The sequence below is a fragment of the Geotrypetes seraphini genome, chromosome 14 (genome assembly GCF_902459505.1).
Source record: "Geotrypetes seraphini chromosome 14, aGeoSer1.1, whole genome shotgun sequence".
Classification (NCBI taxonomy): domain Eukaryota; kingdom Metazoa; phylum Chordata; class Amphibia; order Gymnophiona; family Dermophiidae; genus Geotrypetes; species Geotrypetes seraphini.
The window spans coordinates 1,230,594-1,374,772 of NC_047097.1; the positions used below are offsets into that span (position 1 = coordinate 1,230,594).

The window sequence follows — 144,179 nt, forward strand, 5'->3', positions numbered from 1 at the left end:
ATTAACAGCACAGTATTGCTTTACCAGTATTTCCTTATAGGAATCCCTTCAACATTACTACTCACCTACAATGAAAGCACAGTTACACAGGATGTGCATTAAAAGAACAGTGTACAAGTCTCTCTTTTGGAAAAAAAAAAATTGAAGATCTGTTACATATAGACAGACCTGGAAGGAGGAACAACGATGGCATCAGAATTCCTTACTCAATCAGTCCCTGGGTCAAGAGTGCTCTCTAAGGCCCCATAGCCTTCATGTTCCTCAATCAAGTGTCCTGCCTGTTGCCCACGGAGCCCCCGATTCTTATACTGGCGTACACCGTAGATGACGGCTATTATCACAGCCGCAAGGAGAGCCGTCACTGCAACAGTTATGCCTGCAACAGCACCTCCGCTGGGCCCCTCTGAGGTCTTGGGCTTGAAGAGCAAAGATAGTTGCTTCTCATCTGTGGCATTTGCTATCCTCCACGAGCTGGTGCCTTGCAGCTTCACCCAGGCTTTGCTTCCTTCTGCTTGCACAAGCACAGCCTCTGAAGTGCTGGAATTAAAGGCAGGAGGCTGGCTGAACGGAGGGAGCTTAATAGGAGCGAGACCTTGAGCAAAGAATGCCCCTGCCTGCAAGCAGTAAAGGACTTGGCAGCCATCACTTAGGTAAGCCTTGTGCTGGCTATATCCTAGGGGACACTTCATCGGGTAATCCGTGGGGTTCTGGTAGAAGAAATCCTGTAGGAGTCCTGGACTCTGTCCCTTTAGATGCCCAGTTAGCGGATTGCCAGCTTGGCAACTGAAGAAGCCTCCAAATGGATTGGAATACTGGAATCCCTGCTCGTAGTCATCGCTCACACATACCTTTAGGTTCTCAAAGAGTGACAATGGGTAGAAGTAGGAGGGACAGGAATTAATGCCTGTGACTGGATTCACTTCACCAACGCTGTAGAGTCCACCAAAGAGGAAACCAGAATTTGGTTCCACTGGAGTCAAAGCTGCACACCAGTAGGCACTGAAGCGCACCTTACTGGTATAGTAGTTGATACCACATTCCCGGTGACAGCATTTAGCAAAAAGCCAACATCTATGGCATGAATTATGACATTCAGTTTCTGGTTTAGTTACTGACCGCTCCTCACTATGCATCAGGACAGAGATATAGTTGGATGGACAGGAGAAGTCACCTGTCAGAGGATTCTTGGTGCGATAAGTTTGGCAGAGCTCCTCGGTGTCCTTCCCAAACAGCCCACGGCACTCCTGGTAGACGCCGCCAAATGTAAAGTTGGTGTTAGCATCCTGGCATGACCCGTCATTCACATTTGCCTGGAAATTGAAGTTTCGTGAGTTCATATTAACACAGCCTGGGTGTGTGTTGATGGCATAGTATAGGCGGATGGCATTCTCCATAGTTGCTGCCACTCGCTTCACGGTGGGCTCTGGCAAATCTTGCAGAGTTTCTACATTTATGAAGAAGGGAAGAGGAAGTCCAAACTTGTCAATTGACACCAGTCGGTTTGGGATGCCCTCCTGCCACTTCTGGAGGGTGATGCCTGGGTAGAAAGGTACACTACCGTGGCTTTCAATCTTAGAGTCTACTGTATTCTCCATGTAACTCTTAGTGACATCATTGAGAACCTGGGTGCCACCCCCAATGCCAACATTAACTTTGCTGAAGAAAGTGGCAGATGCTGCAGCAGTCACAGCTGCTTTGAGACTGATATGGTCCAGTAGGAAGGTCTTTTTGATCTGGTCCTCCTGAATCAGGCTAGCCCCAGCTTCCAAGCTAGTCAGCACATGGGTCCCATAATTTAGGACAAGAAGCTCTGCCAAATATTCTGCTTCCCTGCTCTGGTTGTTCTCTAGCTTGTTGCCAATGTCCAAGAGTTGCTTCTTGAAAGCTGGATCAAAAGCAAAGTTTGGGGCGGCCTTAACAGTGTAGATGTGGTGACGTACCTGCACTCGGGTGGTCGCTGTCTGGTCGTAGACATTGTGGACTTTGGTTTTTTCATTGCTGCTAGAGAACTTTCCATTAACCAGTGACAGGAAGGAGGCTTCAGCATTGATTGAGCGAGAGAAGCCATCGGTGTAGTTGAGCCAGCTTTCAATGAGCTCCGAGTTGATCTCCACATTGCTTTGTTTGCGAGCAATGACATAGATATCATTAGGGATGATATAGTCTCCATCCTCAGTGGTTCGACACAGAGAATAGTTCCTGTTCATCACGATCCCCATCTCCACATTGCGCAAGTTGTCCCAGCCGCCTCCGGGCAGCACCTCCAGCACATTAGCTCCCAGGACTTTCTTACAGTCCTGGAAGTCAGAGCCCAGCGCCACAGCGAGAGCAGAACTCAGAACCAGCATGGCCACAACCAGGTATGCCATGGCTCAGTGCTTGGTGCTCAATGGGATTGCGTCCACTGGTGCTTCCTTTCTCTGCCTTGTGTCTGATTTCTGAGTTTGGTTCCCTTTTGTCTCTGCTTTCAGTTCTGTCTGCAGTGACTCAGGAACTAAACTTTATGAGGAACTAACAGGCATGCAAATGTTTATGAAACGAAAAGTGCAATTTGCTAGACTCTCATTGTCCTATAAGATTCTGCTGTTGCTAAAGCCCTGGGGTGGAGATGGAGTAACTCATAGCCTGCTGATTCTCTTATTACAACTTTCCAAAAATTTTTTCATACATGGAAGTTAGATAAAACTTGCCTGATAAAAATCAGCCAGGTGTGTGGGTTGTTCTGCTGTGTTTGGACACATATGAAAAGGAAAAGGAAGGCTGGGAGTGAAGGGGATTTCAGTAGCAGCTCAAGGGAAGGTACATAGAAATGCAGCTAAAGCAGGTATTTCCCTGTGCTCGGAAGGCTTACAATTAGAGAAGAACATGGGGTCACGTTCTCCCCCGTTCCATTCCTGCGCGTTTTGTCACTGTCCCTGTTCCATTCCTGTAAGCTGTGCCTTAACCGCACAAGCCTTGAACATTTATAATTTTAAAGTGTTTGAGGCTTGTGCAGATGAGGACAGAGCTTGCAGGAATGGGGCAGGGACAGGAAAAGAACTTGCCGGGACGGGGAAAAATTTGTTCCCGTGCCATTCTCTACTTACAATCTCAATTTGTGTGCAGCTGTCTGTGTATATAGCTCGGTGGCTGTGCATTGCTGGATCAAGGTGGCGTGCTGGATTGGGGGTTATCACCCCCCCCACACACACACACACTACATGTGCCATGAGACATGCTGGATCAGGGAGGTGTGGGGGCATCACATGTCGGAGCCCCAGGCCATGCTGAACAGTCCTGCGACAAAAGGGCCCTGATGAATCTTCCTAGTCCTTCCCAGATCTAGCTCTCTACATTAGTCATTTCTATTTAAACCCAGACTCAAGTCTCAGCCTGCCCGTCAGACTGTTGCCTGGCTATCTCACTGCCATTTAAAACTGAACAAGGCCAAGACTGAGCTACCTATACCCACCTCACCTCTTCCCCCATTCTCTATTTCTGTGGATAACACTTTTACTCTCCTTGTATCATCAGCTCACAACCTCAGAGTCATCTGTGACCCCACTCTCTTTCTCTGCGCAAATCCAGTAGACCGCTAAAGACTGTCGTTTCTTTCTCTATAATATCATCAAAATCCAACCTTTTCTTTCTGAGCACACTACTTATCACCTCTCATCTAGATTACCGGTACTATAACTTGCTTTTCACAGGTCTTCCACTAAATCATCTCTCTCCAGTGTCGCTATGCTCAAGTCACTTTGTTGACTCCCTATCCGTTTCCAGATACAGTTCAAACTTATTGACTTACAAGTGCATTCACTGCTCTCTTAGCTCTCCTTATATTCCTCCCTGGGAACTCCATTCATCTGGTAAGTCTCTCTTATCTGTTCCCTTCTCCTCTACTTTCAACTCCAGACTCTGCCCCTTCTATCTTGCCGCACCTTATGCCTGGAACAGACTGACTGAGTCAGTACGCCAAATTATCCGGTGACCAGTGAGTCCACGGATGACTTTTCAAAATGAAATTTGAACCAATCAGGGCCTTAGCCCCCTCCTACTTCATCCCAAGATGCATTGGGAGGGGGAAGGCCCATCATTCTGAAGAGGTAGCCCTATTGATAGGAGAGAGTTCACTGTGTTGGGTGATGCCAGGTAATGTTGGTGATGTCGGGGAGAGGACTCTGAGACAGTGGCTCTCGGGGAAGGGGGGGCTGGGGGGATCGGTGGGTGTGAGGGAGGGAGGAAGGGAGAGAGGAATCATGGTTTTCCCTGCTGGTTCAGCTGAGCCGGCAGGATTCCATGAAAACATCTTAACTGATCGGGGATTCCCCTGCCGCAATCCGCTGATGGGAAGCCTTTCGGTAAAGGTAGTTGGGTACTAAGTCCGAAAAGCTGGCTTTTGTGCATTTTTTATGTTAGAGAATGGGCAAAAAAGATAGACATCCTGCTGTTTTGAGAAGGGATGTCTTCTCTACTGGATTTCTAGACGTCTTTCCCAAGACGTTCAAACTCAAACTTCGATCTAAGTGAGCAGTTTGCAAGATAGATCTTTAGTAGTGATGAGAAATATTGTGCTGATTCATTTGGTATCACTTTATGTATTAAAAGCAATATTTTGGACAATATTCTTTCCTCCACTGATTTCCACTGCAAATCAAGCTGCAGCAGTTTGAATAACGTATGATGCATGCAATCTTGTAACAGATAAGATTAAATACAAGAGTTACAATAACCAAGCCCACTCAAAAGCAAACTGTGAACTACTGAATAAAAAATCTGGTGCTAGCAAATGAGTTTTCAATATACCTAACATTCAAAGCTTTAAAAAAACCAATTCTTTAAACCTGACAAATTTATAATTTAAAAGTCAATTTAGGATTTAAAATAACACCCAAAATGCAAGTTTGATTTGATATACTGTAAGCCCTTCTTGGTCATGAAACAATTTCATGATAAATTTCTCCATTTCTACCTGATAAATTCACATTTAACGCAAATTTATTTACCTATAACCATCTGCAATTTCTCCAAAAACTGATTTCAATATTTGAATCACAAGAACAATTTCAGTATAGCAACATCACCTGCATAAAAATGGTAAATGAACATTCAAATTCTTTAATTTCTGATATAGAAGTTTTAAATACATATGAAACAATATTATTAAGAGGGCCGAGCCTGGACGCAGCCCAATTTCTAATGTCCCCAATACAAATTTCTTGCTGCCTATCACTTAGAAAAGTTTTAAACCAGTCTAACATTGGACCAGGAATTCCATATGCCTGCAATAAGAAGTGCCCTCCTGGGACAGACTAAAGGTCCATCAAGCCCAGTCTCCTGTTTCCAACAGTGGCCAACCCAGGTTCCAAATAGTAAAACAAATGTTATGTTGCTTAACCTAGGAATAAGCAGTGGATTTCCCCAGCCCATCTCAATAATGACCTATGGACTTCTCTTTTAGGAAATTAGTCAAACCTTTTTTAAACCCTGCTAAGTTGATTTCACCACAATCTACTTAAAAGACTAGAATAGGTTTGAGATTTGAGCCCCCTTATGGAATTACTCTCATGATGCCCAAACTGCTACAATATTCTCAAAAATGTTGCGGGCTTGCATAAATAATCCAGGTCTTTGGGCGCCCTATGACTCATTCTGAAAGCCATGTGATATCAGGATCAAAAACAAGGTAAAGAGAGAGAGGCTAATATGAGGCCTCTATATAGAGAGGACTGGATTCTATAAACAGTGCCTAAATTGGCAGCCGCCTACAAAAAAGGTGCCGGCCGTGTGTCAATCACGCTCAGGCACCGTTTAAAGAATTGTGGCTAATGGTACCTATCGCAAAACATAGGCAACAGGGCTTTAAAGGCCTACATTGCAGACAGCCAGGTTCTTTTGAGAACCTAAGGTCACCTCTAAATACAACTTGGGTGCCTATGAGCTTTTAATTGGTTTGTAATGGCAAGGCCCAATTAAAGCCAATTGAATCATAGTAGATGACGGCAGATAAAGACCCAACCTGATTCCATTTAAATTTTTTCTTCTTAGCTATTTCTGGGCAAGAATCCAAAGCTTTACCCGGTACTGTGCTTGGGTTCCAACTGCCTGAAATCTCTGTTAAGACTTACTCCAGCCCATCTACACCCTCCAAGACATTGAAGCCCTCCCCTGCCCATCCTCCACCAAACGGCCATACATAGAAGCAGACCGTACAAGTCTGCCCAGTAACTGGCCTTAGTTCAATATTTAATATTATTTTATGATTCTAGATCCTCTGTGTTCATCCCACGCTTCTTTCTGTCACCGTTTTCCTCTCCACTACCTCTCTCGGGAGCGCATTCCAGGCATCCACCACCCTCTCCATAAAGTAGAACTTCCTAACAGTGCCTTTGAATCTACCACCCCTCAACCTCAAATTATGTCCTCTGGTTTTATCATTTTCTTTTTTTCTGGAAAAGATTTTGTTCTACGTTAATACGTAATAGTAACATAATCAGTTAAGTTAGGTTGCAGTAGGGCACCTATCACTACCTAACTTATGGCACCATTTACAGAATCAGGCCCCCAGTGTCCAGGGATGACCCATGGCCCATAGATTGGTATGGACAGCTTCTGTGTCGTCATATGGCATCTCACATCAATCAGCATGAAACCCCGAAAAACAGGAACTCAGTGTCTGGGCTGAAGAGAATGAAGAAGTCAAATCACACGACATTTCCTGTAAGCTCTGAAACTTCCTCTAAGCAGATCATTTCAGCCCTAAGAAATGTTAGCACAGTTTATGTACATAAGGGTCTCAAGAAAGAGAGTTACTGCTGGAACCCCAGCTGAGGATTTTTCTGCTTCAAGTGATGCTCATATGTTGAAGTTTATTTATGCAACTCATTTCAAACAAGAACATTCACAAAAATAAAGAAAAGGCTGTAATGGAATAGTGCGATGACAGCAGAAATGTGAAGAAGGATTGTGTCAAGGAGGAAAAACCAAAGAGAAAGACAAAAGTCACATGATATTGGGAAAAACCCAAGAGGGAGATTCCCTGCATCTCTGACTCAAAGCTAACCTCAGTCTTGGCTCTGCGCCCTGTTTCACTATGTGGAAAGGACAGCCAGAGAAGAAACCAGTCCCGTCAGCCTTCAATAACAACTAGTTGCTGACTTGGGAAATTTCTCTCCTAGCCCTGCAACGAAATCGGCACGACTTTTAATGAGCACAGATTTCAAGCAGGATCCGGGCTCGATAGAGTGTGGGTGATGATCTCCACTCATTCCCATACCTTTGAGACTGTGGGAAGGGGTCTCCCGGTATTTGTGGCCTCGGCCTCTCTTCAGCAAGTCTCTCATAGCACTCACGTCAACAACTTCACTGTCCTGGCAAGGCCCAATTGAAGAAAAGGCAAAAGAAAAATATCAAAAAGACACTTCTTTGACATAGCTATGGTAATCAGTCAAGCCAGATGGGCACAACTTGAATAATAGTGTCTCTGAGTTCCTAGGAGCTGACTGGAATAGACTAACAGACCACAGAAGAACATAAGAATAACCTTACTGGGTCAGACCAATGGCCCATCTAGTCCAGTCTCCTGTTTCCACAGTGGTCAATCCAGGTCACAAGTAATAGTGGCAACATTCCAGGCAAGCAGTGGCTTCCCCCAGGTCTGTCTCGACAGCAGACTATGGACTTTTCCTCCAGGAACTTCTCCAAACCTTTTTTTTTAACCGCTCTTACTACAACCTCTGGCAATGCTTTTCTAGAGCTTAACTATTCTCTGAGTGAAAAAATATTTCCTCCTGTTGGTTTTAAAAATATGACTCTGTAACTTCATCGAGTGTCCTCTAGTCTTAATCCACTTGTACCTGTTCTATACCACTTAGGATTTTGTAGACATAAGAATTGCTGCTGCTGGGTCAGACCAATGATCCATCGTGCCCAGCAGTCCCCTCACGCGGCGGCCCTTAGGTCCAGTCACAGGAAGCCTTATTTCTTTTTGTTCCTGTCAATATTCACTGTGGGCCTGAGCCGTGCAGTGCCGCCTGCCACTAGCGCTGAACTCGAATATTCAATGCTGAGCCGTTTTGGGTGACCAGCTTTGAATATCTTATTTTTTTACCTTTGGCCAAATCTAACTTACCCCTCTCCCTTTTATCAAGTCATGTTAGAGTTTTTTTTCTCACTGGCTGTGGCAGTAAAGTTTCCGAAGGGGGGGGGAGGGAGGAGGTATTAATCAGCTAAGCAGATATTTAGTGCTGGCCGTTTAATAGTGGGCAAGATAGGATTGCTCTTTATGGAGTCCGATTTTCCCACTAAAGTTTCAAGTTTATTCGAAATTTGATGAATCACTTATACATAAAATACTAAGCGAATTACATTAAAATCCAAAGTTATACATACATTAAAATACAAAAGAATGATAATAACAAACTTAGCAGGTCACCATTTGAATATCTGCGGCAACATAGCTGGTTGCCGGCTAGCCACTAACCATGAATAGTCAGCAGAGATAATCGACTATATCCCATTGAATATTAACAATTAGCCAGCTAAATGCTAGTTAACTGTCCAGGAACTGTTCCTGCGCAGTTAAATACTCATAGCGCTATCAAGAGGTGGGCCCTGTAATTAAATGTTTGTAAGTGGATGACTTTAGTAAAAGGGGCTCTAAGTCTGCACCTGAGGTAGTGGAAGGATAAGCGACATGCTCAAGATCACAGGGATCTCTTTCTGGAGAGATGTATTCCAGCAAATTCATGAACTTCTCTGTAAAGTCACAATCAAGCAACATTACAGACAGTAAATTTGTAGGACATGTTCGCAAATACAGATCATTTTAATTGCTTCTTCTTACCTAGGCAGAATGAATGGTATCTTCTCTTGCCTCTGAATAATATGTGAATAAAACTAATCTAGGAGTAAATATACTGTATATTCTTTGTTCTGTGACATGAGGGACAGGATCCCTGAAGTATTACAAGGTAGACAAAGAAACACTTAGAACATGCACCTCGGCAGTAGAAATCCGTGCAGAACTTACACCTTAAATGATGAGATCTTAGCTAGGACTGTAACAGAATGAGATTTGGGAGTGATCATAAGTGCAGATATGAAAGCTGACAATCAAGTGGAGAAGGCTTCATCTAAGACAAGACGAATGTTAGGTTGTATCCGCAGAAGTTTTGTTAGCCGGAAGCCTGAGGTCATCATGCCGTTATACAGAACCATGGTGAGACCACATCTGGAATACTGTGTGCAATTCTGGAGGCCACATTACCGTAAAGATGTGCTAAGAGCACAGTCGGTTCAGCGGATGGTCACCAGGATGGTCTCGGGGCTGAACAAATTGCGGCTCTACTCTCTCGAGGAACGTAGGGAGAGGGGAGACATGATTGAGACATTTAAATACATCACTAGACGTATCGAGGTGGAAGAAGATATTTTCCTTCTCCAAGGATCCTCAGCCACAAGAGGGCATCCGCTTAAACTCAGGGACGGGAAATTTCATGGTGACACCAGAAAGTATTTCTTCACCGAAAGAGCGGTTGATCATTGGAACAAGCTTCCGATACAGGTAATCGAGGCCAACAGCGTGCCAGATTTTAAGGGTAAATGAGATGCCCATGTGGGATCCCTAAGAGGGTGGAGTTAAGGATGGGTCATTAGGAGCGGGATCTCCAGGAGAGCATAGATCAGTATTTTTCAAACTTTTTACACCCGTGGACCGGCAGAAATAAAAGAATTATTTTGTGGACCGGCAAACTACTAGGACTAAAATTTTAAAACCCCGTTTCCGGCCCATCTCCGCGAGCTCGGTCACCTCAGTAACTATAGAAAAATAGACAAATATAGTGCAAATATAAATTCTCAAAACTGATACGTTTTGATCACTAAATTGAAAATAAAATCATTTCCAGAAGACGTTTGAGGAGAGACTGGAAGCCCTGAATATGTATACCCTAGAGGAAAGGAGAGACAGGGGAGATATGATTCAGACGTTCAAATACTTAAAGGGTATTAACGTAGAACAAAATCTTTTCCAGAGAAAGGAAAATGGTAAAACCAGAGGACATAATTTGAGGTTGAGGGGTGGTAGATTCAAGAGCAATGTTAGGAAATTCCACTTTATGGAGAGGGTGGTGGATGCCTGGAATGCGCTCCCGAGAGAGGTGGTGGAGAGGAAAATGGTGATGGAGTTCAAAGAAGCATGGGATGAAAACAGAGGATCTAGAATCAGAAAATAATAGTAAATATTGAACTAAGGCCAGTACTGGGCAGACTTGCATGGTCTGTGTCTGTATATAGCCGTTTAGGAGAGGATGGGCTGGAGAGGGTTTCAATGGCTGGGAGGGTTTAGAGGTTTTCAGAGAGATTTCGGCAATTGGAACCCAAGCATAGTACCGGGTAAAGCTTTGGATTCTCGCCCAGAAATAGCTAAGAAGAAAAAAAATAAAAAAAAAATAAAAAAAAATTTAAATTGAATCAGGTTGGGCAGACTGGATGGACCATTCGGGTCTTTATCTGCCGTCATCTACTATGTTACTATGTTTTCCTACCTTTGCTGTCTGGTGATTTCATGAGTCTCTGGTTGCGTTTCCTTCTGTCTATGTATCCTTTCATTTCTTTCTTTCTGCACTCAGGCCCAATAATTGTCCCTTTCTATTCCCTCCATCTTTCCTTCCTATGTCCTTAGTGCCCCCGGTGCCTCCTTCCCATGTCCTTAGTGCCCATTCCTGTCTTTAGTGCCCCCAATGCCTCCTTCCCATGTCCTTAGTGCCCCCAGTACCTCCTTCCCATGTCTTTAGTGCCCCAGAGCCTCCTTCCAATGTCCTTAGTGCCCCTTCCTGCCTTTAGTGCCCCCAGTGCTTCCTTCCCATGTCCTTAGTGCCCCCAGTGCCTCCTTCCCATGTCCTTAGTGCCCCTAGTGCCTCCTTCCCATGTCCTTAGTGCCCCCAGTGCCTCCTTCCCATGTCCTTAGTGTCCCCAGTGCCTCCTTCCCATGTCTTTAGTGCCCCCAGTGCTTCCTTCCCATGTCCTTAGTGCCCCCAGTGCTTCCTTCCCATGTCCTTAGTGCCCCCAGTGCCTCCTTCCCATGTCCTTAGTGTCCCCAGTGCCTCCTTCCCATGTCTTTAGTGCCCCCAGTGCCTCATTCCCATGTCCTCCAGTAAACAATCAAGGAAAATCCCTCTAAGAAATCTTTCTCACACCCCGGGGTCTCTGATAAGCCCACAGCCCAGCCCCCCACCCCTTATGGCTTGTATGCCTTCCTTGTTCTCCCCCTATTAGCATTTCTTCCTCCCTGAGTCCACTGTCCCCATCCACTAATTAACTCTCTCTGACCCCTTCTCCACTGCCAGAGAGTGATAGAAAACTGGAACGCTCTTCCAGAGGCTGTTATAGGGGATTCAAGACAAAGTTAGACAAGTTCCTGCTGAACCAGAATGTACACAGGTAAGGCTAGTCTCAGTTAGGGCGCTGGTCTTTGACCTAAGGGCTGCTGTGGGAGTGGACTGCTGGGCACGATGGACCACTGGGCTGACCCAGCAGCGGCAATTCTTATGTTCTTATGTACTAATCCATGACTTCTGCATCAGGAATGTCTTGCCCCTCCAGGCAAGAGGAGTTTATCATCAATTCCCTCTGGGGGGAAAGTAGAGCTCCCAGCTGCCTCTCCATTCTCCATCACTGACAAAACTTGAGATAGCATTCTCTTGTGTTAGCCGCCCTCCCGCCCACCCACCCCTTGTGATGGTAAGGTGAGGAATCTGATCCTTTTATTGCTGAGGCCACCCTGAGTTGATTTCCAATTCACGGCTCTCCATGAGGGGTAGTTCTGATGCCTGGTCATGTGGCCTCTCCATTCCTGTGTACTCCTCTCTTCCAGCATTTACGATGCTTCTCCTCAGCTTCAGCCCAATCCATGGCTTCTGCCTCAGGACTGTCTTGTCCCTCCCAGGGGAGCCCCATCATAATATTTAACTTGGGAGTTATGATCGACAAGTCGATGAAGCCATCCATGCACTGTGTGGCGGCGGCAAAAAGAGTGAACAGAATGGTAGGAATGATAAAGAAGGGGATCACGAACAGATTGGAGAAGGATATCATGCCACTGTACCGGGCCATGGTGTGCCCTCACCTGGAGTACTGTGTCCAGCACTGGTCGCCGTACATGAAGAAGGACACGAAAGGGTCCAGAGAAGATCGACTAAGATGGTTAAGGGGCTAGAGGAGTTGCCGTACAGTGAAAGATTAGAGAAACTGGGCCTTTTCTCCCTCGAACAGAGGAGATTGAGAGGGGACATGATCGAAACATTCAAGATGCTGAAGGGAATAGACTTAGTAGATAGGGACAGGTTGTTCACCCTCTCCAAGGTAACGAGAACGAGAGGGCACTCTCTAAAATTGAAAGGGGATAGATTACGTACGAACGTAAGGAAGTTCTTCTTCACCCAGAGAGTGGTAGAAAACTGGAATGCTCTTCCGGAGTCTGTCAAAGGGGAAAACATCCTCCAGGGATTCAAGACAAAGTTAGACAAGTTCCTGCTGAACTGGAACGTACTCAGGTAGGGCGCTGGTCTTTGACAGAGGGCTGCCGCTTGAGTGGATTGCTGGGCACGATGGACCACTAGTCTGATCCGGCAGCAGCAATTCTTATGTTCTTATGTTAACTGAGAAACAGCAATGAACAGTGTATCACTTGCTCTCATGCATCAGCCTTTTGTCTGTGTCTGGTATAAAAGAGATACTGGCGTCCTGATATGGTGTTTAAAAAATAGACACAGCTTAATTGGATGAGTGGCAATACCTATTCCTGAAATTGTGATCAAGACAAAAGGAATAGTGTTAAACATGATGTTCAGATGATTTTTAGTAAGATCAGACTTATTTTGGATTCCCTCAAGGGGCTCACTTCTGTCCATAGGCAACATCCCAAAGACCCTCCATATAGCTAATCTCCTGTTACTTTAGAAACTCAAACACCTGCTGTGACATCTTATTACTATTATTACCATTAACATGTATATAGTTTAGTTTAGAATCCCTTCTGCTGTCTAGATAATCCCTTAGACATCTGGATTACAAGTGCAATCAATAGCCACATCCGCGGCTCTTCTTTGTTCTGTTATCTTATTACTTTGTCTACAAATTAATAAAACAGCTGAACTACTTAAATAAATAGATAGAAAAGATTGGGAGGAATAAACACGTTATAGACTTGGATGTTAGTAGCATGGAATCCTGCTATTTTTTTGGACTGGCAGGTTCTTGTGTGTTGGAGTGCATCAAAGTCATCTAAACCTTCTAAGAGCTCTCAGGAGGTGGCTACTGGTCCAGATGAGGGTTTCATTAACATGCTCTTCCAGAGCTTATCTAGCCAAGAAAAAGCCAAATATGCCTCCTATGGCATCCTTGCTGGTGTCAGGGATCGCCCCTTCTTAGTACTTGGTCTACAGTCCAGAGTCCCGGAGTTGGCTAGGGACGATACACCAGCTGATGACAAGGATGATACGGATGATTTAACCATGCCTTTGCTTATGTAGGTGGGCACCTCCACTGTGGGAGATGTAGCTGCAATCCCGGAGCTCCACGATCTGGTTTTGGGAGAGGACCCCTCTGTGCAGAGGCTCTTTAAGCCCTCTACTTTGATTGGATTGATTTCTGAATCTCCAGGAATTGAAATTGGAGGCGGATCAGTCAGTGGCGGCGGAATGATCTCTCATGAGTAGCACAAAAACCACAGTCTTCGTCCTTTCCTGATCATCCAGATATCGCAAAAATGCTCACGGATCATTGGGAGGCACCGGAAGGTCCTCTGAGAGTGGCTAGGGCCATGTCCAAACTCTATCCAATGGCAGAAACTTTTAACCAGCATTTTGCGTCCCCAAAGATGGATTCCTTGGTGGCATAGGTCACCAAGCATACCTCTCCCTAGTGATAGAGGGGCTGTGCTAAAAGATGCACAGGACCATAGGAATGATTTTGTTCTCAAACGGGTCTTTGATTCAGCGGCCTCCAGTCTGAAAGCAGCAGTGGGTGCCAGAACCTGCCGTTCAAAGCTTCGCCATGATCCTGACACTATTGTGCTCTAGGATCTTCCTTTTTCGATTTCAGGCATAGATTATGTGGAAGATGTCTTGTATGATCACTTCAGCGTACTCTGTCTCCATGTGTAGGAGGTTCTGGATCAGGCAGTGGTCTGATGATTCATCCTCCAAGGTGAAACTCAATAAGCTACCTTTTAAAGGGCAATTACTGTTTGGTAAAAGTCTGAATGACCTTATGGCTAGAGATCCAGCGTACATATCCCAGGCTTTCTTGAATTCAGATACATTTTTCTTCTCCACCACTTCCATCGGGGAGACCATTCTACATAGTCAGTACACTTTATGTGAAAAAGTGCTTTCTGTGGTTACTTCTTAGTCTATCCCCTTTCACTTTCATGCTATGCCCCCTCATTTCAGAACTTCTTTTTAGTTGAAAGAGACTGACCTCATGAACATCTATGTCATGTAGGTATTTAAATTTCTATCTCCCCTCTTCTGCCTTTTCTCCAAAAATATTGAGATCTTTAAGTTTGACTACATGGCTATGTACACCGACCATTTTAGTATCCTTCCTCTGGACTGACTCCATCCTGTTTTTATCTTTTTGAAGAATATTTTAAATGAGGTCTCAGCAGAGTCTTATACAGGGGCATCATTACCTCCTCTTTCCTTCTTGCCATTTGTTCTGCCTCCACATTCCTAGGAGCAGGATGCTTGTATTGAAATGTATAAATAAGGTTTATGACTTTAAGACAAGCTTATAATGTGCATTGCTGTACGCTTGGTAGGCTTTCTTGCCTGCTTTTGTTGTGTGTTCTGTTTAAACTCCATTTTTAGCTGCACATGGCCACAGGAAAAGCATTGTTCCCCATCTGGTTTACACCTTTGAATCTGCAAGTCTAAATGCAGCTTAGCTCTGAAGTACAATATTATCCTTAACTTCTGGCTACCCCTATCTCTGGGATGTGCTGGTAAAATGTGGACTTTGGAGAAAACAAGAATCCTTAAGATTAACTGAACTGTGAGTTTATTTATTTACATAGAAACAGAAACATGATGGCAGACAAAGGATAAAGCAGGCAAAAGAAGAACCCCTTGTCCTGGGATAAGGGTGCAACAACAAAAAGAAGACAAGGTGGATGTCTAGATCAACCAATATAAGTCTTTATTCAAATGAACAATTTGTTAGAAGACTCTTCTTGATTTTAGAATGGCGATTCATTTCATCACTTTCCTAAGGATCTATAGGTTTTTACTCAGGAGTCAAGTTCTTTTCATTGCCTCCTTTCCTGTAGAACCAACTTCAGGTTTTTATACATTATGGAAGGTAGTTTAAATAAAACCTTCTGTTGCAAACTTATTTTTAAACAATTGCTTTGGAGGGATGCGCTCCCACATGATCAGCTGAACTCTGTATGAATGACTGAGATACTTTTCTGATTTTGTTCTGGAACTTTTATTATTGTACATCACTTTGACCTCACCAAGCTAAGGAGTTATCAAATATTCTATTAAATATAAACATAAAGATAAAGATGAGAGGAAATTCTTTGCTTAACAAAACCCTTTTTTCCCCAAGAGTTTTCTTAGTGCTTCTTTCACATCATTGTTCCTGAGGCTGTAGATCATGGGATTTACCATAGGGATTACCATTGTGTACACTACAGAAACCACACGATTTATGTACATAGAGAAATGGGAACTTGGGATTACGTATATAAAGATTAGAGTCCCAAAAAATAAAATCACTGAGAAGCAGTGAGATGCACAAGTGGAGAACGCTTTGTGTCTGCCCTCTGGCGAGCGGATTCTCAGGATTGCAGAGATAATACAACTGTATGAGAGAACTAGTGAAGTAATGATTATAACAGAAATAATACCAGCGAGAATAGACAGCACCATCTCATTAAAAAAGGTATCATAGCAGGAGAGTTTTAAAAGTGGAGGGATGTCACAATAGAAATGCTTGATTTCATTTGATCCACAGAAAGTCATAGAAAATATATTACCTGTTTGTATTAATGAATATACTATGCTAATCATATACACACTGAACACAAGTCGGATACAAACTCTCCTTGTTATTACGACAGTATAAAGCAATGGGTTACATATTGCCATGTAACGATCATACGCCATTACTATCAACAAAAGACTCTCAGCAGTTGCCAGAATTCCAAACATATACAGCTGTGTAGCACATTCGAAAAGGGAGGTGGTGCTTTTCTTGACTCTGAAGTCAGCTAAAGCCTTTGGAGTAATTGTGGAGGAGTAACAGAGATCTACAAATGATAAATTAGTCAGAAAATAGTACATGGGAGTATGAAGATGAGGATCCATTCTAATTATCGTGATGATGCTGATGTTTCCCAGTAGAGTGAGAATATACATGAGCAAAAACACAACGAAAAGTAAACTCTGCAGCTTGGAAAGGTCAGAAAATCCTAACAGGATGAATTCGGTCAGAGAGGTTTGGTTTTTGCCTTTCATTTTCTCCATGACCAAGAGCTGGAGACGCATTGCTGGGATAAGAGAGAAAGAAATCAGATAATAATCCCAAAATATATTTTAAGACTGTTGTAATCCCTGTAGACCAAGAATAACCCAGAGGTCCATATTAAATGTTTGCTTTGTGTGTGGGGATGGGTTGGGGCTTGCGAAACAAAAAAGAGTGAATATCTTTTCCAGTTATCTTAATATCAGATTTTCTACCAGCCTATCATCTAATCTAATCTTGGTGTTTATAGACCACTTAATTCCTAAGGTCCAGAGTCGGAAAATGGTGACTTAATTGGCTGGCACTGAGAAAAATGGCACTGGCCACATGTCAATCACATTTAGGCGTCATTAACAGCTACTGGCATCTAAGGAAAAAACTTAGGAACTGGTAATGTAGGCCAGGGTTTTAAAGACCTACATTTCTGGCACTTAAGGTGCCTATGGTCATCTCTGCCCCTGAATAGGCATACTTTGAACTTCGGTGCCGATGGGTACGATTCCAAGTTTCCACGTTTTATTTAAAATTTGATTAAACGCTTATGCAGGTATCTACTTTTTGAATGAGTTTTAAATTGGTTTTAAATGGCATGATTAATTACCACACCAATTCAAGCCAATGACTGCAATTAAGTTAGATGCCATTTAAAAATCCAGGTCTAAATGCTTCTCGTTAATTTATAACTGAAAGGGCTAATACATTCATTAGGAATGACAAATCTAGTAGTTATAGAAGAAACAGTAGAAAAAGTTCAATAGCCATGTTTCAGATATTTTTGAAATAAAAGATAGGAAGGATGACATTATTAAACCAACAATCAAATACTACTATTACAACATTTTATTCGCTAAGTTCCACTATGGGGCTAATTTTCAAAAAAAGAAAAATATTCAAAAAATGGCATAAAGGAACAGATGTTTGCTGGAAACAAGACTTCTCAATATATAGATCAAATAGTGAAACATAAATAAGAATGTCAAAAGATAGGATTATACTGTTTTCACATACACTCAGATTGTGTAATATGACCAAGAGCCGTGGCTCCTATAGCCGAACCCAGCGTCCCATCACTGTGTATGACTTTGGTGCAAAAATAATAATAAATAAAGGCAAATGCTCTTAAAACGATTTTGACCTCTCAGTTTTGTACATTTTGAGAGTATTTACTTCACCACTAATTATTTTTGATAAAGGAACAGATGGACATTTTTCTTGCCAAACCCTTTCAATTTGATACAGTAGGTTTTGTTTTTTTTCATGTTTTCTGCCCCCACATTGATGGGAGCAGCCGGAAGTCAGCAAGCCTTCAAGCTCCAGCTACTTATGGACTTTGGATGGACTATGTGTATAAGTAATAGCATCGGTATCTACAGATACCAAGCGGGGAATGTTACATAGAAACATAGAAAATGACGGCAGAAAAGGGCCATAGCCCATCAAGTCTGCCCACTCCAACAACCCTCCCCTAATCTACACTCTATCACTCGTCCCCAATCTGCCCTCCTCTATGCTACCCTCGTAGGGATCCGACGTGGGCATCCCATTTATTCTTAAAATCTTGTATGCTGCTGGCCATGATCACCTGCTCCGGGAGCTCGTTCCAATGGACCACCACTCTTTCAGTGAAGAAGTACTTCCTGGTATCCCCATGAAATTTCCCCCCCCTGATTTTCAACGGATGTCCCCTTGTGGACGAGGGCCCTTTTAGAAGGAAAATGTTGTCTTCCACCTCTATTCGACCAGTGATGTACTTAAACGTCTCTATCATATCTCCCCTCTCCCTACGTTCCTCGAGAGAGTATAGCCGCAACTTGTGCAGCCTGTCTTCATACGAGACATCCTTGAGCCCCAGGATCATCCTGGTGGCCATTCGCTGAACCGACTCATTCATGGGAACAGATTGCTTGTATTGAAATATGTAAACAATGTGTTTTTTCTTTAACTCAAGCTCCCAGTGTGCACTGCTGTGTGCTTGGTGGGCTGAAGCCTCCTTCTCTCCCGCCTATGCAGACAGCAGGCTCCATTTTCTGAGTTTTTGCTCATTCATGTTTATGTGTTTTTATTTTGTTTTACATGTAAACCGTTTAGGCCTTAGAAATTCTTAAAATAAATAAATAAATTTTAAATGCACATGACCATAGGAAAAGCATTGCTCCCCATCTGGTTTATACCTTTCAATCTGCTGGTCTCCAGGCAACAGCAACAGGAGGCCCCTGCACAGCCCACATAGCGGCCTTCTCCACAGCCACAACCTGAGCCACAAAGCCTGCTTATTCTTACGCTTAAGATGCTTAACAACATGTCTTTACAAACGGCATCCTAGCTCCACTGCCTCCAACCCCAGGATCCTAAACTCACTGCCATGCAGCAAACCCTCCTTCAAAACCTTGCAAAGTAGCTCAGCAGGCTCACCATCTAATGCAGAAGCCGGCAATCTAGAAGTCAGGCTAGGTTGAGCAGCTGACACTGTAACAGTAAGAGGAATTCCTGCACAACTCGCATAGCAGTCTCTTCCACACCACAACCCCTAGGAGTCCAAGCCCCAGAATATAGTGCAAGATGTGACTGAGTCCCTCTAGGAGACATCAGTGTCTTTAAGCCCCTCCTACTCCCACAGCCCCAAAACCTAGTATTGGGGCCACCCATCTGCCAGGACTTTTTGGGTGCCATAACAGAATGACCCCAATCCTCAGCTACTCACCCTAAGCACCACTTAAAGCAATTTTGATGTTTGCAGCTAGACCTGTTTCAATAATGAATAAGTGCCAAAAAGGTGCCCAAACTGACCAGAGGACCCCCAACACTCCCCCTCCAACCCCCAAAGATGTAAATGAAGCAAGACATACCTGTCTGTATGGAAGCTTCAGATTTTATGGACAGTCCTAGTAGAACAGCAAGCAGGTCTCTGGAGTAATGTGGTGGTCAGTGCAGTGGACTCCAGAGAAGAGGACCCAGACCCATAGCCCACTCTAACACAAAACCTACAGGCATAGAGGCAGCCACCTTAACAAAAGGAATGCAACCCTGCTAAGTCAGAGAGGCGGGACTCAGACAGGGAGGAGAGTATGTGAGTCGGGGGAGGTCCTTGAGAAAGCAGAGAAGCCTCAGAGGTGAACTACGTCCCTAGCCTTGGCTTGCTACAGAGCCCTGGGAATGAAGAGAGTGAGACTGTCAAAGTGGAATGCTTGCTGACTGGAAGTCACATTCTACTGAATAAACTTTATTGAATAGTGTTTTGCAATACCACAACAATAATTGGACTTGATTAACTGCATGTGAGGCAAAACTGTAATACATAAAACCTTTCTGTTCAGACAGTGTTTCCTGGCTGTAGGTGTGTAGATAAACCTCCTGGAAATCCTACCCAAGCTGTTACAATGACCTTGACAAACATATACTGCAAATAAGATTGAATATGATGAAGTGAAGAGGTGATAGGCTCAAGATTAATGTAAGGAAGTACTTTTTTTTTTTTTAACTGAAAGGGTGGTATATGCGTGGAATGACAGTCTCCTGGTAGAGGTGTCTGAATTGAAAAAGAGTTGGACAGGCAAATGGGATCTGTTAGGAGAGGAGGAGATAGTGGATGGGCCATTTGGCCATTATCTGCCATCATGTTGCTATGATATACTGTACTTTGAACGCAGCTACTAAGGACATTATAATGAAAATGATTTAGAATATAATTATAAATCTCTAAACATTACTCACTTTAAAATCTTCTGTGGTCAACTTTGTATAACGTCTATATAAATACATGTTGATTGCGATTCATATGTTGCTTTTTATGTCTTTATAAGAATGAAAAGATAAAAATTCAGTGTTTTCACAATTTAAATAGGCAAATTACAAAATTTGACTATTCTGGTCAGAAAAACAAAATTTTATGGAAATAACAGACATTTTCTATTCTTTTTAGGCATGAGCAATTAGGAAATTACATTTATTGCCCAGGAACAAAAATCGTGTTTCATATTGTGATAAGCTACACGATGCTAATTACTTGTCGGACCATATTTCGTATTGGTCAGTGGCAAAGGCAATATTAAAGGGAGAAATTCTGGCAAATATCAATCATCAATGAAAGGCAAGAAGAGATAGTGAGATCATAAGACTAGAACAACAAATTTGAGCTGTTTATCTGCAATATAGAAATCATCCAAATTCAGGGTTAAGATTGCAATTATTGGCATCACAATATGCATTCAATGAATTATAAATGAACATAAACATTATACATTTCATTTCTATGGTAAAAACTGTGGGAGACTTTTGGCTTGGGTGGGAAAACAGCCTAGGGGGCCTACTAAGATATTACAAGTGAAACAGAGAAACGTGATGGCAGATAAAGCCAAATGGCCCATCCAGTCTGCCCATCCACAGCATCCACTATTTCCTCCTCTCCCTGAGAGATCCCATGCGCCTGTCCCAGGTTTTCTTAAATTCAGACACAGACTTTGTCTCCTCCACCTCTACTGGGAACCTATTCTACGCAAGTATTTCCTTAGATTACTCCTGAGCCTATCACCTTTTAACTTTATCCTATGTCCTCTCATTCCGGAGCTTCCTTTCAAATGACAGAGATTCGACTGGTGCATTTATGAGATGTAGGTATCTATACACTGCACCACAGAACACCTCGCTATAATTCATAAAGTAAACTTCTTCAGCAAGCGTTTCCTTCTCTTAGGATTTCTGTCTAGAGAGTTTAGCACAATTCTGAAGATCTCTGGCTAGTCACAATGCAAAGGCTTTACGAACCTGTGCTATGAAGTAAGGTAGATCACTCTTGCCTCTGAAGAATAAGTGGATAAAATTAATGCTAGAAGTTAATATACATTCTTTGTTTTGTGACAAAAGGGACTGGATCCCTAAAGTATACAACAGTGAAAAAATTTCAGATGTGCAAAAATAAAATTAGAGCATTCAATTACTATCTGAGGAATATTATAATGATAAAAGCTGTACAATGGCTGAGAGATGCCAGCTGAGGAACTTCTATGGATATTTTTTTTTTTATTTCACATGAAATGAACTGAAATATTGAGGCTACAGGTCAGTTTCTCTTTACAAAAAAGTAAATTTTAATTTTACTTACATTCAAAATTAGTGATCATGTATAGCAGTACATTAATTATGAATTTGTAGAAAACCATCGCATAAAAGAATATTACGCTTCAAAGACTGGAAGTCACACCTGGTTCAAGAAGAAGTGGTCCTACATAGCTTAAGGGAAGCTGGCCTTAAAGCCAATCCCAAGAAGTCCAGTATCAGTTGGTCAAGGACAGGTGAAACCCCAGATTCAGAAGGTGGGGGCCATCACCCAAACACCCATACTGTGAAATAAAAAGTAGGCGCAAGCCTTCCTAGGGCTAGTTGGCTACTATAGATGGTTTATAGCCAACTTTGCAGAGAAGACCGAGCATCTGACTAGACTACTTCAACAGAGCACACCAGACACAGTCAGAGGAGCCGGACAGTGTGTTTCACACATTGAAAGAAGACTTCGGCTCTGAACCTATCTCAGTTAACCCAGACTTCAAGCGGCCCTTCGTGGTCCAAACAGATGTCTTGTCCATTCACAAGAAGTGAATGGGGAGTAACGCCCAATAGCCTTCGTTAAAGATCTCTCACTGGCTCTGAATGATTGTCAATCAGCTTAAACACTTTCAGCTTGTAGCCTAAATATTACCAGGCTGGACTCTGTGATTTCATAAACAGAATTTTTAAAGAAAACTTAAAAAAAAACAAAAAAACTTATAAGGGAGTTCTGGCGAGATGTTTATCTGGCACCCTTTATGTGAAGTTCACAGCTGTGCCCTTTAAAGTGCCCCACTGCTCAGTTGCTATGTCTGGGTGGCCAGTCCATTACAGGCCCCTCCCATGTCTAAATGGTCTTGTTCTGGCCATTTTGGACTTGGATAAAATTTGCTTCAAAAATGTAGTTTAAAGGTAGACATCCTGACGGTCTGGGCATCCCAATGGCCTGGACATCCAGACAGAGGATTTTCAAAAAATATTTCTAGACGTATGGTGGTTTGCCTTTTGAAAATGAGCATTTTCTTACTGCCGACTTTGGACGTCCAACACCATACGTCCAAATTGGACTTAGACGTATGCTTTGAAAATGCCCCTCTAAGTGTATAACCCTTCAGGGAGACTGCCCCAACTTTGTTGGTTGGACTGAGAACAGCACCCGTTTCTGTGAAGCAGTGAAGTTTAAGTGTGAATGTGCGCAATGCTCTTGTATTGCCTTCCTTGGAGCAGTAAAGTCAGCTCACAAAATAGGTATCCTGTCGGGATTTAGGTGTGCTGAACATAGCAAAGTGTTTTTCTACATGCAGACTGTGAGAAAGTATGGAGCATGAAAGTTGGATAGACATTTTTCAAGCTAAGTGACATTTTTTAATTTAAATGGTGGCATAGATGCTGCTTTTTTGGAGATGGTGCTGTATTTTGCATAAAGACTGCAATGAAATTAGAAGCTGATGAAGTTGTGTTTTGTTTGTTTTTAATGACCAGTGATTGGAAATATGGTGCCCAGGTCTTTGTACTGGAAAAAAATTAAGAAATCCTCTCAAGACAGATCATCTTATATTTTTTTAAACTGTTGATAAAAAATATAAGGAAATTCAAAGTTAGGTAACAAGGGAAATTTAAAAATAGAGAAAGACAGGCTTGCAAGGCAGATAGAATAAACTAAAGAGAAAATGTATGAGATAGTGGCTGGGGGTATCCTGCAGAAAGGTTTTCATCTTCCATATCCTTCTTTTTGATGGAGAAAGGAAGAGCTTGAGAAGAGCAACAAATGGTTCCCTAAGAACATAAGAATTGCCATACCAGAAAAGACTAACAGTGGCCAACCCAGGTCAGAAGTACCTGGAAATAGCCCAAAGATCCTAATGTGGAATCCTGATTCATCACTTTGCACTTGCTCACATTCAACATCATCTACCACTTTGATGCCCAGTCTCCCAAGGTCCTCTTGCAATTTTTCACAATCCTTTTGCGACTTAGCTTTGGAACATAGTGTCATCAGCACATTTAATGATCTTACTAGTTATTCTCATATACTAACAGACTGAAAAAGTTGGGGCTTTTCTCCCTGGAAAAGCGGAGACTTAGAGGAGACATGATAGAAACCTTCAAGATCATGAAGGGTATAGAAAAAATAGACAGGGACAGACTTTTTAAACTAAGGGGAACCACAAGTACAAGGGGGCACACAGAGAAATTGAAAGGGGAGAGGTTTAGATCAAATGCCAGGAAGTTCTTCTTCACACAGAGGGTGGTGGATACATGGAATGCGCTGCCGGAGGATGTAGTAAGCAGGAACACGCTACAAGGCTTCAAAGAAGCTTTGGATAGGTACTTGGAGGACAAAGGGATAGAAGGGTACAGATAAGAATAGAGGTAGAGGTAAGTTATAAAATTAGTCAGGGACCACTGTTTCAGGCAATAGGCCTGATGGGCCACCGCGGTTGCGGACCGGTGGGCAAGATGGACCTATGGTCTGCCTCAGTGGAGGCAACTCTTATGTTCTTATGTTCTCATCTCTAGATCATTGATAAATATGTTAAAGATACATAGAAGAAAGAAACTACTATACACTGCACTCCCATTAAACAGCAACGTCCAAGTGCCCACCCTTCAAATACTGTATTGCACATTAATTTAATTTCTATTATATCAAAAACATCCGTAGGCACCTTGTTCTATCTAACGATTAACATTTATATTTATTTTTTATAGATTTATGAGAGGAAATTCTGCATAACAAAATTATTTTTTCTGGAAGATTTTTCTTAATGCTTGTGTAACATCTTTGTTTCGGAGGCTGTAGATCATGGGATTTACCATAGGAATTACCATGGTGTATATTACAGAAAGCGCACGGTTTGTATACAGAGAGAAATAAGAACTTGGGATTACGTATATAAAGATTATAGTCCCAAAAAATAAAATCACTGTGGAAAAGTGAGATGCACAGGTAGAGAAAGCTTTGCGTCTGCCTTCTGAAGAACGGATTCTCAGGATTGCTGAAATAATTAAAATGTAAGACAGGACTATTGGTATAACTGCTAGAAAACCAAAAATGCCAGAAAGAGTAGATAATACTATCTCATTAAAGGAGGTGTCAGAGCAGGAGAGCTTTAACAGTGGATGGGCATCGCAATAGAAATGATCGATTTCATTGGATCCACAGAAATTCACTGAGAATATATTAATAGTTTGCATTAACGCATAGATTGTGATAACCGTGTACACACCAAGCACTAGTAGGGTACAAACTCTTCTATTCATCACAGCAGTATAAAGCAAGGGATTGCATATTGCCACATAACGATCATACGCCATTACTGCCAACAGGTAACACTCTACAGATCCCATATTTACAAACATGAAGAGTTGTGTCGCACATTCAAACAGGGAGATGGTGTTTTTCTCCACTTTGAAGTCAACTAATGCCTTTGGGGCGATTGTTGAGGAGTAACAGAGGTCTACAAATGCTAAGTTAGTCAGAAAATAGTACATGGGTGTGTGAAGGTGAGGATCCATTCTAATTATCGTGACGATACTGATGTTTCCTAGTAGAGTGAGAATATACATCACCAAAAATACAATAAACAGTAAAATCTGCAGCTTGGGAAGGTCAGAAAATCCTAACAGGATGAATTCGGTCACAGAAGTTTGGTTTTTGCTCTTCATTTTCCACAGGGCAGAGAGCTGGATATGCGCTGCTGGGATAAGAGAGAAAGAAAATCAGAAAGTTGGCTCATATATGCAGAACAAAAAGAAAATAACATGGCTTGATGGATGAACGATATTTTTATGGGTATAAAGAGCCCAGTGAGACAAGCATAATACATTCTTGGTTTCATTAAAGTAGGCAGGAATGCCATTGACTCTTATCAGGGCTGACAGTGACCTAATAACAGAGAAATCAATATTACAGTACATTTTCGGTGTGTACCTTATCTGATTGTCTAAACAGAATATCTATTTAAGTAGACCCAATCAACACACAACCCTAAGCTTACACAGATAAGTCATTCCTTTGGAGTGGATGAGTAGCCTAACGGTTAGTGCATTGGAGTTTGACAGTGACACTACAGCTCCTTCTGATGTTGAGCAAGTCGCCAACACTCCATTGCTCCAGGTACAAAAAAAACCCTCACTTAAAATATCAGCCCGCTAGGGACAGAGAAAGTATTATTACTTATTGATTTGAAATACCGCCTGTACCAGTCAAGGATTCTAAGTGGTTTCCATACAATGGCAGAAACACCATCCAACAGACACATGAACTCCATACTATAAAAACTACACCATCTGCCTATCATCCTGTACAGGGATGGGCAACTCCGGTCCTCGAGGGCCGGAATCCAGTCGGGTTTTCAGGATATCCCCAATGAATATGCATGAGATCTAATTGCATGCACTGCTTTCAATGCATATTCACCCTGATCTAGTAGCACTATAGAAATAATAGTAGTAGTATTTCAGTTTGATCAGTTATTTGTGTGTTTCTGTTTAAAAGGATAACGCTATCTGCCGCGCACTGTAGAGAATTTAGCCTCTGCCATTTTTTACTCAGCTATATGCATCATCAACCAAACCAACAATGAAAAAATAAAGGTGACTGATGATGCTAAAATGCTTAATTCTTCAAATGAAGGACTCAACACAAACATGTTTCTGCCCTATGGCCTGCATCAGGAGTCTCTGTTCTACGTTTAAGCAATTATGTACTGAATATGGTTGGTGTAGTTTAGATATTTTTTCTTACCTACAACTCAGACATTATAGAAACATAGAATATGATGGCAGAAAAGGGCCGTCAGCCCAACACGTCTGCCCACTCAGAAGAACCCTCCCCTTAAAAGAACACTCCCCCTAAGCAATTTCCCCGAAGTGAACCCACATGTTTATCCCATCGTTTCTTGAAGTCGAGCACGTTGCTGGCCTCAACTACCTGACATGGAAGGCCATTCCAACAATCAACCACCCTTTCGGTGAAGAAGTACTTCCTGATGTCACCATGAAATCTCCCACCCTTGAGTTTGAGCGGATGCCCTCTTGTTGCCGTGGGACCCGTAAGAAAAAGGATTTGACTGTCTCTATCATGTCTCCTCTCTCTCTGCTTTCTTCGAGAGAATATAGCTGCAGCCTGCTTAGACGCTCTTCATATGGGAGATCCTTGAGTCCTGAGACCATCTTGGTGGCCATTTGCTGGCCCGATTCAATTCTCTTCACGTCTTTTTGATAATGTGGCCTCCAAAACTGAACACAGTACTCCAGATGAGGTCTCACCATGGACCTGTACAATGGCATTATAACTTCAGGCTTTCGGCTGACAAAACTTCTCTGGATGCAACCCAGCATTTGTCTAGCCTTAGCCGAAGCTTTCTCCACCTGAGTGGCTGTCTTCATATCTACACTAATGATTACACCCAGGTCCCGTTCTTCAACGGTTCTTGTTAAGGTTTCCCCATTCAGGGTGTATGTTCTGCTGGGGTTGCCGCTACCAAGGTGCATAACCTTACACTTTTTGGTATTAAAGCTCAGTTGCCAAGTTTTAGACCATTGTTCCAGTAAAAGTAGGTCCTGCCTCATAGTGTCGGGCACGGTTGCACTGTCAACCATGTTGCATAGCTTGGCGTCATCGGCGAATAGTCTAATTTTACCTCGAAGTCCCTGAGGCAGGTCCCGTACAAAGATATTAAACAGTATTGGATCCAAGACCGAGCCCTGCGGCACTCCACTGATCACAGCCGATGTTTCTGAGGGGGTACCATTTACCACCACCCTCTGAAGTCTACCACTGAGTCAGTCTTTAACCCATGCAGTCAAAGTTTCTCTTAATCCCATCTCTTTCATCTTGTTTAATAACCTACGGTGTGGGACACTATCAAAAGCTTTACTGAAATCTAAATACACGACATCCAGGGATTCCTCCCTGTCCAGTTGTTTCGTTACCCAGTCAAAGAAGCTTATCAGATTGGATTGACAAGCCCTTCCCTTCGTGAACCCATGCTGCTGAGGGGCCCTCAGCATCTCGTCATCTGGAATCGTATCCAATCTGTTTTTAATCAACGTTTCTATAAGTTTACACACTATTGATGTGAGACTCACCGGTCTGTAATTTTCAGCCTCTGACCTGCATCCCTTTTTGTGGAGTGGAATGACGTTAGCAGTTTTCCAGTCCAAGGGGACTTTTCCCTTGTTTAGGGAAAGATTGAAAAGCTCAGATAACGGCTCTGCCAGGACATCCCTCAGTTCTTGAAGTACTCTTGGGTGCAGATTATCTGGCCCCATTGATTTGTTCACTTTTAGTCTCGATAGCTCATAGTATACATTGCTAGCAGTAAATTCAAAATCCCGGAACGGATCCTCTTTGTCTTCATCGCCTTTATTAATAAACACATTTGAAAAATTGTCAGAGGCATATTGGCTAGATGCTCAGCTAGTAGTTCCTTTAAAATATTTTTGTCGTACAATGTTGGAGTATTCGCCTTCATTAGACTAATCTGAAATAGCTCAGGCTTGGAATACTGAATTACAATTCAACTTGCAGGGAAGTCATATCCAAAGTTTTTTTAAATTACTACCCAACCTTTCTTACATTGAAATGGGATATAAATCTATATGTCGACTATATATGGTGTCTTGGCATGTATATAGAGCAACAATTGTTTCTGTAGGTTCATGCCTGAAATGTAGACACCCTAAAGCAACTCTATTGCATATGTTTTGGGAATGCCTCTTGGTTAGACACTTGTGGTCTGTTATTTTTTCACAGGTTAGCAATATGTGGAATACCAGATGGCATTGTAATAGTTATAGTTTGTTTTGGACATTTGATCTTCAATATCCTATACCTAAGGGTTATTACATTACATTACATTACATTAGGGATTTCTATTCCGCCATTACCTTGCGGTTCAAGGCGGATTACAAAAGGTTAATTTAAAAAAGAACAGAGTTACAATGATTAGCTAGAGAGGTAAATTTTAGATCTTATAGACATTTTGCGGGTTGTTGAGGTTGAGGTGGTTTGTAAAAGAGTTAATAGGTGGTCATAGTGGAGATTCTTTTGTTATTATTAGTGCAGTAATGGGTAGATCAAATGTCAGTTTTAGAGTTACTAAGAGGTCGTGGTGTTATTGCTGTTTCAGGAATTTCTTGAAAAGTGTGGTTATAAGGGTTTTTTTGAAAAGGGTCATTCTTTCTGGCTTGAAAGTTCTTCTTTCACTTTGGATAGGATCTCAAGGTCCAAATTATGGATAGTGGTGTGCTTGTATGCTTTATTTGGGACACTAAACAAGGAATTAAGTTACTTAATATTTGGCAGCCCTTTTTAGATACTTTAACACTTACTGTGCGAAGTCGTGTTTTATTAGGAAGGCCTTAATATATTTTGTTCTACTTTACAGTCCTGAGAAAGGGGTGGTAATAGGGTAGGATGAAAAGATGAGAGTAAAAGGATATTGAAATTGATAGAATTGATTTTATTGTAATGACGATTATTAGTATATGATAACTTATCAATTTAAAATTGTATTATATTGTTATTATTATTCATTATTGTATTTGTTTATTCATTTAATAAAAATGATATATGTTAAATACCTATGTGGTGTAAATGCACATGGGTTGAGCCTCTTTCATTTGAAAGGAAGCTCTGGAATGAGAGGGCAGAGGATGAAGTTAAGAGGTGACAGGCTCCGGAGTAATCTAAGGAAATACTTTTTTTACAGGAAGGGTGGTATAAGTGTGAAACAGTCTCCCAGAAGAGGTGGTGGAGACAGAGACTGTGTCTGAATTCAAAAGGGCTGGGACAGGCACGTGGGATCTCGGAGAGAGAAAGGATAATGGTTACTACGGATGGGCAGACTGGATGGGCCATTTGGCCTTTAGCTGCTAGGTTTCTATGTTTAAACTACCATCTGTTAACAATATTTTCAATTTATTAACTAAAATTAAACTAAGTACTTCTCCATTAGATCCTATCGGGAATAGGTAAAACACGGATCTTGCGGATCTAAACCTTAAAAATCTGAGGTCCATGCCACTTATAGTCTCAACATAGATTATGGCTCTCTGACAGACCTCTATGACAATTTAGCTCTGATGGATCCTAATGCTTTTCCCTCCCTATGCAGGGCATAAGTTTTGCCACTTTTAGTCTCAGCATAGGGAGGGAGAAGCATTAGGGTCTGTCAGAGCTAAAGTGTCATGGAGGTCTGTCAGATACTAAAAGTGGCGGGTGCTGGGTTAGTCTGTTTTGTATTCTGCTTCTACTTTGTTGTTATTCCACAGTTGCCTGTACTTTGTAGGTTGCTTTTCTGTTTGAAAATAAAAATTGAATTCACATAAAAAGTGGCACGGACCTCAGATTTTTTAGGAAGTGCGGGTTTAGATCCACGAGGTCCAATCTCATCACACTATATTAAAAAAATATTCACATTCTTTATCCTAAATCCATTATTTCATGATAACAAACAGTCTAGAGCAGGGGTCTCAAAGTCCCTCTTCGAGGGCCGCAATCCAGTCGGGTTTTCAGGATTTCCCCAATGAATATGCATGAGATCTATTTGCATGCACTGCTTTCATTGTATGCTAATAGATCTCATGCATATTCATTGGAGAAATTCTGAAAACCTGACTGGATTGCGGCCCTCGAGGAGGGACTTTGAGACCCCTGGTCTAGAGTTAGGGCAGTTTAAGGACTTTAAAGTTGACCCTTTTCTCTTATCCAATTATAGGCCAATATCAAATTAACAGAATTTTTATTTTTCCAGCAATTAACCCATTTTTTGGGGAAAAGTTCAGTGTTTTACATCCTCATCAAATAGGTTTTAGGCTTTCACATAGCACCAAGCCCTCATTATTAGGTCTAAATACAACCACAGACCGAAATAAACTAGTTATCTTTCTTTCATTAGCCTTTGATCTCATTGATCATTCTATTCTGCTTAATAGTTTCTCAGATATTGGAATCAAAGAAACTGCTTTACAATGGTTTCAAGACTCCCTTTAGTAAACTGTATTGTGGTATATCAAAATAAAGTTATTATTATTAGTATTTCTCTACCACTTATAGTCTAAGCGATTTACATTCAGGTACTCAAGCATTTTCTCTCACACTCTATCTGTGACTTGCCCACAATGATGAAATGATGTGTCCTCTGATCATCACTCCTTGCTCCAACTCTTTTAAACATTTGCTCGGCCCCTTTTATGACTACTGCTCAGTCTCTAGGATTGCAGATGGTATCCAATTAATTGCTGCCTTTCTTGATTCTGCTCCAGCCACAATTGCTACACTTAATAACTAGCTGGATTCTCTCTCACTCCATTTGCCTCTCATATGCAACAGTTCTCTATTTCCTTGACCCCGATATAGCAACTGTCTCACTTTTTGTCCCCTAATTCAGTAATTCTCTATCTTTGCCCTCCCCCCGATGCAGTAACTGTCTTTTTGTTACTCCTTCCGATGAAGCAACTCTCTTTCTCTTTATTCTTCCTTGATGTAGCAAAATCTCCCTCCTGAGTCCAGCACGTCTATCCCTCTCTTTGCTGCCCACAGTCTAGCACCCCTCGTTCTCTTTCCTGTTCTCTTTCAGGCAGGGCTAGTGGAAAAAAAAAAAGCAAGACTGCATAAGGTGGCTGTAGGAAGGCCTTTGGGTTGGTAATCATAGCAATCCTGTTTTTAACTTTGCTGATGATGCCTGAAGGAGAGAGATGCCGGACTGTGGGAGGCAAAGAGATGGATAGAAGTGTGCAGAGAGATGGTAGGACCTGGAGAAGAGAAGGGAGAGAAAAGTGTCTTACATCAGCTTTGGCCCCCCCAAATCTCGGCACCTCCTGCCATACTTACTGTGCTTACTGGTTTGCGCCAGTCCTGTAAATATCAGATGAGTAGTGACATTTTTAGAAGAAAGGAACTGTTGTGTAAGAATATGAACTAGTCTAACACAAGGTACGTTGAGGGACACTATCAAAATATTAAAGCTTTTATCTAGCTTTGAATGAATTTCACTTAAGAGAGATGTCAGAACAGTTTCGGTTCTATATCCAGCTCAAAAACCAGACCAGCCTGGGTGTAGCACGGAGAAAACCATTTCATGATCAGATAGTTACAGAGAAAAAAAACCCTTTCAAGCATCTTAGCAAGAAAACAAATTCAAAATGAGCCAATAATTACCTGGAACTAGAGGATAGCATGGAATATTGCTACTCCTTGGGTAGTGACCTGGATTGGCCCCCGTGAGAACAGGCTACTAGGCTTGATGGACCTTTGGTCTGACCCAGTAAGGCTATTCTTAAGTTCTTATGTCCAGTGTAGCTTTTTTCAGAATTGCCAGACAACTGCCTGCTTCCAATGGGCTGATCCTACGACTGTGATTTATCATTACATGAATTCAGGGTGCAGATTGCAATATTCATATCAGATATTATTGTAGAGAAAAAAAGTCAAAGATGTTCACTGCTGTATTGTGGCAAGATGGAGAACAAACTCATATCAAGTTGATTTTATTACCAGACCTCAAACACCCAAGGCACCACTTGTTGATTTTTCGTACCCTTACATGGGTGATGTGTTCATCATCGGTCTTGGTAAGATGACATGTATAAAGAGCTTATAGTGCTGTAAAGGGAAGGCACTTATTTTTATGCCCGACGGCTGCCCAACCATTTCACTCTTGGTTTCATCAGGGGCTATGCCTCCTTAAATACATGCACCAATTTTCTGGTGAAAAGATCTATAAAATCACTTTCCCGGACAAAATAGCAAGCATGAAAGCCAGCCTGTCAATTTATTGAACATCTCTGAATTTTTCCTTATTCAGTTGATTTGTACACTGCTGTATTGTGAGCATCACATCTAAATGAAATGTATGAAACATTAAACACGAGGAGTATTAAGAAAATAAAATTGAGAACAGAATGGAGCAGGAATGGGGAGCCCAGGAAAGAATCTGGCCAGTTGTAATGGCTGAGCTTTGGATTTAAACCAAAACAACTGGTCATTTGAAAACAACCGTCTGAGAAGTTCTCTTTGAAGCTTCTAAACACCCAGAGTGGTGTTTGGCCATTTGGTCTCTAGTAACCCTTTGGAAGAATACACATTCGCATACATATATAAAGGAAAAATTCAAGTTTGTCTCCTCTCTCACTTCCTTCTCCCCATCATTCTCCACTTCTAGGTTTTTTTGGCTTTATGTAACTTTTATTTTCATGTTGGAAAAGGGGCTGGAGGAAAGATTGTGATGTTCATTGATTAGTTGTATTCTCCCCAGAGTCCTGGAAGAGCTAAAACATGAAATTGCTAATCCGTTACTAGTAAACTAACCCATCATTGAAACTGAACAAGACACTAACTGGTATTTACTATGGATCCCGAGTCTACTATGCTGTTATGATATCACAGTTAAAATCTGTCTGAAGTATTATACTTCCTATTCTAATATTATTTCAAAAAGGCTGCACAGATGATTTGCGAAACTAGATACTGGTGGCCCTGTCTGACTTTATTGCAACAAGATGTGTTTAAAAGTTTTGATTAATTGAATATATTCTACTATAATTTATGTGCTGTGATTAAAACATTTCTTGCACTACTGGTAAAGGATATTGTACATCATGGTTGCCCTGTGAACAATACGTTTTTGAGCATATAAAGATTATTAATAATAATAACATAATTTTTATATACCGCCATACCACAAACAGTTCAAAGCGGTTTACAGGGAAAGAGACTGTATAGAGACAGCGACATTACAGGGAACTTTTGAAATTACATTGGCGTGTTAAGCTTAGTCAAGTTTATCTGGAAGTGTTTTGAAAGTACATCAAGGTTGAAATGAATTTGTATCGGCTTTCTAGTTTGACATTCCCGTTCTGCTGACCCCTGTGCCTCTTTTTTTTTTTTTTTTTTTACTGTTACTAGCAAATACTTAAACTTTCACAGATATATAGAATGAAAGGACATCACAGACAGTAAATCTGCAGAACATGTTCATATATACAGATCACTTTAATTTCCTGATCTTACCTGTACCAGCAGGAAGTAGATCTTTCTCGTCTCTGATTATGGAGAATAAAACCAAAGTAGGAGTAAATATACATTCTGTGATCTGGGCCATGAGGGATCAGATCCCCGAGGTGAGAAAGTTTCAGGTGTGTAAGCAAATAAATGATTAGATCAATTAATATCTGAGCAATATCATAATATTAAGCTGTGGCATTTGTTTGTGATCAATGACCGAGAGACTCAGCTTCATTTTTAGAAACCCTGAAATATCAAGGCCTTAAATGGGTTTCAATGTGAAGCCCCATTTTCTGAACACATTTCCATGTTAGTTCCTTTACAAATAATAAACTCATGCATAGTTAGCTAGATGCAAAATTATTTATATTCAAAATGAAATATCCATTGTGATGAAAGATTATGTAGTACAGCACATTAATTATAAATTCATAAAAAAAAAAAAAAATCACACAAAAAAGCTATGAGAACTAGTTTATGCCTAAAAGGTATTATGGGGCTCAGTAAAAAACAAACAAACATTTTTTTCCCCAAAACAACCAAAGCATATAATCAACCAAATTGTCACACAATGCTAGTTGTCAAAATCAAGACATCTGTAAAGTGGGAGTTCCATGGGCGTGATGGAGGCGTGACTCGGACTGTGTCAGGGTCTGTGCGTTTTGGCATGAGAATGGATAACAAAAGGAATCATTTGGGTGTACCAAATTTAGACCTGCTTTCAAAGTGAATAAGGTGAGCATCAAATTGTCTTTAGACTCACTAGTGATTTGATTGTGCAGAGCAAGAAGCGAGTGCTTGTCTGAACTACGGGAGAGTTGCTGACTGCTGTATTGCCTGTCTGTGTCCCTGTCTGAACACTCACTTAGCAAGAAAAACCCCAAAGGTCAAAAACCTGTGATGCTTCAAAAGATACTAAAAAGAAAGAAGAACGATAATATAGCATATCTAAACAAATCATGAATCCTAGCATCCTTCTAGCTTTCGCTGTCACCTTTTCAACCTGTTTGGCCACCTTAAGATCATCACATACAATCATATCCAAGTCCGGCTCTTCTGTCATGCGCATAAGTTCTTCACCCCCTAAACTGTACCGTTCCCTCTGTTTTTTGCAGCCAAAATGCATGACCTTGCATTTCATAGCATTAAATTTTAGCTGCCAAATTTCAGACCATTCTTCAAGCTTCGGCCAGGTCTTTCATGTTAATCACACCATCCGGGGGAGGGTCTACTCTATTACAGATTTTGGTATCATCCACAAAGAGACAAATCTTACCCAACCACCCTTCAGCAATATCATTTATAAAAATGTTATAAAAACAGGCCCAAGAACAGAAACTTGAGTCACACCACTGGTAACATCCCTTCCCTCAGAGCGATCTCCATTGATCACTACCCTCTGTCGCCTTCCACTCAACCAGTTCTTGACCCAGCCAGTCACTCTGGGACCCAACCCAAGGGCACTCAGTTTATTTATCAGAAGTCTGTGTGGAACACTGTCAAAGACTTTGTTAAAATCTAAATACACCACATCTAGCACACTTCCTCTATCCAATTCTCTGGTCACCAAGTCAAATAAATCGGTCAGATTTATATGACAAGACCTACCTCTAGTGAATCCATGTTGCCTCCAGTCCTGTAATCCACTGGATTCCAGAAACTTGACCATTCTCTGTTTTAAAAGTGTTTCCATTAATTTGCCTACCACTTATTCCTTACTTTCACTTTTGTGGAGAGGGACCACATCCGCCCTTCTCAGTCCTCCAGTACTACTCCTGATACTAGAGAAGCATTGAAAACTTCAGTCAGCGGAGCCACCAGAACATCCCTAAGTTCCTTCAGCACCCTCGAATGTACACCATCCCGCCCCATCGCTTTGTCTACCTTTAATTTAGCTAGCTCATCACGAACACAACCCTCTGAAAATCAATCAGGGTCAACCATTCCTCCATCCCTATTTGCGTTTGTCTTCTGCAGTCCCACTCCCAGAGTTTTAGCCTTGAACACAGAACAGAAATATTTGTTAAGAAATTTAGCCTTTTCTTTATCAGCTTATACATATTTCTCCCCTTCACTTTTGAGTCTCACAATGCCACATTTGCACTTCTTCCTATCACTGATATATCTTTAAAATGTCTTGTCTCCCTCTTTTACCTTGTCTGCTATTTTTTTTCTTCCATTTGTTTCTTTGCTTTCCTGACTACTTGACCAGCCTCTCAACTTTTCCAGATATTTTTGCCTGTCTTCCTCTTTCTGCATTCTTTTGTAGTTTATGAAGGCTAACCTCTTATTCCTTACCTTCTCAGCTACTACTTTTGATAACTAAAACGGCCTTCTTTTCCTCTTACTTTACTTACTTGCCTCACAAAAAGGTTTGTTGCCCTTACAATAACTCTTTTCAGTTTTGCCCACTGCATTTCTACTCGTTCCAGACATTTCCAACCAGACAACAATTCCTTGACGTAATCCCCCATTCATTCAAAATTAGATTTCTTTGAAAGTCTAGAACCTTTGCTTTTGAATGAGCCCCCTCTATGCCATTGCCCACTACCCCTCAGTTATATGAAGCATTATCGTCTATACAAACATCATACTCAGACACTCCCCCTCCTCCTCCCCGGGTAGACGAGACCATCTACCACAACAGAAAGGCATTCCATTCAATTAATATGGAGGTTGTATGTGATGCCTAGGGGGAGATAGTGGACATGTGTGCCTAAGGCAACAAGGATTCACTAGAGGCAAGTCTTGTCAGACAAATCTGATCAATTTCTTTGACTATCCATTCATCAATTATTTTATGACTCAACATTAAAACCACTTATTCTGTAGATGCACCATCATTATGGAGCTCTATTCCAATAATTCTAAGACAAGAGACTAATTCTAATCATTTAAAATCTACCCTTAAAACTTCTCTCTTTAGGGATGCATTTGAGATTTAGATAAAAGGGTTCATTTAAGTCTTCTCCTTTACCATATCGTTCTGTCCATTACCTCCCTATTTCATTTTGAGAATCATAACCCCTCCCTTTTGTCCATGTGTCATCAACTGAATTATTGTATCTGTATGTCCATTCCCCTGTTTTTAACTATTTCTTTTTGGGTTTTCAAAATTTTGTACAATGTAAACTGCTTTGGTATTTAAAGCGGTGTATCAAGCTATGATAGAGGGAGTATGCTAGATGTGATGTATTTAGATTTTAGCAAAACTTTTAACAGTGTACCGTACAAGTGTTTAATAAATAAACTGAGTGTTCTGGGTATAGGCCCCAAAGTGATAGACTGGATCAGGAATATCTTGTTTGTTTGTCTTGCCTGTTTAGATTGTAAGCTCTTTCGAGCAGGGACTGTTTTTCTTACTCTTTGTGAATCTGTACAGCTCTGTGTGTGTCTGGTAGCGCTACAGAAATAATTGTTAATAATAGTAGTAGTAGGAACTGGTTGAGTGGAAGGCAACAGAGGGTAATGGTCAATGGAGATTGATCTGAGGAAAGGGATATTACCAATAGTGTGCTCAGTTACTGAGCTTGTTCTTTTTAACATTTTTGAAGGGCTGTCTGGTAAGATTTGCCTCTTTGTGTATGATACAAAAAATCTGCAATAGTGAAGCTTGAAGAATGGTTTGAAATTTGGCAGCTATGATTTAATGCTAAGAAATGCAAAGTCTTGCATTTCGGGCTGAAAAAACCCTACGGAACAGTACAGTTTAGGGGTGAAGAACTTTTGTGTACAAAAGAGGAGCAAGACTTGGGTGTGATAATATGTGATGATCTTAAGGTGGCCAGACAGGTTGAAAAGGCAATGGCAAAAGCTAGAAGGATGCAAGGGTGCATAGGGAGAGGTATGGCCAGTAGGAAAAAGGAAGTATTGATTCACCTGTATAAGACTTTGGTGAGGCTTCATTTAGAATATTGTGTATAATTCTGGAGACCGCACCTTCAAAAATTGTTGGTGATCTATATCATAAGGCATACAGAGACAGACTTAAAGATCTCAGTATGTATACTTTAGAGGAAAGGCGGGAGAAAGGGAGATATGATAAGAGATATTTAAATACATAGTTGGCATGAATGTGCATGAAAGGAAAGGAAACTCCAGAGTGAGAGGGCCTAGGATGAAGTTAACAGTTCATAAGCTCAGAAGTAATCTAAGGAAATACATTTTACAGAAAGAATGGTAGATGGTGGATTAGTCTCCTGGTAGAGGTGCTGGAGACAAAGACTGTGTCTGAACTGAAGAAAGAGTGGGACAGGGCACGTGGGATCTTTTAGGGAGAGGAGAAGATAGTAACATAGTAAATGATGGCAGATAAAGACCTGCCCATTAGTTATTCTCATGAAAAATACACAATTAAATTAACATGTCTCTTCTTTGATATTTCTGGGCCATAGACATAGTCCTAGGTTCCAACAGCTGAATTTGCCATATAAGCTCACTCCAGCCTATCGCAGGGTATTTACTTTTTATCATGTTTCTATGATACCCAGGCTCCATCTATGATTCTTACATCTTCTAGCACTCTGGAACCTACAGAAGATTGAACTGAAGGGAGATCATCTGTGGTTGGCTGCTAAGTAAGCAGCACATGGACATACTAACACCAGACCCCTGTCCTTCCTACTATCCCCCCCCACACAGTCACCCGTCAAAAGTGCACCAGACTTTGTTGTGCCAACAATCCCGCTGTGACATTTGCGTGCAAGACATATGCGCGACCCAAGTACACTGAACACTCCCGAACAGCAAAAATGGAAAGGAGAACGGGAGTGTTCAGTGTACTTCGGGGGGGGGGGGGTCCTCCAAACCTCCCCCTCACAGCACTAATGGAAAGGCTTCAAAGCGGTGGGACCGGTGGTGCACATATGTCCTGCGCACAAATGTCGCCACGGGATTGTCGGCACGCCAAATTCTGGTGCGCTTTTCACGGTGTACCCCCCCACTCCTACCCACCAGGTGGGGCCAACCTCCTCACTCTCCAGGTCACCCAGTACAGACAATAGCCCCCCTATCTCTCCTCCTCTCTCTCTCTCTCTGTATCCCCCCCACAGGTGCCAGAGGCTATCCCTAGTGAGCTTGGCTCATAACCCCCATCATATACCCTCAAAATGTGGCAGAGGAATAGTACAGGAGCACCAGAACCATCATCAAGCCAACCTTTGGTCAACTGAAGAACAGATTCTGATGTCTGGACCATTCCAGGATGGAGCTGCTCTACAGACCTCAGAAGGTGGCACAAATCTTCATGGCCTGCTGCATTCTGCTCAATATGGCCCAGAGAATAATGCAGCCCCTGACAAACCCCCACAGGAACAGCCATCAGACTCAGAGACACCACCATCTCCTGAACACAGAACTGATCAGGGTGCATTCCAGCAGGGGATCTGTGCCAGACAATTCCTAATACAGTGATGCGAGTGAAAAGTTTGATTTATGTATGACACTGCTCACAAACCAACCACTATCACGTCGTCATTGGGACAGACCCAGCACACTCACTCAACCCTTATCTCCCTCCAACATATCTCTTCCCCTTCCCCACCCCATGTCCCCAGACTTGCAAGGTCTGTGTCCCGTATATGGCTATTTAGTTAAGGATTGGCTGGGATGGTTTAGATAAGCTGGAGTGAGCTTTAACGGAGACTCGAGTAGATGCACAGTACCGGGCAGAGCTCTGGATTTCTGGCTCAGAAATATCTAAGAAAAAGAACAATTTAAATTAAATCATTAAATTATAGTGTGTGTATGTTTGGGTAGACTGGACCATTCGGATCTTTATTATGTTACTATGAGAGAAGTGATGGTTGTGCATCGTCAGGGGATGTGTTTGTACATCAACTCCTGATGGCATTTATGCAGTCTGTTCCAAGGCGGGCAGAAATTGTGCTTCCTCTGGTAAGGCGGAAAATAGTGGGAGCTGTGTGACTCGAAAGACTATGCACCCTGCCCTGAAGTGATCTAGACAGAATCATTACAGGGATTCATATATGTAATTCACATACTGTAAGTTGCACTCATGTATGTAATTGCAAGATACTGTAAACTGTGTTTGACGTATGTAAGTAGAACAATGCTGCGGCCATAATTGATATTGAATGTGGGATGAAAGAGTGCCAAGGTGCCACCTGCCCAGTTTGTTAATGGGGAATCAGAAGAGAAAGGAGAGTGCTCTCAGCTTATTTACCATTTGGAGCAGCATTTCCTTCTTTGAATCATATCCATCTACTCTTAGTGAGGCAAGACTCTCTGGATTGAGACTTCCCCAAATATAAATGAATCTCTCTAGCACTAGACAGAGTTGTCTCAAACTCCATCTACTAATTATGAAGCATGTTTTGCTAGTATAGGAACCACATGATATAGTTATTGTGCATGTTATTTATTTCAGTAATAATATTGTACTCAACCTGTCATATGGAATATTCTACCCTGGGACAATATAACATTTCTTATTTAGTGGCAACTTACAAGTTCACAAGTCATTTTTAAGTTTAAATGGAAATTCTCCAAGAGATTTCCCTTGAAAATCTAAAGCAACCCGAAAACAAACTGAGGTATCCTTTTTCCCCCCCAAAAAAAGAGGGTGGAAAGGTTGACATGAATATTAACCAAGGTAAGACATTTGGGTCATTATGGTGAGTCACCTATGAAGAGCTTGCTAGCTCCAAGATTGTATGGGAGCCGGCAGGCCTTGAGCATACGCAGAAGCTGAAGGCCCTACATCAGCCCTACACAGAGGATCGCTGGCAGCTTGTTCAGTGTGGGCAAGTGCAATGACAGTGGGGGGAGGGGGGGAGAGTGTATGAGACCAGCATCAGTCATCTTGAGGGAGGGGTTATGGAAGGAGAGATAGCAGCATGCAGGTAAGTGTGATGCCATTTGCAGAAGTGTGTGGGGGAAGCAGTGTGCCGATTGCCAATGCATGTAAGTCATTGGGGAGACGCTAATATAAACCAAGACACCCCCCCTTTTTGGGCCTTTTTTGCTCAAAAATCTCAGTATATATGGTAACTGTTTTCATACCAATGGACTTTACAAATGCAAAAGTTGGAAGCTGAAAAACATTCAGGTCTGTAAATGAAATTCCCATCTGTTGCTGGCCTCCTTCAGGTTCTCCCTGCTCCCTTTCCAGCTTTTTTTTGCACAGTTAACAACATTGACGTTGATTCTTAGCATACTTTTAGCCTCAGAGGCATTTTCAACCCCGAGTATAATCTTTTGAAACTATCTTCTTATTTTAAACCTATTGTACACATTTTCTGGAGTACAAATGCACCAATCTCTGTTAACATCTGCATGATCAATTTCATTTTACCTTAACCTCAACCTCTTTGTCTCCAACCCCCACTGAAATGCTTTCAGGCTTCCCTGATTTTGCCAACATTTGCTTCTTTCTGATCTGAGGAAGAAGGGGCTACACCTTTGAAAGCTAATTATAAACTACATTAAGTTAGTCAAATAAAATAAGGTACAAACTACATTAAGGGGTCCTTTCACTAAGCTGTTTTAGCACATGCTAAACGCTAATGCTATGGATTAGCGTTAAGTGCGCGCCTTAGTAAAAGGACCCCCAAGTTAGTCAAATAGGAAAGGTATTATTTTTTTTTTCCTTTATGTTTTTGTTTTATTTCTACATATTAGCTTGAAGAGTGAACTAACACAGCCACCACACCATGTCACCTTAACGGGACTAATGAGAAAACAAGACCATGTACAAGAATGAGTACCAGAGCTCCTTTTTGTCAGAGAAGGAAATTCTTTGGTTAAAAAATCAATTTTTTGCCCAAGACTTTTTTCAAAGCTCGTTTGACATCATTATTTCGGAGACTGTAGATTATAGGATTTACCATCGGGATTACTATTGTGTATATTACAGAAGTTAACCGATTTTTGTCCAAAGAATAACGAGAGCTAGGAGATACGTACATGAAGACAAGAGTCCCAAAGAATAAAACCACGGTAACAAAATGAGAAGCACATGTGGAAAAGGCTTTCTGTCTCCCTGTTGCCGATCGAATTTTCAGGATAGCAGAAATAATATGAATGTAAGAAAGAAATATTGCCACGGTGTTTAAAAGAGTAACCACTGAAGCAAAAGTGGACAAAATGATCTCATTGAAGAAGGTATCAGAGCAAGAGAGTTTAAACAGTGGAGGGGCATCACAGTAGAAATGATTGATCTCGTTTGGACCACAAAAAGACATAGAGAAAATATTGCCAGTTTGTATCAATGAATATGTCAAGCTAATTACATACGCATTTCCTAAAAGCTGGATACAAACCTTCTTAGTCATAACAGCAGTATAGAGTAAGGGGTTACATATTGCCATGTAACGGTCATAAGCCATCACCGAGAGCAGGAAACACTCAGCAGATGCCAGCATGGCAATAAAGTAAAACTGCGTTGCACAGCCAGACAGGGAGATGCTTTGATTCTCCATTATGAAGTTGGCCAGTGCCCTTGGGGTCACAGTTGAGGAATAACAGATATCTACAAAGGATAGATTGCTAAGAAATAAATACATAGGTGTATGAAGTTGAGGATCAATCCTAATTAGTAGAATAATACCAATGTTCCCCAGGAGAGTGAGTGCATACATGGCCAGAAAAGTCGTGAAAAGTAAATTCTGCAGCTTAGGAAGGTCAGAAAATCCAAGCAGGATGATCTCGGTGATAAAGGTTTTGTTTTCGCCTTCCATTTCCCAGGGACGGAGCAATGGAAATCTCTTGCTGGCTTAAGAGAGAGAGAGAAAACATATACAAATAAACTTGGTCCTGGTTTTAGGGCATTTTATTGAATTTCCTCTTTTGTATTATCATGTGATTTCTAGCTAAATCTATGACCAATGGATCTAGATAACTTTAAGTAACTGAATGTTGCCCCTTCTATTATTCAATTGCCAAAAGCAGAGATACCAACCCAACGTATGAAACTGAAGGCAAAAATGGGAGAATTTTGGGGTGGTGTGGCTGAGTTTCAATCTTACCTCAGCAATGGCGCTTCCCTTTGGCTTCAGTCTCCTCTTTCTCCAGCAACTGTTTCTCCTTTTTGACCTCAATTTTCCTGTTTAGCATGGACCCTACTTCTGAAAAAGCAGCACTGTAAATATTCCAACAAGCTCTAGAATATTATACCCCTTGCTACATCTTGCCCAGCATCCACTGGCACCCACAGAACTGGCTCCTATGTACTGGGATATAGAATAGGCTGAATTGGTGCAGATTCTTACAGGGATCTATTTACATACAATGGAAAGAGTACATGCACAGAGTGGAGGAGTGGCCTAGTGGTTATGGCCACAGCCTCAGCACCCTGAAGTTGCAGGTTCAAGCCCAGTGCTGCTCCTTTTGACCCAGGTATGTTAGTCAGATCGTGAGCCCACCAGGACAAGTACCTGAATGTAAACCACTTATACGATATGTGGTACATAAATACTAAAATATAAATATATACTATATATATTTGTTATGGAATTGTTGAAAACTCAACTGGGTTGTAGACCTCAAGGACTGTGGTTCCCTACCCCCGACCTAAATTAAATTATAACAATTTTTGACCTCTGTGCTTTGTATATCAATCTAGTTGTGAGTATTTACACCAACTCCATGGCTGGTGGAAGTGATCACATCTAAATTACAGATTCATGTTTGACTAGTATTCTATACAGAAGACTTTGCATCTACTTTTCTTTATAGGATAGGATCCAAATAAGCATGTTGTTGGTACCTAATGAGAGGCACCTTTTTATAGAATTACCCTCTCTGGTGTGGATTGAATACAAAGCTCAAAAGTTATCAGGTGCAATAATTGCATGCATATATTCATAGAATAGAAGGATTCTCTCATAAACTCTTGCAGATTGTCTGACATATCTTGAAAATTACTTGCAAATTATATACAAAACAAAAAAATGACTGCTTTCATAGAAACATGATGGCAGATGAAGGACAAATGGCCCATCCATTCTGCTCATCCACAGCATCTACTGTCCCCTCATCTCCCCAAGAGAACCCACATACCTGTCCCACGCTTCCTTGGATTCAGACACAGTCTTTGTCTCCACCTCCTCTTCTGGGAGACTATTCGACGCATCTACCACCCTTTCTGTTAAAAAAATATATATATATTTCCTTAGATTACTCCTGAGCCTATCACCTCTTAACTTCATCCTATGCCCTTTCATGAAAGAGACTCAACTCATGTGCATTTACGCCACGTAGGTATTTAGACGTCTCTATCATATCTCCCCTCTCCTGCTTTTCCCCTCTTTAAGTCTGTCCCTATATGCCTTATGACAAAGAGTACATACCATTTTAGTAGCCTTCCTCTAGACTTATGCCATCCTTTTTATATCTTTTTGATGGTGCAGTCTCCAGAATTGTACACAATATTCTAAATGAGGTCCAAGTGGGCATCTGAAAAAATGAAAATATCTGTCTGACTCCTCTTGGTCCTTAGGCATGCCCTGAAATTTTGATGGCAGAAGGACACTGACCCACGGTTTCTATAAAATCACCCACATTTGGGTGTGCAAGGCAGATGTGCATGCAAATTAGTTATGAACTGTTAGCAATCAGTTATTGGCATTAATTAGTTCTAATTGGGACTTGAGCATGTGTGCTATTCTGCAATAGTGCACATTCAAAATTCATCATGCACAATCCAAAATGGGTCATTCCACAAATTTAAGTGCAGTTTTATAGAATTCCTGGGTTGTGCACCAGGATTTAAGCAAAGTTTCAACAGGCATAAGTATCTCTGTGCTGAAGAATGCAATAACACTTGGCACCAGTTCCTGCCCTCAGCTATGGCTAATCACGGAATTGAATTTATGCCGTTGATTGACTCAGTGTTGAAAAATTAAGATTTAAGTTGGAGTGGAGGAGTGGTCTAATGATTAGAGTTGCTGCCTCAGCTCCCTGAGGCTGTAGGTTCAATCCCAGTACCACTCCTTGTGACCCTGGGCAAGTCACTTCATCCTCTAGTGCCCACCGCTTTGAATGTCATAGCAACAAACAGATAGAATAGAAGTCCCCATTCCCTTTCCTCTTAATAAGTTCTTAACATGAACTATATCATTCCAGCTGATAAGGTACTTTGGAAGTAAATGCTTTATTAAAAAAAATTAGGCCATCTTTAACTACGCCACGGTAGAGGTTTCTACTGCAGCCCAGAGCACTAACGTTCATAGGAATTCTGTGATCATTGGAGCATTTAGCACTCCAGGCCATGGCTTAGTAAAAGGTGGGGGAGGGGGGCAGGTTAATAATGAAAAAAAAAAAAGATGAAAGATCTGTTATATATTTTATTTATTTAAAAATTTTCTATACCACTTTATAGCACAACGGTTTTCAAAATGATTACATACATAAAATGTTAAAACAAATCTGGACAAGTAGAAACGGACAGCGTTAATTTTAACAACAATCAGTACTCAGAAAAATGCAGCAACAAATAATTGTGTTTTTAACAGTTTTCTAAATGAGCTCCTATCACTGCATTTCCGAATTTGGCTAACAAGGGCATTCCATAGTTTTACCCCTGCACACGAAACGGTCATTATGGGTTGACATTTGTTTTCAGCAATGCAGAATTTTTCAAACGCAGTGATTTTGTTGGTTGATAACTAGACATCTTACTCTTAAAGAATTCTGGAATCAAGCCATAAAGAAACTGGTAACAGATCAGAATTGCTTTGTATTGGATTCTAAATACAACTGGCAACCAGTGAAGTTGTCCAAGATATGGCTTAATGTGCTCAGAACTTGATGTCCCTGTTATGTACCACCTACAATGCCCTACACCTGGCTTTTGTTATTCCCAGGTACAGGACATTGAAGTAGTCTAACCGCGACAAGATCATTGCCTGTAAAATGGCACGGAAATCAAACGGTGAAAGCATTGGTTCACGCAATACAATAAATGTATCTGAGCGAAATTTATTTGTATTGTCTTTGTCACTTGACAGTTCATTGTAAGGCCAAGTTCCAATCTCAATCCCAAAATTGTCATTGATTCCCTCACTTGCAATACCTCATCTACCACTTTTAGGTCTTTTGGCCATCTCTCCCAATCAAATTTACCCACCAACATAACCTCTGTCTTCTGTACATTCAGTCTCAGACCTTGCCTTTCCATCCACTCGGTAATTTCACTCATATAATTACTAATCTGTTTCTCTAGCTCATCTCCCCAAACACACACTGGGAAGAAAAAAATAATATCGTCCACATATATTCGATATTCAACCCCTAATGTTTGAAACAGATGACCTATTGAAGCCATATAGATGTTAAATAATAATGCGGAAAGCGCTGATCCTTGTGGAACTCCACTTTTCACTGGGATTTTACATAAGATCTTATTCCCATTCCTTACTTGGAAAAATATATCTGTCAAGTATGAGATGGACCATTTAAGGACAGTACCACCCATCCCTAAATCTTTTAATCTCAACAACAATTTCTGAAGATCTGAGTCAAAGGCTCCTGATATATCTAAAGATATTAAACAGAAAGTTACATGTTGATCCAAACCCATTTGTATCTATATATAGCCTATAGAAGATCTTTGAAATTCATTTGGTGGTACAGTCTCAGGTAAATTAAAAACTTACAAAACATTTGCTATTTCCTTCCTCCACCCTACATACTTCTCTAGCACTGCCCCCTCCTTACCCCCATAAAAGTGGGTTAATTGTTAATTCCTAGATCCACTTACCCGTATAAATAAACTAACTACCAGATTTGCTGTGACAGTCTTTCAGTTATGGAAAGATGACCCAGTTCTTCCCAGTTGATGATCACAGCTCAGACACAGAAGAACTTTGGAAAAAATATTATGTGTCCCATTACCTTAGAAATTAATGAAGAAAGAATATTTTAACATAAAACCAGAAATCTAAGGAACAGAATCTAATTGGTCTTTAACCAGTTATTTAAAAATTTATCCAGATATTGGTGCCATTGAATGTAGCCAGATACAGTGCCTTTACCTGCATAGCTTAGTCATCTTGAGATATCACAGGGTACTTGGTCATATATAGATCAGTTCTTTCAGTTCTATCTCATAATACCTGCATTCTAGCAGACTTACACATAATGCTAATACCACATGTTAATATATGCTGTAGATTTTGGGACCTGTGGGACGATATCCCTGAAGCATGCTAAAGAAAACAATTTTCAGTTCAACAAAGAATAAATTAGGAGATCCTAATTTAAGGAATAGTCTAGAACTAGCAGACACCCCTCCCCCCCAAAAAAAAATTGGTTTCTTGATTACAACAAAATATCCTTAAATCAAAAACTTCATGTCATCTCTTACTACATACAGTACATGCATCACTGTCTGCTTTAACCCTCATTTCACCCATTATTAAACTATATAGAGGGATATTTTCAATAATGCATCTAAGTAAGACTTTGGATGTTTCCTGCAAGACGTCCAAAAGTCGGGGCGGAGAAACATCCATTTTTGAAACTGGTAGAAGTCCTTTTTTTGGTGGGTTTTTTTTTTTTTTAAATAACCTATTTGTACATCTTGGCCCCTAGGATATCTAACTTTTTGGGCTATTTTCAAATATTAAAAAAAAATCCGTGTTCAACGTGTCCAAATCAAGCAAATTTGGATGTGGGAGGGATCTTAATGGACAGGCCACACAAACATCCCAACAGGACAGTGAGGCACCTTAGGGGGCATTGCTATGAACTTTTCATAAAGGGTTAAAGGTACATATTTCACCAGAACCCCCTTTTAGTATATGATGAGACCTCCAAAACTCCCTCATAACCTACTATACTCACCTGTTTACCACCCCAATAGCCCTTATGACTACAGATGTCACCTACATGGCAGTAAAGTAGGTTTTGGTGGGCTCACTCTTTTCACCATAAATGTAGTGGTTAGAGTGGCTTATGGGCCTGGCTCCTCTTCTCTATGGTTCACTAGCCCACACCCCCCCCAGACTACTCTATTAGGCTTCCCCAAACTTTCATCTCTCCAGTGGTCATCTGGTCAGTTTGGTCCTTATTCGCTTTTAAAGCAGGTCTAACTTTGAATGTCTAAATGACGTCTTGAAAAAGGTTTGATTATCCCTGCAAGATGTTCAAGTTCTAAGCCCACCCAAAACATGCCTCTTCCATGCCCCCAGTGGTGTAAGTAAGGGGGAGGGGGATGTGGACCACCCTCTTGAAATGTTTGCCAATGTGAGCAGCATCTTCCACCTCCTGCTCATACTGGCTTTGGCTCTCTTCTGACACCACTTCCTGGTCGCGGGACTAGGGAGTGATATCAGAAAGGAGCTGAGGCCGGCACAAGCAGGAGGTGGAAGATGTTTCTCACGCCAGTGAAATTTTCAAGAGCTATGGTAGGTAGAGGGGGTGCTTGAGCAGCAGGGAATAGTTGGGGGCACACAGCATGGTGATACTGGGTGGCTCCCTCCCTTGGTATGCACTTTTTACATTTAGATATCTTGGAGGGTGAATGTCCTGCAAGACGTCTAAAAACTTGGTTTCAAAAATTTTGGCGATTAAAATGTCCAAATACTGGTTCAAACAAACTCCAAAAACAGAATTGCCAAAGAACCTTATAAAGAGACCCACAAAAAGGCAAAAAGGTCAAAGGTTCCCAAGAGTGGTAGTGAAACAGTGTCCCCAGCAAAGGTTAAATCAATAACCAACACAATAATGTGTATAAGGTAAATAACTATCAGAATTTTACAAGACTTAGGTACCCTCAGTGCGAAGGGACAGCGACGGGAGCATAGCTCCAACACTTCACGCATCAAGGTGACATGGCAGATCTTCACGTTCTCCTCAGCGTCTCTCTCTATCTTTATCAGGTAGATCTTTTACATCTTCTTCCGTAAAGACCAAAGCAATGAATTCAATCAGTCTCTCCACTATGGCCTTATCCTCCCTGAGCATCCCTTTTTCTCCTTGATCATCCAACAGTCCCACGGATGGCGTACATCTACACACCATCATAGGGTACCAGAGTGTGTGTTTTTAAATCAAAATAACACTATCACCAACAAAAGCAGTGCAAAATAAACACAGGGCACTATTACAGCAACCAAACAGGGAACCCCCCAGCCAACTCCCAAAATTGAAAAAGCAAAACTTAGCTTCAAAAGATTTTCATCCAATGTCCAAGGGAAGTGAGACAGGGCAGATGGATCGCCAGAGGACCAGGTTCAACCAGCCTGGTTTCGGGAACAAGTCCCTTCCTCAAGAACCCATAACTGAACAAATCAATCAATGGCAATCCTCCAGGAGAGCTGGGAAGAAAGGAGGAGCAAGTACTGGTTCATGCATTTTTTTGGATGCCTTTTGGAAAATGAGCCCCGTAGTGTTGCACCAAGGAATAACAAGCAGATTTTCATTCAGAGAAAGACATTTTGTTTATGGTATATTAGGTCAGGCCAAAATTTCACCTAGGCCTGTATCCTGTTTCTAATAGTGGCCAATCCAGGTCCCAAGTACCTGGAAGATTCCAGCAGCAAATTCCCTCAATAATAATGGTTTATGGACTTTTACAAATCCAAATGCTGTATTCTGACTGCTTTCTCCATATCCTCCTGCAATGAATTCCAGAGTATAACTGTGTTGAGCAAAAAAAATACTACTTAATACACGGTAAGCTCTTAGGCTTTGTACTTTTCGAAAGAGTAACAAACTGATCTACAAGTATGTTTACCCATTCCATTCCACCCAAGATTTTATAGACTTCTATCATCTCCCCTCAACCTTCTCTTAAGCTGAAGAGCTCTAGCCTCCTTAGTTTTTGCTTGTAGAGTAATTGCACCCAATACTCAAGATTGTCACACCATGGAATGATCTAGAAATCTTCCCCTTGATTCTATTTGGCACCCAAAAGCATCCTAAATTAAAATGAATTTCAGCTGAACGGCTTCTACATTTGACTGTGTATAGGGCATAAATTTAAGAGCTTAACTTAGGAGCATAATTTTAGATTTTATGCTTTTTTTTTGTTGGGCCCTAGTACCTGGCAAAAACGAAAAGAGTAGCAACATTCCATGCTACCGATCCAGGGCAAACAGTGGCTTCCCCCGTGTCTTTCTCAATAACAGATTATGGACGTTTGCTCCAGGAAATTGTCCAAATCTTTCTTAAAACCAGCTTTGCTATCCGCTCATACTACAACCTCTGGCAATGCTTTCCAGAGCTTAACTATTCTCTAAATGAAAAAATATTTCCTCTAATTGGTTTTAAAAGTATTTCCCTGTAACTTCGTCGAGTGTCCCCTAGTCTTTGTAATTTTTGATGGAGTGAAAAATCGATCCACTTGTACCCGTTCTACTCCACTCAGGATTTTGTAGACTTTAATCCTATCTCCTGTCAGCCGTCTCTTTTCCAAGCTGAAGAGCCCTAACCTTTTTAGTCTTTCCTCATGCGAGAAGAGTTCCATCCCCTTTATCATCTTGGTTGCTCTTTGAACCTTTTCTAATGCCGCTATATTTTTCTTGAGATAAGGAGACCAGAATTGAATGCAATAATCCAGGTGATGTTGTACCATGGAGCGATACAAAGGCATTATAACATTCTTAAGTCTTGTTAACCATTCCTTTCTTAATAATTCCTAGCATCTTGTTTGCTTTTTTGACCACCGCCACACATTGGGTGGAAGGTTTCATCGTATTGTCTACAATGACACCCAGATCCTTTTCTTGGGCGCTAACCCCCAAGGTGGACCCTAGCATCCGGTAACTGTGATTTGGATTATTCTTCCCAATATGCATCTCTCTGCATTTGTCCACATTAAATTTCATCTGCCACTTGGACGCCCATTCTTCCAATTTCCTAAGGTCTGCCTGCAATGTTTCACAATCCACAAGCGTTTTAACAACTTTGAACAGTTTAGTAGTCATTTGCAAATTTAATCACCTCACTCGTCGTCCCAATTTCCAGATCGTTTATAAATAAGTTAAATAGCACCAGTCCCAGTACAGATCCCTGTGGCACTCCACTTTTGACTCTCCTCCATTGAGAAAAATGACCATTTAACCCTACCCTCTGTTTTCTATCCGATAACTAATTCCTAATTCACAACTGAACTTTGCCTCCTATCCCATGGACTCTTTAATTTTTTCAGGAGCCTCTCATGAGGAACTTTGTCAAAAGCTTCCTGAAAATCTAGATACATTATATCAACTGCTCACCTTTATTCAAAGAAGTCAAGCAAATTGGTGAGGCAAGATCTTCCTCTACTGAACCCATGCTGACTCTGTCTCATTAAATCATGTTTGTTTACGTGTTCTACAATTTTATTTTTTATAATTGTTTCCACCATTTTGCCTGGTACTGAAGTCAGGCTTACTGGTCTGTAATTTCCCGGATCACCCCTGGAACCCTTTTTAAAGACCAGCATAACATTGACCACCCTCCAATCTTCAGGTACTATAGGCGATTTTAGCGATAGGTTAACAGTTCTTTTATTATCCTGGGACGTATACCATCTGGTCCATGTGATTTATCACTTTTTAACTTGTCAATTTGGCTTAGTACATCATCCAGATTCACCGAGATTTCTTTCAGTTTCTCTGCATCATCACCCTTGAAAACCATTTCCGGTTCAGAGAGATCTCTTACATCTTCTTCTGTAAAGACCAAGCAAATTGATTACCCTTCCTCTTTGGTTCAAATAGGCAGAAGCAGAAAACCTGTGAGGGAATCCGTGGGACTGTTGGATGATCAAGGAGAAAAAGGGATGCTCAGGGAGGATAAGGCCATAGTGGAGAGACTGATTGAATTCATTGCTTTGGTCTTTACGGAAGAAGATGTAAAAGATCTACCTGATAAAGATAGAGAGAGACGCTGAGGAGAACGTGAAGATCTGCCATGTCAAAACTTTAGTAAAAATTAACATGCCCTGAAGCAGTTTGTAATATCACATGCAAATGAAACATGCATGTCGGCGGCATTTAGTAACGGCTGGTCTAAAATTGCTGATTTGCTTGACCAGAGTTACAGATAAGTTACAATTTTATTACATATATAAATTGAAGATTTAAGAAGAAATCACCCATAAAAATTCATTATACCAGAACCTATGAGGAAGCATAAAGGCTATAAAACTCTATAATATCTGTGTTTGTTACACAATAGAGTGCCGCTTCTGACAATTCTTGGTGTAAAGAGACAAGCTTAAAGAGACAAGTTTGTACTTTATGAAGCATATTTCAATAAGTCATTTGTCTTCATAATAATCTGTCTTTTGCTGTCTGATTGTTATTGTCATTACTATATAGGCAAGTCTAATTTACTTAAACCAGTTTATTTGACTATTCAAGTGTCAAGCATGATTTTCTTTTTTGTTTATGGTTATATATTATGTTTCTTGGCTAAAATAGTAATTGTAATCCCCCATTATTATAGTGTTGCCCAATTCTCCAGGTTTCCTAATCTCTGAAAATATTTCTTCATTTGTCTGCTCATTTTGTCATAGGGGATGGGTAGTATAACCCAACCTTTATATTCCTTCCCTTCACACATGGAATTTCCATCCATAAGGATTCCAAACTGCTATCTATGTCATGCAGAATATTTATTTTATTTGATTCAATTCCCTCTTTAACATATAGCACAACCCCTCCTCCAATTTGATCTACTCTATCCTTGTGTTATAATTTGTACCCAGGTAACACAGTGTCCCATTGATTGTCCACCTTCCACCAGGTCTCCGAGATGCCTATTATATCTACCTCATCATTCAGTGCTATATACTTTAACTCTCTTATTTTATTTTTTAGGCTTTCTAGCATTTGTATACAGACACTTCAAATTGTGTTTTTTCCTTGCAACTACAGGCTGCTGAGAAGACAGGGAAAACCTGAGTCATTTACTCTGCCTTCCTCTTAAACCCTTCTGGTTTTGTTTCACCATTATTGAAACCTCTCTACTGGGACTCCCTAAATATCCTGCTTTAATAGTACCCTTTAAGGATACCTCACATCAAACCATCCGCTTCTGGGCGATTGTTGGCTTTTTCCCGCATCTCAGTTTAAAAGCTGCTCTATTTCCTTTTTAAACGTTAGCACCAGCAGCCTTTTTCCATTCTGGTTAAGGTAGAGTCCATCCTTCGGAAAAAGCTCCCCCTTTCCCAGAAGGTTGCCCAGTTTCTAACAAATCTAAATCCCTCATTCCTACACCATTGTCTCAACCATACATTGAGACTTCGGAGCTCTGCCTGTCTCTTAGGTCCTGTGCATGGAACTGGGAGCATATCTGAAAATGCTCCCCTGAAGGATCTAGATTTCAGCTTTCTATCTAAGAGCCTAAATTTGGCTTCCAGAACTACCCTCCCACATTTTCCTATGTCATTGGTACTTACATGTACCAAGACAGCTGGCTCCTCCTCAGAACTATCTAAAATCTTATCTAAGTGATGCAAGAGGTCTGCCACCTTTGACCTTTTGCATTAACATAACACCAAATTTCTAGACCGCATAATCAAAAAGTTCTATGAGGTTTACATTGAATATTCAGGAGAACAGCCACTAGCAGCTAAAAAGTGCTCTATCAGCTGACTATCAACTCCCATAATTTTCGGGATGCACCCCATATTGCAGGCTATCATGAATGAGGTGAGAATTAGCTCAGTTTACAGATTTGGGTCTAAAATAAGGTGATAAGCTCTGGTCTGGGACTGGAACATGATTCACTGCCACTCCTGCTGTCAAATGAGAACCACCGACGAATGATTTTCAGTACTGGTTTCCCTTTATCCTCCCTCCAGCAAAGGGGCTAAAATTGAATAAGGAGGGCAAAAAAGGAAGAATGAGAGAGAAAATAAATGTATAGAAAATATATGGGGGTCCTTTTACTAAGCTTCTGGAAGGTTCAAAAGGCACTACCACAGGGTGCACTCAGGTATTCCATGGTTGTGCCAGGATCAGCACACACTAACCTCGTGCTAAAAAATAAACATTCTTTTTAGGTGTTGGGGGGGCATGTTTGAAGGCAGAGAATAGGCATGCCCCCTGTGAGCCTTTTGCCTAATCCTTAGAATTAGATCTTTACAGAAAAAGACTCCCATTCAGTTTTGCTTCTGTAGTGCCTTTCGCTGTTGTGGGAAAGGTTTTTTTTGTTTATTTAGTTCTGTGGGAAATATTTCCTTTCTGAAATGTGAAAAAGAAATCCTTAGGGCAAAGATTTAGTATTTTAAGTTTGTGTAAATTGATTGGCAGGATTTGCAAGATTTCTATTTATTTAATTCTCACAGCAATGACAATGATTGTAATGCGTACACACAGTGGTTTGATCAGTTGAGCTGCACTCCAGTGACTGTAGTTTTCTTTTCTTCTCTGTAGCAAAATGCAGCATTAAGTCTTCCGTGGGCCAGACTCACAGGATATCCTGTACAGGGAAAGAACATCAGTAGAAATGCAACACATTCTCAACAGGACGTCTAACTCCAACTTTGGACGTTTTGAGAAATCCACAAGACATATATATATATATATTTTTAATGGTCCAGCTAGATGTCTATTTTTTTTCCATTATCGTAAAAAACCCATCCAAATACAAACCATCCAAAATAAATGATTTGCGTGTAGGAGGGGCCAGCAATTTTAATGAACTGGTCACCCGGACATGCCAGCAGAGCACTCGGGCATTGCTGTGAACTTCACATTAAGGGTGACAGGTACATATCTCTAAAACTCCCCCCCAACCAATGTACCCACCTATCACCCCAATAGCTCTTATGCTTGCAGGTATTACCTATATGGCTGTACAGTGGGTTTTGATGGGCTCACACTTTCCATGCCTTTTTATAGATTCCTTTCTAATTCTTAAATCAGAAGGACCCCCATCGCTAATGTTGTTACCCTTTTTTTGGGTCTCTCTTTCCTATCAAAGATGTAGTTCTGCCCGTCCACCTTCTTTTTCTGTACGTCCGTGTCTGTTTTGTTTTTACGTATCCCTAATTATTTTAACAATGTATGCCGCGTTGAAAAATGATAAGTGGAATATCAAATTTTAAATAAAACTTGGAACTTAGAAACATCCCAAATGTACTAGTTAGGGTGGCATATGGGCCTGGGTCTCCTTCTCTACAGTCCACTGCAATGCCCACCAGGCTACTCCAGAGACCTGCTTGCAGCTCCACTAGGACTGGCCATAGTATCTGCAGCTGTCAAAGAGATACTTGGGGGATGGAAAGGGGTCAGAGACCCTGGGGGAGTGGGTGTGGGCCTTATGTTCATCCCTCCAGTTGTCATCTGGTCAGTTTGGTACCTTTTTGGCCCTTATTCCTTTAAAAAACAAATCTAGCCCAAAATGTTCAAATTGTGCCCTGGACGTTTTGTAAAATGTTTGATCATCACTGTAAAACATCCAAGTGCTAATCCTGCCCAAAAACATGCCTCTAACACAAAAGACCTGAAAGACGTCTAGAAAGTCGGTTTATGCCGTCTTTTGGATGTCTATCTCTTTTTAAAATGAGCCCCATAATATGTACTTGAAAGGATATCAATGTGGGGAATGGGATTCTCTCTAACCTTTCGGAACATTCAAGTAAGCCTGGGGATGGGGCTAGCCGGCGTAGGTAGAGGCGAGAGGACTATGGACCTCATTGGGAGTGGAGGGATTTACAAGGAAAGGGGTCATTTTTAAAATGCAGATCTCAATTGGTGCTGGGGCCCGCTTAGCTACGCAAGTGTAGGATTACCAGACGTCCGGATTTACCCGAACGGGTTTTGAAAAGCTTCCAGCTCGGGCTGTCGTTGGGAGGGCATCTGAGCGTGTACTGTGGTGATATCACATGCATGCACACATGCGTTTGACATCATCATGTAACACATGTGCAAATGCCCTCCTGATGCGGCTGAGCACTTGAGAGGGGTGGGACTGGGGGCAGGGCCATGGCTCCGGATTTCATAAACATCTGGTAACCCTACTCATGCAAATTCTCCTAAATTTGGTGCTTAGCTATACAGATTCTGGCACTGAATATGGCCAGTTCCTCCTCAGCTGTGTCCCCTGGACCACCCTTGACCTGCTCACATTTTCTAAGGCTTTGTCCAGTTAAGTACTGTCAGATATTGGCAGTTGGTTGAGCGGAGCCTCTCCTGCCCTCTTAAATCATTTTAAATATCAGCTAGACAGGTTTTCCCCCAAAACAGATCTGTCGATTCAAGACAGCGAAGAAATTGCCCCACAATAAAAGTCCTCCAGTATCACTGCAGATGAAATGGGAAGAATGAGAACGGCTTTACCTGTTCTTCAGGGAGTATTTACAGACAAATGGAAAGGAAGAATTCGAAAGGTAATCATTCCAGGTAATATGACCTGAAGCAAGAAAGAAACAAAGGAGGTCAGATTTTGTAAAAGGAAAGAGAGACTTACTGGCATCCCAATTGTTTTCTTCTAGATTGCTTACATTTGGGGTATGATTCAGTTCATGGCGCCCAAAGTAGGCCTGGGATGAGATGCACACAGCTAGTATTCCATAAAAGTTCCAAAGAACCCCAAAACAGTGCCATAAAACTTATAACTGCTTATCTCAATACTTAAATCAGCTCATTGGCTACCTATAGCAGATCCTCTTTATCTTAGCAAATTTTTGACACCCCTTCTTGAATACTTAGATCTCTTAATCAGGATCGTTTGATAGTTCCTACATTTAGAGAGATCTTTATAGATTCCAGTTTTCTGTTCAGGGACAAGAACTATGGAATTTGTTTCCCAATCATCTCCGATTACAAACGTCAATATTAGCACGCTCTACATGCTAACGCGTCCATATATTCTATGGACGCGTTAGCATTTAGCATGTGCTAAATCGGCTAGCGTGCCTTAGTAAAAGAGGGGGTTAATACCGTCAAGAGATCTTTGATACTGCTGAACATACACCCCTAACCTCTTATGTTATCTCCCTTCCCTTGTTAATTTCTTCCCGTTTTCCCTTATGTTTTATGGTATGATTTTATTGGATTGCTTTTTTCTTTTACCTGCTTTTATATATTAATTTGTATTAAGAACATAAGAAGTTGCCTCCGCTGAGGCAGACCAGAGGTCCATCTCGCCCAGCGGTCCGCTCCCGCAGCGGCCCATCAGGCCCATTGCCTGAGCAGTGGACCCTGACTAGCTCTATAACCTACCTCTACTCCTATCCCTATAACCTACCTCTACACCTATCTATACCCCTCAATCCCTTTGCCCTCTAGGAACCTATCCAAACCTTCTTTGAATCCCTGTAGCGTGCTCCTGCTTATCACATCCTCCGGTAGCGCGTTCCATGTATCCACCACACTCTGGGTGAAGAAGAACTTCCTGGCGTTTGTTCTAAACCTGTCCCCTTTCAATTTCTCCAAGTGCCCCCTTATACTTGTGGTTCCCCATAATTTAAAAAATCTGTCCCTGTCTACTTTTTCTATGCCCTTCAGGATCTTGAAGGTTTCTATCATGTCTCCTCTAAGTCTCCGCTTCTCCAGGGAGAAAAGCCCTAGCTGTTTCAATCTGTCAGTATATGAGAGATTTTCCATACCCTTTATCAGCTTACTTGCTCTTCTCTGGACTCCCTCAAGTACTGCCATGTCCTTCTTGAGGTACGGCGACCAATACTGGACACAGTACTCCAGATGCGGCCGCACCATTGCATGATACAGTGGCAGGATGACTTCCTTCGTCCTGGTCGTGATACCCTTTTTAATGATACCCAACATTTTGTTTGCTTTCCTTGAGGCTGTGATGCACTGCGCCGACGCCTTCAGTGTTGTGTCTACCATCACTCCCAGGTCTCTTTCAAAGTTACTTACCCCTAGTAGTGATTCCCCCATTTTGTAGCTGAACATCGGGTTCTTTTTCCCTACATGCATGACCTTGCATTTCCCTATGTTGAAGCTCATTTGCCACTTTTTGGCCCACTCTTCCAGTGTCGTTAGATCCTTTTGGAGATCTTCGCAGTCTTCCCTGGTATAGTTTGGTGTCATCCACAAATTTAATGACCTCACATTTTGTTCCCACTTCTAGGTCGTTTATGTAGATATTGAAGAAGAGCGGTCCCAGCACTGACCCCTGCGGAACTCCGCTCATGACCCATTTCCAGTCTGAGTAATGTCCCTTTATTCCAACCCTCTGCTTCCTGTCCGCCAGCCAGTTTTTGATCCATCGGTGGACCTCCCCTTGCACCTCGTGGTTCCATAGCTTCTTAAGCAGTCTTTCGTGTTGTACCTTGATGAAGGCTTTTTGGAAGTCAAGGTAAATGATGTCTATAGATTCCCCTTTATCTACCTGGCTGTTTACCCCCTCAAAGAAGTACAATAAGTTTGTAAGGCATGACCTACCCTTACAGAAGCCATGCTGACTCGACTCTAGCTGCCCATTGTTTTCAATGTGTTTACAGATGCTGTCCTTAACCAGCGCTTCCATCATCTTTCCCGGGACCGAGGTCGAGCTCGCCGGCCTGTAGTTTCCTGGGTCACCCCTTGAACCCTTCTTGAAGATGGGCGTGACATTTGCTATTTTCCAGTCCTCCGGGATCTCTCCAGTTTTTAAGGATAGGTTGCATATTTGTCGAAGTAGCTCCTTGAATACCCTTGGGTGAATGCCGTCCGGACCCGGCGATTTGTCGCTCTTTAGCCTGTCTATCTGCCTGAGGACATCCTCTTGGCTTACCTCTAATTTGACCAGCTTAACATCTTGGTCTCCATTTACGATCTCCTCAGGTTCCGGAATGTTGGTTGTGTCTTCCCTCGTGAAGACTGACGTGAAGAACTCATTTAACTTGTCCGCTATCTCTTTTTCATCTTTTACCACTTCCTTTCTGTCTCCATCATCCAAGGGTCCCACTTCCTCCCTTGCCGGTTGCTTCCCCTTAATGTACCTGAAGAATGATTTGAAGTTTGTTGCTTCCCCCGCCAGTCTCTCTTCGTATTCTCTTTTTGCTTTTCTAACCACTCGGTGACACTCCCTTTGTATTGTAAGCCACTCCCTTTGTATTGTAAGCCACTCCCTTTGTATTGTAAGCCACTTAGATACGATTTGATTTGCAGGATATCAAATAAACTTGAACTTACAGTTATTAAAAAATGATTAATTACTGCAATGAGTAGACACCATTTTCTATTGAAAGTATATTTGCAAATGGGGGAGGAGGGTCAATTAAAGTTGTACTATAGGTTTAATCAATAGTAAAGAATATTTATATTTGTATATTTTTGATTGAATGCTACAGGAAAGGGTGGGTGGGAAGGGAATAAATTTATTTATTTGATGTTATACTAGAAAGAAATTAAAGTGATGCATTTAATTTTAAATGTTTTATTATTTGTACACTTGTAAAATTAAAAAATGAATAAAGAATTAAAAAAAAAAAAAGATTAATATTATTGACAATTATTACTGCATTGACCCTGTTTTCAAAATGACATCATTCAGGAGGTGATTATAGACATCTCATTAGCTAATTCATTTCTGCAGATCTGTGATGCATGCCTACATTTGTGCATCCAATTTTAGACTACTTATATAAAATCTGCAGTATATAATTTAATTGTTGATTAGTCTTCATTATAATGCACGTAATACATTGGCTCTGCAGTTCTCATGCTCAAAGGAAGTTTTATCTAAAAGATTTCACTGTGCAACAGAGGTTTGGGGGCATGAATTGTAGTGGGTGTTCTATGATGATTTGGGGGTCGCTGAATTAAAAACTAACCTTAATTTTTTGTATAACCCACTGATTTTTGGCAAAAGAGCATTATAATGCAAAAATTAACATTTTCGCCATATTTATCTAATATAATAAAATGCTAGGCCGCGCATGCGCAGTTCCATCGCGTGCGTCCGTTTTCCGTGAGATGTACAGCATCTCAGATAGGAGTGCGCATGCGCCCGAAACACTCTCTCTCCTCCCCCGAGACGGATGTCGGACACGGCGGCTGTCTCCCCCGAGGCGGATGATCTTATGGGAATCAATGTTCTTCGCTCTGCCCTGCTCCTTGCCTTACTATATTTTTAAGTTGAAAGACCAGGCAGCGGCTCCTCTCAGGATCCCCACTTGCGTCGGAAGTCCAATGCAGTCGGGGATCTTGAGAGGAGCCGCCGCCGCCGTGTCTTTCAACTTAAAAATATACTAAGGCAAGGAGCAGGGCAGAACGATCTTCAAAATGGCGGCAAATCGATCTCTGTTCCTCCGGGGGGGGGGGGGGGTGTCTGGGAGGAGAGGGATCGCGGCCACTCAGCGCCCCCACCGAGGAACCCAGCAACTTTCCGCTGTCCGGGACCCGACTCATTTGCCGCCCCTCCCTCTTCCCTTACCGCGGGCCCGACTGGCGATTCAAGCAGCGTGTGCAGCACTCTTCACACGCTGCTTCGGGCCCTTCTACTGCCCTGATTTACTCTGGCACGTCCGGAGCAAATCAGGGCAGTAGAAGGGCCCGAAGCAGCGTGTGTAGAGTGCTGCACACGCTGCTTGAATCGCCATGTGTATTCGGGCCCGCGGGAAGGGAAGGGAAGGGGGGGGGCTGCAAAGGACTCGGGCCTGCGTTTGTAGTCGCGACTGTGGGAAGGGAAAGAGGGTAGAGGAAACGCTAATGCAGGCACAGGGAACTGGTGTGGGGGGAGGGAATGCAGCTTTGCACAGACAGACAGAAGGAGGAAGGAAGACAGAAAGACAAGAAGAAAGACACAGGGGCAGGTGCACAGGGAACTGGTGTGGGGGGAGGGAATGCTGCTTTGGACAGACAGACAGATAGAGGGAGGAAGGGACACAGAAAGACAAGAAGAAAGACACAGGGGCAGGTGCACAGGGAACTGGTGTGGGGGGAGGAAATGCCGCTTTGGACAGACAGACGGAGGAAGGGACACAGAAAGACAAGAAGAAAGACACAGGGGCAGATGCGGGACAGCGGGAGTCGCGTCAGGAGGGGTGCGGGATGTCGCAGAGGGAACTTTTCCAATGGGTGCAACTGGGCGGCTGTCGGGAGCCTCTGATCACGGGCAGAGCAAGGTAAGTGTATCATAGGGATAAGAAGGAGGAGGGGGGGAGAAAAAGGAAGAGACGCCTACTGCTGGACAGGGGGAGAAGGAAAGAGGTGCTTATGGACATTGGGGGTGAAGAAAAAAGAACGGAGGCCTAATGTTGGACAGGGGGAGAAAGAAGGTGCTGCTGGACAGGGGGGAGGTAAAACAAAGGGAGAAGGGCTGCTGCTGCATAAGGAGACCTGTGAAGGGGTGGTGGTGGACACAGGGGAGGTAAAAGGAAGGGAGAATGGACAGGGGGAGCAGGCAAGGGGTGGTGATGGACAGCCAAGGAAAAAGAAAGACAGAAAGAAAGAAAGCGGCTAAGGAGAGAGAGAGAGAGAGAGAGAAAGAAATAAAGAGAGACACACACACACATATATTCTAGCACCCGTTAATGTAACGGGCTATAAGACTAGTATATTAATAATAATTTATCAGATAGATTTAACTTGCTAAGGGGGGTTAGACAATGATGTCCTTTATCCCCCTTACTTTTTGATGTTGTTCTTGAACCCTTATTAATTGCAATTAATCAAACTAAGGGGATAAAAGGAATCCCATACTCTAACTGGGAATTTAAACTTTCTACATATTTTACTATATTTAAGAGAACCGGGGAATACCATTCCATGTTTACTTAATCTTCTAGAGAAGTTTGGAAAATTTTCTGGATATAAAATTAATTGGAGTAAATATGAAGTTCTTCCATTTAATGTTCATTGTACCAAAGGATTATTTGATTCATATTCATTTATATGGAAAGATGAAGGTTTAAAATACTTAGGTATTATTATCAAAAATACAATTGATGACACAGTGAAAGAAAATGAAAAACTTTTATTAAGAAAGATAACAGAAATGTGTGAGCAATGGAATCCTTTACATCTATCTTGGTGGGGAAGAGTTCAAACAATTAAAATGATGATATTGCCTGTGGTTTGTTATCCAATGAGTATGATACCAATATTTTTTCAGGGGTCATTTTAACAAAAGTTAAACAATGTTCTTACAAAATTCGTTTGGTTTGGGAAAAGACCCAGAATTGCTTTAGCATCGTTACAAAGAACAATTATGGATGGAAGGGTAAATTTTCCAAATTTTTATAGGTACCATCAAGCCTATATTCTAAGACAGGGTATGTATTGGATCCTCCCTGATCTCATTGAGAATGTACCTGATTGGTTATATTTAGAGTGGCGGCTCCTGTTCCCATTACATTTAGAACATGTAGTTAGTATAAAATTGCCTAGGAAATACAAAGATAATAGAATTTTACTTGATACTTGGAAGACTTTAAGATATATTAGTAATTTATCACCAGATCCAATGGCTAAATCATTAAATCAATCCATTTGGGTAAACTCCAGGATCAAGATTGGCGGATTTAAGATCGTCTGGAAACAGTGGATAATTGCAGGTATATGGACATTGAATGATGTCATTACAGAAGGATCACTGCTTAGTTTTTCACAATTGCAACATAAATTTGGCTTAAATAAAACACAATATTTTAAATGGATGCAATTGAAGCAGGCTATTCAGGTAGGGTTCTCTGAATGGAAGGGTCTTAATACTCAATCAATATAGCTTGCAGGTTCTCTGTTTTCAGGCGGATTTTTTGGGACACCAAGCCGCAAAATGGTATAAATTGTTATATGGATTTTTAAATAAAAAAAAGAAAAATGGACTTAGGGATATTTGGAGTATTGAGATTGGACAGACAATTTCTGCGTCTCAATGACCACGATTTTGTTCCTGGAGATTAAGGTCTACAAGGTCAGCATCTATGAGTCAAATGTGGATGTTTTTGTTACATAGAATTTTTTGGACCCCTACACGTTTACAGAAGTTAGATAGTACTAGATCCAATAGATGCTGGCATTGTAGATTAGAAGTTGGGACATTAGATCATTTAATTTATTTTTGTCCCTGTGTAAATGCTTTTTGGAAACTAATTTGGCCCCAAATTAATAAATTATTAGAGAACCATGTAGGACTCTCATATGACATGATATTATTTGGTACAGCAATGAGAACTCAGAGTCTGATTTCTGCAAATAATAACAAGTTGTTATTAATATTGACAGGGGTCGCCATGCAACAAATTACTCAAAACTGGAAAGATTATACTAAATTAAATTATACATTTTGGTGGAATTCAGTCTGTCACATATATAAGATGGAAAAGATGTTAGCGTTACAACAAGGGAATCTTCATAATTTTAAAAAATATGGGAACCATTGACTAACTACTCTAATGATCAGATATCTTAGCACATGGGTAGCAGACAGGTGGGGATGGGGTGGGAAATGTATATCATATGGAATTAGGAATATTGATAAAAACGGGGGTATTTATTTTATATTACAAGAATATTTGAATGTAAATACAAGTGATATATGAAAGTTGTTTGTATTATGTTTAATTCACTTGTTGTAAGAAGTCAAAAATGAATTAAAAAAAAAAACCAACACATTTTCGCCATATTTTCTAATGCTTGGAGTAAATGTTATAACAATCTGTGAAGTAGTAAAACAGTTTGCCTCAAATTCGATTTTTTCCCCGATAATCTTGGTAGTGTTAGTGATGAGCACAGGGAAAGGTTTCACCAAGACATATCAGGGCAGATGGAATTCATCAATGCCGGCTGACTATTGTTGGACATTAATTAGAGATCTCGTTTATAAACGGACTTCAACAGCAAAACGATTCTAGAAAATAATATTTATAGGAACTCTTAAATTGGTACAATGTGTTACATTATGACTTCTCATGCTATAAATATTTGTGATTTGCTGAAAAACTATACATGATAGGAGAAAATTGAGGCTATTTCCATACACAGGAGGCAGAAAAAAAGTGACTTCAAGGAGAAATGTCCTATCTGTTTATATTTAACTCACAAGGACTGCTATACTGAGTCAGACCACAGATCTCTGAAATATTTAAATTATCTGTACAGTATTAAAACTATTGATTAATGTTAAATTGCACAATTTTTGCCCTGGATTATGCGTTTACTTTGCAGAGATAGGGTTTGCATTTATAAATATCAAAATATGTTATAATACTGTGCAGTATAGTCCGTCCCCACAGAGCCACCAGACAAACAAAAATTTCTGGGAAGAACACTGTGGTTGCCAATATTTATGATTGCCCCAAGTTTATATAGATACCAGCTTCCTTTCTATCTATAAATGAAGTATTGAAAACCATTTTTGATAGGACGTCTAAATCCAACATCAATATATATATTTTTTTAATCACCTACTTCGACATCTTGGCCGCCAAGACGTCTAACCTTAGGATGTCAAACTTTGTCTGCTATTTTTATCTCCAAAAATGTCCAAGTTCAAAATTTCCAAATGCAGACCATTTGGATGTGAGAGGGGTCAGCATTATGATGGACTGGCCACAAAGACATTCCAATAGAGCAGTGGGGCACTGCTGTGAATTTCACATAAAGGGTGTCAAATGTACATCTCACCATATACCCCTTATAGTTTATGCTGCTGAGCCCTCCAAAACGTCCCCAAAACATGCTATACCCACTTGTCAACCTCCCCAATAGCTCTTAGGGCTCCAGGTGGCACCTTTATAACAGTATAGTAGGGTGTTGGTGGGTTCATACTTAACACCATAGATGTTGTGGTTAGAGTGTCTTATGGACCTGGGTCCTCCTGTTAGCCCACCTGTGTGATGCTCTATTAGGCTTCCCCTTACAAGGTGCTGCTGTTCTAGATACAGGTACGCACTTTCATTTTAATTTTGGGGGTTGGGAGGGGGGTCAGTGACCATTGGATGAGTTTGAGGGAGGTCATACCGTAATCCCTCCAGTGGGCATCTGGTTAATTTGAATACCTCTTTGGGAAAACAGGTCTAGCTCACAATGTCTAAATTCCATTCAGGACGTCTTGGGAAAGGTCTGATTACCTCAAGATATCTAAGTCTAAGCCCACCCAGGGCATGCCTCCAATAAGTCCCATCTAGTTTTGGATACTCAGCGGCTAGGACGCCTTGAAGACATCTAGAAAGATCGTTTTGAAAATCGGCACTTGCATGTTTTGGTGAGAAAAAAGTCCAAATGCCGATTTATGCAATTTTTGGGATATCTTAAGAGTTTTGAAAATGCCCCTGATTATGTTATTTAGGACTCAGTTCACTTCTGGTTCTGGCCCAACCCCCAGATCCACGTCTTCTTTGTCTTCAAATTAAGTCTTGAACACAAATGAACTAGAAATATACAGGAGTAGAAAAAAGTTCCAGGTCAAAGAAAGCAATGTTTCCAACACACAACACTAATTACCTTCCAGAACAAATTGCATAGAAATTAACTTTTTCAAATCTCAAACAGTTTTGGGGAAATATAAATACAGGCTAAGGAGTTTGATGATTGAGAGGCACTGGAAAGGAATTTTGGATGTGAAAGAAGACACGGAACTCACCATTCTTAGGGAACCAAGAGCCAATATAGTCTTCGTTTCTAAAATTGTCTGGTTGTCCAGAGCCAAATGTTGCAAAATCCCATGAAGAACCATCGGTCCACATATAAAGCCCCTCCTTTAAATAATAAATATTTAGAAATAGAATACATTTGTATTAAACAGAAAAAATATAGACGAAAAAAAGGAAAATTAATAGAACTATAGACTGTACAATGTTATCTGGTCAACCTCTTTTCCTTCAAGCAGGATCTTTTGTAAACTGTGTTGAACTTATGGTTATGCGGTTTAGAAGCATGATGTTATGTTAGGGGTTTGGTCAATTGGAGACTTAGGCCACTCCCAGTGCATCCAAGAATGCACTTGGACGGAGGCCAAAGACTTCAGTTGGGCAAGGTTGCCTAAAGCCCCTCCTTAGGTGCCTGGGCTAATCAGACCCTTCTTAGGCACCTCCCTCGCCATGCCAGTATAGCGATGGAGGCTACATTTGCTCCCTCAGTAGATAGTTTATGTGTCTATGCTTTTGAAGAAGAATGGCTCCAACATTCCTCTTTTAAAGAGAAGATTTATGAGATTGGCATCTCTTTTTTACAGTAGAATATTCTGAGAATGAAATTAGTTTCAGACTAAAGTTTTTTCTAAATCCACAGAGAGAAATACTTTTTTGAAATCTAAAATAAGTCATCTTAAAAAAAATTAAAAGATAGTTTAACTTTCTTTTATATGCTGAGAATTAGAAGGAACTGTTCTGAAGAAAAAATGTTCAAGACATAAGTAAGAGAACTGATTTTGAAATTACAGGAGAGAGGTTATCTTTAAAAAGTTATCAAAAAAGCATACACACATGCCAAATATAACAACAGGGATTTACTTCTGAGATACAAAAGTAAACTGTTTGGAGAAGATAATCAAGAGACGTGTGTATTAAAGTTTTCATCTAGCAGTAATTTGATAGTTGAAATCAATAGAGACAATTGGAACAACATTAATTGATATCCATGAAAGAAGAATGAGAAAATAGCATTCTCCAGGGGTAAAAATCTGAAAGAGACTTTGATTCCTGCAACTTTTGAGAGAAAAAGACACAACACATCTGTAAGAGGACATTACCATTGTGGTCCCTGTTTCGCAAACTCTCCAGAGCCATGGCACACTAAACTTAGGGATACGGCTGGAAAGCCTCTGGAAATGTCTGGACATCGACGCAATGACGTCACTTGAATGCATGCGCAGAGGTCCTCCAGACAAGGTACTGAGCTGCCAATGGCGGGGGTGCTGGAAGAGGAGGCACCGACTAACTACCTCTCACTGCGAGATGCATGTCCTGTAGGCAGTCAGCCAGTGCCTCTCCTCCTCGCAAGCGTCTCACGGCACACTGGGAATCTCGCCACAGTATACTGTTTGTGATACACTGCTGCAGTATTTGTGGTTACTCTGCAGGACAAAGAATTTATAAATCCACTAGATGGTGCTAGATATGTTTTAAAAAATTTTCACAAATTGCAAAAGGATGTTTGAGGTTTATATAATCATCTGTCCCTGCTCAAAAATTTATGTCAAGATGACTTCCCGAAATCTGAGAACCAGAATGAGTGAACATATATCCAACATAAAAAAGGAAGAAGGTGAATGAACCTTTAGTTGCACAGTCATAAATAAAAACAAAAGAAACATGACAGCAGATAAAGGCCAAATGGCCCATCCAATCTGCCCATCCACAGTAACCATTATCTCTTTCTCTCTCTGAGAGATCCCACGTGCCTATCCCAGGCTTTCTTGAATTCAGACACAGTCTCTGTTTCCACCACCTCTTCCGGGAGACTGTTCCACCCTTTCTGTAAAAAAGTATTCCCTTAGATTACTCTGGAGAATTTCACCTCTTAACTTACTGATGATAGCTCACTGATACTGATCTGCTATAACTCCATTGTAAGGCTCAACTGCCTACCTCTGAACCTTACAGTTTACTGCTGTTGCCAAGATATATATGGCAGTCCCTCGTCACTAATCTTCTACTGCCAACCACCTTTGTAACTCCGCTACTATCTCTTTCCCGAGTCAGTTTTCCTCTTTTGTAAGGCTTATGCAATATATAAATAAAAAGTTATGTTATGTTAACTTCATCCTATGCCCTCTCATTCCATAAAAACATAAAAATAACCTTACAAACCAATGGTCCATCTAGCTCAGTATCCCATTTTGCGGAGGCCAATCCAAGTCACAAGTACCTGGCCAAAAAACCAAATAGTAACAGCATTCCATGCTTCTCCCATGTCTGTCTCAAAAGCAGTTTAAGGACTTTTCCTCCAGGAACTTGTCCAGACCTTTTATAAAACCAGCTATATTAACCACGTGTTTCAGAGCTTAACTATTCTCTGAGTGAAAAAATATTTCCTCCTATTGGTTTTAAAAGTATTACTCTGTAATTTAATTGAGCGTCCCCCTAGTCTTTGTAAATCTTGATGCAGTAAAAAATTGATCCACTTGAACCTGTTCTACATCACTCAGGATTTTGTAGACTTCAATCATATCTTCCCTCAGCCATCTCTTTTCCAAGTTGAAGAACCCTAATCTCTTTATTCTTACCTCATATCAGAGGAGTTCCATCTCCTTTATCAACTTGGTCATTCTTCTTTGAACCTTTTCTAGTGCCACTATATCTTTTTTTGAGATAAGCAGACAAGAACTGAACGCAGTACTCAAGGTGAGGTCACACCATTGAGCGATACAGAGACATTCTAACATTCTTAGTCTTGTTAACCATCCCTTTCCTAGCATTTTGTTTGCAATCTTGGCCACCACCGCACATTGGGTGGCACCCAGATTGTTTTCTTGAGCACTGACCCCTCAAGATGGACCCTAGCATCCTGTAACTATGATTCAGATTACTTTGCATTTATCCACATCGTTCAGAGCTTCTTTTCAAATGAAAGAGACTCAACTCATGCGCATTTACGCCATGTAGGTATTTAAACATCTTTTTCATATCTCCCCTCTCCCGCCTTTCCTCCAAAGTATACATATTGAGATCTTTAAGTCTGTCCCCATACACCTTATGATGAAGACCACATACCATTTTAGTAGCCTTCCTCTGGACTGACTCCATCCTTTTTATATCTTTTGGAAGGTGCGGCCTCCAGAATTGTACACAATATTCTAAATGAGGTCTCACCAGAGTCTTATAACAAGGGCATCAATACTTACTTTTTCCTACTGGCCATACCTCACCCTATGCACCATAGCATCCTTCTAGCTTTTGCCGTCAGCTTTTCTGTTTGGCCACCTTAAGATTATCACATACCGTGTTTCCCCGATGGTAAGACACTGTCTTATTTTTTTGGGAAGGCCAAAATATGCTCTAGGGCTTATTTTCGGGGGGATGCCTTATTTACCCTTTCAATGTCTTTCCACCCTCCCTCCACTCCGGCCCAGCCCAGTATGAAATATTTCCTTTTGTTTCCCTCCCCTCTCTCTTCTCCTCCCTCACCCACGAGTCCTGCATCTGGCCCTCTCCCTTCTACCTGCACCTGGCAACATCCCCCTGCTCCGCGGCTCTCTTCAGCAACTCGTCAGCAGCGGTGATCAAGACAAGCTGCCGATATCGAGGCCTTCCCTCTACGAGTCCCGCCTTTGTGGAAAAAGGAAGTTGAAACAAGCGGGACTCGCAGAGGGTAGGCCCCGCCGTCAGAAGCTTGTGTCGATCGCTGCTGCTGAGTTGCCGAAGAGAGCCGCGGAGCAGGGGATGTGGCCGGAAGCAGGTAGAAGGGAGAGGGAGATAGGAAGGCTGTAGATCTCCGGAGCATGACACCGACCCCGGCCAGGATGATTTCTTTTTCAGGAATGCAACTTACAAGTCCGGCGTCGCGGCGGGAAATAGCCATGCTGAGCAGTGAGCTCAGCACTACACAGATGAAAGCCTTGCTTGCTGATTGGTCCGGCGGCACGGCCGCCGGACCAATCAGCAAGCAAGGCTTTCATCTGTGTACGTGCTGAGCTCACTGCTCAGCATGGCTATTTCCCGCCGCGACGCCGGACTTGTAAGTTGCATTCCTGCGTGACAAGGTGGAAAAGAGCCACATGCGGCTCTGGAGCCGCGGGTTGCCGACCCCCGCGGTAGATGGAGGGACCACACGGAGTCACCCACCGTACCACCCGATTCGGGTAAGCAAGGTATCGGTGGGTGGCTTATTTGCGGGGGGGGGGGGGCTTATTTGCGGGGGGGGTGCCTTATTTTACAATTTTTTCTAAAAAGGGGGGGCTGTCTTATTTGATGGCCCTGCCTTATCATCGGGGAAACACGGTACAATCACACCCAAGTCCCGCTCTTCTGCCATGCACATAAGTTCTTCACCCCCTAAACTGTACTATTCCCTCTGGATTTTGAAGCCCAAATGTATGACCTTGCATTTCTTAGCATTAAATTTTAGCTGCCAAAATTCAGACCATTCTTCAAGTTTCGCCAGGTCTTTCTTCATGTTGTTCATATCATCTGGGATGTCTACTCTATTGCAAATTTTGGTATCATCTGCAAAGAGGCAAATTTTACCTGACAGCCCTTCAGCAATATTGCTTATAAAAATATTAAAAAGAACAGGCCCAAGAACAGAACCTTGTGGCATACCACTGATAACATCCCTTTCCTCAGAGCGATCTCCATTTATCACTACCCTCCGTCGCCTTCCACTCATCCAGTTCTTGACCCATCATGAGGGCACTCAGTTTATTTATTAGACATCTGTGTGGAATACTGTCAATGGCTTTGCTAAAATCTAAATATACCACATCTAGCATATTCCCTCTATCCAATACTCTAGTCAACCAGTCAAAGAAATTGATCAGATTTGTCTGACAAGATCTGCCTCTAGTAAATCCATGTTGCCTCCAGTCCTATAATCCACAGGATTCCAGAAACTTCACCATTCTCAGCTTTAAAAGCGTTTCCATTAATTTGCATACCACAGAAGTCAGACTTACAGGCCTGCAATTCCCTACTTCTTCCTTACTTCTAGAAGACCACGCATTAGGAAGACCCCAATCAACATCTGGCACGTTAAAATCACCTATTAGTAAAACTTCCCCTTTTTTTGATATATTCTGAATGACTACTATTAAATATCTGTTCACTTCTTCCATCTGTGAAGGAGGCCTGTATATTCCCTCTTTCCAAATTGATCCACAGTGCCTCTTCCTTGCCCTGCAGATCTTGCAATTGTGTGGCTTTAATATGACTTTTAACATATAATGCTACTCCCCCTCCTTTTTTTCCTGAACAGATTATAGCTAATGTGACCATACGTCCCGTTTTGAACGGGACTGTCCCGTTTTTAGATCGCCTGTCCTGCTGTCCCCATGCACAGCTTTGGTACACTGAAATGTCCTGTTTTGAGACGGAAGTGCAACCAAAGACTCATGAAATCACCAGACAACAAAGGTAGGAAAAATGATGTTATTTTCAATTTAGTGATCAAAATGTGTCCGTTTGGAGAATTTATATCTGCTGTCTATATTTTGCACTATATTTAACGGATTCCGGGGGGGGAGGGAGGATCCAAGGGGGGGGGATCCAGGGAGGGGGGGTCCTGCCCCGTTTTGAGGAAAAAAATAAATGGTCACGTTAGGTATAACTACATCCCAATCATGGTTCTCCGTAATCACTACTATAATCCAACTCATCTTCTTCCATCACAGCTTCTTGAGCCAGAATCTTGTTTCCCATACTTCGGGCATTTTCCACACATTGCCCCCTTTTCTCAGACGTGTAGAGGTATTCAGTGATTTACTTACCTGAGGACTTATACTTACCCAGAGGTTTTGATTACCCTGACCATCGCTTCTAGTTTAAGGCCCTCTTCATCTGGCATCATAATAATCATCTTCATCATAATAATATTTCTTGGTTTTTGAAATACAGTAGGCTTGTACTTTCTGCACACATTGTAGGAAATACTGATGCTTTTTTGCAAATAAGTCTTTGTGATAAAATGACTAAAGTCAGTTCCGTATGTGACAAGTTCCTGCTGAACCAGAACGTACGCAGGTAAGGCTAGATTCAGGGCACTAGTCTTTGACCTAAGGGCCGCCGCGTGAGCAGACTGCTGGGCACGATGGACCACTGGTTTGACCCAGCAGTGGCAATTCTTATGTTCCTATACAAGTAAAATGTTTGGGCTTCTTATTGCTTGTTAGTATCAGATGATCATTTCTTATGCACATGCTAAGATGTTTCCACAAACACAACGAGCAAGTTATACCTTCAAAGTATCAAATCCTCCAATCCAGTAGGCTAGTCCAGCTTTATAGTTGTGTATTTTCCCCATTAAAGCATAAATAAAGTCATTTTCCTCTACAGAATGTATGGAGGCCAGATGAGAATTTATGGACTGGCATTTGGCCTAAGATAAACAAGAAGGAGAACGTGTGTGTTAGTATAGTTCTACTAGGCATTGCAAGGTTTTGCTTGATTAATATCTAAGATGAAGACAAGAGCAAATAAATGAGTTTCAAGTTTATTAGGATTTTATATACCGCCTATCAAGGTTATCTAAGCGGTTTTTACAATCAGGTACTCAAGCATTTTCCCTATCTGTCCTGGTGGGCTCACAATCTATCTAACGTACCTGGGGCTATGGAGGATTAAGTGACTTGCCCAGAGTCACAAGGAGCAGCGCGGGGTTTGAACCCACAACCCCAGGGTGCTGAGGCTGTAGATCCAACCACTGCGCCACACACTCCTCACAGCAGAAGCTCAACCCTATTTGGTTCAACCATTATTACTCAATAACAATATTCGCCGATATCTCCGCTCACTTTGGATAATACAAAAGAAAATTAATATTGAGTTGAAATAAATGTACAAAACCTCAAAATTCATGCAACTGAATCTTCTTGTCCTCTATGTGTTGCAACCAGAATGGGGAGGTTTCTATACTTAGTGCTCAAAGTTGCACACTGGGAAGATCCACACTAACTAGTATTCTGGAAAGAGCGTTCCAAGTGTAATGTCCTTCACAGAATACTAGCTTAGGGCCATATTCTATAAATTGCGCTGTAGATTAGGAGGCGAAAGGTGCTCTACCACCGCCTAACTTAATTGTTTTAATTGGCGTGGGAATTGATTGTGTCATTTAAAAACAATTAAAAACTTTAAAAAAACATAGGCACTGGAATCGTGTCTACAGCAGGACGCCTAACAGTGTCTTATGCGTAAGTGGGCATGGTTTGGGGGGGGGAATGAGACTTAGGCACTAAAGATCTTAGGTGTCTGCAATGGAGGCCTACATTACAGACACCTACATTTTCTGGTAGCACCATTAGTCGCAATTCTTGAAATGGCGCCTAAGTGTGATTGATACGCAGACTCTACCATATTTGTAGGCAGCTGCCAATGTGGCCCTTAGTGAAGAACTCACACCTATCTTTGGGCATGGGCATTTACGCTTATGGCAGTTGTATGTGTAAATGACTCTGTTCTATTACATTGCATCGTAATTTCTAAGAATGCTCCATGCCCTTCTATGGCCACGCCCCCTTGTGAGTTGAACACCATAAAACTTAGGTGTGCATTTTATAAAATAGAGCACAGGGAAGATCCGTGTGTAAACCCAAATGACTGCCCATTGATTAAGGCTCATACACTAATTAGTTTGTACACAGATTTGGGATTCACGCCCAAATTTGGAAGAACTATGGAATTCAGGGGAATGCATTTCTTACCTCTGCATCAACCCAAGACATTCGGGTTGTATAATTCATGTAGCAGGCGTCTTTATATTGCACCCAACCTGTGGCGCAGAATCCCTGAGCACACAGACAGTTTTCCCTTGCACAGTTACCTATTGATAATAAGAAGAATAGGGTTAAGATTGGCATTGTCTCTGTCCCTAGTGGGCTCAGAAGTGGTCAATAGAGAATGGACTTTCCCTATAGTCCCAAGGAACTACAGAGGGAGAGAACTCAGTTCTCCACATTCCCAGTCCATTGCACTTTCTATACCATATTATGCCCTCATTGGGGTCCAAAATAATAAGATATCAGATCCATGGACTAAGTAAACAAAAAGAAATCAATCCTAAAATTTCTGAAATAATTCTGTTCTATGGAGCTTGCAAAATTTCTTATAGGATGATTATAATCTAAGTGAGACGGAAATATCATTCCAAACCTCTACAGCCTTACATGAGAATGTTGATTCATTTATATTGGTATATGCCCTGGCTGCATGCTTTGAATTCAGAGATAAGAACATAAGAAGTTGCCCCCGCTGAGTCAGACCAGAGGTCCATCTTGCTCAGCGGTCCGCTCCCGCGGCGGCCCATCAGGCCTAGTGCCTGAACAGTCCCTGATTAATTTTGTAACTTACCTCTAATCACATCTCTATAATCTACCGCTACTCTTATCTGTACCCCTCAATCCCTTTGTCTTCCAAGTACCTATCCAAAGCTTCTTTGAACCACTGTAGCGTGCTCCTGTTTATCACATCCTCTGGTAGCGCGTTCCATGTATCCACCACCCTCTGTGTGAAAAAGAACTTCCTCCCCTTTCAATTTCTCTGAGTGCCCCCTTGTACTTATTGATCCCCTTAATTTGAAAAATCTGTCCCTGTCTATTTTTTCTATGCCCTTCATGATCTTGAAGGTTTCTATCATGTCTCCTCTAAGTCTCCGCTTTTCCAGGGAGAAAAGTCCTAGCTTTTTCAGTCTGTCAGTATATGAGAGGTCCTCCATGCCCTTCTTGAGGTACGGCGACCAGAACTGAACACAGTACTCCAGGTGCGGGCGCACCATAGCACGATACAGTGGCAGGATGACTTCCTTTGTCCTGGTCGTGATACCCTTCTTAATGATACCCAACATTCTGTTTGCTTTCCTTGAGGCCGTGGCACACTGCGCCGACGCCTTCAATGTTGTGTCTACCATCACTCCCAGGTCTCTTTCAAGGTCGCTCACCCCTAGCGCTGATCCCCCCATTTTGTAAGTGAACATCGGGTTTTTTTCCCTATATGCATGACCTTGCATTTCCCTAAGTTGAAACTCATTTGCCACTTTTTGGCCCATTTTTCCAGTGTTGTCAGATCTTTTTGGAGATCTTCGCAGTCCTCCATGTTATTGACCTTGCGATATAGTTTGGTGTCATCCGCAAATTTAATAACCTCACATTTTGTTCCTGCCTCCAGGTCGTTAATGAATATATTGAATAGGAGCGGTCCCAGCACCGACCCCTGTGGAACTCCGCTCGTGACCCATTGCATTCAATTATAGAATATGGAGAAGAGGTTGAAATGTCATTAGAACCATAACTCACATATGATCACTTCAACTTAAAATTGGTTGGATTGGGAGACTACAAATCCTTATATCTCACTTCAGTCTCAGATTCAGAAAAAAAGAGGTGAATTATAAAATCACAAGTCCAAATCTGCACTCAATCTTTCTCCTCTCTTCTCCTTCAAGTTTCAAGTTTTATTAGTGCTTGATAAATCGCTTATTAAATACCTAAGTGATGTACAATTCAAATAAAGTTGGGAGACAAATACAATGACTTTAAATTAAAACTTACTGGGTAAACATACATGAGTCGTGGGGATTGGAGGGAAAAGTTACAATAATAATAATAATAATAATAATAACTTTATTTTTGTATACCGCAATACCACAAATCAGTTCAGAGCGGTTTACAGGTTAAGAGACTGTACATTTACAGCGAAGTTACAGCATATCAGAAAAACAGTTCAAATCAATTTATGCATTGCAGGTGCAGAGAATAGTTAACAATTATTTGGTATAAACTAGTGAACAGTTACAAAATGATCCAATAATTGTTGCATGGGGGGTGCAACCGGGGAGGGTAAGGGTAAAGGAGGGAGGCGAGGTTGGGATTATTGGTTTGGTAGGGGGGCGGGGGTTAGAGGAATTTATCAAAGAGGTATGTTTTGAGAGATTTCCTGAACGATTGATAAGTAGGGGCAAGAGAGATGAGAGTGGACAAGCAGTCATTCCATTTGCCAGCTTGGAAAGAGAGGGTCTTGTCGAAAAATCTTTTGTAGATGCATCCTTTTGGGGAGGGGTAGGCAAACAGGTGGGCATTGCGTGTACGGTTGGTGCCTGGGAAGGCGAAGTGGCGTGACAAATATATCGGGGCTGAGCCAGTTAGGGTTTTGAAGCAGAGGCAGGCGAATTTGAAGATGATCCTTGCTTCGAACGGTAGCCAGTGAAGTTTTCTATAGAAAGGGCTAATATGGTCTGACTTTTTGAGCCCATAGATGAGGCGGACGGCGGTGTTCTGGATAAGTCGTAGTCGTTTAATGGTTTTCTTGTAGGAGCCCAGGTATATGATGTTGCAGTAATCCAGGGAGTTTAGGATTAGGGATTGGACCAGCAAACTGAAGGTGGGGAAATCAAAGTAATGTTTGATGGAACGGAGTTTCCAGAGGGTGGAAAAGCATTTTTTGACCTGGGTATTAGTGTGATCTTCTAAAGTGAGGCATCGGTCCAGGATGACTCCGAGGATTTTTATAGTGGAATTGATTGGATATGTTAAACCATTAAGTTGCAGGGTGGTGGACGATAGTTTGTGGTTGGGGCTTGCAAGGAAGAACTTAGTTTTTTCTGGGTTGAGTTTCAGTTTGAAGCGTGTGGTCCAGTTTGTAGAAGGAGAAATACATTGAAGGAAAGTTAACACGAGGAGGGGTAAAAAGAATTGTAAGATGTTAAGCCAGGTAACAAAGAATTCTAAATCTGAGGGTCATAGGTTAACTGCATCCTTAAAAAGATAGGTTTTTAAGGTTTTTTTAAAAAAGAAATGAGGTCCTTTTCATTTCTTATGTACTGGGGTATAGAGTTCCACAGAAGAGGGGCAATAATTGAAAACATGTCTTGTCTTCTGGTTCCAATTATTTTCAAGGATGGAACTGTTAGAAGATTGTTTGAAGCTGACCGGAGAGTCCGTGAAGCGTTGTATGGAGTAAGCATTCTAGTAATGAATTGTGGTTCATTATAGGTTATAGATTTGAAAACTAGAAGTAATATTTTGAATGAGATTCGATGGTTTATAGGAAGCCAATGAGAATCTATCATTAAAGGGGTGACGTGGTCAAATTTTTTGGCGTTATAGATTAGTTTGATTGAAGTATTTTGGATAATTTGTAGCCTCCTTTTTTCTTTTTGCGGTATGTTAAAAACGAGGGAATTACAGTAGTTGATTTTGGAAATGATCAACGAGTGGATCAATATATTAATAGACTTAGGCGTAAGGAACTTGGATATAGAACGTATCATGCGTAATTTAAAAAAACAGGATTTAATTGTACAGTGGTGCCTCGCACAGCGAACGCCTCGCACAGCGAACGCTGCGCACAACGAACTTTATGTCTTGATTCGTACAACGGACTTCGTTTCACACAACGAAGTCCGGGGTTCCTGCGGGGTTGGATCGCAGCGGGGTTGGTCGAGCCGCGAGGGTAGTCTCCTTCTCCTTACCTGCCCTGTCGCAGCACACAGCCGAATGGAAATCTTCCCGATGTCAGCGCTGACGTCGGAGGGAGGGCTTAAGCAAAGCCCTCCCTTCCTCCGACGTCAGCGCTGACATCAGGAAGACTTCCGTTCGGCTGTGTGCGGCTGCGGCAGGGCAGGTAGGAAGAAGGCAATGGCGAACGAAAGAGGGGGGAGGGGGCGGTCCGCCCCGAAGAATGTGCACAGCTGGTCAGGTCCCCCGATCGACCGACAACAGGCCCGGCCGACAAACCTCCCTGCCCTGTAGCCGCGAATCTAAATTACCTCTTATAGCAGCTTCAATAATCCAGCTGCTGTAAGAAGGTAATTTAGATTCGCGGCTACAGGACAGGGAGATTTGTCCGACCGGGCCTGTTCTGTTGTCGGTCGGGTGCAAAAGCGCCACAAAGGTGGAGGCAGGGAGGGAGGAAAGGTGGAGTGGAGAAGAAAAGACGCTTAAGGGGGGAGAAGGCCGCTGAAAGCACATGTTGGAGCAGGGGATGAGAGGGAGGGAGAGAAGGGGAAATATTGGACAAGGGCAGAAGGGATGCTAAATCATAGGGTGACAGGCAGAGAGAACAACAGGAAAAAGAGTGGAAGCAATCTTGAACCCTGAGGGTGAGGGCAGAGAGAGGTGGTGAGATGATTGATCATGGGGAGAGAGACAAAAGGGAATAGAGATGGGATAGGAAGATAGTGGAAGTAAAAGGACAGGGAGATGTATGTTTTTAGATGTATCTAAATAAAAATAATAACAAAAAATTTATCTTTTTTATGTCATCTTAGCATATTTTATGCTGCAGAACGAATTATTTTTTTTTACATGTATTCCTATGGGAAAACGCGTTTCACATAACGAACGTTTCACATAACAAACTTGCTCCTGGAACCAATTAAGTTCGTTGTGTGAGGCACCACTGTATTCCCTATGTTTTCATGTAATGAAAGCTTGTCGTCCACGGTAATCCCTAAGATTTTTAGTGAGGAAACGATGTCTAAGGGAATATTGTCTAGGATAAAGGTCGTGTTCAATGTAATGCCCTTCTTCCAAGAGAATAGCATTGTTTTTTTGATGTTTAAGGCTAGTTTGTTGGTGTTAAGCCATTTTTTAATTGAATCTAGTTTATTATTGATTATCTGGATTTCGTCTGAGTTTCCCGGGTCAATAGGGTGCAATAATTGGATGTCATCAGCGTATGCAAAGGCAGTGAAACCAGTGGATTGACACAGGTTTAAAAGTGGGGACAAAAAAATATTGAAAGAAGAGGTGAGAGAATGGAACCTTGTGGAATTCCATAGGAAGATGAAAAAGGTTTAGATTGATCATTGTTAAAGTAGACTGTTGAAGAGCGATTGGAAAGAAAAGATTCAAACCATTTCAGAACTTGATCACTGATGCCGAAAGATTCAAGTCGTTCTAGTAAAAGGATATGGTCGATAGTGTCGAAGGCTGTGGACAAATCAAGTGAAAATAGAACAACTGATTTGTGATGATCTAAAAAAATAATGGATGTTGTCGATCATTCCAATCAGTGAGAATTCAGTATTATGAAATTTCCGAAAACCGGTTTGGTTCGGATGAAGAACATTTGAAGCCTCTATAAAATCAGAAAGTTGGTTAAAGACCAATCTTTCAGTAATTTTCGCGAGTAAAGGAATGTTAGCTATGGGTCGATAATTAGAAATTTCTTCTGGGCTGATTTTATGGTCTTTTAATATGGGAGTAATGGAAGCAGTTTTCCAAGAATGTGGGACATAAGCAGTAGTTAAGCTTTTTTGAACAAGTGAGTGAATGAATGGACCAAAACAGGAGAAAAATTTCTTCAGATATATCAGTGGAATAATTTCTGATCTTACGCCTCTTGGATTGATTTTCTGAATAGTGAGGTGGATATCTTTTATAGTGGGTATCTTAAATTTACTGCATTTGGAAGTTGGGATAGATTTCGTTGTGCAATCTCTTCCCTCTATCTTTCCTCTCTTTTCCTATATCATTCCCTCCCCTCCCCTTTCTTTTTCTTCCCTCACCTGGAATGGCATCTGTCTCTTTCCTTTTCCCACCCCCAATTTGGGGGTTTTCTCATGTATCTCTCCCACCCAACAGAGAGGGTGGTGGATGCCTGGAATGCGCTCCCGAGAGAGGTGGTGGAGAGGAAAACGGTGACAGTTCAAAAAAGCGTGGGATGAATACAGAGGATCTAGAATCAGAAAAGAGTAAATATTGAAGAACTAAGGCCAGTACTGGGCAGACTTGCACAGTCTTTGTCTATATAAGGTTGTTTAGTTGAGGATGGGCTGGGGAGGGCATCAATGGCTGGGATGGTGTAGATTAGAGAGCTGCACGGGAACGGGGACGACGGGAATCCCGTGGGCATCCTGCGGGTTCCCCCTTTGGGTCACGGGGATCCCGTGGGGACGCCCCCTAGGGTCACGGGGATCCCGTGGGGACACCCCCTAGGGTCACGGGGATCCCGTGGGGACGCCTCCGAGGGTCGCAGGGTTCCTGCGGGGCTGGATGTACTCAGTCGCGCAGCTCTTCTTCTCTCTACCTGCTCTGCTTGCAGCACAGAGCCGAACGGAAGTCTTCCTGACGTTAGCGCTGACGTCGGGAAGACTTCTGTTCGGCTCAGTGCTGCAGGCAGAGCAGGTAAGGAGACAGAGAGTAGCCTCGCGGTTCGAGTGGCTACCAAGGGAGGGGGGCGGTCCGCCCTGGATGCAGCACAGCCGGCCAGGTCCCCTTACTTTTGTGGCGCTTCCCCGACCGACCGACCGACCGACAACAGCCCCGGTCTGACAATCCTCCCTGCCCTGTAGCCGCGAATCTAAATTACCTTCTTACAGCAGCTGTAAGAAGGTAATTTAGATTCGCGGTTAAGGGCAGAGAGGTTTGTCGGACCGGGGCTGTTGTCGGTCGGTCGGGGAAGCGCCACAAAAGTAAGGGGACCTGGCCGGCTGTGCTGCACCCGGGGCGGGAGAGAAGGAGGGGGAGAAGGACGCTGAAAGCACTGGAGAAGACAAAGGGGTGGAGAAGGACGCTGAAAGGCCATGGGGAAGACGGGCCGGAGGGGGGGGGGGTAGGACTCTGAAAGCACTTGTGGAAGACAGAGGAGAGAGAAGGACGCTGAAAGCACATGGGGAAGACAAAGGGGTGGAGAAGGACGCTGAAAGGCCATGGGAAGGACGGGGAGGGGGGAGGAATCTGAAAGCACTTGTGGAAGATAGAGGGGGGAGAAGGATGCTGAAAGCACATGGGGAAGACAAAGGGGTGGAGAAGGATGCTGAAAGGCCATGGGGAAGACAGAGAGGGAGAAGGACGCTGAAAGGCCATGGGGAAGACAGAGAGGGAGAAGGACGCTGAAAGGACATGGGGAAGACAGAGGGGGGAGAAGGACGCTGACAGGACGTGGGGAAGAGAGAGTAGGGAGAAGACGCTGGCAGGGAAGAAGACAGATGCCATACTATGGGGGGAGCGGAGGGAAGAAGATGGGTGCCAGACCAATTTGGAAGGGGGAAGAAAGGGAGAGGCACAGTAACAGAGCAAATGGAAGATGCAGAAGGAAGAGAGACAGTGGATGGAAGGAACTGAATGAGAACATGAGGAAAGCAGAAACCAGGAAACAAAGGTAGGAAAAGAATTCTATTTCTTTTTTTCTTTTTTTTTGCTTCAGGATAAAGTAGTATATTAGTTGTGTTGATAAAAATTTATACCCAATAAACACAACTGAGTAAATAAATAAACTGGATATTGTTCCAAAGAGGGTATAACAACAGACAAAAAAGGAACAATAATTGTTGTGATAAAAATTTATAAACATTAGAGGCTCTGGTAGAAACCCGTTTACAAAGTATGTATTCTTCCCAATTAATATTTCCAAATTAATAAAGTCTTTTTGCTTATTTGTAAATGGGTTTCTACCAGAGCCTTTAATTCAGTAGCATAATTAAATGAAATAACTATTTCTGAAGTTTATAGGGACAGGCGGGGACGGAGGGGATTCCTCACAGGGACGAGTGGGGACGGAGGGATTCCTCACGGGGACGGGTGGGGACAGGTGGGAGTCCTCACGGGGACGGGTGGGACTTTGGCGGGGACGGGTGGGATTTCTGTCCCCGCGCAACTCTCTAGTGTAGATATGCTGGAGTGAGCTTTGATGGAGACTTCAGTAGTTGGAACCTAAGCACAGTACCAGGCAGAGCTTTGGATTCTTGCCCAGAAATAGCTAAGAAGAAGAAATAAAATTTAAATTGAATCAGGTTGGGTAGATTGGTTCCTTTTAGGCTGTTATAAAATATAGTAACATAGTAGATGACGGCAGATAAAGACCCGAATGGTCCATCCAATCTGCCCAACCTGATTCAATTTAAATTTATTATTTTTTTTTTTAAATTTTTTCTTTTTAGCTATTTCTGGCCAAGAATCCAAAGCTTTACCCGGTACTGTGCTTGGGTTCCAACTGCCGAAATCTCTGTTAAGACTTACTCCAGCCCATCTACACCCTCCCAGCCATTGAAGCCCTCCCCTGCCCATCCTCCACCAAACGGCCATACACAGACACAGACTGTGCAAGTCTGCCCAGTAACTGGCCTATTCAATATTTAATATTATTTTCTGATTCTAAATCTTCTGTGTTCATCCCACGCTTCTTTGAATTCAGTCACAGTTTTACTCTCCACCACCTCTCTCGGGAGCGCATTCCAGGCATCCACCACCCTCTCCGTAAAGTAGAATTTTCTAACATTGCCCCTGAATCTACCACCCCTCAACCTCAAATTATGTCCTCTGGTTTTACCATTTTCCTTTCTCTGGAAAAGATTTTGTTCAACGTTAATACCCTTCAAGTATTTGAACGTCTGAATCATATCTCCCCTGTCTCTCCTTTCCTCTAGGGTATACATATTCAGGGCTTCCAGTCTCTCCTCGTATGTCTTCTGGTGCAAGCCTCCTATCATTTTTGTCGCCCTCCTCTGGACCGCCTCAAGTCTTCTTACGTCTTTCACCAGATACGGTCTCCAAAACTGAACACAATACTCCAAGTGGGACCTCACCAATGACCTGTACAGGGGCATCAACACCTTCTTCCTTCTACTGACTACGCCTCTCTTTATACAGCCCAGCATCCTTCTGGCAGCAGCCACTGCCTTGTCACACTGTTTTTTCGCCTTTAGATCTTCGGACACTATAACCCCAAGGTCCCTCTCCCCGTCCGTGCTATCAGCTTCTCTCCTCCCAGCATATACGGTTCCTTCCTATTATTAATCCCCAAATGCATTACTCTGCATTTCTTTGCATTGAATTTTAGTTGCCAGGCATTAGACCATTCCTCTAACTTTTGCAGATCCTTTTTCATATTTTCCACTCCCTCTTCGGTGTCTACTCTGTTACAAATCTTATGCGGTATATAAAGTTTTTAATAGACATTCGGGTCTTTATCTGCCGTCATCTACTATGTTACGTTACTATGGCATTTCTCTCTTCCCCCATCCCTCTCTCCTAATCAGTGCAATATTTCTTTCTTCCATCCCCACCCCAATACCTCTCACTCCCTTCCCCATGCTGCAGCTTGCAATCTTCGGGCCACCGGCAGCTTAAACACACTGCCTTTGGAGGCTTCAGAAACTTTCCCCTCAGCTCAACTTCCTGTACCTGCAAAAGCAGGATGTTGAAGCAGAGGGGAAGCCTCTGGCTTGTCAAAAGCAGCACATTTTAGTGTTGGCAGCTGTCCTTCCACTAGAGAGAAGTTAGTATAAATCATGTTTTATTGGTACACTATCAGTAAATACACAATACAGCACATCAGTACAACAAGGTCGAGATCACCAAACGTACAACCAAACAATTTCCCCCCCCCAAAGAATCCCCTCAAACCCTCCCCCCACACCTAAGCCCAAACCCCCACCCCAACCCAAACCCTCATCTTGAAACCCAACCCATAACCCAAAAACAGCAAGAAAAGAGTATGCTGAGCAAGCTGTGTTCTTATGCCGCTCAGCACATAGCAAACAAGACAACCGAATCCCTTCCACCCACCCACAGAATGGAGTCTCCTCCTACCCAACTAACTCCACAAACATCCAACCAGTCATACCCTCCAGTCACACTCACCCAAACAACCCACCAACCATCCCGGGGAAACAGCTGAGAGCATATGGTATCATCATCGAAATGAGTTTAAGACCAGACTTCTGGCCCTAGGGGAAAGCGAGTAAATATAGGGGTCCCAGGTCTGCAGGAAAACCTTTGTCCGCCTGACGGATAAACGAGCATGGTGCTGCTCCAAGAGCATCAGATTATGAAAGCGATTCCTCCAAGCCCAGTAAGCAGGTGTGATGGCTTGCGTCCAAACGCTAAGAATGATCTTCTTTCCTATAACAGCAGCTTTCCGGATCAGCAACCGATGGCCCCGAGCAGGCACTCGCAAAGATTCATATCTATCCAAAAGCAAGCCTACCGGAGACATCGGAATAGAGTGACCAACAAGCCGCTCCAAGAAGCGGAGTACGGCTCTCCAAAAAACTTTCACTTGAGGGCATCCCCAAAATGCATGAAAAAAAGAATTACAACCCAGCTGACACTTAGGGCAGATTGGAGAAGAAATGCCCCCAACCTTGTGGACCCGCTCTTGAGAAAAATATGCTCGATAGACCACTCGAAATTGGCATTCCCTCAGTTCTGCGCTAATAGAAATAGAGGAGATACGACTAATAAGGGAAAGAAAGTTCAAGGACTCACCAGGTATGCCCAAGTCTCTCCCCCAGCAGCACTCCAAAGCCACATAAGACTTCTGAGGAGTAAGACGGTGCAAAGCACCATGCAACGCAGACACCGTCAAGCCACTAGCATGAAATTGGGCAAAAAAGAGACGAAATTGGTGACCCAATCGAAACCGTAAGCCCTGGCGAGCCAAGGACCTCACATAATGATGAATTTGCTGATAAGCAAATAAACCTCCCACACCCAAGGAATGAAGCATGAGGAAATCTCCCCAAGATCTTATAGCCCCCTCAGCGTCCAATGAATGCTCAAGAAGAAGCAACCCCTCTCCAGTCCATCGCACAAAGACAGGGTTATCACAGCCAGGCAGGAACTGCGGATTCCCCCATATAGACAACTGATCCGAAACCTGATGGTCTCCCCCCAGCAACCCGACCAAGGCCTTCCAGCAAAAGCGCCAAGACCGAAGAAGAAAACTGGATTGGAGTGCGGGGGGCAAGAGACGAACAGGCAACTGAGACAACGAAAACAAGTGCCAAGGAGAGAAAAGAGCAGTTTCAAAGTCCCGAAAAAGATAGTCATCACTCCGTAGGCACCAGTCACCCAAGAATCGCAGCAAGCAAGCCAAATTATATAGGCCAATATCCGGAAGTCCCAAACCGCCGATCCTCCCTGGGCCGAACAAATAAGAGATCAATATCTGAGACTTCTTGCCTTGCCAGAGGAACCGGGTCAGCTGCCTATGAAGCCATTGAAGATCGCGACGGCGAAGACATAGGGGCAGCAACTGGAGTACATACAACCAGCGGGGAAAAATAACCATCTTATACAAGTGAACCCTACCGTAGAAGGAAAGAGGCAGGGACATCCACTGTGCGAAACAACCCTCCGTAGCGGCCAACAAAGCATCTACATTAGCACTATATATCCGACCCACACAGCTCGTGAGTTGCACTCCCAAATATTTGAACACACCATCCACCCACCGTAAAGGAAACTGACCCCACTCCAATCGCACCGAGTCGGCAGTAGCTAATGCCAAAGATTTATCATAATTCAGTTGAAAACCAGAAAAATCACCATACTCCTCAAAAAGCGACATAAGAGCAGGAAAGGAAGCCCACGGGGAGGTCAAATGAACCAACAAATCGTCTGCAAATGCCGAAATCTTAAACTCTCGGCCGCTGAGATGAACACCCGAACCACCGGATTAGCAGAAATCTCGCGAATTAAAGGATCCAAGGTGAGCACAAAAAGAAGAGGTGACAAGGGGCAACCCTGAAGGGGAGTAGACTTGTCAATAGTGGGATCAAAAGCTTGATTAAAATCCCCCCCCCCAACACCACGGGGAGATCCTGATGAAGGAGTCTGGTGAGGGAATGCATAAAGGACCCATCCCAAGTGTTAGGAGCATATATGTTACACAAGAGCAAATCCTGCCTATTAAGTGTGACTTTAGCTAAAAGATAACGCCACTTCGGGTCAGACCATACCTTATGGGTAGTCAGATGCAGACCCTTGCGACATAAGATGACCACACCTGCTCTCCGGTGCAGACCCGGAGACTCCAAAATCTCGCCAACCCACCAACGGCAGAGTTTAACATGTTCCACAGAAGAGAGGTGGGTCTCCTGCAAAAATGCTATATCCGCCTTTTGTCGATTCAACGCACTAAGAATTTTTTGGCGTTTAACAGGAGATGTGATACCATGGACATTCCAGGAGATAAACTTAATTACCATTAGTAGGAAAGACTAAGGTAAAAAAGAAAGATAGCTGAATAGACAACCGGGGGAACCGTCCCAGCCAGCGGCTCCTTCCCGGAACAAAAGATCACCCATAGTCCAAAAAAAAAAAAAAAAAAAAAAACTCCAGCGCCCCGGGTCTCACAGCCACATCCATTCACACCCAAGCACACCCATCCATACACTCCACACATACAAACCCTGCCCAAAGCGCTGCCCCCGACCACTCAACACCCCCCCCCCAGCAACCTCCCAATCTCCAAACCCCAAAATCCCATGCACGGATCTGGGAGAAACTCAGATACAAGTCACGCTGAAAAGCCCTCCCGAGCCCACCCCCCAACTTCCAGATAAACTAAACACCAGCCCACGAAGAGGAATTACATTAAAAAAAAAAAAATATATATATATATATAAATAAATCAATCAATCAATAAATAAATAATAAGAATAAAATAATAACTGAAGAGGAAAAGGAAGCTATGCGGGGGAAAACACTCCCAATACGAACACCAAATAAGTCAGCAAAGCAGAAAATAAAATAAACACGCATTATGCTGAGAGAGAACAGAACGAGAAGCTATAGCAATAGCAAAAGGAGCACCATGGCAGGAAAACAGGCTATCCACAACGGGGGATCAGTGCCATGAAATCCAACACACAGTCAAACAAAGACAGCAGAAACATAACCATAGGGCTGGAGTCCGCGGACATGGGTCTGGCGGAGAAGATGTCAGCAGCCGCCAAACCTTCAGCGATGCCGCACCACCGGCAGCCCGTGGAAAAGTCCCGAGGCTGCATGCTAGCATCAGCAAAACAGCAAGAAAACCAGCCCAGCAAAGCCCAGGAACAAGGAAAAAGAGAAAGGTCAAGGGCTAGGTGCCGCTCCCGCTAGGCGTTGCACAAAAGCCAAGGCAGCGGCCGCGGAGTCAAAAAGGTGAGAGCGACCCTCATGTTGAACTTTGAGACGTGCAGGATAGAGAAGCGCGAATTGGATGTGCAGCTCATGGAGTTGACGGCAAACAGCAGCAAACTCCTTTCTCCGGGCAGCCAATTGAACTGAGAAGTACTGGAAACACAAAATCTTCTGATTTTCATAGGTGAGGGGGCCCTTCGCCCGAATAGCCCGCAGGATCTCCACCTTGTGGACATAATTCAACACCTTGAAGATCACCACCCTAGGACGGGTAGCATCCGGGCGGCGAACTCCCAGAAGATGCGCTCTTTCAATCCGCAGGGGCCCCGCAGTCGAAGGAAGCTGAAGAGACTGCACCAACCAGGATTCCAGAAAGGAATGCAGCTGCCCATCCAACACCGACTCGGGAATGCCAACAAGTCGCAAATTGCTGCGCCTGGAGCGATTCTCCAGGTCCTCCACCTTGAGCTCCAGCTGGCGTATTTTTGAGTCTGCCGCTGTCTGGGTCTCCCGAGACTGCCCAGCCGAGTCCTCCAAATCGGACACCCTTTGCTGAAAGGAACCAAACTCTGCTCTAAGATGGCTCACAGAATCATCTAAGCCATCCATTTTGTCAGAGAGCTTTTGGAGCTGGGAGGTAAGGGTGTCCTGAATCGCTGCCCGCACCTCCGTGATAATATCCGCCACCCACTCAGAGCGTGGCGAAGAAGGAGACATGAGGGCCAATTCCGCCATCTTGGAGTCAGCAACCCGAGGCTTATCCCGATCCTTGCGGGTCACTTTAGAAGCCATAGCTCCCCGAAAAGAGCACGAAACACTGCAGGGACTTCCCCTCCGAAACCGGAAGTCGGGGAAAGCAAACCTCGCTGATAGCAACACCGGCAGAGCACAGTAAAAGCGAACGGGCCCGGGAACTCCTTTCACACGCGTTGGCTCACCAAGACGGCATCACGTGACCCTCCCACTAGAGAGAAGTTAATAGTTTTTATGGACACAAGGCTTCATATGTTCAGTGAAATTTATGTAAAATACATAGATAAAGGCCAAATAGCCCATCCAGTCTGCCCATCTGTTCCTCTCCTTAAGAGATCCAACATGTCTGCCCCATCTTTGTCATCTAAAAAAGTATTTCCCTAGATTACTCCTGAGCTTATCACCTCTTAACTTTATCTTGTGACCTCTCATTCCGGAGCTTCCTTTCAAATGAAAGAGACTTACCTTAAGGGCATTTATGCCACATAGGTATTTAAATGCCTCTATCATATTTCCCCTTTCCTGCCTTTCCTTCAAAGTAAATCAATTTCCTTCAGGAATCGTAGGGATGATACTAGTTGAAAACTAGTGGAAGTCAGAAAAATGCTTTAATCCAAAAATATAAACTGACCTCACATTCAAAATAGTAGCCTAACTATGGACCATGACCAACAATTTATAAGTCACTCAGAAACGTGAAACTCTTCAAGGAAGGATCGCACCCCCCTAGAGATGAACCAGAGTTTGCCTTCCAGTCATTGCAACTGTTTCAATGCTGGTCATGCTCCATGTTTGGTTACAGAAATAAATAAATAAAGATGGTTACAATTTTTCAAATTCTTGTGTGGAAGTTCTTTCTTTCTTTTTTTTGTTTTATCAAACGAACATCACTCTAAAATGAATGAGTTGTAATATAATGACTTAGCTTTATGACGGGTTAGGGGTCTCTACGTGGTCTCGTTTCGATTACTTCTTCAGGAGACCCAATCATAAATGCGGTAAAAGTCCTTTTCAAAGCTTATATGATTTTAAACTTTGTGACGTAGCAACATCTAAAAAACACAAAGTATATAAAAAGCCAGTTGTGAGGAAAGGTTTCACTATCCACACTCCGGCAATGTTTGAACAGATTTTAACAGGCTATTGCATGGGGGGAGGCTCTGCAAAATACATACCGCCGAAGGACGCTGTCAGTGCTAAAGATTTCAACTGCCAGAAGGAAACACAGCGGCACCTTCCCGGTTTAAATGTAAAATGGGGAAGGAGCTTCCTAAGCGTCAGAGATATGACTGACGTCATAATAACACATAACCAGTTAGTCTTGTCCAAATAATCTACTGAATGACTCCATAGCATATTTTATGTCATCCAGCAGAAGCAAATGAAATGACATAGTTGAAATAATATGATATGATATACTGACTGTTCATGAGAAAACACTGTATCAATAAAAATGCTATATTCACAAAAAGGCAATCCATTCCATTTCGCTGTTAAGTCCATTTTGAATGTGAGGTCAGTTTATATTTTTGGTTTTCCTTCAAAGTATACAGATTGAGATCTTTAAGTCTGTCCCCATATGGCTTATGATGAAGACCACCGACCATTTTAGCAGCCTTTCTCTGGACTGACTCCATTCTGTTTATATCTTTTTGAAGGAGCGGTCTCCAGAATTGTACATAATATCCTAAATAAGGTCTCATCAGAGTCTTATACAGGAGCATCAATACCTCCTTTTTCCTACTAGCCATTCCTTTCCCTAGCATCCTACTAGTTTTCACCATCGCTTTTCAAACCGTTTGGCCACCTTAAGATCATCACATACAATCACACCCAAGACCCGCTCTTCTGTCGTGCACATTAGTTCTTCACCCCCTAAACTATACCGATTCCTCAGGTTTTTGCAGCCCAAATGCATGACCTTGCATTTCTTAGCATTAAATTTTAGCTGCCAAATTTCAGACCATTCTTCAAGCTTTGCTAGGTCTTTCTTCATGTTATTCACACCATCCGGGGTGTCTACTCTATTGCGGATTTTGGTATCATCCACAAAGAGGCAAATCTTAAGAACAGGTCCAAGAATTGAACCTTGAGGCACACCTCTGGTAACATCCCTTTCCTCCCCCTTGAGTTGTAAAGCACCCTCACTCAGAGAATATGATAATAAAGTGATGTACAATACAGGAGTTGCCAAATGTGTATCTGTTTTGATTTGCCATTTATGGGACACAGACCATAGAAGTCTATCCAGCACTGGCCTTAATTCCTTCAATACTGGTGTTGCCGAATCTTCTTCTGTAGGTAACTGAGAGGCATTAGTCTTAGTTCCCACTTCTCTTGGCCCAAAGAATGCTTGTGTGAAATGCATGATGAGGAAAGGAAATGAGATCATGAAAGCAGAAAAGGACTATTAGATCCATCTGTGTGTAAAGTATTTTATAAAATCACTTCTCTAGCCTTAGGTGATTATGGCTTTAATTTTTTTTTTTAAATTCTTTATTCATTTTTCATCTTATAACAAGTGTACAATACTACATCATATTAACTATTACAAATCACTTGATATTCATACAATTCTGATTTTACATACATAAATTTAATCCTCTCCCAAACACCCTTCCCACAAGTATTTGAATTCAAAATATCATTTATATATTATATTTCAATCTATTAATCGAACCTTAAAAACAAAAACTATTTACCCTCCCCCCTCACCCTACATGTAAATATACTTTCATGTTGGTGATTATGGCTTTAGATTCCAAATATACTCCTTTCAAATAGTACTATTCTGGATGTACAGATCTAACCACTATAGATCTATAGAGTGCATTACATCTTGATTTCAATTGTTTGTTTATTGTATTACGTTACATCACTGGAATAGCTATCTGGGTGGGTACTTTCCTATCTAGTATAGGGAGCTCTTTTCCAATATGTGATTTTATTTAAAATTGTAAGCCGCTTAGATACATTTGCAGTATATCAAATTGAATAAATCTATAATCTATGCAGAACAGCTAAAAAAACAAATTAAAACCTTTATGCTGGAAATAAGTTAGTATAGAATGAATTGTGTTGGATTTCTATTTCATTACTTTCAAAATCCATTGCTAAAGCTGACTTCAAATTCAGTTTGTTTCTATCTCAGAGTGTTTAAAATCTACACTAGACAAGGTTTCCTGGAACAGCAAGTGGTATAAAATGAAGGACCAAAGACACAAAGGGCTTGAATCGATAAACAACGCCTAACTGCACCTAATTTGAGCTGCCGGTCAGCGTGGCTATCAATCAACCACTAGGCGTCATTGAGGTAACATAGAAACATAGAAATAGACGGCAGATAAGGGCCACGGCCCATCAAGTCTGCCCACTCCAGTGATCCTCGCTATCTATCTTTGCGGATAGATCCCACATGTCTATCCCATCTGGCCTTAAAATCCGCCATACTGGTGGCCTCAATAACCCGAAGTGGAAGACTATTCCAGCGATCAACCACCCTTTCAGTGAAGAAGAACTTCCTAGTGTCACTGTGCAGTTTCCCGCCCCTGATTTTCCACGAATGCCCCCTTGTTGCCGCGGGACCCTTGAAGAAGATGTCTTCTTCCACCTTGATGCGGCCCGTGAGATATTTGAATGTTTCGATCATATCTCCCCTCTCTCGACGCTCCTCGAGTGAGTAGAGCTGCAAATTCCCCAACCGCTCCTCGTACGGGAGCTCCCTGAGTCCCGAGACCATCCTGGTGGCCATCCTCTGGACCGACTCCAGTCTCAGCACATCCTTGCGGTAATGCGGCCTCCAGAATTGCACACAGTACTCCAGGTGCGGTCTCACCATGGATCTATACAGTGGCATAATGACTTCAGGTTTACGGCTGATGAAACTCCTGCGTATGCAACCTATGATTTGCCTTGCTTTGGATGAAGCTTGCTCCACTTGGTTTGCCGACTTCATGTCTTCCCTGACAATCACTCCCAAGTCTCTTTCTGCTACAGTTCTTGTCAGGATCTCACCATTTAGGGTGTAGATCTTGCATGGATTCTGGCTTCCCAGGTGCATGACTTTGCATTTTTTGGCATTGAAACTGAGTTGCCAGGACCTAGACCAGTGCTCCAGCAGAAGTAAGTCATGCACCATATCGTCTGCCATTGCTTTTTTGTCTGTTGTGCTTTTGCTCACTACATTGCACAGTTTGGCATCATCGGCAAACAATGTTATTTTACCTCGAAGCCCTTCTGTCAGGTCTCTTATATAGATGTTGAACAAGATCGGGCCCAGGACGGAGCCCTGTGGCACTCCACTTATCACCTCCGACATCTCGGAGGGAGTGCCATTCACCATCACCCTCTGAAGCCTACCTCCAAGCCAGTTCCCAACCCATTTGGTTAAAGTGTCGCCCAAACCTAAAGAACTCATCTTGTTCAGCAACCTGCGGTGTGGCACGCTATCAAATGCTTTGCTGAAATCCAGGTAGACGATGTCCAGGGACTCACCAACATCCAGCTTCCTCGTCACCCAGTCAAAGAAGCCGATCAGGTTGGATTGGCACGATCTCCCCTTAGTAAATCCATGTTGGCGGGGATCCCGCAGATTCTCCTCGTCCATGATCCTATCCATTTGGTGTTTGATTAGGGTTTCCATTAGTTTGCTCACTATTGAAGTGAGACTCACTGGTCTGTAGTTTGCCATCTCCACCCTGGAGCCTTTCTTGTGTAGTGGAATGACGTTAGCTGTCTTCCAGTCCATCGGGACGTTACCTGTACTAAGGGAGAGATTAAAGAGCGCGGATAGTGGTTCCGCCAAGACATCTCCCAACTCCCTGAGTACCCTAGGGTGTAGGTTGTCAGGCCCCATTGCCTTGTTGACCTTGATTTTTGACAGCTCGCAGTAGACGCTGCTGGGTGTAAATTTGAAATTATTAAACAGGTCTACTGATTTAATCCTTGTATGTGGTTGAGGGCCGATTCCCGGCACCTCGCAGGTGAAGACTGAACAGAAGTATTCATTTAACAGTTGGGCCTTTTCCGAGTCCGTCTCCACATGGTCTCCGTCTGGTTTTCTGAGTCGTACTATCCCACCCGAGTTCTTTTTCCTGTCACTAATATACCTGAAGAAGGATTTATCTCCCTTCTAGATATTCTTTGCTAGAGACTCCTCCATGCGGAATTTGGCCTCTCTAACTGCCGCTTTGACGGCTCTTGATTTGGTCAGATAATCTACTCTGGAGTCCTGTGTCCCTGATTGTTTGTAAGAGATGAATGCTTTTTTCTTCCCTTTGATGAGGTCTGAGATCTCCATAGAGAACCACTGTGGCTTGTTGTTCCTACTCCGTTTGCTTACTGATTTAACATAGCCGTTTGTTGCTTCCTGTATGGTGGTTTTCAAAGTTGACCACATTTCTTCCACGCTGTCGGTATCTGCTTGGGTTTGAAGCGCCTGGTGAACGAAGTCTCCCATGTCCTGGAAGTTTGTGTCCTTGAACTTGAGAACCTTGGTCAATGTGGTAGATTTCGTGAAACCTTTCCTGAGATTGAACCATATCATATTGTGGTCACTGGAGGCCAAAGTTTCACCCACCGAGACCTCTGTGATACTTTCTCCGTTGGTAAGTACCAGGTCCAAAATTGCCTGATCCCTTGTTGGCTCAAATACCAGTTGCCTGAGTCCTGCTCCATTCAAAGAGTTTAATAGCTTCCTGCTGCTGCCGGAAGCAGAGGAAAGCGTGACCCAATCCACATCGGGCATGTTGAAGTCACCTACCAATACTGTGTCCCCCCGCAAGGTGATATTCTCTATATCTCCGATTAATTCCAAATCTAGGTCTTCTTGATGTTTTGGGGGTCTGTATACCACGCCAAGATACAGGCATTTGTCCTTCCCTCTGGCCAAATTTACCCAAAGGGATTCCCCAGTGTACTGTACATCTGTGATTCTGGTGACCTTAATGTCATCTTTAGTATATAACGCTACCCCACCTCCCATTTTGCCCTCCCTGTCCCGACGAAGCAAGTTGTAACCTGGTATGACCATGTCCCACCCGTGGGAGTCTGTGAGCCAGGTCTCAGATATCGCCACCACATCCAGGTCGGCATTCCTCATTTCTGTCTCCAAATCTAGGATCTTGTTTCCCAGACTGTGGGCGTTGACGTACATAGCCCTCCATGTTGTGTGCTTGTTGTATCTCAGTGGGGACAATCCCTCTATATCAACTAGACCACCATTAGTATTTTTCGCTTGTCTCTTACACTCCCTAGACCCAGAGCTACAGCGTGTACCTATCCCGGACTCCCCATAACTACAGTGCGCTCCTATCAGAGACTTGGTAATGTGTGTACCCTGTGGGGGTATTCCCGTTTGGGCTACTTGAGCTCCTTTAGTGCAATTTGCAGCGTGTGCACTCTCGCTGGTCCCAGAATTACAGTGTGTACTCCCTCTAGACCTAGAATTGCTTCGTGTACTCCCCTTAGACCCAGAATTGTAATGTGACCCAATGCAGTGTTTACTTAGTTCAGTTCCAAAATAGTATTGGTAGCCCGTACCCTCCCCCAACTCACCTAGTTTAAAGCCCGTACCCTCCCCCAACTTACCTAGTTTAAAGCCCTGTGTAGTAGGCGGGCTAGACGGTGTCCAAGGACGTTCTTCCCCCTCTTGGTCAGGTGTAACCCGTCTGGTCCAAGCAGTCCTTGCAGTGCCTCTCCGTGGTGCAGGAACCCAAAGTTCATCTCCTTGCACCATTCCTGCAGCCAGTCGTTCACCCTCCGGACACGATCCTCCCTGGCACTGCCCTTGCCCCTCACTGGGAGGATCGAGGAGAAGACCACCTGCGCATCCATCCTCCTCAGCTTCTCTCCTAGGGCTCTGAAGTCTTCGGGTATGCTTTCTAGGGTGCCCCTGGCAGTGTCGTTGGTTCCGACGTGGATGAGAATCATAGGGAAGTGATCTTGGGGCTTGATGAGTCTGCCAAGGCTAGCAGTTACATCCCGGATCTTGGCCCCCGGCAAGCAGCAGACCTCTCTTGATTGCAGATCTGGTCTACAAATCGGTCCCTCGGTGCCCCTTAGCAGTGAATCCCCGATGACCACAACTCTGCGCTTCCTAGGGGTGGGCCGACCTGTGGATTCTGGAACCGGAACCGACTGTTCAACCACTTCTTGTACCTCGTTGTCAGGACCTTCCTGTAGCAGCTGGTATCTGTTCTTAAGGGGGATATGTGGTGTCGATGTAGAGCTGCCCTGTATGTGAGAGAGAGAAACAGAATTAGGTTTTCTGCGTTTACCTGTGGATGAAGTCACCAGCTGCCAGGTATCGGCGTCTCCAGTGACTTCCTGAATTCCGACGGTAGGATTCAAGTCTGAAGTTCTGGAAGCTCTGGGTGACTCAAGGATGGTCTTGTCAGGCTCTCGTTCGGCGATCTGAGACAGTTCCTGGATTATTCCGTCGATGAAGGTCTCGTCATCACGGATGCTCCTTAAGCATTGGATCTCTTCTCTCAGACTCCTCAGCTCTATCATAAGGCTTTCATCTGGTTGATCAATTGGTTCTGTCTGAGTGGAGGCTGAAGACATCTTTGAGGGGATGGCCTCGGTCTGTACAGAGACCTCTGCCCTCTGTCCAGGCTCCCCCTCAATCTGTACGAAGACCGTAACCATCCCCTGGGCACTCTCGGCGACTGAGCTGCCTGTCTTGACTGAAGTCTTGCCGCCTCTAGTTCTGCCTGCCATATATAAAGGTTTTTGTATTATTAATTATTTATTTATTTATCTTAATTTTTTTTTATTTTTATAGATATGTCAGAATGTGTTGAGGTTGGAGGGATAAGTTAGGATAGAGTGGTTGGTGTGGTCCACCTGTTAAGTGTGCTTGTTAGTTAGGTAGGAGTAGAGAGTTGAAATTTGAAAGACCTGGAAGAGGGAAAGATTGAAGAAAGACTGACGCTGATTGGTAAATTGGCTAGTTGTAGGATTTTAGAGACCAGCTGAAATTGATAGCCCTTCCTTGATGCCCTTCTTGAGGCCCTTCGCAAAGGCGCTCTCTTTTATGGGGGGGAGATCTGCTGTGACGTCGGGGAGGGTGGGCGGAGTTACCAGCGCGTCCCGTCCGCCTCCTCCTCCGACTCTGGTGATTTCAGCGCTCCTCTCCGCTGCCCTGCTTTGCCTCCTCCGTCACTTTTACAGTCCTCCGCTGCTTTTTTCTCCCCTTTCTCTGTCTCCTCCACTTCCGTATGCTCTCCGCTCCCTTTCTCCGCCTTCACCTCCTCTCCGTGACTCTCCGCCCCTTTCTCCGCCTCCCTGCACGCTCTCCGCCCCTTCCTCCGCCTCTCTGTATGCACTCAGCTCCTCTCGCGCTGCTATGTGCCTCCTTCCTCTCTCTCTGCTAGATCAGCCTGCCTGCCCTCTCTCCCTGCAAGCACCCTCTCGCCTCTCCCACGTGCTTGCCTGGCTGGTCTAGTAAACGCCATATATTAGGCCAGGCATTGCTACGCATCACCAGGCACCATGCATAAATTAAAAAAATTAAGTTATGTTGTGATTTCAATTAGGCATCATTAGTTGTCCCCGATGAGGGCATTTATAGAACCAGACCCCAAAAGCCTTAGAATCTGAACCCTGGTCTCCCAAGTTTTCAGCATATGGCTTACCTCCAACAATGAAAAGAGCCAGAAGATACAGCAGCGTAGGCAAGTTCATTTCTAAAGAGAGAAAAAGGAGGATTAGCAGGGCAGTTCGTATAGTATAGAAGCAAAGTGAATAGCTCAAATATGTTGTATGGAAGAAGTAATTTCTGCTTCACTCAAAGACTGAACAGTGTGGTCTAAGGGAAAGAGCCAACACTTTCATGATTCATACAGAAGGATTTGTCATTCAGGGTGCCAGTATTTTAAATTTTCAGGCCATAGAAGTCATCTCTTTCGGTGCTTGAGCACCCCCAGTATTGAACAAATTCCTGCTGTGTCTAGGGAAAGGGCATTTCTGTTGGGTTTAGCATCCCCAATAATTTTGAAAAGCTGCCTCCTATGCCTCTGACTGCAATGAAAAGAAAAGAGGAAGAGACAGATCATCCTTCACATTAGCAAAATAAGTTTGATTGTAAGACCTTACCTTCAAGCATTTTATTAGTCCCTCCTGCCATATTTTTAAGCGCGGGTGTTCGGCAGGTGGGCATTGTTCAGTTGGCCGCAGGTGGGGAGGAGGGGACCAATGGCACCGATGGCAGGAGGGACCGAGCATCCCGCCTACCATAAGTTCAGCGGGTGGACGACAGAAGCTGCTTTTGCTGTCACTACTGTCAGGGAGTTTGCATGCAAAAAAGATAGTGAATCAATCGCTGTTTCAAAATCAGCCAGAGAACTGGCCAAGAATGTCTGAATCACTATCTTTAGTGAATCTGGACCTCTATATCTTATTTCATTCGTTTTTCTGTTCTTATTATTGGAATCTTCAGATGACTCCTGTTCTTCCAGCCTTTTTCCTCATTGATCCATTGATCTTATTTTCTTATCATCTGCTAACATTTACTTTCTTTTTAACCATTGATTGTTTTACTTATTGAAAGAAAGGGGGGGGGGGGGCGGAGGGTGAAGCACTGCTTTAAAGATAAGTCACTTTAATAAGAAAGTAAATGTTAGCAGACCAAAAGAAAATAAGATCAAAGGATCAATGAGCAGAAAGGCTGGAAGAACAGGAGTCATCTGAAGATTCCAATCTGCCTTCCCGGATCGCTCGATAGCAATCCCTGCGCATGCGCAGACCATCTGTAGATGGTCTGCGCATGCGCTGGACCTCAGGGCCGGCATAGATTTTTCTTTTCTTTTTTTTTAAAAGGCTATCGTTTTAATGGAGCCTGTGGTTTTAACCCACTTAAGCCCGTAGGTTAAAACCACGGGCTTGCAGTGCGGGGAAGTTAGGCAGGCAGGCAGGCAGTGTGTCTGGGGCAGGCAGGCAGGCAGCATGTTCGGGGCAGGCAGGCAGCGTGTTCGGGGCAGGTAGGCAGGCAGGCAGCGTGTTCAGGGCTGCAGGATAGGGGCTGACAGGGCAGAGAGCAGGGAGGCAGAAGGCAAGGCAGCCGGAAAGGGCTTCAGCGACTGGTCCTCAGCAATCGCTTTTTTTTGATCGGCCAGCCTAGTCGGTGTTGCAGGGTTTTCTTTAGTGAATCGCGTCCCTATTTTGCATGCCATTGCCCTCATTTGCATGCGTGGATCGGAGAATGGTCGGAAGAGAGGTAAGTGAATCGGGCCGGGGTCGCTAAGGGGTCACAAACCAATCGGTACAGGATCAGTTTGCTTAGTGAATTTGGGCCAAAGACGACTTCTTAGGCAAGCAGATCTCGCACATCCGATGTAAAATTCAGAAACAAGCAGCACTCACCTGGTTCTGGCTCTTCAGACTGTACAAGAACAGAAACAGTTTCGCAGAAGGGAAGGTTTATTGGAAAACTAACATCTGATCCAGAAGCTGCCTGTTTATATCTCCTGGTAAGTAAGTGATGTCACTGACATAAAAATATGCAAAGCTTCCTTCAGATTACTGATTGCAACATAGGTCAAACAGAATTACAGTCTAATTATGCTCTTTACTAGTGTAAAGTTTCAGGAAAAATGATGGGGAAAGAAAGCACGAATACACGTACAATACTTTCATTCTTCCAACCTCCCTTATCTTTTCCTTGAATCGAATTTACACCTACATTTTGCATGTGTGGTGTATTGGTTAGAGATACAGCCTCAGGACCCTGAGGTTGTGGGTTCAAACCCTGCGCAAGTCACTTAATCCTCCACTGCTCCAGATACATTAGACAGATAAGGAAAATGCTTGAAGTACCTGCATGTAAACTATGTACTTTGGCCTAGATTCACCAAGCCCACTGATTAACGTAGCGACCCCTTTGCGACCTGATTTCCCTCCAACCCGATTCACTAACCTCTGTCCCAATCATCCTCCGATCTGTGCATGCAAATGAGGTGGAACGGCATTCAAATGCAGGCAGGCAGCAATTCACTAAAAACACCCAAAACGGACACCGACTGGGCTGACCGATCAAAAATAAGCGACTGTTGAGGACCAGTGGCTCAGGTCCTTTCTGCCTTCTGCCGCCCTGCTCTCTGCCCCAATCTGCTGCTCTCGCCCCGAATCTCTCTAGCTCTCACCCCAAATCTCTCCTGCTCTGGCCCCAAACTTTTCTTGCCCTTCCCCGCAGTGCAAATCCGTGGTTTTAACACGCAGGTTAAAACCATGGGCTTGCAAAGAAAAAAAAGAAGTAGGTTTCCTGCTCTGCTGGGCACGGAGGGCCAGCGCATGCTCAGACCATCTACAGGGCAGGATTAATTTGTCAAGGCACACAAGTACACTGGGCTTCCTGCCCCGCCCCACCCCACCCCACCATGCACCCAGGCGGAAACAGGAAGCTGCATCAGAGGGAAGCTTTGGGCAAGCAATACCGCTTGCACAATTATAGTTTCCGTTGCCTTTCTTACCAGCCTTGCTTGCTTGTCTTACTTTCCATCGATGGGGGTGGGGCCTCGTTGCCAATCAGGGAGGGGCCCACATTGCTGAACAGGGGGCCCGCGTTTCCGATCGATAATGGAGGGGCCCATCGCTGTTTGGAAAAAACAATGTTGATACCCTCCTTCATCAGGCCCCCCTGACCATTTCGGGCCCTAGGCACATGCCTACTTGGCCTATTGGTTAATCCTGCCCTGGGTCTGCGCATGTGTCAGGATTGCTGTAGAGCTATCTGGGCGGTGAGTTGGGGACGTGATTCCGATCACCCTCATTTGCATGAGGATGATTTGTGAATCAGCCCCCATGGACATGGTTCAGATCGCTCATGGTTCAGATCCGATCCGTGCCTTTAGTGAATCTAGCCCTTTTTGCGGTTACAAAAACTACAAAAAAAAAAAAAAGTACCTGCACAGAGACTGACAATTTCAATGCAGACCAGATTTTCCTCCGGCCCGATTCACTAACCTCTCCTGTGATCCACTTCCAACTTGTGCATGCAAATGAGGGGAAACGCATGCAAAGTAGACAGGGATGCGATTCACCAAATAAATTTTTGAAACCGACTGGACTGGCCAAACAACCCAAGAAGCGACTACTGGGGACCAGTCAAAAACATCTTTCCGACTCTCCAACTCCATTGAAGCCCTGCTCTCTGCTGCCCCGATCTCTCCTGCCCTTCCCCGCATTGCGAGCCTGTGGGTTTAAAGTAAAAAAAAAGTCACAGCTCAGAGGGGTCTTGATGCACACGCAGGCCATCTACAGATGATCTGCGCATGTGCGGGATCACACACTAGTCGGCCAGATGAAGGCGTTCCTCCGACCACCCTCATTTGAATTTTTTCCGTTAGTGAATTTGTCGGGCCTGCTGGGATCGCCCATGGAAGAAAGGTTTGTGAAGCTAGCCCTTAAAGTTCTGCACATACATCGAGGTGCATAGCTGATGTAAGAGCACAACTTTATTAATTGCCCTAATTGGAAATTAGCACCTGATAATTGACACTACTTGGGACTGTTGAAAATTACATGCACAACTCAATGTGATTCTGTAATAAGTATGGAATGTGTTGCAAATGGCTTTCCTAAAAGTTAGACTCATTGGGCTAGATTCACTAACCCTCCGATCCGTGCGCGATCCGTTTACGTTTGCATGCAGGCCAACGAATTCACTAAAAGCCTGCATGTAAATGAAGACGATTGTTGGCACACCCCCAGCCAACTGCACGGATCGCTAAAGCCCTGACAGTAGTGACAGGAGAAACTGCTGTCAAGTCCTCTGCCGATTTAAAAAAAAATTAAATCTCTCCCAATAAGTGCCCCGAACCCTCTCACTCCCAAAACCCCACAAAAATTTGCCCGGCAGCCTGCTCTCTACTGCCCCGAATCTGCCTGCCCGACTCTCCCGCTCTTGCTCCAAATCTCTCCTAACTCCCCCTGCGTCAATGCCCACCCACGATGCCCCTCTCCCTGATGCGCCATCCCACAAAAGGCAGGAGGGATGCCAACTCACTCCTGCCATGTTAAACCCCTCCTGGCCTGGTCCGGTCCACCTCCCTCCCTGTGGCAAAATGTAGTCCAGCCGGCTGACCGGGCCCTGCCCAACCACCAAAAAACAAACTGTGAGAGGGATGCCAACTCCCTCCTGGCCCCTCCCAGACACCCCCTTCCCATTCTAGGCCCCCTTTCCACCCCCCCTCCCGTACCTTTAACGGAGCAGGAGAGGTGCTCAACCCCTCCTGCTCCAAGGCCTCCCGCGATGACTCTGAGGCCTTAGGCCCTGCCCTGCTGCATCATGCTGAACCAATCGGTGACTTCCTAAGGCTCAGTCCTAAGGAAGTCCCTGATTGGCTCAGATGCCCCTGGCCCCTCCCAATGTAGGAGCCAGAGCCAATCAGGGCCTTAGGCCTGCCCCATGCATCGCGTGATGCGCCGGGGCAGGGCCTAAGGCCTCAGATTTGTTAAGGGAGGCACTGGAGCAGGAGGGGTTGGGTCATGTGTATGCCACAACTTTTTAAAAAATTTTTACTTTTTTACTTTAGGCCGGGGAGCCCGGCTTAGATTTTTTTTTTTTTTTTAAATGTTAGATGCCTATGGTTTTAACCCGCTTAAAAGCCCGTGGGTTAAACCCACGGGCTTGCACTGTGGGGAAGGGTGGGAGTCGGGGCAGGTAGGCGATCAGGGCAGCATCGAGGCAGGCAGGCAGATCAGGGCAGGCAGACTGATCTAGGAAGCAGGAGATGGGGCTGACAGGGCTGAGAGCAGGGCGGCAGAAGGCAGTCGGAAAGGGCTTCAGCGATTGGTCCTCAGCAGTCACTTTTTTGGATTGAGCATCCAGCACAGTCGAATCAGCAAATTTGTTTAGTAAATCGCATCTCTGCCTACTTTGCATGCAGTTCCCCTCATTTGCATGCACGGATCGGAATCGGACCGCAAAACAGGTTAGTGAATACTGTAAGAGGAACTTAGAAACAGGTATTTACCTCTGCTTTTAGCTGGCCTAAATGCCTGCACCTAAGTTAAACAGAATAAAATTGTAACTCCAGAATTGTAAAATAAAGGCTTATGGATTTGATATATGCCTTTCTGTGAGTACAACCAAAGAGTTTATGTAGGCATTTTTTTTCTGTCCCTGATGCTCTCATGATATAAGTCTTCTACAGGGGGAAATGTAGGGTTAAGTAACTTGCCCAGGGTCACAAAGAGCTGTAGAAGGAATTGAGCCCAGTACCCCAAGTTCTCAGCCCATTTCACTAAGCATTAGGCTACTCCTCCACACTCAAAATTTCCATCTTGGCCAACTTAGATAATGCTACAAAGGGATGTAGTATTAGAATAATTATTTTTTCTAAATTTGAGTAGCTTTTACTTACTAATCTCTCTGGAAATTCCCTCAGTTTTTACTACATGTTATTTGCCTGATAATCTACTAGGAAGATAAATTATAATTCTGTGATGATAAACATAGTAACATAGTAACATAGTAGATGACGGCAGATAAAGACCCGAATGGTCCATCCAGTCTGCCCAACCTGATTCCATTTAAATTTTTATTTTTTTTTTCTTAGCTATTTCTGGGCAAGAATCCAAAGCTTTACCCGGTACTGTGCTTGGGTTCCAACTGCCGAAATCTCTGTTAAGACTTACTCCAGCCCACCTACACCCTCCCAGCCATTGAAGCCCTTCCCTGCCCATCCTCCTCCAAACGGCCATGCACAGACACAGACCGTGCAAGTCTGCCCAGTAACTGGCCTAGTTCAATTTTTAATATTATTTTCTGATTCTAAATCTTCTGTGTTCATCCCACGCTTCTTTGAACTCAGTCACAGTTTTCCTCTCCACCACCTCTCTCGGGAGCGCATTCCAGGCATCCACCACCCTCTCCGTAAAGTAGAACTTCCTAACATTGCCCCTGAATCTACCACCCCTCAACCTCAAATTATGTCCTCTGGTTTTACCATTTTCCTTTCTCTGGAAAAGATTTTGTTCTACGTTAATACCCTTCAAGTATTTGAACGTCTGAATCATATCTCCCCTGTCTCTCCTTTCCTCTAGGGTATACATATTCAGGGCTTCCAATCTCTCCTCATACGTCTTCTGGCGCAAGCCTCCTATCATTTTCGTCACCCTCCTCTGGACCGCCTCAAGTCTTCTTACGTCTTTCGCCAGATACGGTCTCCAAAACTGAACACAATACTCCAAGTGGGGCCTCACCAATGACCTGTACAGGGGCATCAACACCTTCTTCCTTCTACTGACTACGCCTCTCTTTATACAGCCCAGAATCCTTCTGGCAGCAGCCACTGCCTTGTCACACTGTTTTTTCGCCTTTAGATCTTTGGACACTATCACCCCAAGGCCCCTCTCCCCGTCTGTGCATATCAGCTTCTCTCCTCCCAGCATATACGGTTCCTTCCTATTATTAATCCCCAAATACATTACTCTGCATTTCTTTGCATTGAATTTTAGTTGCCAGGCATTAGACCATTCCTCTAACTTTTGCAGATCCTTTTTCATATTTTCCACTCCCTCTTCGGTGTCTACTCTGTTACAAATCTTGGTATCATCTGCAAAAAGGCACACTTTTCCTTCTAACCCTTCAGCAATGTCACTCACATACATATTGAACAGGATTGGCCCCAGCACCGAACCCTGAGGGACTCCACTAGTCACCTTTCCTTCCTTCGAGCGACTTCCATTAACCACCACCCTCTGGCGTCTGTCCGACAGCCAGTTTCTGACCCAGTTCACCACTTTGGGTCCTAACTTCAGCCCTTCAAGTTTGTTCAACAGCCTCCTATGAGGAACTGTATCAAAGGCTTTGCTGAAATCCAAGTAAATTACATCTAGCATATGTCCTCGATCCAGCTCTCTGGTCACCCAATCAAAAAATTCAATCAGGTTCGTTTGGCACGATTTACCTTTTGTAAAGCCATGTTGCCTCGGATCCTGTAACCCATTAGATTCAAGGAAATACACTATCCTTTCTTTCAGCAACACTTCCATTATTTTTCCAACAACTGAAGTGAGGCTCACTGGCCTGTAGTTTCCTGCTTCATCCCTGTGACCACTTTTATGAATAGGGACCACATCCGCTCTCCTTCAATCCCCAGGAATCACTCCCGTCTCCAGAGATTTGTTGAACAAGTCTTTAATAGGACTCGCCAGAACCTCTCTGAGCTCCCTTAGTATCCTGGGATGGATCCCGTCTGGTCCACATCGCTTTGTCCACCTTCAGTTTTTCAAGTTGCTCATAAACACCCTCCTCCGTGAACGGCGCAGAATCTACTCCATTTTCTCGTGTAACTTTGCCAGACAATCTCGGTCCTTCTCCAGGATTTTCTTCTGTGAACACAGAACAGAAGTATTTGTTTAGCACATTTGCTTTCTCCTCATCACTCTCCACATATTTGTTCCCAGCATCTTTTAGCCTAGCAATTCCATTTTTTATCTTCCTCCTTTCACTAATATATCTGAAAAAATTTTTATCTCCCTTTTTTACATTTTTAGCCATTTGTTCTTCCGCCTGTGCCTTCGCCAAACGTATCTCTCTCTTGGCTTCTTTCAGTTTCACCCTGTAGTCCTTTCTGTTCTCCTCTTCTTGGTTTTTTTAATATTTCATGAACGCCAACTCTTTCGCCTTTATTTTCTCAGCCACTAGGTTGGAGAACCATATCGGCTTCCTTTTTCTCTTGTTTTTATTGATTTTCTTCACATAAAGGTCCGTAGCCATTTTTATCGCTCCTTTCAGCTTAGACCACTGTCTTTCCACTTCTCTTATGTCCTCCCATCCTAACAGCTCTTTCTTCAGGTACTTTCCCATTGCATTAAAGTCCGTACGTTTGAAATCTAGGACTTTAAGTATCGTGCGGCCGCTCTCCACTTTAGCCGTTATATCAAACCAAACTGTTTGATGATCACTACTACCCAGGTGAGCACCCACTCGAACATTAGAGATACTCTCTCCATTTGTGAGGACCAGATCCAATATTGCTTTTTCCCTTGTGGGTTCCGTCACCATTTGTCTGAGCAGAGTCTCTTGAAAGGCATCCACAATCTCCCTACTTCTTTCCGATTCCGCAGACGAAACATTCCAATCCGCATCCGGCAGGTTGAAATCTCCCAACAGCAGAACCTCCTCTTTCCTTCCAAACTTTTGGATATCCACAATCAGATCCTTATCAATTTGCTGCGATTGAGTCGGAGGTCTGTAGACTACACCCACGTAGATAGAAGTTCCATCTTCTCTTTTCAGAGCAATCCATATCGCTTCTTCCTCTCCCCAGGTCCCTTGCATTTCGGTCGCTTGGATATTGATCTTTACATAGAGAGCTACTCCTCCACCTTTATGACCATCTCTGTCCTTCCTAAAAAGATTATATCCCGGTATGTTTGCATCCCATCCATGTGATTCACTGAACCATGTCTCTGTGATAGCAACAATATCTAGATCTGCCTCTAATATCAGGGCTTGCAGATCATTAACTTTGTTGCTTAGACTGCGAGCATTTGTGGTCATCGCTTTCCAGCTATTTTTCAGCGATAATCTCCTTTTTCGTATGGATTTTTGTGTCGTTTCACTTTCCATTGCAATACTAAGAAATGAGTTGCTGATATTGCTTATGTTGCAGCCTTTACTACTATCACATCTTTTCTTTTGCCGGGGGTGGTCTCTATAATTGTCCTTCGTACATACACCACCCCCACCATCTAGTTTAAATGCCTAGAAAAATATTGTCTAAATTTCTCTGCAAGGTTTCTTTTTCCTGCTGTAGTAATATGTAGCCCATCAGTGCAATATAGCTTCTTGTCCTTCCATGTATTTCCCCATCCTCCTATGTACCTGAAGCCTTCTTGATGAAACCAGGCTCTGAGCCATCTATTAAAGTCCTCTGTGTTTTTCACTCTTTGCTCTCCCTTTCCATATGCAGGCAGTATTTCAGAAAAAGCTAAAGTCTTTACAAAAGGTTTCACTCCCTCACCAAGCTCCTGAAAAGCTTTCTGTGCTGCAAGTGTGGAGTTGTTGGCCAGGTCATTTGTTCCCAGATGGATAACAACATCAGTGTTAAAATCCTTAGTTTCTTCCTTAATTATAGTCAGTATTTGCCTGGAACTCCTGGTAGCTGAGGATCCTGGAAGACATTTCACTATTTTGGTCTCCTCGTCTTGTGTTCCAAGGTTAATGCCTCTGATGATGGAATCCCCCAACAGTAATAGTTTTCTGTTTTTGGCTTTTTTATTTGTACTTAGGGTGCGCTTGTTCTCTTGAGTTACCTTCATTGGTTCCAGTCCCACCTCCCTTCTGTTTTCCTGAGTATCGCAGTGCACTAGTGGAGCGAAGGAATTCTGTAGAGGTAATATTAGTGAAGGTGGATGTTTCTGTGTTACATGTCGCAGTCTTCCTGAGCCTACTGTGACCCATTTATTCCTGGGCTGTTTTATTCTTTGAGGTAGAGGTGGTAAGTTGGTATGATTTTGTGGAGTGATGAAAGCTGCTTTAATTGTATTCAATTCCTGTTTAAGTTTGCAGAGCTCCTCCTTAATACTGGCAAGTTGAAGACAGATGGGGCAAGCCTTAAGCCTCCAAATAGTATGTCTTGGAATTAAAGCGCCACAGTGATTGCATAGAATAAAGGTCATCTTGATTGGTTGTGAAGTGAATTGATTTGAGTAGTCCTGATTATTTGGGTCTCTATATATGGTGGAACTATAAGTCTTACCTTTATTCCTATGAAGAGGAAGAGGAAATAAGATTTAACAGAGGAAAGAGAAGGGTTTATTTTTTTTGTGCTTTCTTGTTTTTTTTAAGTAAGAAACAGGGAGGAGAAGAGAAATTAAGCAGATATAATGCTGAAAACCAGTGAAAAGAGCAGAATATGAAATGTTGAGCAACTTATCTTATTGAAGTTCACAGGACAGCCTTGTTCACAGCAATGTCCCAAAGATAATGCAATTAACCTTAGAAGTAAAACAGAGCCCCTCCCTTCTCCACCTAATCAGACACAATGGCTAAAAACTAGTGAGTCAGAAATATAGGCTTTATACCACCTAAAACACAGTATTTTAAACAGAAATGCAGGTTCTATAAAAAAATCAGTGGCTAACCTAAAACACAGGATTTATAACAGGATTTTCCCTACTTTAGTCACCCTGAGCCACAGGCACCAGGATTTAATTAGAGTTAACAAAGTCTTACCCTTATTCCTATGAAGAGGAAGAGGAAATAAGATTTAACAGAGGAAAGAGAAGGGTTTATTTTTTTGTGCTTTTTTGTTTTTTTAAGTAAGAAACAGGGAGGAGAAGAGAAATTAAGCAGATATAACGCTGAAAACCAGTGAAAAGAGCAGAATATGAAATGTTGAGCAACTTATCTTATTGAAGTTCCCAGGACAGCTTTGTTCACAGCAATGTCCCAAAGATAATCTTTATGAGAGCTGTGATACAGTGGGAATTTAATTATTTTGGGGAATCTAAACTTGATCAGCCTTTTCCTTTAAGGTGTGAAATGGGGGTTGAGGGCTTAATGATCACCCAACCACTGGTGATCTGGCAGCTCTCAATCTTTGCATAGATTGCAGAGTGTGAGTGGATGTGGGCACTCACCTCTCCAGAAATGACTGAAACCAATTCTGGAAAACAAGTAGGAAAAGTCTCCATTGAAACCAGAGGAGAAAAAGAAGATGACGACAACTCAGGGTTCCACCAGATTTAAGAATTATTATAGAAGCTATTGACTCGATTTTTAATTAATTTTTTAACACTATAAAAATGTAAACCGCTTTGGTATGTAAAAGTGGAATATCAAGACATAATAAACTTCAAACATAGTGCAATGCAAAAATAATAGCATTCACAGAGGCTTGGCATATTTCTGGAGGAAAAGTCCATAGTCTGCTGCGGAGATTGACTTGGGGGAAGCTACTGCTGCATGGAATATTGCTACTATTTGGGTTTTTATCAGGTACTTGTTACTTAGATTAACCACTGTTAGAAGCAAGATACTGGGCTAGCTGGAGCATTGGTCTGACCCAGTATGGCTGTTCTTATTATATTCTTAACCATGTTTCTGTCTTATCTGCCTTCTTGAGGGGTCCTCCAGCTGTGATGTTTCACAATATTAAAAGACCTTCACAACTGACAAGCTTTCTTTAAACTTTAGGGGAGTCACTGACTTTCCCACATTTCTCAATGAAGGATGAAGTATGCTGACATCCAGGCAAATGTACCTTGAAGCTATCAAATTGAGTAATCTGCATGAAATAAGAAATTGCTGAATAACAAGCAATTGTTACCACATAGATAAAAGCAACAGAGGCCTAAGGTTTGGAACTTCAGAGGAATTTATATTGCAACAGAAGGGAAAAGTTATTTAGAAACTCTGGACAAGCGGACAGATTTCAAGCCTGTATATGTTGTTTGGTTTTGTCATCTACCATGGAATGGATCCTTGAACTAATGCTTTTTTGCTTCCTTAATTGTTGAAATCTGATTTGACTTGGTATATTGACATTTTATATGGGGGGGGATGTTAATGGTGTTGTCTAGTTATGTCTATGTTATATGTGGAAATCACAGGGAACGTAAGATATTATGTATGTGATATGTAAACTGCATAGTTGTATGCGGTATATAAATTTTTAAATAAATAAATACATAGATAAAGGTAGTATAAAACATAGAAACATGATGGCAGCTAAAGGCCAAATGGCCCATCCAGTCTGCACATCCACACATTATCTGCACATTATCTCTTTCTCTCTCTGAGAGATCCCACATACCTATCCCAGGCCCTCTTGAATTCAGACACAGTCTCTGTTCCCATCACCTCTTCCGGGAGATTGTCCCACGCATCTACCACCCTTTCTGTAAAAAAGTATTTCCTGAGATTACTCTGTAGCCTGTCACCTCTTAACTTCATCCTATGCCCTCTCATTGCAGAGTTTCCTTTCAAATGAAAGAGACTCGACTCATGCACATTTATATTACAATAGACCCTACGTCCCCCTCCAACTACCACCCTATCTCCCTCCTCCCTTTCCTATACAAGCTACTCAAATGTGCTGTTCACCACCATTGCTTGGACTTCCTTTCTTCTCATAATATTCTTGACCTGCTTCAATTGGGCTTTCGCCCTCTCCAATCTACAGAAACTGACCTTGCTAAAGTCTCTAATGACTCGTTCCTGGCCAAATCCGATAGACTCTACTCTATCCTCATTCTTCTCGATCTGTCTGATGCCTTTGAAACTGTTGATCACTGCCTCCTTCTCGATACGTTGTCCTTGCTGGGATTCCGGGGTTCTGCTCTCTCCTCGTTATCTCCCTATCTCTCTCATCATACCTTCAGTGTATGTTACGGTGAATCCTCCTCTGCTGCTGTCCCGCTGTCTATTGGCATACCCCAAGACTCTATCTTGGGCCCTCTCCTCTTTTCCCTATATATCCTCTCTCTTGGTACGCTGATCTCCTCTCATGGTTTTCAATATCACCTCTATGCTGATGACTCCCAGATCTACCTCTCCATGCTGGATATCTTTGTGGGAGCTCAGGCCCGAATTTCAGCCTGCCTGTCCGACATTGCCGCTTGGATGTCTTGCCACCATCTCAAACTGAATATGGCTAAAACTGAACTCCTTATCTTCCCCCCATATCCGCCTCCCCCCCTCTCACTATCTCTGTGGATAACGCTATACTCCTCCTTGTCTCGTCGGCTCACAACTTTGGAGTGACCTTTGGCGCTTCTCTCTCCTTCTCTGCTCAGATCCAACAGACCGCCAAATCCTGTCGCTTTCTCCTCTATAACATTACCAAAATCCGTCCTCTTCTCTGAACACACGACCAAAATTCTTGTCCACACTCTCATCACCTTGTGCTTAAAACTACTGCAACGTACTTCTCTCGGGCCTCCCACGCGCCTGTCTCTCGCCTCTTCAATCCGTGCAAAATTCTGCTGCACAGCTCATATTCCCTGAGAGCCACTATTCTCACATTACCCCTCTCCTCAAGTCATCTCATTGGCTCCCCATCCATTTCTGAATACAGTTTAAACTCCTCCTGCTGAGTTATAAGTGCATTCACTCTGAAGCCCCCCCGTTATCTCTCCTCGCTCATCTCCCCCTATGCTCCCCTTCCCCCCGTGATCTCCACTCATCAGGCAAGCCCCTCTTGTCTGTACCTTCTCTTCCACTGCCAACTCCAGACTCCGTCCCTTCTTTCCTGAGGCACCGTATACCTGGAACAGGTTGCCTGAATCAATACATCATGCTCCATCCCTGGCAGTGTTCAAATCCAAGCTTAAGGCCCACTTTTTTGAAACTGCTTTCAACTCTTAACTCCTCCTCACTGCTGTCAGATACCTATACCCACTATAATCTCCCTAATCCTGAAATGTCCTGTCTAAATTAGATTGTAAGCTCTTCTGAGAAGGGACTGTGCTTCGTACACCTTTCAGCGCTATAGAAATAATAAATAGTAGTAGTAGTCTCTATCATATCTCCCCTCTCCCACCTTTCCTCCAAAGCATACAGATTGAGATCTTTAAGTCTGTCCCCATAAGCCTTATGATGAAGACCATACACCATTTTAGTAGCTGGTTTAATTATACTATAATTTTAATTATTTTACATCATTTTGGGTGACCCTGTTTCAGGGACGAGATGCAGTTTATAAGAACTATTAATAAACAAACACATAAGAAAATGAAATGTAACAAATTAATCATATTCTAAAAAGAGAGTCTCATATTCTGAGACATGATCGTAGAAACGAGCACTTATCTTAGCGTGTCAGGTGCTGTTCTGATCACCTGTTTTGGTTTAGACCAATGTCTCAAAATGTGTGCCACGGCACAGTGGTGTGCCCCAAAGAAATTCCAGGTGTTCTTTGAGAGATTTCAGAATTTTGCTTTATTTTTAAAAATTTCCTTCATAGGTATACACTAGATTAAAAATGTACGTCGTGGACGCAAGAGTCTGTCAATGTTATGAGTTTCTGTGTGCATAAAGATAACAACCACCCAGAAAAGCATCATTCTTTGATGTGATTGGTTCTTGAAAACTAGCCCTCTCCTCCACCCAGGTGACTCTCCTGTATCCCCTCAAGGGTTCCTGAGTTAGGGGCTTAATTCCCTGAAACTGAGCTTGGTTGAACCTTAACAACGAGGGAAATTTGGAGAACGAGGCGAAAAACTCTCATCCCTAGTGACGCTGCTGAGAATTTAAAGGCGTTCACAGATACAAGACTTTACAAGAGCTAAGTTCAGCTTTTCTGAGATCTTTTATATTTGTTCCTCTGCCGGTTTGGACTCGGGATGGAGTGCTGCATCAGCAAATTGTATCTTTAAATCATTTTGATAGTTTATATTATTTGCACAATGAAGTACTATTAATCACACAAAGTGTATGCCGATGATGGTGTGTGGCTTAAAAGCCTGGGTTTGGTAAAGCAATGGAGCCATGGTTCTTTTTTTGAACTTGGCTTCTCAGAGCTCACTAACTCACACTGAGGATACATTTCACTTTCTTTCCCTTTCCTGCCCTGTACTTCCTTCTTCCTCCTTCTCAATTTAGCTTCCTCCTTTACCCTTCTCTCCCCCCAATCAGGTGCGACATTGCTCCCCCAGTTCCCCTGTGGGATGGGTACCTCTCCTCGCTTTTCTCCTCCAGAGCAGGCTGCCACTTCCAATCTTCAGGATGCCAGCAGCTCTGGAAGCTTTCCCTTAGCGTCAACTTTCTCTCCCTGCAGAGACAAAGCTTCTCGGTCACTAAGGGCAGCATGTTTAATTAAAGATCTCAATATGTATACTTTGGAGGAAAGAAGGGAGAGGGGAAATAAGATAGACACATTTAAATACCAACATTTCATAAAATGCGCATGAAAGCAAGTCTCTTTCATTTGAAAAGAAGCTCTGGAATGAGAGGGAATAGGATGAAGTTAAGAGGTGATAGGCTTTTGAGATCTAAGACAATACCTTTTTTACAGAAAGGGTGGTAGATTCTTGGAATAGGCTCCTGGTAGAAGTGATGGAGACAAAAACTGTATCTGAATTCAGGAAAGCTTGGTACAAGCATGTGAGATCTCTTAGGGAAACTGTGGATGGGCAGAAAAAAGTAGGGTATGGGGGAGTTCATCAGGCATGAATGCCTAATAGCGAGTGGGGGTTAGGAGTGAAAAGAAACTTGAAGAGGTGGGTCTTGAGCCTGGATTTGAATACAGCCAGGGACAGAGCTTGACTTAGTGATTCAGGGAGCGTGTTCCAGTTGTAAGGTGTAACAAAAGAGAACATGTGCACCTAAAAGGGGGACAGGCCATGAGAGGGTCATGGTGAGTCAAGGGTGCTCCAGGGTTAATAATAATAACTTTATTTTTGTATACCGCAATACCACAAGAAGTTCAGAGCAGAGGAAGAGACTGTACACAGACAGCGATATTAAAGAGAAAAATTTCAAATTACATTGGTAAATCGGGAGTAGTTAGGTATATCCGGAAGTGTTTCAGAGAAGTTACAAGGCAGAGAGGAGTAAGACGAATTTATCAAAGAGGCGCAATGTTAGGGGAATGTTCTAGAATTCTATCTTTTACATGCCTAATTGCCATTAGTTGAGTGCCAGTATTTATATCATTTTTGGCAGGTATAAATATTCATGGCCAAAGCTAGGCATGAAGGCCTTGATTCTATAAATGGCACCTAACTTCTAGGCACTGAGGAGCGCAATTGTCAATTATCTTCTTGTGCTCTTTATAGAATCATGGCAGTAGGCATTGAAACCTTAGGTGCACTTCCATTGAGTGAGCCCAAGTCAAACCACACCCCACATCCACCTCTAACTAAACTTACTTTCTGGTAGGCGCCTCAGAATAGATGCCTACCTATTAGCTGATTGTTTTTTAAAATTGTTTTTTAGTGGTGCTTTTCAATTAATGGCACCAATTAAGCCAAATTGAATAATTAATTTAGGCACCTTGATCGGCTAGGCACCTAACTCCAGGTGTCTTTTTTATAGAATCTGGGCCGAAATGCATAGCAAGTCAATGTGTTTCCCCAAAAAAAAGACCGAGTCTTATATTAATTTGTGCTCCAAAAAACAGACTAGGGCTTATTTTCAGGAAACACGGTACCTACCCTTGACACTTGCCATGTTATACCTATCCCTCCCTCCCATCCCTTTGTGCACCGGAACACCACTAGTGACGGACATCATCAGTGATGCAGTAGAGGGAAGGCCGTGAAGCAGCCTATTAAGAGCGCTGCCACCGGTATTGAGGCTTCGGAGGAATGCAAGGTGGTCAGTGGTATTCCAGTGCACAAAGGGATGGGAAGGAGGGATTTTAACTAGGGCTTATTTTGAGGGAAACATAGTATTCTGCAAAGGGAAGGGAAAAGGTTTGGGACTTGTATATTGCCTTTTTCATAGTCTTACTACCATACTTAAAACGTTTTATGTACAGATACCTCAAGCATTTTCCCCATCTGTCTCAGTGGTCTCACAATCTTTCTAATGTACCTGGGGCAGTGGAGGATTAAGAGACTTGCCAGTGTCACGGGTCATTTCATGCAGTGCACTCTTAGAATACTAGCTGCTGGCAGCTAAGTTTGGATGCCATTTACTGAATTCCTCTCAAGGTGTTGGAGGAAGCTCCTAAGTGGCTGGACCCATGGGTAAAGCACAGTTTACAGAGGACTAGGAATTACCTGTATCACCTAGAAGCAGCAACATGTGCCTGCCGACTTTACAATTATGTTTTAAAATGGAATTGTGGCGTAAGATGCTGTTGGTGCCATGTTTTATTCTGCTTCCTGCTCCTTTAAAGGAAATCCTATAAGTGTGGTTATTAACCAAAAGGACCGATTACAGAAGAGTTTTCGTCCTCTTTGGAATGGGGCTGTGGTTCTAGTTAGCATCAGCAAACAGAGAGATGAAAGTAATTTGAATGAATGTTTGATTAGTGCCACGCTATCTGCTAATATTGTCTGAAGGCTGGCATAAAAGAGAAAATCATCAAACAGCTTTGAAAAGGTTAGAACAGCTCAAATGGGTAAATGTTTCCTTTATAAGAGGCTTATATTCGGCTTTTTAAAAATATATTAATCCTCTTTAAAGTGAAGCCAATCTAAACAGTTCATACAAAAAACTTCACTTCCTTTCACTCAATATATTCACAAAATATTTTTGATTTACTCCAAAGCTCTCATATACTTTATAGGAGTCTTATAAAAAAAACACTTAGTACAGATCTTTTTTTTTTTCTTCTAGACCAGTGTTATTTAACCTTTTGACACCTATGGATTGGCGGAAATAAAATAATTATTTTGTGGACCAGCAGTTGAAGAACACCGGGCTAAGTCATGGGCCAGACCCCGCCCATGTCCACCCAATCTCCGCCCCATAATAGTACTAATTGTAACACCATTTTTTCCATTCATTTTTCATATATACACACACAATATAATCTTATTAACAATACATAATGGTTAATCACAAAATTAAAATACACAAAGCACACTGTATGTATGCTTCTCAACATTCATTCCTACCAGAACACAGATAACCCCTATGCAAATACGGAACCAAAAACTAAAAGTACTAATATTTATAAAGAAACCCTAAGCAGTGCAACCCCAGAGGAAAAGAAACAAATGCATTTCTTCCTGAACAGACAAATCAATCACTAAATAAAAAAATTAATGCATTTCCCTTAACGTTGTGATCTCCCTTCCTCCATGCTGTGCCTTGCCTTCTGGCCTGCCCCCACCCCTCCCCCGTGTTATCTTTGGGCCGGCTCCCTTTTCCTCAGTGCTGCAGTGCACAAAGCCATGGACAGCGGCTCCTCGCACATCCCCCACCTCATTTGGAAGCCTTCCCTCTGATGTTGTGATGTCAGAGAGAAAGCTTCCGGTTCAGGCGCAGGATGCGTGTAGGAGCCTCTGCCCACGGCTTTGTGCACTGCAGCACTGAGGAAGAGGGAGTCGGCCCGAAGACAACGCCACATCGATTGCACCGTGGACCGGTGGCTAAAAAGCACTGCCTGGGGCCCGATGCACATGCTGGCCCTGTGGACCGGCAGGAAATTTCTGTGGATTGGCGGTTGAAGAACACTATTCCAGAGTGAGGGAAGGACCTCAGTAGGCTACATCCAAGCTAACATTTTTTATTCAATCTAGGATTATCAGTAGCAAGCCTCCTCATCGGTCCTAGCCTCGTTATGAGATAAATTTCTGATTTTCATTTTTTCTTTTTTAAATAAATATTTTAAATCCACTTATCTTTTAATTAAAGCTGATCGATGCTCTGACATGAAAATCATGTTTCACCGTGTCACTTTATCAAGGAGCACCACAAAATGCATTATTTATGCTAGCAATTCTATAAGCGGGTGTCGCCTATCAGACCCTCCCCCCTTATTCTGCAGTAGGATCACCATCCACATTTATGCCAGTCACAGAGAAGATGAAAGTGCAGGGTGCAGGAAACTTACTGGCAGCTTCATCCATCCCCCTCTGAGGACCAGCAAATGATGTAGTAAAGGGGGGGCAGGGGGGGCAGGGGTAAACCCCCCCCCCCCAATGCCTTGCTTGTACCTCTTTAAGGGCTCCTTTTACTAAGCTGCCACTACTGTCAGGGCTCTGTACCGACTCAATCGCTCACTGAGCGACTGAGTCGGGGAGTTTGCATGAAAATGATTTGCACCTTCGTGCAAATCATTTGTATGCAAACTTGATAGTGAATCAATCACTGTTTAAAAATCAGTCAGAGAATCGGCCAAGAGTGATTGAGTCACTATCTTTAGTGAATCTGGGGCTTTGAACACAAATTTAAAGCACAGCCAGGAGCTGTTGCATCCTTTTTTCTTATCACATCTTGTGGTGCCAAGTACAGCAGCAAAACCAGAAAAACAAGTAAAAACAATGCAACAAGTCAAAAATGACCTCTTGACATTGGCTTTTGTGTAAGCATGCAGTACATTTGAAAAAACCTAGTTGTCATTTACAGATTCAAAAGGCAGAACATATTTTGAGAAAGGCAGGGCAGGATTAAAGGATAGGCCCAGCAGGCACGTACCTAGGGCCCAAAATTGTTAGGGGGACCCACTGAAGGAGGGCAAAGAGAGTGCCTTTTTTTTTTCCAAACGACAACGGGCAGCACTTAAGATCAGCAATGCACCCCCCCCTTGACGGCATTCAAGATTGGCAACGGCCTCCCATCCCCGACATCAACAGCACTTTAGATCGGCAACGCAGTGCTCAGCCCAAAGCTTCCCCTGTGACGCAGCTTCCTGTTTTCGCCCGGGCAGTTCGCATCAGAGGGAAGATTTGAACTGAGCATCGCGTTGCCAATCTGAAGGGCTGTTAATGCCGGGGGAGGGGGCCCACTGATAATCTTGAATGCTGTCGCTGGGGAGGGGGAGGGGCCATTGCCGATCTGATGTGCCATCGCCAGGGAGGTGCCATTGCTGATCTTGTTGCCAAAATCGGAAAGAAAGGTGAGGAGGAAGGAGATGGGCCTGGGGTGGAGGTTGAGATTGAAAGAAGGGGGCAGATGATGAAAGTGGGGAGAGAGAAGAGGGCAGATGGATGTCAGTTGAGAGGGGAGAGCAAATGCTGAATGGAAATGGAGAAAGACAACACATACTGGATGGAAGGAGGGGATAAAGAAAAAGGACATATGCTGGATGAGGTGAAGAAGATAGAGTTAGTGAGATAGTGGATGGGTGAAGGAAAGGGGTGGCAAGCTGTAAGTAGACAGTGAAAAGAGGAAAACTGAGGACTGAATAGTAAGAAAGAATTTAATTTAGACATTGGCAGAAAATAGAGAAGGAAGACCAGAGAAGAAAAGTAAAGGGAAGAGAGAGGAGAGATGCCAGAAAATGAGAAAGGAGACAGAGATATCAGATCTGAGTGGAGGAAATGAGAAGAGAGATGCTAAAAAACCACAGGGGAGAGGAAAGGAGAGAGATATGAGACCATAAGAGGAACAGAGGGAAGATGATGGATGCCAGACCAAAGTGGGATGGGGCAGGAGGAGAGATGGCAGAGGGAGGTAGATGTTTTCTGGAAGGGGCAAACACTGAATGGAAGGAAGAGAATGACAAGAAGATGCGCAAAGCAGAAACCACACGAGAAAGGTAGAAAAAAAATTATATTTTATTAATTTTTTTTGTTTTGCTTCAGGATAAAGTAGTATTGGAGCTGTGTTGATAAGTGTTTAGAAATAGAAATGGTGATCATTTTATTGGACTAATTTTAATACATTTTTGACTAAATTTCAGAGACCAAATTCTGACCTAAGGAAATGGTTTTGACCTCTGAAAACTAATTAAAAAATGTATTAATCCAATAAAATGGTATTATCTTATTTTCTATTTCTTTATATTTTGGTCAGTATTGGGGGATATGCACCACTGTTTCTTCACCTCCTAAACTGTACAGTTCCTTTGGTTTTTAGCACAAGCCAGCATGCTGAATGCTCTGCACTGCTCCGAAGGTCATAGGAAACAGAGAGTGGGGGTAAACGGACAATACTAAGACTGGAAAAGCATCATGAGTAGAGTGCCACAGAGTTTGGTGCTTGGACCTGTGTTTTTCAACATATTTATGTTTAAATCTGTTTATTAGTTTTGAAAGAAAATACTAAGAAATAGAACAATCATTCAGTAAGCAGATATACAAGATAAAACGCCCCCCACCCGAGGGAATAGCTACTCGAAAGTCCAACATAAAGTAAGCATACAATATATGTTAGTTCAATAGTCTACTGCGTACAGTGGGTGTCATAGTATAACAGAAGGGTAACCAGCATTGTAAATAGAAGGAGCCATGCTTAGAGTCCATATCAGCAATAGCCTGGCGCTCACACCCCGCCAGCTGGATCATCTGGGTCCGCCAGTGCTGGAGAAGTAAAGGTAAGATTTGAAGAAGGTAGAGCCATTGAGGCATCACCATCATATTATACGGTGACATGTCAAAGGCGCGCCAACAACCCAGCGCAGACAATTGAGTGCAAGGTGAAAGCGCGACAAAGAAAAACAGTATTTTAAAGGGCTCCAACAGGGGGTGTAGGGGGGGGAACCCCCCCACTTTACTTAACAGAGATCGCGCCGGCGTTGGGGGGGGGGTTTGGGAGGTTGTAACCCCCCCCATTATACTGAAAACTTCACTTTTTCCCTAAAAAAGAGGGAAAATGTTAAGTTTCCAGTAAATGAGGGGGGTTACAACCCCCCACAACGCCGGTGCGATCTCTATTAAGTAAAGTGGGGGGGTTCCCCACCAACACCCCCCGTCGGAGCCCCTTAAAATACTGTTTTTCTTTGGCGCGCTTCCACCTTGCACTCAGTTGTCTGCGCTGGGTTGTCGGCGCGCCTTTGTCGGCACGTGCTTTTGTCTATGAACCTATTATACAGAGCAATTTTACCCAGAAGGGTCAAAGGGTATGATCGCCAGGCCTGCACTCGATTGTCCAGTGTTTGTAAGCAGAGGAAGTACATTAAGAGAGTAAAGTGTGAACAAGTCCTGGGGTAAAAGAATGCCTAAATGGCGGATGGAAGAGGAGGCCCATACCAAAGGAAAAGTGCTCGATCAAATGTCACGAACTTCCAGTTGTAATGGAAGTACCAAAGACTTCTGTTTGTTCAGCGTCAACCCAGAGAAAAGATGGAACTCATCCAGAAGCTCCAGAACTCTTAACAGGGATCGCTGCGGTCAAACCAAAGCAAGCAATAAGTCATCAGCAAAAGCTAACACTCTCAGTTGAGAAGAGCCCTCCGGTAGCCCAACCAATTCATCATCCCTCTGGATCGTGCGGAGAAGAGGCTCCAAATATAGTAGAAAGAGCAGGGGGGATAAAGGGCAACCCTGACGCGTCCCTCTACCAACCGCAAAGGAACGCGTAAAGATCCCATTCACCAAAATAGAAGCCGACGGTGCCGAATACAACACCTGCAAGGCGGACCAGAACCAGTCCCCAATACCCATATATTCCAGAACCTGGAAAAGATAAGACCAGTGAACTTGGTCAAACGCCTTAGCTGCGTCCAAGCTCGCAAGAATGCCCAGTGTTGGAGTCAATTGTGCTCTGGACATAGCCAACAACACCCTCCGGACGTTCACTACGGAGTGTCTGACCTGCACAAAACCAACCTGCTCGGGCAATATTACATGCGGCAGGAGAGGGGTCAGATGATTCGCTAACAGGTAAGCCAAAATTTTGAGATCCATATTAATAAGAGAAATTGGACGGTAAGATTCAACTTCATCCCTAGGTTTACCCGGCTTTGGAAGCAATGTAATGGTGGCTTCATTTGCATACGATGGAAACACTCCTGCCTCCAAAGCTGTAACAAAATAACCCATGAGGGGCTCACACACATACAGAGATAACATTTTATAAAATTCTGCCAAAAACCCGTCAAGGCCCGGAGCCATACAAGAGCGTAAGTTCTTTATCGCCTTTTGGATCTCCATGCCCTGTAAAGGTTGATTCAAAGCCATTCTCTGCAGGTCTGTGAATTTTGGCATGTCCGCATCTTCCAAATAGTCCAGAACATCTGGATCACAATAAGGACCCGGACTAATATAGAACGTCAAAAAATGTTGGTAAAAAGCGTCTATGTCCTCGGGCTTCGTACAGTATGAGCTCGGGCCTGTCCTAATCTGTGAAATATATCTATTGTCCTGCCAATTCTTGGTCAAAGTGGCTAGCATTCTGCCCGTCTTGTTCCCATAACGATAAAACCTATATTTTCTATATAAAAGCGATCTCCTGGTACAATCATGCAGTAAAGCATTAAGGGCAACCTGAGCCGAGTGAAGTTCCTCCCGTAAAGGAAGAGTGGGATGTTGCATGTATCTAGCTATCAGATGGGAATATTTTTTTCCAATTAAATAATGCCACTCAAAATACGTTTACGATGGGCCGCCATGTAAAATATAATAGCCCCCCTGATAACAACCTTGGCCGTATCCCAAAAAAGGTCCGGGTTAGATTGATGTTGGCCATTGGTCAATAAATAATCATCCCAGCTTTTACGCAGGTAAGCTAAAAATTCAGGATCATCCTGCAAGTACGAGGTGAAACACCACCTAAGGGACCCCATAGGAAGGATACCCCAGGCAACATCCAACCAAATGGGACAATGGTCGGACACTTCCAAAGGGCTTATGGTAGCCTCAGTGATCCGGGGGAATAAGGATTCTGAAACCAAAAGATAGTCTAAACGGTAAAAAGTTCCATGGGCGCGAGACTGGTGAGTGTAGTCCTGTTTAAAAGGATGGAGTAATCTCCAGGGGTCTACCAAACCCAGGGTCTTACAGAGAAAGGGCACACCTTTAGTGATAGTGCCAGTGGGGAAAGCAGTAGGACTAGAATGGTCAAGCGAAGCATTCAGCACCTGATTAAGGTCCCCAGCCATTATAAGTGGTAGAGATGTGTCCAGAAGACCCAGTGAGACCAGAGAGCTAAAGTAAGTCTAAGAATAGATATTAGGGCCATAGGTGATCAACAACCAAAAGTCTATACCCTGCAAGGAAATTTGTAAAAGTAAGCATCTACCCTGGGGATCTTGATGATGTAAGGTGATAGCACACTTTAAACCTTTACGGATTATTGATTATTTTACTGATATGGGGAGGGGTGGGAGGTGGGTGGGGGGGATTTAAAGTATTTAAAATAACTTTGTTTAGGATTGTCAAGTGAGTTATGTGAATTATTTGTAATAATATTGTACACTTGTTGAACGAATTAAAAATGAATAAAGATTTATAAAAAAACAAACAAAAAACCTTTACGGATCAGTAAACATACCCCGGCCTTTTTCCCTGGGGAGGAAGCATAATATATCGAGCCTACCCAGCCCCGCTGCAGTTTTCTATGTTCCTCCTCAGTTAATTTAGTCTCTTATAAACAAGCCAAATCTGCATGATGATGCTTCAATTGTCTCAAAATCTTTGTTCGTTTGACCGGGGATGTTATACTAGAAACATTCCAGGAAACAATACGAAGTGTGTGATCACCCAGGGGCTCTAAACAAGTAATATATACAGAACATGTTACACATAGCCTGCACCCAAGTGCCCAGCCTCACCCAAGTGCTTACCATAAGATACCCAGCTGATAGCAAGTCAGAAGATAGCACGCTCAGAAAACAAGAACCCAAACAAAACACAGTGAAAAACAGTGCCCAGAATAGCAATCCCGCAGACTGTTCCCATCCAAATTCCCAAGCCCTCCCCGTCCCCAAACAATCCCAAAAGACATATCCCCACAGGAATATGCAGTAGGTCCATAATAGACACCATATGGGACCCTACCCCTCCAAGAACAGTTATACAACCAAGAACACTAATGAGTTTCAGTGCAGAATAACACAAAGACTATGTGAACCAAATATAACCACCCTGGCCAATGGTCTTAGACTTTACAGACCAGGACATAGTCACGGAAGCTCTGCAGAAGAGCCAAGGATTACATTAATATAGTCCGTGGCCTCTGTAGCCACAGTGAAGGAGTGCCAGGTACCATCATGCTGGATCTTCAGTAAGGCAGGGTATACAAACAGAAATCATTGTTTAAGCTCCACCAGCTTTGCACAAAGAGGGTAGAAGGCCTTTCGCCGATCAGTAAGAGCAGCCAAGTAGTCTTGGCTAATGCGGACAACAGAGCCCTTAAATTTCAAAGAGTCTTTCTTAGCCCGGTACTGGCGCAATATATCCATTTTGTGCTGGTAATTCAAAAATTTTGCGATCACCACACGTGGTCGGGAATCTCAAGCAGGCTTTACTCCAAGATGATGGGCCCTTTCCAAGCAAAGGGAGCCAAGAGCCATTGTATCTGGAAACTCCAATTCGAGCCAGCCTTCCAACTCGGTAAGCAGGCGCGCATCCGGAATTATTTCTGGCATGCCCAAAAAACAAAGATTGCTTCAGCATGACCTGTTTTCAAGCTCGTCAAGTTTGTCTGCCTATAGTTGCACCATTTCCTGCAGAGCCGCAAGGTCCAATTCATGGGAGTTAAGCGTATCCTCCACCGTAGAAACCCTCTGCTCCAGATCAGAGGTATGAGCTGCAGTGTCTGTCAATAGTTGTTCCAGGCGGGTCATCTGTGTAGCCAGAGTTTCCATTTGTGGCCCCAATACCTGTGCCATCACAGTTTTAATATCATTAAGCACCGTGTACGTAAACTCCGACACTGCGGTGCCCGACACAGCTGCCATCTTGGGCTCACCAGGCTTCGGTCGGTCCCGTTCTTTATGATCAGGTTTCAGGTACGCTGCCTCTTGAGATCGAGTTAAATATCTGTCCATGAGGTCCCAAACTCAATCGCTACTGAAATAACTGGCCAGGGTTCAAATTCAGTGAGCTAACACTCCATTTGGAGGAACAGGGCCCCGGAGCTGATCAGGAACACAATCTCATCCACTCATAGCGTCATGTGACCCCCCTTTCAACATATTTATAAATGACCTGGAAATTGGTACGACGAGTGAGGTGATTAAATTTGCAGACGATACGAAGTTATTCAGAGTAGTGAAGACGCAGGAGGATTGTGAAGACCTGCAATGTGACATAAAAACATTTGAGAAATGGGCCACGACATGGCAAATGAGGTTTAATGTGGATAAGTGTAAAGTGATGCATGTCGGTAACAAAAATCTTATACACAAATACAGGATGTCCGGTGTAATACTTGGGAGAGACACCCCCCCTAAGAAAGAGACTTGGAAGTACTTGTCAACAAATCAATGAAGCTGTCCACGCAATGAATGGTGGCGGCGGCAAAAATGGCGAACAGAATGCTAGGAATGAATAAGAAGGGGGGGATCATGAACAGATCGGAGAAGGTTATCATGCTGCTGTACCGAAGAAGGACACAGTACTACTCGAAAGGGTCCAGAGAAGAGCGACTAAAATGGTTAAGGGGCTGGAGAAGTTGCCATACATTGAGAGATTAGAGAAACTGGGCCTGTTCTCCCTTGAAAAGAGGAGACTGAGAGGAGACATGATCGAAACATTGAAGATAATGAAGGGAATAGACTTAGTAGATAAAGACAGGTTGTTCACCCTCTCCAAGGTAGAGAGAACGAGAGGGTACTCTTTAAAGTTAAAAGGGAATAGATTCCGTACAAACGTAAGGAAGTTCTTCTTCACCCAGAGAGTAGTAGAAATCTGGAACTCTCTTCCGGAGGTTGTTATAGGGGAAAACACCCTCCAGGAATTCAAGACAAAGTTAGACAAGTTCCTGCTGAACCAGAACATACACAGGTAGGGCTAGTCTCAGGGTGCTGGTCTTTGACCAAAGGGCCGCCGCTGGGAAAAGAAAGGGCACATTGGATCTTCATGCTAAATTTTAATTTCTTCTAAAGTCTGAAAGGGAAATATGTCCACATTCACTTGAGTTTTTACTGGTGCAGCTTTTTATTGGGGAAGGGGGAATTTTCTTCTAGAAGTTGAAAGAAATAAACATCTTGGAGCAAAAGACACACTGCATCAAATTTATGAAGTCAATTAAAAAAAAAAAAAAGACTCCACAGATTTAAGAAAAGCATTTTACTCCTAGAAACTGGGTTTGAATACTGGCCATCTTGTCTGTAAATAAAAATATGTATCAATATGCGGATATTTTGGAGGGTCGAGAGAGGAATAATGTACATAAGAATCAGCGATTTCTCTATGTAAGCTGATGTAATTTGTGGGGGAGGAGCCAGCAAGCTAAAAACCGTGAATAATCAAAACCGTGAATACTGAAACTGCGAATACAGAGGGAGAAGTGTATATGCAGGTACTTTTTCTGTGGGCTCACAATCTATTTTTATACTTGGGGCAATAGAGTGCTACGTGACTTGCCCAGGGTCACAAAGGGCTAAAGTGGGAAATGAATTTGGTTTCCTAGGAGAAAAGTCCACTGCAGTAACCGTTAGGCTATTCCTCCACTCCATGGAGTGACCACACCTCAAATACTGTGTGCAGTTCCAGTCGCCATATCTAAAAAAAAAAAAGATATGGCAGAATTAGAAAAGGTGCAGAGAAGGGCGACAAAAATGATAAAAAGTTTGGGACGGCTTCCTTATAAGGAAAGGCTAAAGTGGTAGGGCTCTTCAGCTTGGAGAAGAGATAGCTCAGGGGTGATATGATAGAAGTATATAAAATACTGGGTGGAGTGGAAAGGGTAATTGTGAATTGCTTGTTCACTCTTTTCAAAAATACTAGGACTAGGGGGCATGCGATGAAGCTACTATGTTGTAGATTTAAAACAAACTGGAGAAAATATTTCTTCACATAATGTGTAATTAAGCTCTGGAATTCGTTCCCAAAGAATATGGTGAAAATCAGTTAGCTTAGTGGGTTGTTGTTTTTTTTTTTTTTAAAGGCTTGGATAATTTCCTAAAAGAGAAGTCCATAGGCCATTATTGAGATGGCTTAGGGGAGGAGTAGGCAATTCCAGTCCTCGAGATCCAGAGCCAGGTCATGAGATAGATTCGCATCCCAAGGAGGCAGTGCATACAAATCCATCTTGTACATATTCATTGTGGATATCCTGAAAACCTGACCTGGCTCTGGCTCTCGAGGACCGGAATTGCCTACCCTTGGCTTAGGGAAATCCACTGCTTATTCCTACGATAAACAGCATAAAATCTGTTTTACTACTTGGGATCTAGCTAGGTTCTTGAATCCTGGGTTGGCCACTTTTGGAAACAGGATACTGAAATACTGGACTTTCAGTCTATCCCACTATGGCAATTCTTATGTTCTAGTTCCATAATGTTGGTGTAGCAACACTAAAGCATATAGAACAACTTAGCTCAGAGCAAGTCTGGAGGAAAGAGGGAAAAGAAGATGCTCTTGAAGTGGGAGTCTACAAAATTCAGAGTGGAGTGGAATAGATACATATAAATCAATTATTTACTCTTTCAAGAAATAAAAAACAAAAAACTATGGGACAACACCATGCAGTTACTTTTAAACAAATAGGAAAAACTATTTTTTTTCTCTCCAACCTCAGTCTTCAGTTGGGTTTTCAGGATTTCCCCAATGAATATGCTGAGATCTATTTGCATGCTCTGTCTTCATTGTATGCAAATAGATCTCATACATATTCAGTGGGAAATCCTTAAAACATGACTGGATGAGCGCCAAGTTTGGACACCCCTGCTCTAGAGTTTAAATCAGGAGGATGTGGTAAAAGTTCTGGTTAAAAGAATAAGGTGCATCCTTTCCCAGGTTGATCCAAGAAAAGCCAGTGCTTATCCCTGGGAGATGATAGTATGGAATCTTGTCACTTTTGGGGATTCTGAGATGAATTGGCTACTGAGGGAAACAGGATACTGGGCTAATGGACCTTCAGTCTGACCTAGTGCAGTAGCTATCTTTTATGTTCTTATGTAGTGAAAACCCCTTCCTTGCACTGTCTTTTCATACTACTTGGGTATATTTATCAGCATAGAGTGTTGGGAATTAGTATACCCAATGACCTCAGCTAAACACGGCCATCAACTATCTCAATACTTAATTCACGTCTTAGACTATTGTACCAGTCTGCTGTGAAATTTTTGTCTTGGCTGCATTTTCTAATAAACATTAAAAAAAAAAAGTGTTCGGAATTATATAAAAGTCCATTTTTGCCATATTAAAACGTTATTTTATTATTTATTATTTTATTATGCCCTGAAAAATGACCTTAGTGTAAAGATTATGGATTTTCTATATTAAAAGTTATAATATCAGGCAGCAGTGAGGTATTAGTTTACATGTGAAAATATAAGTTAAAAAAACATATTTGCAAACTATAAAGATAGACATGTAAGGCACCAGTGTGTGGTGTCTCTATGGAGTCCAGAGGATGGCTTGAGCTATGAAGATGATTGCATAAATCATCTATATTTGCTTACTAGAAAATCAAGAATGATGATGAACTTCCTCAGCGTGCCAAACTGGAAAATAAGATCTCTGGGGCTTCTTCAAATATATTTAAAAGGATCAGAAAGGAACTACTTGATATCAGTGAAGAAAGGACTCAATCAGAAGCAAATGGGTATGTTGCCACTATTTTCAAAGTCGCTCTTCTTTCTGCTTACCATAAAAAAGTTGATCTATTGTCAGTTGTTTGAAGATTACAAGGAGTAGTAGTGTTAGTCTGGTGTAGGACAAGTCACAAAGGTAGATGGTACCTTAGAGACAACCAGATTTTCAAAATTTGAAGAACTGGACTCTTGTTCTCAAAAGGTCACATCTCAATAGATTGACTAATCTAGAATGTGGCAAGTGTCTCCTACACAATTAAAACAGCTGCAAAGCAAATATGACAAATACTTGTCATGTTGTATGATCTTAAACATCACAATCATGCAAAACCAATAGGATCAAAAAGAAAGGGCTCCAAATAGACCGAGTGTGCAAGAGAAAGAGCTTATCAAATATTTGCTAGTTATTTACTTGACGGAGCCCCCAGCAGAAATTCAATGAGATTCTAATATCATTCACTTTCTTCTTGAATGGCTCATTTCTACAGAAACCATTATGTCGGTTCCTTTCTCTCTCTCTTCTCCACTGTCCTCTTTTTTCCCCCAATTTTTTATTCATTTTTTCATCTTACATCAAGTACACAATATTACATCAATTGAACTTATACACATCACTTGAATTTCTTTCTATTATCATCTTAAATACATAAATTTCCTCCCTCCACCACCCACCCTTCCCACAAATATTGTAATCAAAAATATCATACAAATATTACATTCATAATTATTGATTAAACCTTTAATATAACTATATACCACCCCCCTTCCCCTAATTATAATTGTACTTTCAGTGTAAAAAGGCATCTAATCATTGCAATACGTTATCAATGACCCCCAAATCTTTTAAAAATTATTATAATTCCCTTTTTGTATGGCAATTGTTCTTTCCATTTTGTATATATGGCACAACGAATTCCACCAGAAGGTGTAATTAAGTCTAGTATAATTTTTCCAGTTCTTGGTGATATGTTGAATGGCGACTCCTGTCATTATCAATAAAAGTTTATTATTGTTTGATGAAATTTGACTTTTTATTCTCATTGACATCCCAAATAGAATTGTATCATATGATAGAGCTACATGGTTCTCTAATAAACAATTAATTTGAGACTAAATTGATTTCCAAAAGGCCATAATACAGGGACAAAAGTATATTAAATGATCTAGAGTCCCTGCTTCCAGATTACAATGCCAGCATCTATTAGACTTAGAGCTATCCAACTTCTGTAATCGAACTGGGGTCCAAAATGCTCTATGTAACAAAAAGAACCAAGTTTGTCTCATATATGCGGACACTGTACATCTCATTCTCCAAGACCAAATTCGTGGCCATTGAGAAGCAGAAATTTGATGCTTAATCTCAATGCTCCAAATGTCTCTAAGACCAGTCTTTGGATTTTTATTCATAAATCCAGATATCAATTTATACCACTGTGCGGCTTGGTGTCCCAAGAAATCTGCCTGAAAGCATAAGAATTCCAGACTATATTGATTATTAAGGTTTTTTGATTCAGGGAACCCCTCCTGAATAGCCTGCGTCAACTGCAACTATCCTCTACTAACGCTATTTAAAAAATATTATAATGAAAAGTGCCTAAGAAACTGGAACTACTCTGCCATGTCTCCTTACTTCTCTTTTATTAGGTTCCAAACTTAACCCCATCCTAGGCTCCTTTATGCCTTTCCCAACTACCACTACTAAGCATTTCTATCGTGCTACCCGATGTATGCAATGCTGTACAATCAAAGGGCTTGACATATACTATTCTACTGCAGGTACTTTTTTTCTGTCCCTAGTGGGCTCACAGTCTAGGTTATAGGGGGAGTGCCAGTGGAAATTGAACCTGATTTACCAGGATCAAAGTCTGCTGTACGAACCTTGAGGCTAATCTTCTAAAATACAAGCACTTCCGTGACAGACCATTGCAGTTCCATGTTTAAATTGCTCGCTGGAAGCCTAAATGGTATTCTATAACTTTTCACATAGAGATATTTAATGCTTCAGACAAACATAGCGTTGAATGTGACCACTACAGCTAATGCTCCTGCTAGGGCTCTTAAGGATCCTCAGACTGCCACCCGCGTAGCTTAACTGGCCGTGGTACAAATCCTCATCAATCCCAGCCTAGCTGTTCTTAGTCTAGTTATAATTCTTAGTATTTCACTTGTAGTATTTTCAAAAATCTTATGCAGATTGAAGAGAACTATATTTTAACTTAGCTTGTGCCTAGTTCAAAGCAAAAGGATGCAGCATCCACTATCTCTTCTTCTCCCTAACCGGTCCCATGTGCCTGTCCTATGCTTTCTTGAATTCGGACATTGTCTTTGACCACCTCCACCAGGAGACTAATTCCATGCATCTTACCACCCTTGCAGTAAATAAGTATTTTCTGTAATTACCCCTGAGCCTATCACCTCTGAACTTCATCCTATGCCTTCTCATTCCGGAGCTTCCTTTCAAATGAAAGACACTCACCTCATGTGCGTTTCTGCCACATAGGTATTTAAATATCTCTCAAGAACACTATCATAGTGACAATTAAACCAAAAATTCAAAAAATGTCACTCACCAGCAGTGGGTTACCACTCTAAGATCTAACACTAAGATTAACATTACGATTTAAACATCTCTATCACATCTCCCCTCTCTTGCTTTTCCTGTTAAAATATTCCACATGCTTAAGTGATAAACTTTTTTTGTCCAGTTGATTTGGAATCTAACACCTGCTGGCTTCATTGGGTATTCCTTAATTATGGTAGAGTTTCAGGGAATAAATAACTTTCCATTCTTTGCATGATTCTATAGAGCTCAAACAAAGCCCTAATCTTTTTCGTCTCCCTTCATAAGTGAACTCTTCCATTCCTTTTATTTCTTGCTCTTTAGCTTTTTCAGTTCTGCTATAATCACAACTGCACACAATATTCAAGATGCAGTGGCACCTTAGATCTATAGAAGTTCATAATAATATTCTCAGATTTATTTGCCAAGGCTATAATTTCTAACATATTATTTGCTTTGTTGTCCTTCGCTTGCAGCTGAGCTGTATTGCCCTCAATGATTCAACTACCTTTTTTCTTAGGTGGCGATTTCTAGAGAAAACCTAGCATTGTATCAACATTTTCAGGATTCTTTTTCTCTCTGTGCATCACTTCGCCCTTGTCCACATAAATATCACCTGCCATGTCAATGCTAGTGTCTCCATTCCATAAAAGTCCTTTGGGAATTCCTCAATTTGCTTTTAACTACATTGAATATTTCTGCCTCATTTGATCAGTTGACTTGATGCGCCCTTTTCCAGATTGATAATGAATACGTTCAACACCAGTCCCAGCCCAGATCCCTGAGGTATTCCATTATTTATACTTTTCCATTTGGAAAACTGGCGATTTAATCCTATTTTTGGCTTTCTGTCTTGTAACTAGTTGGAGATCCACATTAAGACACTGTTGTCTACGTCATTACTTTATTTCCAGAGGAATGGCTCATGAGGAATTTTATCAAACACCTTCTACAAATATAACTACAATATTCTGGTTATTTTAGGAGCTCGATACTTCTTTTGAATATCTGAAAACTAGCATTTCGATGTCCATATTGCACAGATGGCCAAATGCCAATTTTACAAAGGCAGAATATGGGCATCTAACATTGTAGTTCATCCATATGGTGAGGGAGCATGTTTTGGGGTGGGACTAGGTAGGGCCCAAATATGGACCTTCAACTCTGATCACAGAAGGGAAGGGATGTCCACTTCTAAAAAAAAGAAAAAAGGATATTATTTAGACCAGTGGTTCTCAACCCTGTCCTGAGGGACCTCCAGCCACTTGGATTTTCAGAATAGACTTGGACAACCAATTAACACTCTTGGGTTATCTGCACCACTTTAATGGAATATTTCAGTAACCCAGCAATAGTCCATTGCAGTAATTAAAACATGGGGTAATAATACTATGAATCACTAATCTAATATTAACAAGGGAAAGGAAGTCTTAGGGCTCCTTTTACTAAGCTGAGTTAGGGCATTAACGCACGGAATAGCGTGTGCTACAATGCCCCGTGTGCTAGACGCTAACACCAGCATTGAGCTGGCGTTATTTCTAGCCGCATAGAGGGAGGGGGGGGGGGTTAGCGTGGGCTAATCTGCTGCGTGCGCTAAAAACACTAGCGCACCTTAGTAAAAGGTCTTCTAACAAGCTTTAGCTTATAGAAAACCATCTTAATAGTTTTCTGAACTTGGCATTTCATATTTACAGCAGAATCTTTATTTGAAATGTGCCTGCCTAACATTTAAGATCTTGCATGACACTCTTCCTCCTTTAATTCCTCTATCTTGGAATTCTGCGTGATCTGATATAACCAGATCTATCTATCTTTCCCATCACTAAACGGCGTTATCTACCTTATATTGGAAAATTAGGGAAATCTTTTTACTTTAAAATGATTGACCTTTGGAACAATTTTCCAATCCAGCTATGTAATTTGGGCTCTTTCCAATTATTTCAAAAACATCTGAAAACTTGGTTATTTATTTACTGCTCTCTATACAATCACTAATTCTTATTCTATTTTCCTTTCTTTAAATTTTTTGTAAACCATGCCGAGCTCTATCTTTATAGAGAAGATGCGGTAGATAAGCTTAAGGTTTAGTTGAGTTTAGTTTAGAATCTAACATAACTCCTTATCTATGTAAGCAATAATTAAAGGGCAAAGGGATGTGGGATCTCTGAGTGAGAGAAAGAGAATGGTTACTGCGGATGGGCAGACTAGATGGGCCATTTTTCTATGTTTCTAGGTTTGATACGATACTGCCTTTCTGTGTGGTTACAATCAAAGCAGTTAGGTACTTATTTTGTACCTGGGGCAATGAAGTGACTTGACCAGAGTCACAAGGAGCTGTGGTGGGAATCAAACTCACAACCTTGGGGTGCTGAGGCAGCTGCTCTAACCACTAGGCCACAACAGAATGGGAGAAGCGGACTACACATGATAAAGAGATCTAATAAAAGAAAAAAAAAAATAGAGGCAATGCAATAATGTGAAATTTATCCCCATCCTTATCCCAATCAAACTATAACCCTTAAATGCATCCAGAAGAGATTTTCTTCAAATCCAAAAAGATTTTCAATTACAGTATTCCCCCGAAATTCACAGGGGGTCCATTCCGGGAACACCCGCGAATTTTGGAAAAACCTCAACTATGGTTTAGGAGTTGATCAAAGGCAGGAGAGGGCAGCTGGGGTGTCGGCGGGTGCTGAAAATCATTCATTGTATTTTCCGACCGCCTCTTCCTGGTACTAAAGTCAGGCTACATCAATCAGGAGCTGCTTTCACATGCTAGATAGAGCATCAAAGCAGCTCCGGATTGGAATAACCATGACTTTAGTACCAGAAAGAGGCGGTCGGAAAATACCGTGAATTATTGAGTCCGCGAATCGCAAAATGGTGGGGGTTTACTGTATTCTGGTAGAGAAAAACACATTTTAGCCCACAAAATTTAATCTTACATTTGCATGGAAAGTTCAACCAAATATATACTCTGAACCGCAAAGTATCCTGTCTCATAAGAACATAAGAATTGCTATACTGGGACAGACTGTCCCATCAAGCCCAGTTTCCTGTTTCCAACAGCGGCCAACCTAGATCCCAAGTACCTAGCTAGTTCCCAAGGGTGACAGGTCAAAAGCGCGCAAGACAATCACGCGTGGACAAAAACGCGCAGACAACTCAGCGCAATGACAATCGCGCTCACAGACTATTGCGCGCAACTATATCTCCGCGCAAGACAATTGAGCGCAGCGATAACTGATCGCGAGACAATTTAGCACAAGATAACTGAGCGCAATGACAATTTAGCGCGCCCCTAGATGCCGCTTGGCGAACGAAGGACACGCGCACGTAGAGCACGTTAACACGTGATCACGTCAACGCGTGTTCAGTATGATTCCCTTGACTCTTTGCGTTTTCAATATAAGTCACGTGAATGCATTTTCGTTACTATGGTTACGTTTCCCCATGATATATGTCCTCCGAACAGCGTTTCAATATGTCATGTGAATGCATTTTCATTACTATGGTTACATTTCCTCATTATATATGCCCTCCGAACAGCCCGCCTTCCTTTCGCTGCCTGACCGTGTCCGTTATAGGTAAAGATCTAGTTTTGCTAGTACTTGATCTATAACGAATATTTGTCCTGCGCAGATTTTTCTCGCCTCTGGTGAGAGCGAACGTACTTCCACATTTCTTCATTTACAGGTATGTTTATATTTCCGGTTCGCACGCACACGTGGGCCATGTTTGTTAATGTCGCTCCCTTTGCAAGCGATACCAGATGCGTGCTGCACAATCGCAAGAAAAGCGAGGGTATAATCATAAAACTCAGCGCAATTTACTATGAACTGTTTATATTGGGTATGTTGATATTTATATTTCCGGTTCGCACGCAATTGTCCTGCGCTCAAATGTCTTACGCTCACTTGTCTTACGCTCAATTGTCTTGCGCTCAGTTGTCCGCGCCACTTTGCCTGCGTGCAATTGTCTTGCGCCCAATTGTCTATGAACCGATCCCATGTAGTAAAACAAGTTTTATGCTGCTTATCCTAGGAATAAGTAGAGGATTTCCCCAAACCATCTCTATAATGGCCTATGGACTTCTCTGTTAGGAAATTATCCAAGCCTTTTTTTTTAAACCCCACTAAGCTAACTGATTTCACCACATTCTCTGGCAACGAATTTCAGAGTTTAATTACACATTGTGTGAAGAAATATTTTCTCCAGCTTGTTTTGTGTTTCAAACAATTTTATTGATGACAAAGGAGTATCACAGAAAGTTCAACATATGAAAAAGGAAAAATAATGAAACTATAGGCAGTTGACAGAAAACAAGAAACAACTAGTCATCCAACAATTCTTAACTGTAATAATTCCTTTCTCCCCACCCCTCCCCAACTTCTCTATCCACATATAGTAGCACATAAAAGGCAGAATTGCCATTAGGCCGCATCTACTACATGCCCCCTAGTTCTAGTATTTTTGAAAAGAGTGAACAAGCGATTCACATTTACCTTTTCCACTCCACGCAGTATTTTATAGACCTCTATCATATCACCCCTGAGCCATCTCTTCTCTAAACTGAACAGCTCTAGCCGCTTTAGCCTTTCCTCCTAGGGAAATCATCCCAAACCTTTTAGCATTTTCATCGCCCTTCTCTATACCTTTTCTAATTCTGCTATATCTTTTTTTGAGATACGGCAACTGGAACTGCATACAGTATTCGAGGTGTGGCCAAACCCTAGAGCGATACAAGAGCATTATAACATTTTCATCTTTGTTTTCCATTCCTTTCCTGAGAACTCCTAACATTCTATTTGTGTTCTTAGCCGCCACTGCACATTGAGCTGAGAGTTTCAATGTAACCTCAACAATGACACCTAGATCCTTTATCTGGGCAGTGACTCCTATGCAAGAAAAGCTTTCCTCTGACTTTGTGGATATATCCAAATTCTTTTTCCAAAAAACCGTGAATGAGAATTCTGGAAGTATAATCCTATCACTGCATTTAACTTCTGTACAAACCCAAATGATACTTTTAAGGTAGCCCTTTCAGACTCCTCAGATGGTGAAGGTTCCAGAAATGCTGATATTTTTAACTGACATGTTTGATAATTCCTGGTTGTTCCTTTGGATTATTTTTAGCAATAGCATAATATTTTAACATCTCAGTTAAGTATCACCAGGAGAAATATTAGGAGACTTTGGAAAATTCAAAAGCTGGAGATGAAGCCTTCAATCATAATTTTCTATTTGCTCTATCTTAAGAATTGTAATACCTTTTTATCTTTAACCATAAAAGTGGTAAGATCTTGTAAAGATTTAACCTCTCTCTGAATATGTTGGGCTTATGTTGAAAATTCAGTTCTAATGCTATCCAGATTCTTTGAAAGGGAGTCAACTGATTTGGTAACTCTCACATCCAACTTCTGCAGAGCATTTTATCGCCATGGTTGCTCCATTTTCTGAAGCCCAGAGCAACTGCCTCCTCTGGTCAATCAAGTAGCATTCTGTTCTCCATAAGGAGCCTCCAAGCCTGTGACTTCTGCTGCAAGGAAACTCTTCGAAGACATAGGGGCAGAGGGACTTGGATGCAGGTTGAACTTGAGCTCCAAAAGAGGAACATCAAGCCCCAAGGTCTCAGAAGCTCCTTCATCCAGTAAAATTCTGTGTTCTCTGGTTTTTGTACTTTTTGAAAGGGTGAAAAATTGATTAACTTTTACCTGTTCTACACCACTCAGGATTTTGTCCACCTGATTCATATCCCTGCTCACCATCTCTTTTCCAAGCTAAGGTGGAACTTAGCATAACATATCTCTGATTTGGATTATTCTTCCTGATCTGCATCACTTTACATTTGTCCATATTACATTTCGTCTGCCATTTGGATGCCCAAGTCTTCTAATTTCCTAAAGTCTTCCATCAATTTTTCACAATTCTTATGTTTTGACAACTTTGAATAGTTTTTGAGTCATTTGCAAATTTAATCACCTCACTTGTCGTTCCAATTTCCAGATAACATAACATAATAGCAGATTTCTAGACTGTATAGCCATAAATTCAATGTGGTTAAGAACATAAAAATTGCCGCTGCTGGGTCAGACCAGCTGTCCATTGTGCCCAGCAGTCTGCTCACGCGGCGGCCCTTAGGTCAAAGATCAGTGACCTAATTGAGTCTAGCCTTACCTGCATACGTTCTGATTCAGCAGGAACTTGTCTAACCTTGTCTTGAATCCCTGGAGGGTGCTTTCCCCTATAACAGCCTCTGGAAGAGCTTTCCAGTTTTCTACCACTCTCTGGGTAAAGAAGAACTGCCTTACGTTTGTACGGAATCTATCCCCTTTTAACTTTAGAGAGTGCCCTTTTGTTCTCTCCACCTTGGAGAGGGTGAACAATCTCTCTTTCTCTACTAAGTCTATTCCCTTCATTATCTTGAATGTTTTGATCATGTCCCCCCTCAGTCTCCTCTTTTCAAGGGAGAAAAGGCCCAGTTTCTCTAGCCTCTCACTGTACGGCAACTCCTCCAGTCCCTTAACCATTTTTGTCGCTCATCTCTGGACCCTTTCGAGTAGTACTCTGTCCTTTTTCATGTACGGCGACCAGTTTTGGACGTATATGGCCAGGTAAAGCGGCATGATAACCTTCTCCGATCTGTTTGTGATCCCCTTCTTGATCATTCCTAGCATTCTGTTTGCCTTTTTCACCACTGCCATGCATTGCGCAGACGGCTTCATTGACTTGTCTACAAGTACTCCCAAGTCTCATTCTTGGGGGGGCCTCTCTGAGTAATGCACCGGACATCCTGTGTTCTTCTATAAAATTTCTGTTACCCACATGCATCACCTTGCATTTATCCACATTGAACCTCATTTGCCATTTTGCAGCCCATTCCTCACATGTGTTAATGTCTCATTGTAGGTCTTCGCAATCCTTCTGTGTCCTCACTACTCTGAATAACTTTGTATCGTCCGCAAATTTAATCACCTTGCTCGTCGTACCAATTTCCAGGTCATTTATAAATATGTTGAAGAGCACTGGCCCGAGCACTGAACCCTGCGGCACTCCACTCATGACGCTTTTCTAGTCCAAGTATTGTCCATTTACCCCCCACTCTCTGTTTCCTATCTGCCAACCAGTTTTTAATCCATGTGAATATATCACTCTTGATTCCATGGCTCACAATTTTTCAAAGTAGTCGTTCATGCGGGACCTTGTCAAATGCCTTCTGAAAATCCAGATATACAATGTCAACCAGATCACCCTTGTCTATCTGCTGTTTACTCCCTCGAAGAAGTGCAGTAAGTTTGTCAAGCAAGATCTTCCTTTGCTGAATACGTGCTGGCTGGTCCTCATCATATTGTGTCCGTCAAGGTGATCAATGATGCGGTCCTTTATCAGCGCCTCTACCATCTTTCCCGGTACCGAAGTCAGACTCACCGGTCTGTAGTTTCCTGGATCTTCCCTCGAACCTTTCTTGAATATCGTCGTAACATTCGCCACTTTCCAGTCTTCCAGAATCTTTCCTGATTTGATCGACAGATTGGCTATTAGTTGAAGCAGTTCAGCTATAACCCCTTTGAGTTCCTTGATTACCCTCGGATGGATGCCGTCCGGTCCCGGGAATTTATCATTTTTAAGCCCATCAATCTGCCTGCATACCTCTTCTCGACTGACCGTCGACCCTATCAGTTTCCCGTCTTCATTTCTTGTGTATAGACTGTTGGCTTCTGGTATATTGGATATATCCTCTTCGGTAAATACAGACACAAAAAATGTATTCAGTTTGTCAGCGATGGCTTTGTCCTCCTTTAGTACTCCCTTTATTCCATGGTCATCTTCGCGGGTCATTTACCCTTAATATATCGAAAGAACGGCTTAAAATTTTTTGCCTCCTTGGCTATTTTTTCTTTATAGTCTCTTTTGGCTGCTCTCACCGCCTTATGGCACTTGTTTTGATGTTGTTTGTGCTTGTTCCAGTTTTCGTTCTTTTCCATTTCTGATCGCTGCCTTCACCGCTACAGTGAGCCACGCCGGTTCCTTGTTCTTTTTCCTTTTGGAACCCTTGATACGCAGTATATATAGATTTTGTGCTTCAGTGATTGTGTCCTTAAAAAGGGACCATGCTTGCTCTAGCATTTTTACAGTGCTTATCCTCTTCCTAATCTTCTTCCCCACCATGATACTCATCCCTTCGTAGTTTCCTTTTCGGAAGTTCAGTGCCATGGCAGTCGCTCTGGATTGATGCTTTGTTCTTGTGTCCAGGTTGAGGTGGATCATATTGTGATCACTGTTTCCCAGCGTCCCTTCTACTTCTATAACTTGTGCCCGTCCTCATAGTCCATTTAGAATTAAGTCCAGAATTGCATTTCCTCTCGTATTTTCCTTGATAAGTTGTTCCAGGAAACAATCACCTACAGCATCCAGGAACTTGGTCTCCCTACTGCAGCCGGAGGTGCCTAGGTTCCAATCTATCCACGGATAATTGAAATCGCCCATGATAACTGGCCTCGAGGGATGTTTCACCTAGGGCAGCATATTTAACTTGGGACCTCACATTGGTATTCACAAGGAATGTGGGCTCTGGGCCATAACAGGCCAGCCATTTGGAAGACAACTGCTGCTATTACAACCCTCTGTGGTCAATGTCCATTCCTCCTTGTAATTTGTGGAGGATTTTCTGTAGGTTCTGTCTTGGGGATTGTGTTATTGTGCATGTATTAACAACTTGTAGCCCACTTAGAATTGTGAGATAATGCAGGCTATCAATATTTTAATTAAATAAATAAAAATAATTTGTCAGGAATATGTGTGGTATAGTGTTTGGGATCTGGATTTGGGTTTGATTCCCACTGTGGCTCTTTCTGGGTACTGCATTTTACCCAGCCACAGCTGCTGCAATGTGCTAGGTGCTGATCACTTTTCTATGGATCACAAGAGGGTGGTCCAGCATCCCTTCCCCTACCCTTCCCCATGGCATCTCATAGGTTTGAGGTTGGCAGACATCATTCCTGGGAGGTATGGGGGTTGTGGGCACACTAATGAGAGTAGCTGCATACTCAGGCTTTGAGGGGAGTTCAATGTCCTGAACCACTCCCTCATGTACCGGATCTTCCCCCCATATGCACAAATACCAGCACTTGAAAATGATCAGAAAATGCAAATTAAGTATGAGACTTCAGTGCTTAGACAAGCTAGGATGCATAGGGAATACAACCACCCACTACTGTTTTGCTAATACATGGTTTTGCTATAAGCTATGAACCAGCCTCCAGACTAATTCCCAGATTACACAGATATAAACTGTATATGCAGGGGAAGTCTCTCTCAGGAATTGTGTGACTTTTGGAGCAATACGCAGCACCTGTATTACTGCCCAACACAGTCTCAGGTAACAGAAACTCCACAGACGTAATCGGTGAAGCACCACTGGAACAGTAGCAGTCTGGCATTTCTCTTCAGGCCTCTGTTGCATACCCCAAGGGAGGCAAGCTCAGGCCAAGCATAACCAGTATGCCTCAGGATCAGGATCCAGCAACATGCCCCCTTTTAGAGAATGATCACCAGGAACTAAGAGCCCTTCTGGAAATTCATCTTTATTCCCTTTTGACCTCAGGTCCTATCTTGGAAGATGATGTTTTCCATGTCTCCTGTTCTGACCTCTTGACCTGAGCATCTTCAGAAATATCCCCTCAATGTCACCTCAGGGACGTTCCAGGAACCTCAGCTCCTTGCTGGTGGCCCCGATGAGACACCTGCTTTTCTCCATATTTTTGCAGCATTCCAAAAATTTCCACGTTCCAATTTCAGTGCAACTTTTTTTTTCAACAGCCTGTCAGAGGAGGAGGGGTCGGAGCAGTATTTTCTGTTAATCAGCAATAGATTAGGAGCATGTAATCCATATGATTATGTGCATGTCATAAGTTGCCTGTTTGTATTTGGTTTTCCCATTTTGATTTGTTTTGTTTTAATTTATTAAAAATCCTTAATATATGTACTAGAATATAACACATGCTAGTATGCACGTAAATGAATGTTACATCAATTTAGCACTCACTAAAAATTTTAAGGTAGCACCAAAAGATGTATGAGGAGAGACTGGAAGCCCTGAGTATGTATACCCTAGAGGAAAAGAGGGACAGGGGAGATAAGATTCAGACGTTTAAATACTTGAAAGATATTAACGTAGAAGAAAATCTTTTCAAGAGAAAGGAAAATGGTAAAACCAGAGGACATAATTTGAGTTGAGGGGTGGGAGACTCAAGAACAATGTAAGGAAATTGTTCTTTACGGAGAGGGTGGTGGTGGATGCCTGGAATGCACTCCCGAGAGAAGTAGTGGAGAGGAAAACGGTGACAGAGTTCACGGAAGAGTGGGATGAACACAGAGGAGCTAGAATCAGAAAATAATAGTAAATATTGAAGAACTAAGGCCAGTATTGGGCAGACTTGCACGGTCTGTGTCTGTATATGGCCGTTTGGGGGAGGATAGATTGGGGAAGGCTTCAGTGGCTGGGATGGTGTAGATGGGTTGGAGCGAGCTTTGATAGAGACTTCAGTAGTTGGAACCTAAGCACAGTACCAGGCAGAGCTTTGGATTTTTGCCCAGAAATAACTAAGAATAAAAAAAATAAAATAATTTTTTTTTTTAGATTGAATCAGGTTGGGCAGACTGGATGGACTATTCGGGTTTTATCTGCCGTCATCTACTATGTTACTACACATATCTGTGGGATTAGCCTTGCTCTGCCATAGGCTACCCTGGTACTACCTGGAAGGTGCTAAGATGACCTGTAATAATATTCAGGGAAGCTATCCAAATATGAACAGCTAAGGGAAATAACCAGATAACTCGGCATTCTTACTGGATTTATTTCTGGTATTTGTCTAATGTTTGTTTCTGTTTCATTCCTACAGGTACAGATTTCAGCTGTAATGGAAGGCGATAACCAGAGCATAGCCATTGAATTTTATATGATTGGATTGTCTAGTCACCCAGAACTCCAGCCTTTGTTTTTTGCTGTCTTCCTCATTATTTACATAGCAGCTTTGCTGGGTAACATGGTGATCACTACTGTCATCACCACCGACTCTCGTCTTCATACTCCAATGTACTTCTTTCTTATTAACTTGTCCATCTTGGACATCTGCTGCACAACAGCTGCTATTCCAAAGGTTTTACAAATCATCCAGTCAAAGGAGAAAACGATCTCCTTCTCTGGCTGCATGGTTCAGTTGTGTATCTTCACCTCGGCCTTGAGTGCAGAGCTCATTCTCTTGACGGTAATGGCATGTGATCGTTATGTTGCAATATGCATCCCACTGCATTATAGCACCATTATGAACAGGAGGACTTGCATTCTTCTGGCTGCAGCTGTTTGGCAACTGGGGTTCTTGAATTCAATCATGCACACCAGCTTAATCCTCAGGTTAAAGTTCTGCCAGCACAACATTATTGACCACTTCTTTTGTGAAATTCCCCCACTGCTCAGTGTTGCCCGCTCAGACACATATATCAATCTTGTGGTCGTTATTATTGCAGATTTTTTCTTGGGTATGGCTTGTTTCATTCTAACAGTCATATCTTACACGTATATCATCTTAGCCATACTGAAAATCCGTTCTGCTGAGAAAAAGAAGAAAGCCTTTTCTACCTGTGCATCGCACCTCACTGTCGTGACATTATTCTATGGCGGGGTCATCTACACCTACGTTAGACCTGCTTTTGACAATAACCCAGAAGCTGACAAAGTCATGTCTGCAGTTTATGCCATTGCGTCTCCAGTGCTGAACCCCATTATTTACAGTTTAAGAAACAAAGAGGTTATCAATGCTCTGAAAAAACTGTTAGAAAGAAATTTAATCCCACATAAATAGTAACCATTTCAAATACTCAATTTCATTTTTAATTTGAAATTTTGTTGGTGATCTAGACCAGTGGTTCCCAACCCTGTCCTGGAGGACCACCAGGCCAATCAGGTTTTCAGGCTAGCCCTAATGAATATGCATGGAGGAGATTTGCATGCATGTCACTTTCATTATATGCAAATCTCTCTCATGCATATTCATTAGGGCTAGCCTGAAAACCCGATTGGCCTGGTGGTCCTCCAGGATAGGGTTGGGAACCACTGATCTAGACCAGTGTTTCTCAACTCAGTCCTGGAGTAGCCCCTTGCCAGTCAGGTTTTCAGGATATCCACAATGAATATGCATGAAAGAAATTGGCATATAATGGAGTATATGCAAATCAAGTTTATGCATATTCATTATGAATATCTTGAAAACCTGACTGGAAAGGGGGTACACAACAAGCAAAGAAGATATAGTATATATATGTATTTTTCATACAGTTCTTCACTGTCAGTTTAATTTCCATCCTATAATTTCACATAGAATTTTTCTTTTTCCAACCATCTTTATTTTCTCTTCTTTATTAATTTCCAGGTACTTTAGTTAGATTGTGAGCCTTCGGGACAGTAAGGGAATTTTTTAAGTACCTTCTTACTTCTCATTTATAATCTTAATGTATATTTTCTACAAACCGCTTAGAACCTAACGGATGTAGCGGTATATAAGAAATAAATTACATTACATATATACTTTAAGTTTTGTCTGTTCCATTTTGTGAATGTTACTTTTGTAAAACCGCCTAGGAATAGGCGGATGATAATTCGGAAACCCACAAAAAGTCAACAGGTGTCCAAAACAAGTGAGAGTCAAAACAAAAGGCACAATGGAGAGTGACAAAGTAAATAGTTCTTTCAAAGCTCTTTATTAATGTAATTCAAATATGGGACTCAACAAAAGCTGTGTTTCGGCTTCCCTGGCTTCATCAGGAGTCCATATCAGATGATACCCACACAAGTTTTATGCCAGAATGAATAAAGAGCTCCAATTGTGTCATCGTAGTGCATTCACAAACATAAATGTTCTGCTCAGAGTAAAACCAGCAAAGACCGAATTGAGAAATCCGGGTCTAGAATCTCTATGTGATTTATAATAAAATAGGCAATAGGAAGAATAGGGTTCCGTGATGCAGATGATCTAATTTGGGAAATTATAAAAGATGACAGACTTACTCAGCTAGTCTGAAAACTATATCTGCACTGATCAGGGGGCACAATGTTAGAGAATGCTATCAATTATGCACCCAACTGCCATTTGCTGAGCTGCCCTTGCAATTATTACCCACAGGGAAGTAAGAAATAGCACCAAGAGATGAAAATGTCACGGATTTAAAAACTACACCCGATATGTCACTTTTCAGCTAATAAGCTTCTAGATTGCTACTGAGGACTGGGAAGTCAATTTAAAATGGTTCCTTGCGCTTCTGTATGGTGTTACAATACTTTGAGCTGCTGTAATGGTGTTACAAATCAGACTAAAACTAAAGAGTGGGAGGAAAAGCCTCAGAACCCAGTCCGGGACATATAGGGAAAATGCTTGAAGTACCTGTATGCAAACCGCTTTGAGTGTGATTGTAAAACTACAAAAAAAAAAAAATAAAAAAAAAAAGGTGGTATACAAAGCCCTATCACTATCTTCTCTCAAACAAAGCAAGTACACCCTCATAGGCGGTGGCCTCAAACTTGTGGCCCAGGGGTCACATGCGGCCCGCCAGGTACTATTTTGAGGCCCTCGGTATGTTTATCATAATCACAAAAGTAAAATAAAACAATTTCTTGATCATATGTCTCTTTAGCTATAAATTACAATATTATTATTAAGACTTAGCCAAAAAGAAAGAGTTTTATCTCATGCAAAATCTCATTTCTTTAATAAGACATTAACTATTTTTTTCTGAGGCCCTCCAAGTACCTACAAATCCAAAATGTGGCCCTGCAAACGGTTTGAGTTTGAGATCACTGCTCATAGGCATAAAAACCTCACACTACAAAAAGTTGTATGTATGTATATGCATTTAAATCCAATCAATGCACAAAAAACTTTTTTCCCCCCAAGACATTTTATTAAAGAAATATAAAGCAAAAACACAATAAATGCTCTACATATTTCAATAATCTTACAAAACCCTTCAAGCATTCATTAATTGTTCAACCAACTCTAATGGTTAATTGGTTCTTTTTCTTCTGAGCTTCAGCCCCACCACATCAATAAATTTCATAGCGGCAAACTTTACGTGGTACTATCGTCACTGGCTCAATAGAAATTTTCTATTCTTTATACTCCTATAAATTCTGCTATTGCTGTTTTAACTTTAAAGTGCTCAGTGCTTGATATTCTATTTTCTCATAAACTTAATTTCAATAAATAAATGATTTATACTTTAAGAAACATATGTCCAATTTCATTTCATTTCAACCATGGACTTACCTTAATGGAATTCTTGTTTACACATAACTTCATATTTTTAAGCGCAGTTTAGGAGGGTTGAATCCAACGTGTTTCGCATATCGCTTTTTCAAGGGTCCTCCCTAGAAAATATAACCATTGATCAGTACTTAGATAGTCATCTATACAGTCTAAAACAAGTCCCAAGCATCTCTCAATCTGTAAACTAAACATATGCTTTAACACTTCTTACCACCACCCCACTAAATTGTTCAGAGTAAAGATGGCCGCAGCATCCTTATGATGACGTATTTATATAAATTTCCAACTAAACAACTGAATTGGAGCTTAACCAATCAGTGAACCCCATTCCACCTCAGCATTCTACCCATTTGGCTCTACCGTAGCTAAATTATGATCTTTTTCTAAATTTCCACCCACCCTCCCTCCCTCCCCTCAATTAACTGATCAATGACCCACCATCTCAAATCTTCAATGGGATGCCCCTTCTGAATCCAGTGATTTACCATTGGAGTTTGTTGATTACCTGCTAGAATACGGGATTTGTGCTCATTGAGTCTAAGTTCTATAGACCTACTCGTTCTCCCTATATATATTAAGTCACAAGGACATAAAACAGCACTCGCTTACTGTTGCAATCTCTATGTACCCTTAATCTCACTAGATAATTCTTTTGTAGCATAACCCATTCAGTGACTTCTATCGTAATACTGCATCATTGGCACTTGTCACATTTAATGTGACTACCCCCCGCTGCTAACTTCATATTCCCATTCACAGTGTGTTGAAATTTTTGGAAATTAAACATCTGACCTATGGCCTTTCCATGACTATATGCGACTAAAGGAAATTGTTGTAATGCAGGATGAAGTTGAATAACATGCCAGTAGCCTCGCATTATGGCTACTAGTCTTGTAGCTGCTTGGGAATAGGGCAAAACACATGTTAATCTTCCAGATGTTTCAGAAAGTTTAATTTGTTCTAACAGCAGTAATTCCCTTTGGGCACATCTTGCTCTCAGGTATGACTGCTTGACCAATTTTTCAGGATACTGATGTTTCAAATTTTCTGCCTGAACTTTAAACTCTGATAAGTCTGAGCATATATAGCGTGCTCTTAAAAACTGGCTAATAGGCAGATTATACTTCAATTTATACAGATGAAAACTAGAAAAATGGAGAAAAGTATTACGTGCCATGGGCTTTCGATATAGTGAAGTATTATATTTGCCCTCTTTCAGGGTTATAAGGAGATCTAAAAATTCTATACAGGTCTGGTGGCAATTCATCGTAAAATGCATTCGATTGTCCACAGAATTTAAATATTGTAGAAACACGTCCAGTTCTTCACTAGAGCCTTGCTATATAAAAAAGATATCATCCAAAAAACAGATCCAAACCAAAAATTTTGAAAAATAAGAGTATCAAGCACTGAGCACTTTAAAGTTAAAGCAGCAATAGCAGAATTTATAGGAGTATAAAGAATAGAAAATTTCTATTGAGCCAGTCACGATAGTACCACGTAAAGTTTGCCGCTATGAAATTTATTGATGTGGTGGAGTGGTGGGGTTGAAGCTCAGAAGAAAAAGAACCAATTAACCATTAGAGTTGGTTGAACAATTAATGAATGCATGAAGGGTTTTGTGTAAGATTAAGAACATAAGAAATGCCGCTGCTGAGTCAGACCAGTGGTCCATCATGCCCAGCAGTCCGCTCACGTGGCGGCCCTTTTGGTCAAAGACCAGCGCCCTAACTGAGACTAGCCCTACCAGCGTATGTCCTTGTTCAGTAGGAACTTGTCTAACTTTGTCTTGATTTATTGCCTTTAAGGAAAAAGAAAAAATTAAATACATCATTGGTGAAATGTTACAGGGGTTCTACATATTTCAATAACATATTTAAACCTAAGCATATAAAGAGCAGAGAACAAGAAAAATATTACAAAATGCAAAAATATTACAAAATATGGAAGCACAGTGCATATAAGATAAATGAGATTACATACCATTTCCACAAAGAAAGGACTCAATGTTTTCAAAGAGGAACTATGAAGTTATTTCAGTTGTGATAAAGATGGGTCACAGAAAGAAGATAAAAGGGACCAATGTTTGTGAACTATCCTAAATGTCCCCAGCTTATCTGCTATCGCCATTTCACATCTCTGATGGAAAAGTATTGAGTTCCACCAAACACTAATATTAAGAAGATGTAAAGTTTTCGACCACAATACTTGATCTAGACCCTGGAAAAAAAATGTTCCGACCCGTACGTTGCGTTCACATTCGGCAATGAAACTGTTATTCAAATGTGTCCAGGATATGCATTAGAAAAAGACCTGGATGTCAGCTATTTCTTTAGCTGGCCCTAAATTGTGGATTACATTGAATGGATCATTAAGATTATGTACTAACTTTGGGTCATTATTGAAAACCCACTTATTTGTAAAAGCCTTCTATGAAAGGAACTTCTGCTTTAATGTACTTCTAAGATCTTGTTATTTGCTGAATTTGTTTTTTTAGCTGATTTATTATTTTTTTTATTAAGTTTGTATTTTATTATGTTTTTAGTTGAATTTGTACTTTCTGTAGGTCTCAATTTGTGTACGTTCATTTGAATTCCACCTAGTTGATAGGCGAAATAGAAAATTTTTAAAATAAATAAATAAATTAATTAATGTCTGGGAAGAGAGATTTGAACATAATGATT

General features: G+C 42.3%; 5 protein-coding genes across 5 annotated transcripts in view; 1 reads left to right on the forward strand and 4 right to left on the reverse strand.

The window, feature by feature from the left end:
• Positions 1 to 2,475, reverse strand: part of MPEG1 (macrophage expressed 1) — a 3,564-nt gene extending 1,089 nt beyond the window's left edge. Inside the window, exon 1 of the mRNA XM_033920948.1 lies at positions 1 to 2,475. This exon is cut by the window's left edge and continues 1,089 nt beyond it. Within this exon, the coding sequence (XP_033776839.1) occupies positions 207 to 2,369 (2,163 nt within the window). The 5' untranslated portion in view covers positions 2,370 to 2,475 and the 3' untranslated portion in view covers positions 1 to 206.
• Positions 2,476 to 15,569: 13,094 nt separating this feature from the next.
• On the reverse strand, positions 15,570 to 16,514 carry LOC117347944 (olfactory receptor 5AP2-like). Its single transcript, XM_033919447.1, has one exon. The coding sequence runs from the start codon at positions 16,512 to 16,514 to the stop codon at positions 15,570 to 15,572; it is 945 nt and encodes a 314-aa protein (XP_033775338.1).
• A 7,513-nt stretch (positions 16,515 to 24,027) lies between these two features.
• On the reverse strand, positions 24,028 to 42,267 carry LOC117348653 (olfactory receptor 1052-like). Its single transcript, XM_033921003.1, has 3 exons — positions 41,771 to 42,267; positions 41,249 to 41,258; positions 24,028 to 25,215 (listed from the first exon to the last, which is right to left on the reverse strand). Exons 1-3 carry the CDS (start codon positions 42,265 to 42,267, stop codon positions 24,295 to 24,297), a joined length of 1,428 nt encoding a protein of 475 aa, XP_033776894.1. The 3' UTR covers positions 24,028 to 24,294.
• Positions 42,268 to 53,780: 11,513 nt separating this feature from the next.
• Positions 53,781 to 98,205, reverse strand: LOC117348507 (asialoglycoprotein receptor 1-like). Its single transcript, XM_033920721.1, has 9 exons — positions 98,108 to 98,205; positions 96,980 to 97,083; positions 95,254 to 95,304; positions 93,892 to 94,329; positions 72,716 to 72,834; positions 71,254 to 71,394; positions 65,006 to 65,120; positions 55,810 to 55,882; positions 53,781 to 53,947 (listed from the first exon to the last, which is right to left on the reverse strand). Exons 1-9 carry the CDS (start codon positions 98,203 to 98,205, stop codon positions 53,914 to 53,916), a joined length of 1,173 nt encoding a protein of 390 aa, XP_033776612.1. The 3' UTR covers positions 53,781 to 53,913.
• A 39,891-nt stretch (positions 98,206 to 138,096) lies between these two features.
• On the forward strand, positions 138,097 to 139,038 carry LOC117348508 (olfactory receptor 13G1-like). Its single transcript, XM_033920722.1, has one exon. It carries the CDS (start codon positions 138,097 to 138,099, stop codon positions 139,036 to 139,038), a length of 942 nt encoding a protein of 313 aa, XP_033776613.1.
• The last annotated feature ends 5,141 nt before the right edge of the window (positions 139,039 to 144,179 follow it).

What these genes read in the sequence shown, in the direction of transcription:
- LOC117347944 (XM_033919447.1), bottom strand. Translation starts at nt 16,514, where the DNA reads ATGGAGAAAATGAAAGGCAAAAACCAAACCTCTCTGACCGAATTCATC.
- LOC117348653 (XM_033921003.1), bottom strand. Translation starts at nt 42,267, where the DNA reads ATGGAAGGCGAAAACAAAACCTTTATCACCGAGATCATCCTGCTTGGA.
- LOC117348508 (XM_033920722.1), top strand. Translation starts at nt 138,097, where the DNA reads ATGGAAGGCGATAACCAGAGCATAGCCATTGAATTTTATATGATTGGA.
- LOC117348507 (XM_033920721.1), bottom strand. Translation starts at nt 98,205, where the DNA reads ATGGGCCCCTCCATTATCGATCGGAAACGCGGGCCCCCTGTTCAGCAA. An exon ending in GTCTGAAGAGCCAGAACCAG is followed by an intron (nt 95,305 to 96,979) that starts GTGAGTGCTGCT and finishes TTCTCTCTTTAG; the next exon opens with AAATGAACTTGCCTACGCTG. An exon ending in TGTCTTGGGTTGATGCAGAG is followed by an intron (nt 71,395 to 72,715) that starts GTAAGAAATGCA and finishes TGTTTATCTTAG; the next exon opens with GCCAAATGCCAGTCCATAAA.